The 144,179-nt window shown below is 46.1% G+C and overlaps 1 protein-coding gene across 1 annotated transcript; it reads right to left on the reverse strand.

Annotated features, from left to right (window-relative positions):
- Positions 1 to 12,879: 12,879 nt before the first annotated feature.
- LOC8024576 (leucine-rich repeat-containing protein 4C) lies at positions 12,880 to 53,142 on the reverse strand. Its single transcript, XM_042293914.1, has 2 exons — positions 51,114 to 53,142; positions 12,880 to 15,439 (listed from the first exon to the last, which is right to left on the reverse strand). Exon 1 carries the CDS (start codon positions 53,113 to 53,115, stop codon positions 51,568 to 51,570), a length of 1,548 nt encoding a protein of 515 aa, XP_042149848.1. The 5' UTR covers positions 53,116 to 53,142; the 3' UTR covers positions 12,880 to 15,439; positions 51,114 to 51,567.
- Positions 53,143 to 144,179: the final 91,037 nt, after the last annotated feature.

Here is a 144,179-nt window from a genome sequence, read left to right on the forward strand (position 1 = left end):
GGCTGAAAAACTAAGAACTCTACGTAAGAAATATTGAAGGCTCACCAGTAGTGCGCAATGGCGCAGTGAGGGACATAGAAAAGTTTATTTGAAGAATGAGGAGTGGTTTTTTGGTTCTACAATTTTTTTTCGCTGCAGATTTTGGGATTTGCATTGGCAGTCCCACTAGCAGTTATTTGTGTGAATATTAAAAACCAACGGAAATACTGGGACGAATTTTGAGTTTACATTAATAATAAGCAACGCCCAGTTGACGTCTTTATCCTTACGAAAATCATTACTTTAACTTTTTAATGCAATCAGGTCGCTTTGAGTGTGTATACGGAACAATTCCATACTCGTTATAAAATCGGAGGCGGAGGTATCGTAATCTACGTTGATGAAAATTGGGTGAAGACCAGCCTAAGTGTGTCTTTATTTCATAAGGAATCTCTTGCTCTTAAGATTTCCCTTTTGGGTTTTAATAAGTCTTATTTTCAGAATACAGGCCTTTGTCAGAAAACTTATTATTTTTCTTTGCGAAGTTAGAAGACGCACTTAAACAGTTTCGCTTGAAGCAACGATTTTGTCTGTATGGTGACTTCAATATTAATACCTTCAAACCGAACAAATGTATAGTATGCAATTATTTAAATCTGTTGTCTGAATAGGGAATTTAAAATTATATCACCCTGAAGAACTGTTGCCTGAGAAGTTGGTGTCCTCCTGCATTGACCACATAAACGTCCGGGCTCCCGACAGCACAATATAGACTGCAGTCATCACGCATAAGTTAACCGACCATCACTACTCCGTTGGTTGTCGAAGTGATAAGCAGGTTGGTGGGAGTAGAAATAGTATGCCAGAAAGTTTTTTTGCTTTGATTACTGATGCAGTAATATTTGGTGCGTTTGTGACTGTCCTTGACTGGGATGACGTTTTGAAATATGTTGAGCACGCCAATATGTACACGGTTTCGTCGAAACAAGGTTTTCCAGGCATTTTATTATGACTTGAGGAAGGTTGTTTATATTCGAAAACGGTCGAATAAGCATTGCCTAATGGCCGATATCATGGCTAAAGCTCAGAATGAAGATGCAACGTGGCTACGCGCCCGCCGTGCTCCGAACAATATCGACTTGAGGACGGAGCATCGAAGCATGAGGAGCAGAACCAACGCCACGATACATTCAGCTAACCGTTGTTACTTAAAAATAAAATATTTTTGATTAGAGATCAAAGTCGTGAGTAAAATGGGAATTGAATGAATCATTCAAAAGGCATGCTACCAACAAAACAAAAAATCGCTTCACACGCACTTTTAAAAACATTTCGGCATAATCTTAAAGATGTTTGTGAGCGACCGCAACTAACTTTTTGGTGCCTCAATAGGTATCACTAGAGATTAGGGGTTTACATTCTTCCCACAAGTGTATAAGATGTCGGCGTCTGCGGTTTCACCCATTTCGATGTAGCTGCATTGCAAGCAATGAAGTTTTTACCAAAGCGCTACAAAGCACCAGGTGCTGATGGCATTCGTGTTACCGATCTATGCCGCATTTTCGGGCACATACAGCATGTTTTTTTTTTTTTTTTTTACAATGATAAATAGATTTCCGATAGCCTGGTGTGTCACTTCGGGCTTAAAAACCACACTCGTAAAACAAATCTTTGAACAGGCATCGACTAATAAGCTATAGAGTGCTATCATCATATTTCTATCGTGGCCTGCATCGGAAATACATTAGAAAACAACATATTTACATCCTAATATCCAGTTTTATTGACAGTTTTTGACATGTTGACACGCAACCAATATAGTTTAGTAGCTGGTAGAGACAGTCTGTTTTTGCTTGAGGATTTTTCAGATCTATTACATAGGGGATTTGTACTCAACATATGCTCTTCTTCTATTTTTCTGGATGTATTAAAGGCCTTCGCCAAGCAAGCCACAAAGTAAAACTTTAAAAAACTTTACGATTACGGCTTCCGCGGTCCTTTTTTAATATACTTTGAAGTTTCTTCGTGAACATTCGCAAATGGTGTCCGTTGGGAATTTTAAAAATACTTACCGTAAAGTTCCGAAAGAACGCCCACCCAAAATTAAGAGATAAATGGTGAAAAACATGGGGTGGGCGAAGTTTCGGGCCAAGGGCCAAAAACTACAAAAAAAATGGCTGCATTTGACAGATCAGCGGTGCATACGCATTTATTGCTCACTCGTCATCGCTAAATCCATCGAACGACTCATCGCTGTCGCTGTCAAAGACGAGTTGCACTACTTCGTCCACTATGCTCTCCCGAGCTTCGGGCCCCATCGCTGGTTCGTCGCTTACAGAGGCCAGGCGGTGGTTCAACTCCCCGTCTTCTGAGCCGTCGAGGCGTGTTGAGATGCCGCAGCGCTTGAACGACGTCAGGACGGCCTCCTCCGATAGAGATGCCCAAGCCTCGGACACGAAGCTGACGACATCCTGACGCGACGGCTTCTTGAGGTTCCCTTTGGCGGTGACAGCCCCTTCCCGCAAGAAGGAGGACCAACGATTCCTGAGAGCATCTTTGAAGGGCTTCATCCAGCACACGTCTGCTGGCTGGAGAATAGACGTGCACCCGCCAGGAATGAAGACAACGTCGGTTTCCTTCCCGTCGAGGGCCTCCCGCGCTGCCTCTGTCTTGTGAATGGGCGCCTGGTCCAAGACAAGCAGCCGCCTCACGTCGTCTTTGTTGGCACCCCACACCCTCCGCACCCATTCGAGGAAGACCGGCGTAGTCATCCATCCGTTCCTTGAACAGGTCACTCTCACATTTTCTGAAAGGAGCCGAGATTCGGTTTCATTCCAAACTCCGGCAAAGCCAACCACCAACAACCGGAGCAGCCGCAAACACGAAAGCATCGCCGCATCGCTGCGTAGTATTGACGGTATTGATGAAAAAACAAAACTTGTGACGAACCCATGCAGCGCCCTCTACTAGAAATGCACAAATACATGTGGAAGGCGCTTTTTATATCGTTCACAAAACAACGCTGTCCTAAAACTTTTTTTTTTTTTATGCGAAAGGCGTGAGTGCATGTTTTCAACTTATTTTTATGCTGAAATTTGTTTGGGCAAACCAGAAGTAACATTGGCCGCACGCGGAAATTGAGACAATACCTGGGATTTGAAGTGCGAACAGTGCCCTTGGCGGGATCCGGCCCGTCGGTTCCTTGAGCACGATGAGAGCCGGGAGTTTGATGCCCGCAGCTGTTGCACAGAGTGCAACCGTCAGTCCACGACGCGCACAGCCTGTGTTCACGATGCGGATGCTTGATTCGCCGGCAACGTTGTTTGTCCGCTTGGCTGGGCAGTCCATGCGTACCATGGTTTGGTCCATGTTGGCTATACTAAAGTTGGAGTAACTGTGCTCCAGGCGCAGGCTTCCCACAGCCCTCCGGAAGACGGAGATTGCGTCAGCGTAGTCAGCCGGCAGCTTCTGACTCTCGTTCGTCCCCACTCGCATCGACACATTGAAGCGGGCTTTCCAGCGGGCCAGGTAGTGGTTCGAAGCTTCGAAGTTGCCCAGGTTCATCTGAACCGCCAACTTGCGTGCGTGCTCTTGAAGGACGCGGTTGCTCACCGCTCGCCCCGCCGCCCGCTCGGTATCCAAGAAGTCCATGAGTGCTTCATCGAGCTCTTCGCTGAAGACCGGCCGTCCGTTGTTGATGGCTCTCTTGAATTTGTTTTTGCCGTGGCACTGCTGCAGAAGGGACTGGTAGTTGGTGCTCCATTCGCGAACACGTTTCCTGTCCAGCTCAAAATGTCTTGCAGTTTTGCTTACGTTGTCTCCATTCTTCTTGTGCCACTGGACAACTTCCACCTTTCTCTCGATGGTGTAGCTATTCCTCATGGTCGATGCTGGAAGCGAGGGCAGGTGAACAGCTGCGGGGCACGCAGAGGAATGACTGTCTACTAGTGTGGAGTTTGTTTGCTTGAGCTGTTTCTTCTTTTCCTTTGTACCCGGACGTCTTGAATGATTCACTTCTAGTTCGCCCTTATCTTATCAATCTAACCGGAAAAGATCTTCTCTTTTGTTAGAAATCGGGTCACTGGCGGTGTTTGCGGACGAGTCATCGGTTTTTCCAGAGGTATGTTCGCGGCGGGGGCTTCCCGGGCTTTCGAATGCGTCGAAGCTACTGCGATTTTTAGGGGGTGGGCGATGTTTGGGAACTTTATTAAAATATATATTTCGTCCAAAAAGGTGGGTGGGCGAGGTTTCGGGCGGGGGCGTTCTCTCGGAACTTTACGGTATGTAAGGCTCCAAGCTGGTGTCCCGCAAGGATCGGTCTAGCCACTTTAGTTGATTAATCTCTACGTTAATGATGTCTAATTAAAACTTTGTACTTGCAAAGTGTTTCAGTAAGCAGATGATATTTTACTAGTTTCTAGTCACCTTGATTTTTACCATTCTGTACGGGTCCTGCAGCATGACATAGAACGAGTAGTAAACTGGTGTTTCGATAATTAATTCACAATTAACGCCGCCAAAACAAAAATTTGTTTGTGCCAGAAACCTTATGAAGCGTACGAATCTTTAGACATCAGTTGTTCCGCCTAGATCTTATTGTCATGACTGTGCGGGCCTCGTCAGTAGCGTCCATTACTTGGGCGTATTTTTTTACTCGGAGTTGTCATGGGAACCACATTTGTTGCTCGTACGCGGGAAACTTCAAAGTGACAGTTGTACACTTTTCATGAAACATATTTTATGGAATTTATTGTAGGCGATTTATTGCTCATGCGCTGGCGTATAGTACAGTTATATACGGCATAGCATTATATGAAAATTGTGCCAAGGCGTATTAAAGTAGACCGCGTCTTGAATGGCTTCTTAAAATCTGTGGAATATCAGCATGCTTTTCCAGTGAAGACTGGCATTTTGGAAGTTTTATAAATTCCGAGTTTCCGTTCACAATTCTTAAGAGCAGTCGTTCTTCACCACTTCTGCTGTAATGATTTTAAACACCCCCTTGCAGCACGCAGCGAGCTTCGTAGCTCAAATTATATCGAGGCGCTTAGATGCTACACTGAATAAGGCAGGCTATAACGTGTTTACTGTGTGCCTTTTTTCTTCAATAAACTTCCTGATTGATTCTTTGAAGATAGCACTGAGAGGGAACTGGAGAGGCCGCTAACCAATATCTCAATCTAGCTCTGTTGCCTAAGTTTTTCTACTTTTTGGCAAAAAATATTGCTGCTTATTATACTAATTCATGTTTCGGAAATATATTGTGGTTTCGTTGTAATAATGTGGGATATATCTGTTGCTAGTGTTTTTTTATTTTTTTATTTCGTCGCTTGATTTCAATTTTCCTTCAAGCCTCCTGTTGGCTTCGACAGACCCGTTTCTGAATTGTGTTTCCACTACACCTGTTAAATAAACTATTATTATTATCATTATTATTATTATTATTATTCAAGAAGCCGAAGACGAAGTGGGACGCATAGTAACCCACTTTAGAGTGATTCCAATTTCTTTTACACACCGGTTTTTATCGCTCTGTTCACCGTAATGCATCAGAGGTTCCATCTTTGGAGAAACCCAGCCCACTGTACTGCAACTGCAACTCTGTGCAACACGAAGATCAACCTAGTAACCCGAATGATCCATCGCCCGACTACCGGTCAAGACCTCCATCTTGGACCATCCATCTCTTCACCTTTGAGTGACTACACCGGCAACTAAAGACGCCTTCTGCCCAAGACTTGAAACACCCTCTGGTAGTCCTCGCCGAGGCCCTGCGAAGTTTTTCTGACAACCCTCCTATTTTGCGCTCAGAACTGGCACCCCCATATTGGTATCTTTACCCGATTGTCCGTGCAAGCACAGTCAGCACCATATAATGCAGTGTTTACTGGCACCCGGTCGCGCGCGCAGCGGTAGTCTTTAATCTCTGCTGGTGATCCTGGAGCTATTTCTTTATCTTGACTTTTGGGTTATTATGAACTACTACCGGTACTTACAGCCTTGGCAAAATGGATTGAACGCATTTTAAACTGACCGCATATATCGGTTTCTTAACTTATCGTGCTGTGATTCACTAAAAAGTGTTCGAAGAATGTGTATTCATTAACTGAGATTAACATGAAACGACCGGAGCCAAAAGAAAGAAAATAATAACTGTTTTTTTCTTAGGAAAGAGTATCGCTAAGCGCTTTATCTCAAAATCTACGAAAAATTGTTGTGGGCCATTCTCGCGTTTACTAAGGTTGAAACATTTATCAGATGGAAAGAAAATAGAGTTGGAATACCTATTCTTCGCTTTATTTGGCCCAAATAGTGCCACAGTAACTCACACTTCGTTTAGTATATATGCAGATTATAGAAAAATATAGTTTTTTCAGCTTAGTTGATCTACTCAGTTGAACCAACCTTTCCACAATTTTAGAGAAAGCTTCCATTGACTTCAGGCACCTCTGTAGTAAATCACAGCGCGATGAGTTAAGAAACCAATTTATGCGGTCACTTTAAAGTGCGTTCAAACCATTTTGCTCACAACGTACAGCTACGTCGTAATACACAGCATTCCAGCATGTCATCGGACAAGACTTGTCTTGTATGCTCTGAATCTCTACCAATCAATGGCCAAAATGTTTCGATCGTGCACGATTCAGTCATCTGGAAAAGAAATGTTCTAGCGTTTTTGAAATCACCTTTAAAGCAGGCATAAGCGCCTTCAAACATGAAACATGTTGTTGCCTCGAGTGTCTAGGACGACTCGCGAAGTTAAACTTAGAGAGTCCAATCTCACCAAGCCGTCTCAATCGGACCTGAATTATTTTCTACCAAACCTAGCTACAGTAAACAAAAAGCTGGACCTCCTACCCTCCTGGAAAGACACCGGTGATTCCTTTCATGTTTTACTCCCAAAAGTCGACGGTCTGTTATCAATGAAAGAGGTGGTCGACACTGTGTGAGACTCCTTGTCTGCGTTGGAGAATTCCGTGAATTTCGTCTCCGCTCATTACGATTCGCTCGTGACAACAGCAAAATCTCAAGACCACAACATGAAGGCGCTGCAATTAGGACTGAGCGCTCTGCGATTGTCTACAGTGGAGCAGGACATCGAAATAGGTCAGCTGAATTCAACCAAAATGACACAGAGCAAGTCAGTCATCTTTCCAACGTGTATATACAGCGTATTTTGTTGACGCCTCAGGAAAATATTCTTGACATCATAACAGACATCGCGGAAAAAATTAACGTTTAGGTTTATAAGGATGGACATGTCGTGTCCGCCCATCGCCTGCCTGCTAGGCCTGGTGTTGTACCTCCCATCATGGTTAGGTTCTCGTCTGTTGCTCTGAAAGAACGTTGGATGTCACACCGTGAGAAGCTCGACTCCCTACCTAGTGACGGTGCTCATCCTCGAATATATTTCAGTGATAAGCTCACAGATTTCAACTGTAAACTATTATGGATGGCACGAACTAGAGGGAAGGAGAAGGACTTTAAGCTTTTATGGGTACGACACGGCAAAATGTTCTCAAAACAAAGCGAGGGGTCCACGATACTTCGCAATTCTAATACTGAAACATGGGAGTTAATCGTCTAGACAGAAATGGTTAGCTTGTTCTGGCTGAACAACCTCCAATATTGCATAGAAACCTTCACGTTAGGCGCACGTAATTTCACTTTATTCAATGTTAATATCTGTAGCATCTAGAAGCGCTAGGACGAATTCCAACTTGCTAATAACTCTGTGCTCCCAATAACTGACGCATTTTTTCTAACAGAAATCAATATTTCTATTGAAAGAACGGACATATTCTTTTATCCCGACTCAAAACCATTTTCTTTTTATATACATGTAGCATTTTGGTCATCTGGATCAATTGCACAGAGTATACTTACATCGGTCTCTGATATATACCTGCTTTTATCGACCCCATCTGGAAAAGTTTACGAATTTCTAGCCGAGCTCCGAGTCTGTCTGCTTTGACAGAAAAAGCTGTCCATGGTCTAGTATGAGATTTTAACGTCGATTTACTGAAGTCTTCGAAGCCCCTTGTTTGCGAATATCTTACTCTCTTGAGAGATCATGGCATCGATCCGGCAATTCTTGATCCTACGAGGGAGGAACTGTTCAGAGGCAATTTGCTTATCACCCAGATAGGTTTCATTAATTTAAGGTCGCCATTGTCAAATGCAAAAGTAGCAATCATAACTGAAAAAATGTTGGATCGTTACTTCATGGTTACTACGTTATCTTCAATCATCATTCGTAAGGCTGGCATTATCCCATGTTCGTCGTTATCTTTGTCATATCCACCGGTGTCTTCTCTGTTTGTGTACGGGATTTGAAACGTCTTGTGTTTGTCCCCTCCTTGTAGCCTCCTTTAAGATTTGTGGTAATGTTCAACTTTAACCAGCGCGCGTGTCTCAATACGTTATCATGAATCATCCTTCCTGATGCAGGCATTCTCCCATGTTCGTCGCTATAATTGTCATCCCTCTCGGCGTCTTCTCTGTTTTTTTTACGGGTTTTGAGGCGTTTCAATTGTGTTTGTCCCCTCTTTGTAGCCCCCGTCTTGGGTTTAGAAATGTTTAAGAAAATCTTACGATGGGTAAATAAGGATATACTATTTGCCATAAAACTTAAACAAATTTATTGGAAAAGATTTCGTTGATCACCCCAGAAATCAAAACTTCTTGGTGATTTCAGAACGGTTCAGAACGGGGTAGGAGCCCTGATTTGTTCAGCAAGGCGTCTTTACTCGCATAAAAACAGAAGTTCAAATCTGGAGCCAACTTGGCGAAATCCTGGTCATTGAATAATGAATTAGTGGGCATTTCTCCTAAACGTCCGCAAGGAAATGCTTTCAACGCTTATTTTAGATCTGATTCAATTGTTCCGGATGATGCCTTCAACAATGTTTTCGCAACATTTTCACACAAAGCCCGACAAAATGACTCATCCGCTTCTTCCCTCCTTAACTGAAATATGGTGTCTGCATTTCTTCTACAAATGACCCTTTCCAACCTTGAGACCGTAACTTTTTGTGTGAAACCAAATAGGTCCCAAGGATACGATGGGATGCGCCTCAACGGTCTTTGTAGAAATTTCAGCCACATTAAGTACACACTTCTGTCTATCTTCAACAAAATAATTGAGACTGGCTCAATTCTCATCCAATTCAAGACAGCCATTGTTAAACCTCTTTTCAAAGGAAGACAGCGAGACTGAATAGAACACTAGACCAATATATTTTGACATGTATGGTTAAAATATTAGAAAAATGTATTTATATAACGGTTGCTTCGTTTCTGGATAAATGCAACATCATATCTCCCACCCAGTAGGATTTATCCTGGGCTATGGTACGCATCATATTCTCGAAGCCCTGTTAAAAAGTGTCTACAAGATCGAACACAACTAGTTTCAATTGAAAAAAATATGTAGCTACAGGGTTTCCATAGAAGTAGGTGCGCCGCAGTGTTCTATTATTTCACCTCCTATTTCTTCATTACCGCCGACTGTTAAGCTCCTCCTATTTCTTCATTACCGCCGACTGTTTTTCCTCCATGATGTGCAAATAGTCCGCTATTGTGGCGCATGTTGCGCTAACGTTACATAGCACGTGATGGGTATCATCTCTCCTGACTACTTAGGTCACGGAGCGATTTGTTGCCGTGGTGTTTGGTTCATATTTCGTTTATTTATCTCGCGTATTTCGTGTGTCTGACTATAGACGGTTTAGTTCGATTGACCCTCCCGCTATGCTTGATAAGGACGGGAACTACCACCGCATTAATTTTTGTAGAAGTACTGCGTAATACTTGATGTACGTTTTTCGAGGTGAGCAGTGATACATTGAAGTAATATCTCGCTAGAGCAGAGGGAGAACACGTCAGGTTTTATGACTGACGAATTTACTTCCGAACCTCTGTACGACGTATTTTACCTTTGATTACGGGGTTTTTAGTACAGCCACTGGCGTCTGTTGTCCAGGTCACTGGACACAAAACTGCCGTTTGGTTAAAGGGAAATAGAAGCGGTTTTGTATTTGAGGAAAAACACTTAAATCGTTTTCATTTGGCCTCCAGGATCACAAATATTGAGATTCTTTTTTTTTTATTTGGTGCAGAGAGACTACAGAAAACATAATTTTCAAAGTACCGATGAAGCCGCCTCTTCCCAGAGCGGGAGATCATATACAGATTTTTCAGAATCAAATGTCCACACTCTCACATCTTCAGCGCCTATCAAATCTATACATGTGCAATCTTGCTATTTTTAAAAAGGTAAGAAAGAGGAGTTACGACTGTTGTCAGTGCGTGGAAATTTACCCGGCAAGCCTGCAATAGCACGCGCTGCCCACATGAGCGACATGCACTCGGCGGCCGAAAGATCCTTGTATGACGTAACGTCTGGTCGGCTTTTTTCCGTGTTTTCTCGCGTTTAGAAAAAAAACATAAACACGTCTTAAAAAAAAAAAAACTTGTTCGGGGAAAACGAACGTGATATTTAATTTACGGAACAAATATTTGCTAGAAATAAAATGTAACTCGTTTTTTTTTAAGAACGTCCTTAGTGTTTTGTTTTAATTTTTCGTTGCACAAACGAGTGCTCATGTAAGCGGCATGACAAAAAAAGTTGTGCGCGTTTAGTTTTTAAATTTTGTACACTTCGTCTTGGTGTTATATTAGCATGTTTCAGATCAATATTTTCAGGGGCAAGCTTAAGAGCAAAGTTCTACTGCTCCCTGTGCCATGGGCGGCATGAAATTTTGGAAACCTCCCCAAAGTCTAAAAGTCTTTATCCCTCCTATATATGCGAAACAAAAACACTATTGTGTACATTCACTTACCTGTATGCTTCGATATCTATGAGCAGGGGCCTTTTACACCTTTATTTGATCGGTGTATTCCACTAATCAAAAAAACAAAACCAAAAAAAAAACGTCGGCTTTTTAGCTACTTGATATGACTACATTTTTGGAATCCCCGGGATTTACTCTACGCGGCATGGAATTTTGTTATTTATATATTCAAAATAGCTACAAAAAAAAACTGCCACAAGAGGTAATGCCAAATACAACATCCACAGTTTCCAGCCCTTTGTAGCGAAGTAACCTCCCGCGTTGTGATACTTTCAGGTCGAGCAGGCAGTCTAAACAAAAAGATTATGTCGCAAATATCACACACACACACACACACACACACACACACACACACACACACACACACACACATACACACACACACACACACACACACACATACACACATATACAATATACATATTGTATATTGTACAATATACATAATATACATATTGTATAATATACATATTGTATATATACATATACAATATATAAATATATATTTATATATATATATATATATATATAAATATTAGGGCTGGGCAATTGATCGATTAACCTTCCGATGAATCGATTAAGGCTCTAATCGCGATCAAATGTTTTAACCGGTTAATCGGTTTTTTAGTCGGTACTCAAAAAGAAGTCAAATGGACGCACGCGTGGCTCTATCCTGGTTTTCTGTACCCAGCCAGGTGCTATGAGCAAGGTTCAATTCTCGCGCTCGCGAAGCGTCACGTGTTCGAGGATATACATTACAGTTCTGCCGAGACCAGACGAACAAGCCGGGCCCGCAATCGATCCCCGCGCGACCGCGAAACTTCACGTGTTGAGGATCTATTAAATATCCCGACCAGGCAAGACAAACAAGCAGAAAAACAAGCTGGGAATCTAACAACGCCGTGGTTACTTGTTCCAGTATTCGGTCCGTAAAAATGGACGAGTTCACGAGTATGAAATGCAATCTCGCTGGGAAGTTTGGGTTTAAAGTAAACTTCAGCGGTGAAGTTTTTAACTCGAGAGCAAGTCCACTGCATCATCTGCAAAAAAGCCGTTTTCCTACAGTGGAAGCGTCAGTTCGCTGCAGTATATTAATTACCTACGAGCGAAGCACTCATCTACGCCGCTGCAGCAAGGATTATTCGCCAGAACACAAACAATCAACACCTTCTGATCAAGGCCCCTTTCTCTGAAGAAAGAATAAAGCATAGCCAAGCCCTGATTTCTCTTCTTCCTGTCGGAAAATGTGGACAAACTACTTTGTCTTCGGAGCTGGAGCAAAAATATGTGTGTCTTTGAATCCTTCAACTATATGTATCTTCAATTCTAAATGCCCTTTGCGCCGTGTAACAGAGAGTAAAATACGTCTTCAATGGCAAGACGCGTTGTTGCATTATTTTTAACATATTATTTATAAAAATCAACGAAACCGATTAATCGATTAATTAATCGATTAAAGGGTAGCGATTAATCGGGTTAAAATTTTTAATCGACGCCCAGCCCTAATAAATATATACATATATCGGCAGGACTGAGCTTACACAGCATTTATTTAGCACCATCCAACTCTTTCGTAACTAATTAGGAAAGAGTTGCACTGTCCAATATGCACCATCGTTTATCGCGTCCACAAGAAAAAAGACGCTGAGGAACAAATTTCAAACAGGATAACTTCGCGAGAAAAGTGGTCTTGATCTATTATTTGAGTTACAGTTACAGCCGTGACGACTGATGTTTCGACCCAATTTTGAGGCAAATCAGGGACCCTCAAAATTTCGCTTAAGTTCTCCTTTAACTGCCAAAGTTATATTACGTTCTCCCCCCCCCCCCCCCCCCCCCCTATATTCTGTACACTTACATATACGTCGCGGAGGCAGGTTGAACAATTTCCGTGCTTTCTGTGTGTGCCCCCTAATTTTTGTAATCTCTCTTTTTTCTTCTTCTCTCACTTACCTAACACCAAGAAGCAGAAAACCTCGTACCGGCTCGATTAACCCAAAGAGGAAAAAAAAAAAAAAGACAACACACACACACACAAATAGCGCTTATAAAATTTATTCGTCCTTTTCCTCTCTCAATCTATACACGGGGTGGCATGAATGGTAACACGTCTGATATTCGGTCGCTTTTTATTTCGCCTTCTTTTTTGTATTTTGTATGTTTTATGGGAGGTCATACTTGGGAGGGGCATGAAGGGTTACAAACGTCACAAAAAAACTGTATTTCTTGTCTCTCTCTCGTTAGGTCTACACTTCATAACAAAGCTGTTCTCTTCAGTCCTTTTTCTTTTTTTTGAAGCGCATCCAATCTGTGATGCAGTTCCTGCCGCTTTATATCATCGAAGATGCGAGGTGAATGATTGCACGCACTGTTTTAGATTTCTCACTACATAAGTGGACGTATATCCGCAACATTACGAAAGCAAACAGTTCATCTTTCATTTTTCCAGTTTCACGGCTCCCACACATTCGTTAAACCTCAACCTCTCAACCTGTTTGGTGTGTAGTACTTTTCTTGGTCGTGGGCCTATTTAATCGGCCTATTACATCTTCAGCAGTGTTCCGAAGCTTTGTGTTGTCCGCCCCGTTTTTTCCCCTCTCCCCGGTTACCATGTCAGTATTGAACCATCTCGCCTGCACACCCGTTTAGTTTCAAAGAGTATTTAGTTTTGGGATCTAAACATTCCGTTCTGGCCCTCGTCGGAAGGATAATATGCTCAAAAATTTCTGTGTGGTAAAACAACGAGGAAGCCTGACCCCTTTTACAGTGTTGCCTATAATAAAAAATTCGGTCGCTGTCTCTGCTAAGTCCCTGCGAAGTTTTCTTCTCCTCGTAAAACAAAGAAGCAACCAGGAGCATCCGAAAGTTCAAGGTCGAAGTATAAGTTAAGCCACCGACAGCCTGAAAAACGATGGTGTGGCTAATTATATTCAAGCATCTTGCGTTTGATTGGTTCTTTTGTCGCTCTTATCGACTAATGCCACAATCGGATTGGCTGCAGAGCCTTAATGAGATGCACAGGACTAAACGCACCCTGTGTTTCGTCAGCGTTCAGGAATTAATTAATTATAATGAATTTGGCCCTTCGAGATAAACAGGCTACTGGCGGCATGAAACCATCCCAAAAGCATGCCTCGTAGAAATATCCATTCTTTCGGGAGAACGGAATTGAAGCCGCTCGGCACTAGCACCAGCGCCCGGACAGTAACGATCGGATTGACTTGCGCTGACAATGGTAGTGCCGAAACCAACCAGCAACAGCAGAGCTGCCGTGACGGGCGGGCAATCGTTAATTAAACACAGCGCATGCTTATGTTAGCAAATATTCTTCGGATATGTGTTAACCGATATTACGTATCGTTACACGGCGCGGCGTTTTTTTCACCTCTTACGACAGTTTTATACCAAGATCATCAAAGACCGTGGTGTAGTTTGCTATAAATCAAGCTAGCCGACATTTCATGGCATACTGGTAGCTGCTAGCCTTTGGTATTTCCCGTGTTTTAAAACGCGGTTCAAAGAATTAAATGATGACGTGTCAATACGAACTTTGTCCTTATAATTCTAATCGGGTAAAACGTGTGTTAATAAATTCCAATAATGTTTTATATTTCTAATTAACACACAGCACTCGGAAGTAATCTCTCTCGGGTAATGAAAGGCTCCTACCACAGCACAAGAATGTGACACCGCGCGCACGTTTGCAAACGGCACCACGGTAGTTTCCGCGAAACGCTGGGGTGCGATTCTTCAAGAGTTCTTGGCTGCTCAATTCGAAATTCTTTGCGACGGGCCGGTTGTGCTGCGGCTTTAACGAACGTCACACACGAGCAACAAGTAATGGATTTTAAAATTATCAAAGACAAGTATAATTTACACAACCAAAAACGCTTAACCAGAGCACATCAAGGTCCGTCCTTCGAAGCACTCGTACTTCTTTTCACGCCCTTTTTCGGGCTTCCTTTACGAAGTCATTTCTTCCGCTTGTGAGTGTCCTCCTTTGTAGGAGTAATCTCCTCGACTTGCATCCCGAGACAATACGTTTGGTCAGCGTACGGAACCTTTCCCTTTGCTCCGGTCAACCGTTCTTAGAAAGGCGCAGCTATGCTCAGAGATAACAGCCCCACTTAGACAGTTCATTACTCTCTTTGGCGGATATTCGATTTAATGCCTCGTTTAATCGCTGTGAACACGTAATGGGGAAAATAGATAAATAGAAAGACATTTTCGCCTTTACGTTTTTTTATAAAATAAAAGCCAGGAAACTGTTCACTCATATTGTAATTCTGACGCCGTAAAAAAAAAAAAAAAAAAAAAAAAAGAACGAGACCTAACAACAACAGCCACAGCATTATTGAGGTTCTTGCGACTTTTGCCGTGGAGCAGTTATCCGTGAGCCAAACTGGATGCGTACACGTGCTTTAACGTTATCCGGTGCGTCCGTAGTCGCGTACCGAAACGTTCCCGCCAAAAACAAGAAAATGTAAGTGAGCCGGTCTATTGACAAGAAACAAGTAGTTGTTTTGCATATTCGGTGATGTCTCCGGAAGTCCAGGCTTTGCTGCCGCTTCCGGGTGGAATCTGCATTTCGGGAGGTCTGCTTCCTGGAAAAAAACAAAGGGGAAAAAAAGAATAAAAGTAAGATTATAGATTGGTAAGAAGCCACTACTAAAAGTGCTCCCATCTTACGCAGAATGGTGATAAATATACAATACCTGACAATATGAAAAGACCCATTCTCTAGAAAGACGATGATGCAAAGGTCTTAAACACATTTTCCTTAGAGGCACTTTTTTTTTTAGACAATAGAACCGTCATTTATTCTCTCGCCCCAGTCAGTAGGGTGAGGAAATTTAAGGAAATTTAAAACAGACACCTAGTTTAATGGATCTTTCATCTTCTTGGAGTTTGTACGCTTATACCCTAACCATTTCACGTTTCTATACAGAAACACTCTTGGTCCCAGTATGTTAAGCCAGCATGCCCGTAAAACCCGTGTCATACTACTCGTACAATAGGTCATAGAAAAAAAAAAAAAAAGCAGGGTGTTTGCTTTGGTCATGATGGACATAATTTTCTGGGGACATGATATAAGCTTCTTTAAAACATAATCGTTTCATACATATTCACGCTTCATTTGTGTCTGCAGATGAACAACGTGACAGAACCCTCATGCACGGAAGATACACGCCTCACGCAGTGCCGGCGGACTGTTTCTGGTAATTATAATATTAATACCAATCTCTTTATTTTCCTTTATATAAAAAGTAAGGATATTGGGCAAGAAGGCGCATGGCCTGCAGCTTGATGAGGCCCTACCCCGTGTGACAGAGAAGCAGCAGAAACATTTCAGACAACACAAGCAAGAAACAAGATACTACACCTTATTACATCGATTAGGTACAAAAGAGTCCTTATCACTCTATTTCTAATAACATATCGCGTAGCATACCCTTTGGTTTTTTTAGCAATGTCGATCGTTTCATCTTCGAGCTCAATTGAAAGAGATGGTAGTGCATATTTTAAAGTGGTTAATCCATAATTAGTAAGGGAAGTTATAACACACCAGTTCTCGCTATGCCTCGTTTCATACGCTTGTCACCAAGCCCGACAGCACGAAAAGAAAGTCGTTATTTTGCTTTACTGTCGTATTGTAGACACCCCATGAAAGGAGAGTTGTATAAATGATTAATTGTCACAAATTCAAGCTTTCAAAAAAGCTCCTCAGAAGAATTAAAAAAAGAAACAATTCAAATTATGCAAAATAATTTTTTCTGTCTTAGAAGCAGTGTTGTCAAGTTTCATTTGGTCGTTGTTCCCCAAAACCAAGAGACAGTACATGTAATGTGTGTAGATCAGAGAATAATACAAGAGCAGCTTCACTCCCTTCGGAAACATAAAACGAGTTTTAGATATCATTCCCATCGCTTTGCAAGCTTTTCGGTACATATACTCAATGTGTTCGGTCCAAGCAAGTGATCCAGTAAAAATGACACCAAGAAATTTCAAGCAATTCGCAGTCTCTAAAGGAGATGAATTTATCGTAATATTTAGAAAAAAAAAATGCTACGATTCCCTTGCCTAAATAGTTACGCATTTAGTTTCGTCCGTGTTTATTTTAGTTCATTAACTTGCGTCCACAAATGTAGGTTCTTGAGAACAACTGCCGCCGTACTTTTTTATCTCAGAAGTTGGAGTATTGGCAGTGTGCCAGCGGCTTCAAGCTCATCGACGCAACGATGTTGCCTAATGTAGTAGATAGTTGTAGGGTCCATTTTATGGTTTTCCCCTATTTTCCCAACATAAATATACGCAAAGTGTGGGCGTTTGTTTCTCTGCACCGTTACACCTGCTGGGAGTTCCGTGATATAAAATAGTGTACTCTGGGTACTCGGTAAAACATTGCCTTTTATCGAGCAAAACAGAAAAACAAAAGAGAGTTTTTTTTTTTTTATAGAAGTGAAGCAAAACCAAAATTCTGTTTGGCGCCCAGGCACCACCCACCCGTACCCCGTAAGATACGACTTCTCTATCACGAAAAACACGGGCAAAAATCGAGTTTCGGCTGATTCACGTTGAGCGGCCCAGCACGCTCGGCCTCCCGACGTCTTTCGAGTATTGGACCGCGAGAACAAAAGAGGATCCTCTTCCAAAATCCCGACGTCGATCGGACAGTACGCTAAGGTGGTCGAGGATCTCGGGCCGTCTCCGGACAGCTTATCGAAAGCACCTGCAGCCCTGCAGTAGCTCCCTCGCCAGAGACAACCCCGCAACGCCAGACGGGGTAAAGCGGGAGAGAGATCTGCGACGGCAGCTTAGCGCAAACGCCTTGTTCCTGTACTCCGTTTCGCCTAGGACCAACCGCAGCCGACGCTACAAGTAGCCGTCCCCGCCAATCCGGCGCTGCGAATGCGTCACGTGACCGCACGCCCCGCGCATCGCCGCGTCATTCCCGAAGTTCACGTGACACTACCATGGCCTCGGATTGGCTTCGATGTGTCGTAGCGTCGGCTGCGGTTCGTCGTAAGTAAGACGGACTACACTCAATGCTCGGGGTCGTGGGAGTCTACGTATTCGTGTAGTTTTGTTTTTCTGTCACGGAACCAAATCGCGGCATACCTCACGAGGTTGATACCGAAACGTTTGGGTGTGCACCCCTCGGAAATCGAGGAGTTCTGAGGAATTTACTTAAAATACGTTTTGTTTTCCAGCGAGATGCCTTGACCGGTGGGATCCCGAGATATTGCGTACGTACGTTTCGAATCTAGTTCTGGAAAAAGATACCCATAAATAAAAACTGAGTCTCGAACTAAGTCGTATTTATGTTTACTGACCAGGACAACGTCGCCCTTGACTGCTGACTGCGTGCTATACTGCTCGCTCGGGTGGAGCTCGGGCTGCACCCGAGAGTTAGTCACACGTCGCTACAATGAAGTTTATCCACTCATTCACTGCACGAACAAGTATAAAAAGTCGGTATCTCTAAAACAGTGTTTTCTTGTATTATAAAACAAATCCTCTCAATTAAAAAAAAAGACATCTTGTTGGACATGAGTTATCAAAAGCCAGTGGATCTTTTTATCTTCAATTCGTAATTTTGTAATGGATCCAATTTTTCTGTAGTTCGTACACTTAACAAATGCAATAACGGGCATCCGTAAAACGCTCTCCACCCCAGATGATTTAGCCATATACGGCACGTAATGGTAGCGTTTTCCCGTTCAGTGATGCAACGACAGTTCGTTGAAAAGGACCTCACGGAGAATTAAGCCTCTTCCTTGCACATTCAACTGACTCGAAAACAAGAATCAATGTACGCTTCCTAGATACAATTTCGTTAATCACTGTGACGGCAGAACTCCTACGTTAAAGTTGTACAAACAAGTGAAAAACTACACAAATAAAGAACAAGCAGGACGAGTATTTTTCGGCTCGAAAAAGAAACCGATTCGTTCGATATTCAGGGTCGATTTACTCTTGCTTTCTTCGCTCGCTTCAAAGCTTTCGTAGTTACAGCCCCTCTTGAAAGACGAACGAATCAGTAATCTGTCTGCTCGGGCTCCTTAGCCTCGTTTCCTCCCAACAAAGGTTTGAAGATGAAAAAAGAAAAAGAAGCGCCATTTTTCTCGGGAACAATGACCGAGCGCCGACGTATACGCGTCGTTTTTCACGGAGGTGACGGAAGTATAATGACAGTGGGAATCCTCGAACAAACGCCGACCTGTTTCCTATGGTATACTCGCAGCAGCTTCGTTCAACCCATTTCCCCTTTAAGCCGGGTCACACCGATCGTACGTCAAACAAAAGAGACGGTCTGAAGACCTGCCGACAAAATTAACCGCGGACACGCCACAAGAATGTTCGAAGCATGTTTATTTTATACACATGCACGCTTACAAGATGCTTGCAGAAAGTTTGTTGGCATGACCAATGTGACAGAACTGTCATACAAAGAAAGGAACATGCCTGAGACGGTGTCTGCGTGGCTGTCGTTTTTCTGATGTATATTTTAGAAACGTTACAGCGGCCCCAAAGGTTGAAAAAAGGACATATGCTCAGAACTTATACTTTCGTTCTCCGAAAGGTCTTTGCTGCCAGACGCCGCGGACCTCACTAAAACAGCTATGAATTATACCAATATATAGTATACCGCTATCCGTTTTCTCTTTGTCACTCATCTCTCAGGTGAATCCTTAATGTTTTGTGAGACATTACTTTTGTTCTCTACAGTAAAGTTTATACTACGCGTGTTTCGAAAGAAAAGAAAGTGTTATTCTTATCTCAAAAATAAATCTACGCATTGCAGAACGCTCAGTTTTTGACCAAATGCAGCACTAGCTGTGGGGATCAGATGCCAATTTTCATAACTTAATGGTATGTAACGGTAAAGTTAAAAAAGACGATTTTCCAAAATTTCCAACGGGGAAATAATGGTCATCGGAGAGCGCGAATACAAGGGGTTGAATGATGCCGTTTGCTATCGAAAGCGGGTCTTCAGTTTGAATTTCTCATTAGAAATTCAGTAAAATTGCTGATAACTCTTCAATTAGACAACGGAAAGATATGAAAAAAATTTGCACCTGGTCCTAACCGCAATCGGCTTATTTTCGCGGACGTTCGGCAACGCGTAGTTTTTTTTTTTTTTTTTTTTTTTTTTTACAGGTTTTATACATTTTTTTCGAGCACTAGCGAATAATTCAAGGCCGTACTATAAATATTGCGTCTCATACGAGAAGCCAAATAAAAAAAAGTTGTTCTTGATGTACCTCCACGGGGCCATATTCTTAACCACCAGCTGAGGACTGCCACTAAAACTCCATAAAGTATGCCTTTTTCGAAATTCAGTTTGGCAACTTTGATCAGGAAATCTCTGTGTATGGCATCTGTGCCAAACTAATGCCGGCTTTCTTGATGTGGATGAGTGACGAAATTTCAGGTACTATACACAGCGGATGATAAACCAGACCTGTACTTCAGTAGAACAAGGCGCGGCGCAGGAATAAAATAAAACTACAGCCTAAGCGTTTATGTTTAAGTGTGGTCCCATGAATTTTTTTTTTGTTTGTCACAAGTTTGAGTATAAACCGTTTTGTTGTATATTTCGTTTTGAGCAGCCGCCCGCATGGAAGTATAAAGAAGAAACAGAAATGGTCGAGAGAGCGAGAGCTTGAGCTAACGGGTCAGTTGGTAAACTCATCACCCCTGGCGATATCTTGTAAAATTTGGACTGATTCTGTTATTCGCATGCTGAAAGCAGAGTTAAAGCAATTAATAATCTAACTACCCAAGAACCCATTAAAAGGCCCGCAGCTCATGATTTCACATGAAAATTATATGAACAAGAAAAGGCAGCAAGAACACGTACAGATACCAGCACCAATTTGCTTTCAACAAATACAATATTCTATATTACCTCTAAGGTGTATAAAAGGCCCTGTCTTCGAAGGGACTCTGAACTCTCCAAAATATTTGGAAGTGCCTGGGTGTCACACATATGTCACAAAATAAAGTTTCCGCTATAAACCTTTTTAGTTCAATAATTACACTTATTAATTTATGAAAAAAAATCCGAAATTAACACTTATACCGAGAAATTAAATTCAAAAGAGAGGTTAGTTTCGGTTTGGCTCCAGATTTTAAACGTGCCTCCTGGCGCAAATATTACGTAAACACTGTTTTTGTTTTCAGGATAAAAAAGTGAAAGCCATTTACAACTTCCTGTAACGCCGAATTGGAGCGCAGCTCTTAAAGAGGAGGAGTGGAGGGTATATTCCTCCTCCTCCCTCGTGATCATGCCTGCTAGTCCTCCTCCCCTCCTGCTCCCCCTCCCTCTCCTTTACCACCTCCTCGTCCTTCAAGCTCCTCCCCTCCCCTCGCCTCCGCCTCCTCGTCTCTCCTCCCCCCCTCCTCCACCTTCGTACTGCTTTCCTCCTTGCCGCTCAAGCCGGACAATGAGGGGAGGAGGAGAAGGAGGGGGGAGGAGGAAGAGGGGGGGAGGAGGAGGGGAGGAGAAGAAGGGGGAGGAGGAGGAGGGGAGGAGGAGGGGGAGAAAGAGAGGGAGGAGGAGGAGAGGGAGGGGCGCGGTTACGCCGACGCCGACGCCGACGCCGACGCCGACGCCGACGCCGACGCCGACGCCGACGGCGACGCCGACGCCAACGGCGACGCCGCTCAGGCTGGAAACGGGCCCCTAAGAGCTGCGCTCTAAAAGGCGACCTCCGCTCATAACACCCTGACTTTCGGGAATAATTCACGTCGCTCAGTGGAGCTAGCACACTAGACAAACTCAGAAACTGGTATACCGGCACGCATCTCCGACCGTCACTATAACCGCAACTTTGAAAAACGAGTGGCCCCACCTATAGTGAATTTTAGGCGCGAATATCCGGGGCGGCATCTGTGCACTCGCGAAACACTGGCGCGCGTTTTAAATGTGTTATGACACGAAAATTAAACGGATATATTATCCTTGAAATGGAATGCTCATAGGCTATTTAGTATATACACCACACTACGCAATTTTTAGAGCTCTGGTGATTGCAATGACAAATTTACGAATTTCTATCATTTTCATCTGGCGACCAGGCAACGCTGCCCGAGTTAGTTATACCATGGTGTCCATAAACCACGTGATCATGAACGCTCTCTCATTCTAGGCGCCTCCATAATCGCCCGAGCTCGCCTCGCCGCGGTAAGATCAAAACCGCTCACGTAACTCAGCAACCCGAACGCTATGCTCGCTCTCGCCCCCGGCCCGTTGACCTTCCACCCTGCATGCACCTGCGGTATATTCCCGGACGACGGCGACCATGGCGAGTTCGTACGCAACTCGCCGTCGCTGGAGCTGGTCGCCAGCGGGTCACAGTCAAAATGAACAGCTTCCAGCATCTCTTGAAATCAATCGCTCTCATCGCTGCTACGATCAATGGCGAACACCTTGACAAGGCGAGCGATGCCGTAAACGTAATCGTCACGGACCGCACGCTCGTAACGTGGATGGTAAACGAGGAAGCTGAAGCTCGAGACGCCAAGAGAGCCAAGTCTGTGAACACGTGCAAGGAGATGCCGCGCGGGAGGCTGGCTACGTCACCAGCCTTCCAGCCACAGCGGCCTTTTTGAATGGGGCGGATCCGAGGGACTCGCGAATAAATCGATTTATCCACAGAACTATCACGCCATTTTCAAAACCGATTTCGCAGGATTATAGGAACACACTATGGGTCCTAGTACTGTATAGTAATCTCTTATTTTATTTTTGGCGTGTCATAACCCCTTTAAGAGTGAAACAAAGTATATCCTTCACATTTCAGGATGCACGGATTGACCAAGCGTTCGTTCGTAACGGCAAGAGCACAGCGTACAATCTATAAAATATACCGTAGAATTTTGTTCCCGCAAAGAGAGTGTCAGAATATAGTTTCGAATTGGAAGTTGCCCCTTCTCCGAACTTTCTTTTGCTTGCTCGGGGAAATGTTTTTTGGCAAGATGTCGACCTCCATTGTAAAGGTTTTATGGGGAATTCCTCTTGTCGGGTTCCGCCGAACCTTCGCACATCTTTTTGCGCGGTGATCTGTATATGCAATATTGTCCACTGTAACGACATTGATCAAGACAAAAACGTTCTTTTCCTGTTACAGCTCGCTGACCGTTCCATGCCTTCAGCTGAATATTTTCACCTCAAACACCCGCAAGTTGCCGAGTCGGAAATCGATGTCAGAGCTCAAGCAACCGAGTCGTCTCTTTTATATTTACCGAAGCACTGATCTCAATCACAATTGCTGGATCGCCTTTGACCAGCTCCGCCTATGGGCGGGAATGCGGCCACGGTCGGCCATCTTTTTGGTAGAGTTATATTATCTCTAGCCATCATAGTAATATGGCAGACAGCGCAATGGCGGCAGGCTGCCACAAAATAGCCGTGGATCTATAGTACACTGTACCGTGGGTGACATTTCGTGCTTGATTGAAGTTGTTCGACGAAGCAGATTCTTAAAACCCGGCGTTAACGGTAGCCTCATTTTTGAGGACCCGGCGAAAGTTCTACGAAAGCTCAGCACGGGGGGAATCCACCGCAGCTTGCATCGAAAGCAGACACCGCACCGGCGTTTGCTTTCGATGCTCCTTTCGATGCGACTTTCGATGCATGATGTGCTTCTTTTCCCCGGTTCTGTGATTTCGCGAAACTTTCACCGGGTCCTCAAAGATCGGGCTACCGTTCACGACGGGTTTCAGAAATATGTTTCGTCAAACAATTTCAACCAAGCACGACATATGACCTACGCTATATTGATGGCAGCGTGCCACCACAACTGCCACAACGCTGTCTGCCATGGATGAATGATAGTGGCTGCATCGGCTGTACCATGGCTAGAGGTAATATAACTCTACCAAAAAGATGGCCGCCAGTGACAGCAATCGCAGAGCAATCAAACGCGATCCAGCAATTGTTATAGAGATCAGAGCACCGAAGCGACTTTCGTTACCTCCAGTCGCTGCGGACTGTATGCTTGCAGCACACAGTACTGAAAAGAATTTTGTTTGCACAATTCTGTATCGACCCATGCGTGCTTTGAACGTGCCTGAAAACATCTTTTGTGTGAGTAATGAGACAAACCGCTAAACAAGATATAATCACGCCCCAGACACTGTCTGGAGGCTGACGTACTACTAGTGTGATTAGAGACTTAAGTCATTAGCTCAGGTCAGCAGATTACAAGGCCTCAAGCGCTACAAATGACACGCGGATCGCAAGTTCGTCTGCTTCTTGCGCAGGGGTTGCGATGACGTCAGAATGCCGAGCTCCAACTGACTTTGATTGGAGGGACAGCGCGCAGACCTCGATGCTTGCTGCCCGGAGGTCTACCTACTGTCCATCCCATCGAAGCCAATCAGAGCTCGACGTTCATGACGTCATCGCAACCCCGTCATGAAAAGGAGAGAAACCTGCACTCTGCGCAGACCCTTATCGGGTGCTCCGATTCGAAGAGAGGAAATATCGATAAATACGCTTTGTATGAACGTGTATTCCTGCGGAAGATACGGCTTTTTCACTGTAGTCACCGACATGCTAAGAAACGTAGGGCGTGGCTTAGTATGTTCACGCTGCAATCTTATTGGCTGCGGAACGAGAATAAGATGTCCGGACTCGCCGCGCCCTCAGTCTCCTTAGTTGCCTCTGACTCTATACGGCGAGCGATTGTGTCAGAATGCGCCTTTGGCGCATCAGAGCACAGGGATGGGTCCACCGGTCAAAGGGCAATACAGCGAACGCGCAAGGGATGCGCGATGACGAGGCAGCCAACCTCGTCTCCTCATTGGTTGAGGTAGGGGGTAAACTGAAAGCACGTGGGCGCATTTGGCGGGTTAAAAAACGCCCGAGATGCGCGAGGAAGAGGCGATCTTGCACGCCGTACAGCTTCTTCCGTGTCTTTCACCAAGTTTATTACGGCTCGTAACAAAGTGAGATTTAATAAAAAGGTCCACGAAGAGGAGTCGTTTAAAGTGGAAAGGCAGAGTTAAAAATCTCGTCACGCGAACCCTGCTAGCTCTACTACCATCCGGGCAGTCTGTATATCCCGGGGGTTCAGCGACACGGGCCCTATCGGGGTCCGCTTCCCCCCCGGAAAAGACGGCTGGGCGCTGATGTCCTCAGAGTGCAGTGTCCGTCGCGTCTTCCAATTCGCTCGCCTTTCAGCGGTCTAATCTCTGGAGAACATGGTCGCCTCGAAAAATCCGAATTACTGTCAGATCCGTAATCCTTCGCAGCAAATGTCTTGGTTTCTCTCGTTTTTTTTTTTTTTTTAATTTCCTCGTCTTTATCTTTTTTTTACAGTTATCCGAAAAGAGCCCAACTCGCTGTGAGTGGACTGTCAACCCAGTTCATTCGGACACCCTGACGGCGATAGATTTAACTTGTGATGGGCCTGCTTGGAAGAATTTTTTCTGTTTCTTTTCGAAACTAATGTGCCGAGAAAGCGAGGGAGAGGGGAAGACGTGAGCGCGCGGTGACTTCAGAACGCCAAGCACTGGCTGGAATGATTAGTGGGTATACGCAAAAGGTAGCTGGTCTTTAACTCCACCGCACTCGTCGAACGTGTTCCAATGGGAAAGCCATACGCTGGACGCCGATGTTCGTCGTTCTAAAGCCCCCTACGCGGAGTTGCGTTTGAATGCGTTTGAAAGCGTCTGACTGCCTTGCGTCGAGAAATGAAAGCGAGTCACCGGCAGGTCTCTGCTTCATACGAAGCGTGGAGTCCGATTCAAGGAATAGTACGGTGCGTGACATAAGAAGTAGGGATGTCCTGGTTTCTCGCAGCCGCAAGGCAGTCAAACGCACTCAAACCCTCTCAAACGCAACTGCGCGTTGGGACCTTGACGCGTTCTCTAAGTGCAGTCGAGACAAAGGCAGCTAGATTTTGGTCTGCCCACTAATCCTTTCAACCGGATCTCGGCGTTCTGACGTCCATGTACGCTCTCATTTCCTCTTTTCCCTCAGTTTTTCAGCGCATTCTTTTTCATCGGACTTTGAAGGCTTCATTTTGTTCGAAAATAGTGTTACCGTGAAGAAGACGACTAAGGCGCCTAGCAAATGCATGACCAGTGCGCGAAACTGCGCGAGCTCGGTCGGCGGGCAGTTTTGGAATGAAACGAACCTTCGCAGACGACGTCAGTTTTGGGTGCTCGTTCTCAAAATATCATCGTAACATTTGGTGGAGATACGGTTCTACGGTGCTATTACGTTGCTACTCAGAGAAGGAGCGCCAAAACTGACGCCTGCGAAGATGGGTTTAATTCCAAAACTGCCCGCCGACCGAGCTCGCGCGCCGTTGGGCTCTCCAGTCATATAGACGCTTTACACACGCGCCAAATTACAGCCGCCGTAGCTGACCTTCTCTTGTCTTACCGAGATGCCGAGCAACTGAAACGGTACTTGACGATCCTATACAAAGTCCGATGCTTTAGAAAAGGACACAGTTGAATCTAATGTGGCATTAACCTGACCTGCTATACTAAAGATGAACTGAAATAAACGAAATAGGAGGAAACAAAAAGTGAAGGTCAGTTATGGCGGCGTCCATGCACAGCTGCTTCAAAGCGTCTGTATGCGAGGAGCGCTATTCGTGTCCTTCGCAGTAACAATATTGACGTCCCCTATCTCTTTCAAACTGTGTTCGACTGCGTTCCTTCCGCGAGGATTACTACTTCGGAACCCAGCTGAAATTGAATCGAGCTCTTGTTTATTCTAGACACGTAAAGCGGAAAAAAAAAAAGAACGATAATTTTACGGGCGCTAGACAGACGCTTTCTCTGATTTGAGCTTAAAAAAAGTAAGCGCAAAAACCACAATTTAGACCTATACCAATATACAGTCGACGGTGATTCAATTGTTCATACGCTGCTCTCTTCCTTTTGTGAAAAGTAAAGGGGGAAAGGGGGAGGTTAAGTTATCGGTGTAGGAAACGCCAACAGCTGCACGCTTCACCGAAATCACCGTACTTACTCTCCAGCGTGATTAACAGCTAATAATAATAAAAAAGAACGTTTAAATGAATTTAACATTTGAAGTTTACCGACACAATACTGTTGCGAAGAATAAAATTACGCTCTGTTTTCGCATAAATCCAAGCGTTTAGGGAGTATAATGTAGGACTTGAAAAAGCTCATCTTTTGTGATAGCTTATGCGGGCGAAACAAGCGCCATCTTTAAAACCGCAGTCACACCCCCAATACATCATGCAAACGACAGTCTGTGCGACAATTTTCTCGGGCGTGTTTCTTTCTTGTACGACCGTTCCGTCACGTTGGGCGTAAAAAAACGGCCTGCAGACATGTTCGAAGGATGTGCAGAGCGAAAGTTCGTCTGCCTCTTTTCGCAGGGTCTGGGTGACGTCAGAACGCTGCCAAGCTCTGATTGGCTCCAATTGAAGGATATATTGGGTCGACCTCAAGGCGGCTTGCTTTGAGGTCTATCTTTCAATCGGAGCAAATCAGAGATCGGCGTCTTTATGACGTCACCACGACATCTGGAAAAAGAAGCAGACGATCTGGCGCTCCGCATACATATACGGACGAACCAAGCATGATTCAAACGCGCTTGAGGAGTGTCCGCAGGTAATGATTCTGTCGAGTGCAGCGAACACGGCGATTTTCGTGCACTGCAATACGCAGCGGAAGTGCGGCTTAAGGCTTCCAACTCGGGAGCCTGTAAGGTGGACGCTAAAGGATGATGCACGCACTTATATTTTGAGTGTGATCGAGCACGTTGTGAGGACCGCTCGTGACCGCTTACTTGACGAGAAAACACGCTGGCGCCATCTATCGGCTAGCCGTGAAACACCCCTAATGTTCGTACATTTGACGTAAGCTTCTCTTATTGTGCGCTTTAAATAAATTGGAAGACGTCAGAAGAGGCCTTTTCTGGTAAATGGCTCGTGGATCTGATCTGTCAGCTACCTTAAAACTTCAGTTTAGCTATACGCAGATTGAAAAAGTTCCGGTGCTACTTGATAGAGGGGGCCAATCTGCTTTTTCGTAGTATGTCTTAAGAAATTACGACATACTCGATCGATTAGACTCAAAGGCAAATGAGCGATGTGGCCTTTAGAGCGGCCCTTTCAAGAAAGTATGCTTGAGTTTGCTGAGGTGTGTTTTTACCAACATTCATTGGACATGCGCCGCCCAATGTACACATCCTAATCAGCGAGCCTATCTTACAAGGTTTTCGACTTTCGAGTTTTAACTTGATACGGATCAACCTTGATTCAAATAAACGATAAATCATATGGAGATCTGGAGCTAAAAATATAGCAACCCCGGAAGGCCTAAAGTTTGTAAAGTTATTCAGCAACGAAGGCTAGAAGCCCGAACTCGTAATTTTGGCAGCTGCCCCAGCGCGAGATCTCATGCAGAAGTGCTTTCACTTGCCGGTAGCGTTCGCTACACTGCATCTTAAAGGGAAATATAATTATGATGCCGACAAACCATGAAATCATGAGGACAGGGTTGCAAGAAACAGTGACTTTGTTAAGATTTATACTCGCTGTTCACCAATTTAGAGTGCGTTCTCAGGGATAGTGTAGGATGCACAGAACTGCAGCTTTGTGCTGCTGTTTGAGCGCGTTCACACAACTTCCTCTTGTATTCGCACGCACTTGCGCATTGAGCCTTGACAGCCTTGAAGCACCGCGGAAGCTCCGCAAGCCTTGACAACACACCACGAAACATTTGACGCCGGGTATTGCTAAGTCAAGGTGCCGAAGTAAGACAAGAAAAGGCGCAGAAGGTAGAAATGTCGCAATAAAGAACGCTGGAGTTGCCGGAAGATAGGAAGGACAAGTATTACTCAGGGAAAAAGTGAGGGACAGGAGGAACGTTCTAAACGAGCAATTTTATCAGCGCGCGCTTCGCAACCGGGACCATGGCCTCCTGTATATTGACAACGCCTGACAGATCTCCACGAGAAGCGGCCGCCGAAATGGAAAAGGTGGAGCGGCACAAAGCGGATGAGAGGAGAGCCACGTGGGTGGCGCCCCGCTGCGGCGAGACGCCGAAACACACTTCTCCTGCGCGAACCAGGTGTGTCGGGTCCTCGCCACTGCAAAAGCTGTGCCTGACGTCCAGCGTCCCTTAAAGCCACTTCATCTTTTAAAAGTAGCGCAAAGTGGGTCGATGCACGACCGCAAGTACAACGTGCAGCCCTTGGGAAGATCATGGCGCCACAGCGCAGCACTGAGCTAGATTTAAGACACCATGTCCTTCACAGAAGTAGCGCGCATCACGTGTCTTGAGCATTTCCACAACAATGAATGGCGCCACTTTTCCCAGGATAGAGGGGCTTTAGGTTCCCCGAGAAATGGCTCTTTCATGCTCTGTGCTACCATATCCTCGCGCTACAAATCTGCGACCGGTCACTCTAAGCTCCGTCGTCGAACTGCGAGACTTCGTGAGCATAGAGGAGGGTATCTGAGAACATTAATTCGTTGGAGAGCCGCAAAAGACAGAGGAGAAGGAGACACAACCAGTGTTAGAGGTGTTACGAAAAAACGTGACGGAGTACGTTGCTCTGCACTTGAAAATAAAAGAAACGTGTTACCGACACAAGTTACCTCAAATTAAAATGAACGGGTTACGGTTGCCAATAAAAAGTAACGCACGTTTGTTTTTGCTTCACTTTTTTATGAATTAAAATATTTTACTTTTTTGGCGTTATAGGAATGCATAAGCGCCATATTTCCTTGCGTCTATCCACCCCGCCCCCCACTGACGGCGACAGCGTTTTTCGGCACTGGGACAAAGAGCGTGGGCGATTTGGTCTTTCTAAAGTGAGAATGTCAGGGGGGGGGGGGGGGGGGGAAGAAAAGAGGCCACATTTTGAAGAGAAGTAGGATGCGGGTGGCAATATAACTTGGCGCCTTGAAACACAAAAAAAACCCTTGAGGTGTAACTTTCTAAAGTCTTGACAAGACGATGCAACGAGTGACGTAACTACGGTACCCGTTACTCGAAATATCCAAGGTAAGTATTTTGTATACGTTATATTTCGAAGTGCTACGGGTTAGTTACCACGTTAACAAAAAAAAAAAAAGTAACGCGTTAAATGTGACACCATTACTTGTGACGCACTACCGCAAACACTGGACCAATACACGCAGCGTTAGAAAAAAAAGAGCGGCGGTCAACTGCGAAACTCAACGCCTAGCGACGAGACGGGACCACACGCCGCGATCCCAAGCGCCATCAAGGCTGGGTCTTTTTCAAGACCGCCTCTCTGGTGCTGTGCCCCTATAGCTTCCTCGCTCTTTCTCCCATGCCCATATATTGGCGGAGGTTATGATACGGCGCACTCGTGTGTCCCGTGCGAATAAAAAGGGACAGACGGGGGGAGGCATGAAAACAAAAAGCCCGAGGCATCAAAAAAAAAATAATAATAATAAACTTAAGGCGCAGCGCAGTGGATCGCGCTGCGCGCTTGGACGGCGCTCGGAATGTCCGTTGGAACAGTCTCGGTATCGACGCCTTTTCTCTGATGCACCCCGTCGCCGCTCGGTCGGCGACAGCGGTCCAGTCGTCGCAAAACGATGCACCTCCACCTCGCCACTGCGCCCAGGTCGCCTTCAACACGATGCTGCTTATCAGCGGAGCTAGGTGGGGCGCTAGTGCGCGACAACAGCCCCCCCCCCCCCCCCTCTTTTCCGCCCCTTCTGAGCGTTCCCCAATCCTCGCGTGCCGGTTTTAATTAAAAATTTCTCGGCAGCCATGCTACCCGCCTCTCTTTTTTGTTCGCCCCGTAGTCCCCGCGTCAAAGCGCGGATTCATTTTTCAGGGCGTATTTGGTGTCGTTGCTCTTACCGCCTCTCCCTCCATGACCGTACTCCGCGTCTCTCTCTTTGAATCACGGCGCGTCGGATTGAAGACTTTTGTCGCTGATTCCTTTACATCGCTAAATTCCTTTTTTTTTTTTTTTAAAGAATTTTTTTTTGGCATCGGCTTCGATATATCGCTTGTTGCCTCGAGTTTGGACTGCCGTCGGCAAGCTGCTTGGAAGGCTTTGAATCTGGGTGCTGCACAGCGCCCCCTATATGCTGCGCTATTTGTTTTCGCTCCATTTAAACGCGCGCATCGGTGCTCGCCTGTCGCCGAGTTCCAACGTGTGGTCTGGAAAATGCTTGGTTTTGTGGGAGCGCCGGGGACTCTAATGACCAAACGCGTTTTACTTTTTTTGTTGAGCGTTATAACCGAGAATCTTACGTGTGCTCTTGTAGTTTATTTTCTGTTTCTCGGGCCACTGCGTTTAAATCGAGCGTTTGTCGCTCGTTAACCACGTCGCATGTTTGTCCGGCAGGCGGATACTTAGCCCCGCGAGCGAATGGCGTTTTCCTTTTCTGTGGCGTTAAAAAATCTGGATTGATGGCGTGTGCGCTTGTGTAGATTGACTCGTTTAATTTTCAGTTCCGGACAATCAAACCCGAGTAAGCTAAATATAGGATGGCCTCGTTTAGAATGCTTCGCAGGTCGAACACATTTGCTTTATGCGTTGAAAAAGATGTACCTCTTAGAATACCTCTGAATCGCTATATTTACGTTAATGAGAGCAGGATGTAGTGACACATTTTGATCGCAACAGCCGACATTTTCTAAAAGGAAACAACATTAAACTAATATCGTATTGCGGTTAGTTGTATTGAACTCGGGTCAGGAGGGGTGGGGGGGGGGGGGGGGGGGGGTGATGCCTACCTTTGGGTAGTTACACCGGCTGCCCCAGAAGTGATTTCATTGAACGTCATATACCCATTCTGTATTTCTTTTAATTCGGAAAGAACAAGTTTAGCATGACCTCATGTGACACAGTGGCGTCACGTTATGCGACACACCCGATAGTGTGACGTCAGGTGTCACCGCGTCCGTATCGAGCTAAAACAGCGATTGTTGCAACAGGTATGGTTCCATGACGTGGCAATAAAAATTTATTTCGCCACTTAACTACGACGACCCGAATAACACCTAAATTGCTTCGGCATCAATGCGACATGTCAGAGACCTCTTCATCCTTGAATACGCTTGAGGAGGCTCCGACCGCAAGAAACACGCCAATGCGCGCACACGACAGACCCCTCATTAGGAAGTTTTCGTAGATCGTTTCCGCCGTTCCGCAACGCTCTCTGCAGCCCGCTACGATGCTCGGAACCCTACAGCCAAGGCCATCGGCGCGCAGGCGCAGTAGCGACTTCTTCGTTGCGGGGGCCTAGCGGAGGGGGAAACGTGGTCTACAAGAAATTCGGCACATTGATACTTTAGACCCATGTTGTTGTAAAAAAAACTATCTCCAAACTCAGGTCTAAAAACATGCTTTTCGTGCAAGGCTCGTCAAAGTATGAGTCGCTGGAGAAATGCAGCCTTCTGCGTTAAGTCCTTATTTCGAACTCTTTTTGTTCGCCTTCCGCCCATTGAAAAGCATGCGGGAAGGGCCTTAGAGCGCACCTGGTATCGCTACGCCGCAGCGTTCTTCCGCATCAAAAAGTTCGTCTGCTTTCCTCGCCGTCACCATGGCAACGAACGCCGAATGAATAGAAGCACGCACGGTACCGCCGCGTGAAGCCAGCAACAGCTGACGCCATTTTACGAACGCCGTCTGCTAGCCACATCCGAACGCGGTGTGTCAGATCAACCGCCTCCGCCGGTGCGCCGCTAGCGAAGACAACGAAGCTGAGACACGCCGACGGCGATCGAGCAAGCAACAACACCGCGGGACGACTGCAACGGCGGCGTTTATTGGGATCAAAGGCGCGAAATAAGCAAGAACAATTTTTATTTGAATCATAACACCCGATATCCAAGTTGGGGACCACATACCTTTGCTGGGTCTTTCCTGTGAACTTTTCACAGAGACAGGGAGTGCCGCATTCAATACACAGCTCCGTTTGCAAAATATGGGGGCCCTGAAGAGGACCGTTGAGACCGCTACCAGAACCTATAACTGACGTAACGAGCACTTGACGAGCGGTTGGCGCATAAGTCGTCTTTATGCATTTTTTTTTATTTTTTTATACGTGGTGCAAAGTAATCCCGCCCCATATTTTTATGGCGTCAGGAACGAAGCAGCATAGAAAGAGTACCCTTCAAACGACAATAATAATAATAATTAGAAACTGCCGGATCTCCGCTGGAGACTCCGAGGCACAGTGGAGTAGTCGTCACGATAAAAAATCTAAAGAAACAAAATAAATAGCCTAACGGTCGTCGGCTGCGTCATAAGGCCTCGCCAAGTGCGGAGTATAACGGTCTTGGCATACGGTATGTATTGTGCATTCGTTATTTTCTTTTCTTTTCTACCGCGTCAAATTCTGACGCCAAGACTCTCTACCTCCTCCGTTCCAACGCGTTGTTTGTTATTATTTTAACAAATCAGCTTCAAATAAGGGTCGTGGCACCCAGTAGAGTAAGCAAAAGAATAAAAAAAGGAACATTCCGAGCAGCCAGAGCACCACGGCTGCTCTGGCCGCTCTGGACAGAGCAGCTCCTCTCATCAAAGAAGACGCCGTCCGAAACTCCAACGACTCCCTTCTTATTTTTTTATTTTTATTTTTATTCACTTTGTTACTTCATTTTGTTGTTGGGTTCGACTGCTCCCTTCTCTGTGACGATGCCGTCCGTGGACATACGTTTGGCGTTTCTTTTTTTCTTTTTTTCTTTATGTCACGCGATGGTGTGGTCCGACAGATCAACCAATGAGTTTGTTAGAATTGTGTCACGAGGTATAAAATGGCGGATGAAATAAATATAATAAATGCAAAGAAGCGCGCAGTTCCCCTTCGGCGCTTTATTCTTCAAGAGGCGAGCATCGCAGTGCCATGGCGTTCAACTTGTGCCGTCTTCTTGGCGCCATGAAAGACCCTCTTGAAGCAATTAATTTGCTTCAGCGCGTTGGCCTGCTCCTGGCTCCTGGGTTTTCGTGCGTGTCCAAAGTGCGAAGCTGCGATGACAAGCTGCAGGTCCGCGCTAGATCTGCGGATGGCTACACGGGGGGGGGGGGGGGGGGGGGGGGGGTTGGGGGGGGGGGGGGGGTTGCGGTGTGTGGATGACTCTTGAGGTGCCCAAGAGGAAGCCGGTCAAAGTTCAGTGCCGGGGCGAGGTCTCGGTATGGAGCGGTTCCTTTTTCGAAGGATCGCACGCACCTCACGTTTCTCCAACTCATGAAAATCATCCTCCGGATGCCAGAACCTACCGTGCGCCGTCATTCAGCGGGAGGCTGATATCGCAAGTAAGACAATAACTGATTGGGCGAGCCTTTGTCGGGAGGTTGTGGTAAATGCCGTCTGTAAGCATTCAGACATGATTGGTGGCGAAGGCGTGACTGTAGAACTAGACGAGAGTATGATCGGTCGGCACAAGTACCATCGCAGGTATTTAAGGCCTGGCCAGTGGGTTTTCGGTGGTGTGGCGCGTTGCAGCGGGTGCTGCTTTTTTGTTCCCGTGGAGACCCGTGACGCTAAAACCCTGCAAGGGCTAATAGCCAAGTGGGTCCGCCCTGGAACAAGAATAATCACAGATTGTTGGGCTGGCTATCGCAAGCTTGCAGATGACGCTCGCTTCACGCACCTCACCGTTAACCACAAGCTGCACTTTGTCGACCCGAACACTGGTGCGCACACCAATACGGTGGAGGGCACCTGGGCCCACGTCAAAAACTCTCTTCCACGTGGACGGCGCGAGAGCCACCATTTCACTGGTCACCTTGCAAAGTTCATGTTTTGGAGGAGAAAGAAGGCGCGGAAACACTGATAGATTCCAGTCGTTCGTCGCCGCGGCCGCCAAAATCTAGAGCCCCGACGCAGACAGGGCGAGGATTCTGACGGCCCCGGTGACTTCGAGGGATTTGGTGCGCTGAGCCCGTCACCCGCCTGCATGCGTAAAGACGACTTATGCGCCAACCGCTCGTCAAGTGCTCGTTACGTCAGTTATAGGTTCTGGTAGCGGTCTCAACGGTCCTCTTCAGGGCCCCCATATTTTGCAAACGGAGCTGTGTTTTGAATGCGGCACTCCCTGTCTCTGTAAAAAGTTCACAGGAAAGACCCAGCAAAGGTATGTGGTCCCCAACTTGGATATCGGGTGTTATGATTCAAATAAAAATTGTTCTTGCTTATTTCGCGCCTTTGATCCCAATAAATGCCGCCGTTGCAGTCGTCCCGCGGTGCTGTTGCTCGCCCATTCGCCGTCGGCGTGCCTCAGCTTCGTTGTCTTTGCTAGCGGCGCACCGGCGAAGGCGGCCTTTGATCCGAATAAATGCCGCCGCTGCAGCCGTCCCGCGGTGTTGTTGCTTAGAGTGCCTTCATACACACGCGCTCTTTTGCGTGAGTGGTGACATCTCAGCCATTTTTCCGCCCGATCGTTTTTTTATGCATTTTGAAGTGCGCGCGATCCGGTGTCACTCAGCTCGAGCGCGTAGCTTTGGCTAATGCATAGACGCCATTTTACCGCCCAAATCACGCACCGAGTGCGCGAGAGCGTCACGCGCTGGGACATTCAGGGCAACAATGGATGTCTTCACCCTGAGACAGACAGACATGTAGGCACCCTATTGTTGCTTGCTCGATCGCCGTCGGCGTGTCTCAGCTTCGTCGTCTTTGCTTGCGGCGCACCGGCGGAGGCGGTTGATCTGACACACCGCGTTCGGCTTTGGCTAGCAGACGGCATTCGTAAAAATGGCGTCAGCTGTTGCTAGCTTCACGCGGCGGTACCATGCGTGCTTCTATTCATTCGGCGTTCGTTGCCATGGTGACGGCGAGGAAAGCAGACGAACTTTTTGATGCGGAAGAACGCTGCGGCGCAGCGATACCAGGCGCGTTCTAAGGCCCTTGCCGCATGCTTTTCAATGGGCGGAAGGCGAACAAAAAGAGTTCGAAATAAGGACTTAACGCAGAAGGCTGCATTTCTCCAGCGCCTCATAATTTGACGAGCCTTGCACGAAAAGCAGGTTTTTTTGGCCATCCCGCATCCTGTTTTTTTTTATCCGGAACATGGGTCTAAAGTATCAAACTGCCTGGGCAGGAGAGCAGCGTCGGCATGGCGGAAGATAGACGGATGACTGGTCGAGCGAGCACGTGGCTTCAACCGCACTCTCAGCTTAGGGGTAAACTTAGTCGAAACCATGCGGAAACCATGCAATCAAAGCCTACGAAACCGCCGAAAAACAAAATTTTTGGCAGAGCCGGGATGGGAACTCTGGGTCTCGCAGCATCCGGTCAGGTATGCTAACCACTACACCAGTCAGCGTTCACCTTTATAAGCTGGCGGTGTGGTGGAGGCTACCCTTTTGCCGTACCAATCAAACCTCTCCTCTTTATCACCTGATCCCACCCCCTGCACATACGTACACGGCCGGACTGAATTCGCGCGCTTCTTCGTACGGTCTTTTCCGTCACAACAGAAAGCATGCACATCTTTCTATACTATTCTCGCTGTTCCGCCCCGTAAACCCTGCTGCTCAAATCAAAGGCGTTTTTTTTTTTTTTCGTGGCCCAAAGGTGTATTTCTGTCTTCCGAATGGCACGCCAACATCAGGAAAGACTTCTCTCACGCCTTTCCACGAGCTGTAGGGCGATGATTTCCTAAAGCACCGCGCGACAAAAAGACGATACGAAAAAAGAAGCTTGCTGTTAACAAGTGCACATCTACGGTGTGCGCCTAAGGTCCTCTATTCCCTTAATGAAGCAGTTAGCAGATTATTGCTTTAACGGCAATCGAATGAATAAAACGATAACGCTCATACCCTACAATGTTTGTGCCGTGGTATTACCTCGGGGAGAGTCAGCATTCAAGTCTTAAACCAGAACCGTAATTATACCTATTCTAATGATCCTTAGAGTTCATATTCAGAATTAACGTTCACCGCCAGTCACCGAGAATCTAGCAGCACCTTACGCCCATGTGGCATTTCCGGCACAACGTAAGGAATAGGGCATAGCAGGCTCCGCGACGATTTACGCGTTCGCTTCTTTTTTGTCGACTTCCCCAGTCTGCTTTGACCAGAGTCTATTGGCGACATGACCGATCGAAAGCGTCGCTGTGGTCGGCCCACCACAATTGGCCGAATGCTGACTATGACGTCAGCAAAGGATATCAAATCGACGCAAATAAGAGGACTGTAAGAACTTCAATTTTGACGGTGTGGGCAGTGTTACTTTGAAAGCGCTATGATTTCAAGCTTTCACCATGCTCACCATTGAACTTGTTCTTCACAAAGTAATGACGTCACGAAAGGTAACCAAACGAGGGCGCCACCAAAACATCTCGCCGCTAATACTCGGGGACATTTTTCTGTGGCATTTCCAAAGCGGGGAAGAAAGCATGCGTGAACAGCCTTGATCAGCGCACAAGCGCGCGCTCCGTAACCTAGATTGCAGCCGCGCGCTGTGGAGCAGCTTCGAGCCTACTACTGCGTGCCAGTGCCGCTTGGGAACCATAGGAGTTACCATGCCTCACCGAACAGGCCTTGCGACAGCGAGCGCGTATCGAGTCCCGCCGTGATACGTGTAGGGTAAAGCGAGATCACGCGGCTAAAGATTGACTTACGACTTGTCCGACGCGAGCAGGCAACTTCCGCGGCGCTGTCAGCTTGGGGGTGAACCGAGTCGAGCTGCGCGGTGAGAAAACGGCTCGCCGACGTGACAGAAGGAAGCACCGGGCGGTGCTGTGTCTCTCATTTGCATATTCTGAAGAGGCGAGCGAGGCTGCGCCGGGGAGTGTCCTATATCTGGGAATTTCGGAGGAACCTCAAGGTTCGTGAGAAAACGGGCGGCTTCCCTTCCCCGCATTAAGGGTTGATTGGCGAGGCACGAACGTGATTCCCCGAAATTGTGCCACGACAACGATCGTGCCTAACGTCTCCTTTTTTGCTTCTTTTTCTTACATATATCCGTCTATATTTTTTGCCGCGGTGCGTCTTGATTTTGAAATTCAAACCGGTTTCTGTCAGCACCTCTAGGTCGGTTGATTATCATAGGGAGTTGCCGGCTTCCTCAAAATTTTTTTTTTATTTCATTGGTTGCTTTGCGTTATATTTCGTTTTATCCGATTTCTCCTAGTAAAATTGATAAAAAGATTTACAAAAAAATTAATAAAAAAACACGGGAACACATTTTTCTCAAGGGTTACAGTGTGCGTCTGTCTGTATTAAATGACGAATACATAGCTCGAAGCCCCTTTAATGGGACAAGGCGCCGTGCGGCGATAGATGGATTACTTCGAACCTTGCACTTTGTACAAAAAAAAAATAATGCAGTTTGTTTTGTTCCGTTTTGTTTTTTAAGATAACATTTTTCGGGGAACGTGTGTGGCTTAAAGAGATGAGTAGAAAGAGAACGAAAGGTTCATTAAGTATTCATTTTCTACGCGAAAAAATAAAATCGGTAGGCATCCGCTTCATCAAAGTTTACGATGGTGTCAGATACTTGAAAGACAATATATAAAAATAGATGACCTATACAAGGAAGTTGTGCGTTATAATTCTGGCTAGAATGATGGATTGAGGTGTCTGTGACTTGGCCTACCTTTACTTACGCGCCGTCCTTTAAAAGAAAGAAGCGAAGAGAAAAAAAATAACATCATATAGAAAGCGAAGTATCACATAATGAAACGGCACTGAGGATCTTGTATTACATATTTAGAAAAAAAAAAAAAAAAAACTTTGAGTAGAACATGTGGAGTACGCATCGAAAGTTAAAGTGTTACTAGAAGAGAATGAAAAAAAAGAGAAAAAGGATGAGGTGCCAAAGCGGAAGCATTGAAGAAAATAAGACGTAAAGAAATTTGAGCAAGGGAAAGGGAGAAAGGAGGAGAGAAAGAGGATATGGTGTGAGGGTCTAATGGTGTGCGAACAACTTTTATTTTTACCCGACGTGCATTACTGCGAGCCGGCGTGGCGACCGTTGCCGGGCAACCTGCAACGATCCTTATCCCTCTGCAACACGATAATAAAAAAAAAATAAAAAAAAACATAGCGAAAAAAAATAAATAAAAAAAACACCAAAATTCTGCTACGAAGTCGTGTCAGATGAGCTGAAAACCCGAGTAATAAGAACGCTGAAAGACGCGCAGTATTGGAAAAACCAGAAATAAAATTTAAAAAAAAACACGGAAGTGAAGTATAGTAGCTACACGTAATACGAATTTTAATGTAGATACATCGATCGTTTTTCTTCTTTCTTCTTCTTATTATTTTTTTTTTTTTTTTTTTGCGGGAAGGAGTAATGGTTTTGAGGATTGAGTTGTTTTGACGGTAGCACGGCTCGCGTTATTAGTTGCAGAGTTGTTTCGAGGGGGAGAAGGTGCTTGAGGAGAAAGGAAGTGGAAGAAGGGATCTCACGTGTCTGCGAAATTGGTTTTAACACGCTTCTATCTGTTTACACGCGCTCGAAAGATGAAATGTATCGAGGCGGGGTTGTTGTTGTTGTTGTTTTTTCGCCGCTAGTTGGGTTCTCATGTATTAGATGGATGATTGAAACGCCGGGTAATCTCTAACAAGTCTTGCGCGCGCGCGCCCTTTCTTGTTGGCCACGCGATCTCGGCGGACGTCGACTTAGCTGCGAAGATTGAAAGTTCCTCCGGACCTGCCTCCATCTTATCGTTGGCGGGGGAGCAGACTCTTTGTATTCCAGTTGGCAACCTCATTCATTTCATTAGGTCGCTTTGTTTTCGAGTTAGTACCACTGAATATTTAATTGCAACCTTTTCGTTTCGACGGTGACGGTATGGAGTTGGCCGATATTATCAAGAATGTTATGGGAAGAAAACACAAAATATTTTACGAGGGAATACAGCGGTACTCCGATAATACTTAATGAAACATTGGCACCGACAACGCTTGCCTAGTTGCAACCGCTGGACGCGCTCGGGCTCGGGAATTTCCCCCTTGGAATTGAGAGGGGTGGCTACCGCCACCTACAGTCGTGAACAGTCTTTGAGGTGGAGGAGACAGCCGTCTCTGCTGTCTCGCTGGGCCCGGTATCTAGGTTGCGTCGGCGGCGCAAAAGCGCGACAGTGTGGACAGCAGCACGTGCGTGCACGTGTCGCCACTGCTAGGGGAGGATTCGCTGCTGTAGGCGTGCTGTCTAATTAAAATTTCAATTCAAATGAGTGGAGTAGAAGGCACTCTCTCGGATGTCACTAACCGCATAAGAAGCGCGTGGCCTGGCACGGCGTAGCGGGGCGAATCCAGAGCACCTCATTATCCTCCTGCAGTCAATTAGATTGAAGCATTATCCACTAAGAATGCTAAATAGCGAATCACGAAGGAAGGAGAGATTTAGCAAGTCGTGCCCCGCGTTTTTCAAGCGGTCATTGACCAGTGGCGTAGCCAGGGGTGGGGCTTATAAGGCGTCACCACTCCCCCTCACACACACACACAGACACACACTTAGTCCAGTAGACCCTATGATATACATGCGTCTTGCCCGTCCCCCCACGAAAAAAATATTCTCGTCCTGCTCGGACTCGGCCGACCCGACGATATACACAAGCATTTTGCTCCCCCCCTGTGACGTCACAACACTTAAGTCGTGACGTCACGTGTAATATGAGAGGAAGTAGAGCCGAAGTACAGCCAAAGTACAGCTTGTTCCCGACAGGTGACAAGAAATTTGATGCTCTGAAATCAAAACAAAATTAGCTGATACCAGCGATAAAAAAACAATAAATATAAAAAATACCGCTTTTTTTAAGTTCTTCCGCTTTACTTTTAAGTTAAACAATATATGATGTCACCCAACCGGGGAACGCGAGAAAATTGGAACGCGTTGCTTTGGAATAATCTTTATTTGCTGTTGTATGAATAGAAACAACACGCTGGGAACAAACAGCCATAAAGAAACATAATGCTGGGAAGAATAAAGCCTGGGGATTCCGAAAGTGCGTTTAGATTGCGTAGCTCCAACTTCGGTGCAGCTGCCCTTCGGGGTTTGTGAATTCTCTTACTGCGTCGCGATCCTCGGTGACTGAAACGAGAGCTGGCCGCATACCGGGATTCTATTCCCAGACAGAAAGAGTCTGCTTCCTGGGTGCGTCAGCCACTGAGCATCTCTGACTCATCCTTTCGCCGCGGGTGTTTGGACAGGACGCCGGATTAGGTCTGCTAATCCCACAAGGCAGAGGCAGCCGACAGCTCTCCCGGCGGAACAAGAAGCCATGTCTCCTTTCAATTTGCCATTCCCGCGGAAGGCCGTCAGACTGCGCGTGAAACTGCATTGCTGGCGAGATTGAGGGACTGTTTTGTTGCTCCGCTGCACCGTCCCGCCTCAGCGCGGGCGTAATCCGTCCGGCAGAATCTCGAGATAAGCCCACTCCTCGGTGCGCCGCAATGTCCCTTCGTCGCCTATTGTGACAGAGAAACGCATCGGATTGGTCCTCGTCGCAATGTTGAAGATTTGAAAAGAGTGGCATTAAAGATTATGTTCTTGAAAGTCAATTCTTTGCTGTTTAAGATTTACTCTTAACGTCTCGGTGACGGAAAAGGCGAGAGAGAAGCAAATTACTCGATAGGAAGTAATAGTTCAAAATAGAGGATTTTGTAAAGTAGCTCGCTTGATTTCTCGTCCCTGCCACATGTTGATTGTAAATCGGCTTACCAATGCCTCTATTGCATTATTAAAATATATTTATTGTATTAGATAAGAAGTAGAAAAAGAGAAATATAAGCTTTCGCCTGCAGGTCGGGCTGCGTTTGGAGAATGAGAAGATTTATTTTACAACACGGTCCAATCGCCGACTTGTCTTCTCACGACAAATCGTCGTTAGCCTGATTTCGTTGGCCTTACTTCTTAATGCAAGAATACACACTAAAAAAGTGTTTAAACACCATAGTTTTGGAAGGAGAAACAGCACAGCGAAATATATTTTACACCGTTGAAGTAAAATACAAACTTACTTCGACAACTGTAGCAACGGCGGCTTGAATAGGGATTCGCCCTAATGTTAATAACAAAAACGCCAAACGGGAAGGTTGCACTGTATGCATTTATAATAATTCCTCCGAAAAACCAGACTACTTAAAAATATGTCCTGAAAAATGTTAGTTACCAAGCAATAATTTTGTAATCATATATGTTTATGTTTTGCCCTAAATTTGACAAGACGAATAGCTATTATAGCGCCGCGTAAATGAGATTTTCGCTGCGCGTCAAAAAATCACAGTTGGTCTAAATTCGTCTCGAGTTTCAACCTGAGGTGTGCAAAATATTGTTTTATTATTTCATTAGAACACAAGCGACAATCACCAACGTCAAATAATTCAAAATGGCCTTATTTGAGCTACAATTTTAAATAAAAAAACAATAACAAAATTTCTACTGCTGGAAGGGTGCTTTTGAGTAAACGTTAGGTTTTCTGGTGTTAGCATTTTTTTTCTATTCTTTTTTTTTATTAGCCAGTTTGTAATCGACTGAATTAATTTAGTCAATCTGAGAAACTGTTCCGGTTTAATTGTTTCATGTTTGGCGTTGGTAACATAAACAAATTATAACTAATACAAACTGCGATTATTGAGGTATATCTGAGCAGCCAGTGTACGACATTACCGGCTCTGCTTCGGTCGGTCTCTTTTCGCGGAATATGATAGATATGAGTCGTTGCTCATACCCCGGGGAACTATCGCCCGAAAACACCAGCAACGGAATCCCTTTTCAAAGTTACGCCGCGCACTCCTTGGTTTCGATTTTGGTCGAAAAGGCGGGATAATATAGAACATAAAACAAAACAAGCCAGCTCATGAAATCAAGAACTGCGCACTAGTATTCCATCATTAATCGAGTTTCGCCGTAATTTTTTTTTGTTCAAGACTGCAGGAAAATATGTGGCCACAATTACAAAAGCGGTTTTAATATTTTATTAGAATGGGCGGTAAGGTTTAAACGGAACCTCTTTTTTTAAGAGAAACACCAAAATATCAATATTAGAAAACGTGGGCTTTTTTTTTTTTTTTTTTGCTTTGTCGTTCTATTTCTATTTCAGTTTTTGAAGCTAAGAGCAGGCATGAGCACGAGCGTTATTTAACCTAAAATACTAAAAGTTCGCGAAGCTTTCTGGTTCGCTAATATTACGCTTTGATTATCAGCAACGGTTAAACAGAGCAAGTTTCTGTAATCGCACCGTAAAAAATATATATGTATAAATATAAAAAATAAATAAATTTGTTAGATATCTAGGTTTGATTCGCACAAGTAGTATCAATTACATTGTTCTACTGAAAACTCGACTAAAAGGCTCTTTTCGCGCACAAAAATGCCTAAACCATAATCGCGCGTACTCTGCTTGTATCTCAAGATCACAAAACACGGAGTTTTGATAATATCTTCGGTAATCTATAGGACTAACGTTATTGCGTATACGCTGAAACACTGTACCACGGCCGCTGGATCAAAACAAGGTACGGCCCATCCTCACGTCGGCCGCCGCACATTGGCGAAAGCGAGATTGATTAGTTTTCACTACCGGCAGCGTAGTAGCCGTGTACTCTCCGGGCGATTCCGGGGACGCGCGCTTCTGAGCCGCAGCGGAGAGATAATGTTCAGCGGAGAGATACCGCGGCACAATTGAACTACGGAACCTGACATTTTTTAGCTGTCATCGATTGGTAGCGCTTGATGGTCGTCCCGGGTACAAGGCGTGCCTCGCCGTTTGCGGCGTAATTGGCAGGCCGCGCATCTGCTTTTCAGATGGAGCGGACGTGATAGTACGTACCAAACTCTGCATCTGAAAGAGAGTACCCCCGAGGTGGAAACGATCTGAGCAAGAATAATTTGACTTCCACCTGAGATCGCGGCCTCTAGGCAACTGGCGTGTCGCTCTCCGCTAAACCATTATTGTGTATATATTAAACGTCGGGTATTCACCCTTGCGGTGTGTACGATCACGTCTGGGAGCAACTGTTGACATCTGTTTCTTCTACTGACTGCTAACCCCTGGTTAGCTCAGCTGTTACATTGCGTTCACCCCTAGGCTGACAATACAGTAAGAACGGCGCCATTGCGTTACCAACCGGCTCACTTTCATCACATATCTTCGATCTCTGCGCGTTGCAATGACTGGGAGCGTGATCAGGTGGCGAAAGTTGAACGGCTGACTGGTCCATCGAGCACGCCGCTTCAAAGGCACTGTCAGCTTAGGCGTGAACGTGGTTTAGACTACCGTGTCTAGTCTTGGTGAGGCCCCGAAATTGATGCCCGCACCACGCTGGCCTTTTTAATTGGTAAACCAGTCCCCTATAGGAGGAGAATAGCGCCCCACCGTACTAGTCGATTTACTCTCACAATCTCTGCTTCGGACAAGTCTGTTCACACATTGGCAACGTTTAAGTTCCCAACAACCAAAATGACAAAAATGACCAGAACACCGGAACAACCGTGACTCAATATTGCTTCGTGAAGCTACCTCTTGCACCGCATGCCACGTTCTGTACGTTGAACACTTGTCCCGGTGACTTTGTAGTCTTTTAGGTTGCTCCGAGCGCAACCGACACAAATGTGTGAAACAGCCTCGCAAGTGACAACAAAGGAGACAATACAGCCGCTTTGCGAGGACAAGGAAGGAAAAGTTTCATGTGCATGACCGCAGCAAGGCGTCGGGTAAATCCATCGAAAAGAAGAGCGTGGCCAATACGTAGCAGACAAACTCTCGGAAATCGAAAGAGACAGCAGGAGCGAACAAGTGCGGTCTTCTAAATGGGTATTAGAGAAGTCTCCCTCTTTCATCCCTTATTCATCTGAAGTATATAGGGAAGACTAGCCTTCTTTTTGAGGGTGAGGAGGGGTCACTACTTCCCCCATCCCCATTTAGGGAGCCGTGCTTCATACAAGGGATCCCGGTGGCTTTCCTTGTTTTTCCCTGTTGGCTCAGGATGCCCGCAAGAGAGCCACTGCGTCTGCTTATTGGACAAGTGGGAAGCCTCGTCGGGGATTCTATCCCCTGTCGATGGGGAACGAGGAATTGAGGGGAAAAAGGCGGCTCGGGTGGATGGGGGCTAGAGCATTGACTCGCTGTGCTGGTTGTGATAGTGAATACGGGGACAAAGAAATTTGCGGAACAGAGGCAATACGGAGTTTTCGTAGGCCGTGTTTCCCCCTCCGATAGGCTCTCCACATCGAAGACGTCACTACAGGACATGGACGCCGCTGACCTTGTGTGCCAATCTCCGGATGACGTAGCGGATTGCGGAGAGCAGTGGTCTCCAAACGTCATGGCTAAGGGGCTGGATTGGGGACCTATCGAAAACTCGGAGGCCGGAAAGTGGTTACCAATATAAATGAAAAAGTACTAAAAAAATAGGTTGCATTAAGCATTAAATAGAGAAATTTATAGTAGAGCAAAATAATCGTAAGGCGAATGAATACATATTCTTCATTTATTCGAGTAATTTTTGGCTAAATATGACGTTAAAAAATAATTGTGACCAAGACATTTTACCAGACTTAAATAAAAGCGCACATGAACTTCGGCATATTCATACAGGGCAGAGAACTAAAGAGAATGGTAAGTCTGCTGATGATAATATGCGAGGGTTATGACACAGGACACCAGGCCCCATATTTATGAGAACGCCAGAAACTTCCATCCTAATTACACAGACATGAAGCAGGAAACTACGAATATTAATACTGAGGATGACAATGGAAGTATTATGGCGAGGGATCCCGCGGTTTTTTGCAGTTTTTTCTCATTCTTTCTGGTATCTACGTTTATGCTTTTAACGTGTGAGTCGCGGTCGCAATTTTTTTTATGCGCTCTTATTTTTAGCATTTGTAGCAGCGGGATACGGGCCGGGCGCGTGGAAAGACAGCTTTTATCTGTGGGCTGGACGGAACGTCTCCGGCTGGCCGGATATGGACCGCGGGCCGGGATTTGGAGACCCCTGACGTAGAGCATTGCGAAACCGAGAAAACGATCAACGAAAGTGTCCTAATCACTTTGTTGTACACTCATTGCCCTTGACGTTGTTATAGAGACAAACCTGAGTTCTTTTTACGTGAGCTTCAAGAAGAGTCTCACTTCTGACGTGGATATATATATTTTAAAAAAATTCATAGCTAATTGCTCGGCAATTGTGCTGCAGGTGAAACCTGTGGTTTCATTCCGATCCCTCTGTGGTTGACGTCTCCACTCTCGGCGCGCTCCGTCGGTGAGTTTTGCGACTGGTTTAACGTGTGTCATGTACATTCGATAGCAATTTCTGAAATTGAGATACCGGCGCTAACCCGTGATTTAAACCCCTGGCGCTCTCCCAGAACCTGTATCAGCAAATCAGCGTCGAGCCAGGGGGTGAGAAGTCATCACCTGACTCAGCCAAGAGGCATCAAGTTAATCGGCGGCTTCACTTTTCGGCTTCACAAATTTTTTTACCCCCTTCCCCCCTTTGACAATCAAATTACGTTTCACGTGAAAAAAACAAAGATCATGTAAAACGCCGTTAAACGTTTACTGATAGTTACGGGCAGGCACAGAATTTTTAACGCGTTTCAAAACCAAGGTGTCGTCGTTCCCTGCCATCTTCCTGAAATCGCACACATTGATCGCTTACAGAAAAATGGTCAGTGTTAGTTTTCACATTTCTGAGTGAGGCAATGTACATTAGGTTACCTCTAAAGTATTCATAGTAAAAAAACAATAAACGAACGTTATTGAAAAACATATCAGAGGTATCTGTTTAACGTCTTGGGCATCCTTGTGTGTTTGTTGGAGCTTTTGAAACACACCTAGACAACCGAGATACTCCAAGGCGTATTCACCGTCTTTGCGGTTTATATGGTTAGTGTTCATTTATAGTGGTTCTAGAGTGTACATAATCTTCGTATTAGCTTAAAGATGTGAGCATAACTTCTCAAGTGTGCGATTGTACGGACCTAGCTGGTGAGATGTAACTATAGTCTGTGACAGGTTAAGTTGCAGTAGATGCTCCGCCTCCAGCTTGAGCTTTTCGCCTTTCATAACAGTTCGTCGCACGCGCAATCAAAACACAGAGGAAGACAATGAGTGCATCCTATAGGCGGAGCTTTAGCGACTCCGACAAAACCTTTGTTTTAAGCCTCTTAAGCCTCTATGACAGGCAGCGCAGCAGCAGGACTGGCGGTCGTAAGCAACTTAAAAGCTGGTACTGTCAGTCGCAACGCACTCGAACGCAAATTTATGAACTTGCAGCCTTTTAGTGTGTCACCGATATAGTTATATTGTAGCAATGCGACGGCGCGCTGCGTCCGTCTACAATATGGAGTACTCTACGCACATGTATATTATATATCAAGGGTTGCCAAACTGCGGCCCTTCGCGGGTTGAAGTGCGACTCGCGGCTACCTGGTAAGGGTGCCCCCCTTCCCCTCTTGTACAACAAAACAGAACAAAAAGTTCCAAAATTTAAAGAAAATATAAATATAAAGCTCACAGTCTGCGGCATTGTACTACACTAAGTACATACGGCTGGACTGCTTTCTGACACATTGATGTGTCCAGCGGCACCGTTTCCTCCACTGTCAGTGATGTGATTGCTGCGCCAATTGCGCCAAACTGCGCCTAGGGGCTAACCCTGCTACATCCTGCTACATTTTACCAAAATATGGGTAATCTGCGCCAAGCCTGCGCCCAAGGGCCGATTTCGGTCGCCTTTCAAGACCGCAACTAAACTGAGAACCACAATTGGGCATGCGTGAGCTAGGTGGCGCAAGCGGCCTCCTCACACTAGAGTTCCTGTATGTAGCTACCTACGGTAGCAGAGTTGCGCATTCAGCCTCGGCGGGTAACCGTAGCGCCGGCTTTCCTGCACGCCCTGGATGCTTTGCTCCCCACGTGACTAAATTTGGCGAATAGCGGCGCTGCGCGCGCCGCCGCGCATGGAAAACAGAAAAAGAGAAGGAGGCGAAAGCAGGGAAACATACGCCGGGGCGCGAGCAACGTCGGCGGAGCGACCGTAAAGGTGGCTTTCTTGCACGGCACCGGATGCTTTGCTCCTCACGTGATAAATCTCGGCGAATAGCGGAGTGGCGGCGCGGGGAAAACAAATGCACAACTTTGCTCCCCCTTCGGGGGAGCGTATCGAGGAACTCTACCTAACACAAAGTACCCCGCGTCAATCGTCCATAACCACCCCCCCCCCCCCCAACCCCCCCACCCCCTCTCTTGTATGGTTTTTCCCGCCGTCTCGCGTTTAGCGCCCTCGTCGTCTCAGGAATATCTTTTTTCTAATTTTTTCAACGATAGATGCGGACAGTGCGGACGCTCCGACGCTAGTGTGCCGGGTGCCAGGAATGCCGTTATGCTGTGAAACAAAACCACGTTTTTGCACGGCGAGAGTTAGTTTATGAGCTGAAACGCTCGCGCTACCACAATCACTGGTCGCGCGACGTCGGGTGTTGTCGTCCCCACGTCGCTACAGATATGGCGCTTTCTAAACGTATTCATCGACATTCCTGTCTTTGTTTATATCATACTCTAATACAAAAATCCCTCTTTGACTCAATGACTGCTTATCGAAATATTAATTACGTAGGTTTCTCTCGGTGGGCTTTCTTTCGAGAGAACCCCGGTACGTGAAAAATCTGCCGCGAAAGAAAGTTGGTGAAGAGAAGAGAGCTAAAGCAAAGAAAGCTGTGTCTGTACGCTGAACCCGCACAGCGCGCTTGTTCGTCTCGAGTTCAGTCGTTGCACAAAGTGCTCCAAGAACTTTTTGACCCTGGCTCGCGCTGTCATGCATCCATGCGCTCAGGTTCTTTTTTTTTTTGTGTGTGTGTGTGTGTGTGTGTGTGTGTTTAGCTTGTTCTCGCCTTCCGGCCTGGCAAGCACGCGCCGCTGGACTGTTTTTTTTTTTTTTTGTCGTATGCTGGACAGTTACATTTTGCATACTATGACTACGACAGAGGCACCAGCCGGGACGCTTTCAATTCATTGTTTTACGTTTGCTTACTTTTGATGAAAATCTGGCACGTCGGGAACCAGTAAAACAGTAGCATGCGTTCTTTTCAGAATTGCTCGGCAACGCCTACAATACACTTGTGGGATGTCTCAGCAGTAAAAACACAAACAGCGAGTTCCGTCAGAACACAGCACAAGGTGCCTTTCGTTTGTCTACCACTTAAAACAAATATTTTTAGTTTTCTAAGAATATCTGCTCTAAAAGCCACTTTTGCTGCTCCGAAACACTCTTCTGGCTGCTCCAAAACACTGTTCTGGCTGCTCCAAAACACTGTTCTGGCTGCTCCAAAGGCCACTTTCGCTGCTCCAAAACACTGTTTTGGCTGCTCCAAAAGGTGCTCCGAAATGGCTTAGGCCAATCACATCACTGCACTGTTCTAAAAATAATTCCGAACTGTATACGCATAACAGACGTCAGGGGCAGTGACTGGACGAAGAGCCATGCATTAATTTTTTTCTTTGTGGTTTAAGAAAAGTTCCGCTGCCTGCTATTATTTGGTGCAGTCGACAGTTCCACTTTTCCCCGCTGGAAAGGACTGCCCCCTCCATATCGTTTCTTTTAAAAAAAGAAAGACCCCCCCCCCTTTTTTTTTTAGGTTTTCTGAATTTTTGTAGTTTTGTCTGCGGCTCTATTCCCATGTAACTCTGGCCACCCCTGCGATATATTATCCTATTAAACTCTCTTTTACTTTATGTGCTTGTGTCGAAACCCCGGCAGTTCAGAACCCTAGCTGCCTAGCAACCTTTGAGCGACCCAACCAAACGCATTTTCAGTCAAATTAATCACCCAATGTAGAAAAACAAAATTCAATCTGCGTCGGTAAACAAACGTTAGGTTTAATTCTATATTATCTCGAGAACGTTACCTCATCCTTTGAATATAATTCGGCAGTATAAATTATTCTGGTCTTCAGTTGAACGCGGTCATTATATGGACTCATGGCGACAAAAATGAACTAAGGAACGGAGGGATTTTTTAGAGCGCAGCTTTTAGACGCCTGTTTCGGGCTTGAGCGGCGTCGCCGTCGGCGTAACCGCGCGTTGCATTGTAGGAACGTTTTCATATTGACGTTACATGTTACGTCACGTGCGACGTCAGGAAGGCGAAATTTTCCCGCTAAATTTGGCGGCAAATATTACGCTAAATTTAGCGGAAAAATGTTACCCTCGTGACGTCACACCTGACGTCACATGTGACGTAATTTGACGTAACACGTGACGCCACTCAACCCGGGAAAGTGTCCCCGTTAAATTTAGCGGGAAAGTTTTACTCTCGTTACATCACACGTGACCCTCACTTCCGTACCCTCCCCTCCTCCTCTTCAAGAGCTGGCTTTAATTCGGCATAACAGAGAATTGTAAATGACTTTAATATTTGTTTTATATTTTATTCGAGATATGTGATCAACATTAAAATTTACTGGTCAAGTTAGTAAAACAGAACTTCAGCCAGCATAAGAGTTAGCTGTAGCACGTTTACGCGGCTCTTCTACTGTGAGAATTCATTTGACGGTTCCCTACATCCACCGCGCATGAATAATGTTTTGTAGGAACGTCACATAGATAAAATTATCGCGATGACGGACTCCGCTTTGCTTATCCTCGCCACAACTGCCTTTTAAATTTTGATTTAAGAAATCTATTTCTTATTTTTTTCAACTTCAGATTTTGTAGGAAATGTCGGAATATTTCAAATAAACGTATTTTCTCTCCATCTCCCCACAACTGCCTCGGAAGTCTATGACATCAATTTACCCAAGACTGCCCGCGATTCATATGGAAGCATTGTTCATGCTAACCTCTGCTTCAAAATGTTCATAAAATTCGGACACGAAGCAGCAAATGTCAACAATAAAATTCGGCTAGTTTTTTTTATTTGCTTTAGTAACTGTAATAATTTATGTCATACCCATCAGTACGTTCACACACTGTTTCTGGTGTAGTAATTTAATACACTTATAAACATAAAATATGTTTATATGTATTTATTTTCGTAGTTATGACTGTGCCCATACTACTCTGTACGCAAAAACTTCAAACTTCTAGAAAAAAGATTAAATAAAACACGAGTATGAAATAAAAAGATTAAAGACAAACTAAAAGCAATAAAGCCTAACCTTGGCACTCGTTTGGCGATTTAGGACGAAGAAACCCGGACTCTGGTCAAGTAAGGTCCCGTTTAGGTCTACCTTGGCATCTTCTGGCTTTTTAAGGTCCTAAAGCCCTAGACAAAAACAGATTTAACCCCAAAAACCGTGCTACATATCTTCCCCTTCCTTAAAAAAATTTTTTAAATAAAATACTATTTCACTGACAGACCACCTTAAATTAACTTACCCAAAAGGAAGCGAATTGGCCGTCATGTCATTGTGTCTCCTACGTCGTGACTTGCATCCGCTTGTGAAATCTGTCGCACGTCAAGTATACAAACACAAACTGGAAATTGTTCGATATGTCGGGGGCAGGTTCCGTTGTCCGCTTCGAAGGAGCTCACATAGGGACGCCGGACGCTTCGGAAAAAAATGCAGGACACGCGCGTGCACAAACTTTTCTACATTGACATTTGCATAAAATAAGAACTCTCGGAAACCATTGGCACCACTCTTTTTCTTCTAGAAGCGAAGGCGGAGTTCCATCAGGGATATGTTTTGTGATACTTTCTTACAACTGCGCGCCTGCTCGACACTGTGTCAGTGTATCAAGGTTTGTTGTGGCAGTCACGAAACACGGACGTCTCTGGCACCGGGCGATGAGTCGGCGAGACGAGTGCGGTCGACGGGGCGGACGGCTTTTATATGTACGCCAAGGGCGTCGGCCTAAACTTGCCGTTGTATGTGACGTGGGCTGCCGGTGGCAGGGCCATGACGCTCTCGGACTTGTGGAACTGCCCCATGTGAGGGTCGTGTAGGCTCGTGGTGTCCATCTGCTTCTTCAGCACGCTGGACACCTTGCGGCGGTACCACAACACAAGCGCCAGCACAATGATCGCGAAGATGGCCGTCGTGGAGAGGCCCACGATGAGGATGTTCCGGCGTGCGTGACCGTCGCAGTCAAGGTCGTAGTGGGATAGCGACCGAAGTAGTTCCTGGCTCAGGTGGGGTGGACTGTGGCAGCGGACGTTGGTCCAGTTCCCGTTGTGGTCGAGCGCGCGTAGAAGGTCCCAAAGCCAGATGACGCTGCAGTTGCACACCAGTGGGTTGTCTCGGATGTCAAAGGAAGCCAGCTGGTTCCAGGGCAAAAGGTCCGGATGAAAGGACTCGATGCCGTTGCCTCGCAGGCTCACCCTGGTCAGCTGACGCAGATTGCTGAAGGTTCCGGGTGCCAGAAAGGTCAGCCGTTTGTTGTCTTCGAGCACTATTTGCTCGAGCTGAGTAGACTGGCTAAAGGCAAGTTCGTCAACTATCTCGAGAGATTCAGCGCGAATAATGTGGAGACGCTTGAGGTTCTCCAGAGCTCTCAGGTGTTCCTCTGTGAGACTCCTGAACCCGTTTCGGCCGATATGTAACTCTTCGAGCCGATGCAAGTCTGACAGGGCCTCGGCTGGAAAGATGGCCAACGCGTTGTCTTGCAGGCGAAGTGAAGAGAGGGACACGAGGCTAGAGAAGCACCCTGGTTCCAGGATGGCCGTGTTGCAACGTTCCATGACGAGCTCTCGGAGGCGGACCAGGTGGCTGAACGCATTTTCTACTACCGTTGGGATAGGGTTCTGCGCCACGTCCAGAGCGAGCAAATGAGGGATGTGGTGGAACGCCGGCGTGGGGATATGACTGAGCCTGTTCTCGCGCAGCACCAAGGATTTCAGACGGTGCAAGCCCACAAATGCATCCGGGTCCACGCGGGAGATCTGATTTTGGGAGAGATCCAGCCGCTCCAGACTCCGCATGTCGTGAAAGGCCCTGGACGGCACGTCGGCAAGTCCATTGCGACGCATCTGAAGCTCCAGGAGCCCTCGAAGCCCCTTGAAGGTGTCCGCCTCTACTTCCACCACGGCATTGTTGTCTAGCAGGAGCACCTTGAGCTCTGCCAGAGGAAAATTACCACGCCCCAGCGTCCTTAGCTGGTTGTAAGAGACATCTAGGGACTCGAGCTGTTGGTAGACGCTGAAGGCGGACAGGATGTTCTTAATGTTGTTCCTCGTCAGATGCAGTTCTCGGATCTCAGGATTGAGTGTGATGGGGATGACGTCGAGGGCGGCGCCCGCGCACTGTACTGTGAGCTTGTCATCATTGCAGACGCAGCGGACTGGGCAGAAGGCGTGGGCCCGCGCTGCCACAAAGCCCAAGAGCGCGAGCAGAGCCAGCAGCTGGGGAACACTCGGAGGTCCTCTCTCCCGCGCCATGGGCTACAGCAGCGGCTGCAGTTGGTGCTGCAAAGATAAAAGTAGACGGAAGCATCACAATTCTGCTCAGGCTGCATACAGCAAAACGTGAAAGTTGAGACATCCCCGACATGAAGGTACTCTATATTTTCTAGTTGGTATTTTCCTCTTTTTCCGTGTTTTCCGTGGTCTGATTTACCATGCCACTCTCTTTTCTCTTATCTTGTATTTATTAATTTTGTTTCATGTATTAAGATTTACAAAGTGAGCAAAATATAACATGTGCTCTATCGGCTTCTTTACTAATTTATTTTTTCTCCCAATTTTGAAAATAACTTTGATTGACGGAAATGAAACAACATATTTATAACGAAGCTTTTTAATAATTTAAAATGCTAAAACATTGCCTCACGATTTCATGCATTTTTATTTCCCGAGTCTGCCACTTCTAATTCACGTAATAAAGTTTACTGAAATATTTGCTTGCTTATAAATTCTTCGTTTATCCTTATATTTCTTAAGGTGGAGGGGGGATGAAAACGTTCATATTTCAAACGTTTAGTACAACCTTAGGAAGGTGGGCGAGCGAAACTCTGTAGCTTTTGAGCAGTGCTTTTTTTGCTTGAGTCATTTTTGCCACCTATTTCTACAGAACCTATGATTTTATTACCGTGCATTTGTTCAGCCTTGGTCTTGCGAAACAATCTACCAAAATCCGCTTATGTGCGACATCACGGCAAACAAGCGTTTGTTTGCGTAAGGATACTCTCTGAATGGTACAAGTTGAAACAACACTAATCCCCCTTTGCGTCTTGTAAATCACGCGACATTCAATATTCACCGAACGTGCGTGAAGACACACAGTACGGGAGAGTTTATGAGAAAAGCCGCATTGTGTGCTGACGGCACATGCTCGATGAAGTTGGGTTCACCAAATTCATCGAAACTAGTGTGACCCGCAACGCGTCTTCGACTGGTGTATTTAGTGTCCTGTTACGCCCGTGCCTAAAAGGTAGTCCCGAAGTGGCAAAAAATGATGTCAAAGAAGGCAGCGTGTTTTGCTGTCAGATGTCACGATCCTGGCGGTCGGTAGCAGAAGTCCCTGTAGAAAAAAGTGCGAGCGAACGCGAATGTTGTTGTCGTCGGGAAGCGCGAAATCCTGGCTGCCGAGGCTTCCGTAGTCTGACAAGCTGGAAAGCGCCCGGCAGCAGAACAGGCGTGACCCCGAAAAAATGAAGCGCCCACGTTCTAGGACACGGTGAAGCCGTACACCGTGGACGCGTTCCAGGCACCTTGATCGAAACACGCGTGGCGCAATATAGTAAGGAGAAACGCGTCAGAGGGAGTTCAGCATACGTTCCTTAGCATTTCCTTCTGACTATAGCGCCTGCAACGCGCACCTCCAGCTGGTGTGTTTACCGAGACTTAAGAAGTGGTCCCTTGATTTTCGCCTACTGACGCTACAGAAGTGTCAAGCCGTCACCAGCCGCGACTCCTGGCGATGTCACAACAGCAGTGGTAGATGCGACAGATGTCCATTCTGCTGCAAGATGCTCTCCAGCGTGACAGTGTGTTGAAGATTCAGCAGGCAGAAATTGGGATTCCGAGAAAAAAAAAGGACGCTCGCGTTCGCTCGAACGTTTTCTGAGGGTACATCTAGAGTCGACCGCCAGGATCTCGATGTCCGACAGCATGACGTCGTCTGTGACGTCAATAGTCTCCACTTCGGTTTCGCCTTCCTATGTGTGCGCTATATAGACCGCTATACACACCAGTCAAAGACGAGTTTCATGCGTCTTATTTCTGACCTAGAGCCCGGAAGCATGAACCAGACGGGTGAAGGCCTTTGGCGGCTTACACACGCGTTGGCTCCAGAGCATCCAATCTTTACTCCCCGACATTCCCCTCTGCAAAAAGAATCGGGGAGTTTGACCTAGATATTCCCCATCAAACAAGAAGTCGAGAAAAAAAATATCCGAACGATTTGCCAGGAGCATTCCAATCTCGGCCGCCACCCCCTCCTCCGCCCCCCTCCCCAAAATAGGCGTATCTTTCTCGCAGCCTCGCCCGTCTGGGTTATAAACGCAGCGGAAAAGAGGGTTTCCATCTCTTCGACGCGATAAAGAGAGCTACAGGCATTCGAAGGGAGCGAAGGGAAATTTTTCTGACGGCTCCTTCAGAACGCGGCTAGGAGCACGGCTCGGAGATAGTGCACGTGGCAAGGAAAGCTTTAGAAGATAGTCGTGCCTTAACGTTGGTTTTACAAATTTCGGTTTTCAATAAAAGATGAGGATGAATGATCGCGGCATATTTCTTTTTGTAACAGATCGGCGCTAAACACGTACACAGAAAATTTTTTATCGAAACTTCGGTTGATTGTGATAATGTTTTGCTGGTATCTAGGAAGTCAACGTAAATTGTAATTTATTTGGGTAATGACACAAAGCACGAGAACACTGTCCTTTAAGGGATGTGTAAATCTCAGAAAGGGTCGTTGAACGAAACCGACATTTATCTCATTTGTGCTGTCAGGCTCTTGCTCAGAACAGCTGTTTGTTCAGAGAAAATAGAGTAAGGGTGCAATCTAGCTGCTGAATATAAACCATGTTGAATTAGCCTGAGACTGGGGTAGAAGAGCAACATCAAAACGCAGAAGGGACAAAGAAATATACCGGACGACATCTCGAACTCAATGCACTTCAACTGTATATGCTTTGCCCTTCTGTGTTGATGGCGATGACCTTGCGTTGTATAATATATAAGCAAGTGGACTAAATAAACGAGTTAGCTGAACTTCAGACGTCGTCCTTTCTATTGTCTGTCCCTTCTACGTTCTGACGTTTCTCTTCTAACCCAGTCTCAGGTTACTTCAACAGAGTTAACTGTTCGTCGTTTTTGTTTCATCTCGATTATTAATTTAATGCTCTCACGTCGCGTCGATTCAGTATAGACGCAGTTAAGCGCCAGCTATGATGCAGTAATGAAACTTGCAATAATTATTTCAAGCCATTTCAGATTACACGCCATAAGCGTGATATGCGGAATACGCTCTGCCGTTCCCTTAAATTCTGTTCTCATCAGACGTGTCTACGCGAAATACTTTTGATGTCAACGACACGCCTGCTGTCCCTGCGCATACTTTTAGAAAATGCACAAAATGCTCATGCTGAATAAGTACGCCTTCTCTTTTGAGGAGTATATTTCTCAGTCAAAATACACACAGCCCATCTCATATTATAGCATAACGAATGTATCTACCAAAAACTGCCGGTGAGTATGACGAGTATTTGGTGATGTTACAGTGACAGAGAGACTAACTCTTAGGGATGAATCTTGGCAGCGATTTTTTTAATTATAATAAGTAGTTTTTTTTTATTAAGACATCTTAAAAAAGTTTTAATTAAATTTTTTCTTTGTACTTGAGAAGAGGTCAAATAAAAGCATACGGTGTGTGCCCTTTATAAAAGCTCCTTGAGGAAATTCGCTTGGAAAGAAATGATGCGACTGTAGAACCTTCTGGAATATTATACTCCGCTAATAAGGTTACATGTCTTACTAAGCGGAGACGCGACGAACACTGTTCGCCAAGATAATAAAAGCATAACTTAGGAAACCAGTGAAATCTTCGACATCGCCGTTTGTTCACAAATGCGTCATATTCTGCTGAGTTGGTGACATTGAGACGCAAAAATAAAATCCTGCTAACGAGGTTTAATTGACATGCGGCAGAGCAAGTTTATTTTATATTATTTTTTTACTGTTTAGGGTAAGACGCAAAGATGAACGGAAAAGAAAAAGAGAGAACGTCGACAACCTAAAAGACAGTTCGGATTCTTCTTTAAAATAAAATAGTAAGACAAACAAAAAATCTATTTTGAGAAACCGGATTTCAGAAAGCGAAATGTTTGACGGGAAGAAAGAAGAGCAACTTAAAGTTACTGTCTTCACAGCGGGTAAAAGTCGACATTTTGAAGTGGCGCACGCGAAAAGAAGCTCAACAGGGAATTGAGCACTAGAATTGTGACCTCGTTACCAAGAGGACCGCAATCCAAAAGATCTTCCATAAAAAAAAAAAAAAGGAAAGATGATAAAATGACGGAGCTTTGGGGAAGCCTACAAACTTTCCACATCAGGGACAACCGAAAAAGGGGATAAAATCTTCACGTTTTATATTTGTCTGTTCGTAAACTTGTTATCGCCTCCAGTAAACTCGAGCGTGCTAGCGTCAATCAGGAGAGTTTTCGATTGTCCGCTACGCTAGATATGTAATATTGGGTTAGAGGACAAAATGAAAAAAAAGCAAAGTGTCCGGAACCGAATCTTAGGTTGAACCGATAAACGTCAATTAGAAATTACTGCTTCCCCGACCAGGCGCACAGTCACTTAAGTAAAGAAAATATATATATACCGCACTAATGAACCGCAATTAGGGGAAACAGCACACTCTATAGGTGGGTACTGCCGCCAATAATTTGTTTATTTTCTTTTGTATAATGTGTAGAAAAAATGCTCTTGAAGGTTTTTTTTCCAATTATCGATATCTCTTTTAAAATAAATTTAACACACACGAATCTCATATCATCGTGTGGTGTCTGATAGACTAGTGCCCGTAAGCAAACCGCAAATGTTTCATTTGGGTCGCAATCCGCGCGTTGAGCATCGATCTACCCCAGTCCACTAATTAAGGGATATTCATCAGCCACAATTTGTGAGAAGCTGTTGCGCCATTGCCACGTCTTCTTTCAAGTTTTTTTGTCAGATGTTCTAATGACACGTCCATACAAAATTACGGCAATAAGAGTATTGCGCAATACAAACGGGTAATGCTACATAAGTAGCATTACTGCTACTTATGTGCTAGTATTACATTTACACTGGAATTTTGTTGTTGTTGACTGAATGTACTTCTACGTTATGATGAAGAATTAAAAAAATGATTAATCTGTTTTTATTTTCGTGGCGCTACCTTTTTGATAATTCAATCAACTAAACTGAATCTACGTCAAAACGAGGATCACAAAGGCACGGTGTCAACGTAGCCGCTTGTAGCCGAATTCTGTATCACTATCCTGTTTTCAGCGCTCAAAACGTGTACACAATTTTCTTTCTTATGAATACAATGACGCTTAGCTTTGCAGTTGGCTACAATATCGACGTTCTAGAGCGCCACCCCCTCCCCCGAAAAATGGTAATAAATTGTTTTTACCACAAAAAAGAACTATCGCGGTACACTCAGTCTATGCCCAAATGTAGAGCTAGTGAAAAGGACCAGAGGCCAAAGTTTCAGAAGGAACTGTTCTGTTGTTTAAAAGTTATGATCACTTTTCAGCAACTTTCAATAGGCAAATGGGGTCTTTTCCGCCGTAATATTTGCGCTATTCAGCCCAATGCACACGAAAGCTTATTCGGCTATCATTTTCCCATCAAACATTTTCAAATATCGCTTATAACTTTTGAATAAACTAACGGCTCGTTTTAAAGTTTTGGCTCCTGGTCCGAGCCGCTAGCGCTACATCTGGGAAGAGACTGGATGTACGGCGATGCGTAGTTTAACCTTTCAAATAAAAAATAAAAAATACTGTAAACGATCTTGTGGTGAACACCGTGTACAGCCAAACCTGAACTATCTGCGACTCCAGCGACCTCTATCAGGAAACTATGGCGGCCTAAAACAAGTCGTACCGCTATGTACCCGATCAACGCACAACGCTGGGACATCAGCAAGTGAGCAATGGACTCCAAACGTTTGGCCCCGCTTTTCATCCTCCACGTTTCGAACCTGGGTGATGTGTTGGAGTACGCGGGCTTCCCGACGCTTGACTTTCTTCGAGGAAGCTACGAAAGGACTGGCTGCTCTCCTTCCGCGGTGCTGATGAGCGTTGATAAACGCGGAATATCTAGTTCACGCGGTTCCGTAGGTTGCGTGCTGAGCAACCTGGTTAACGAGCTTATACTACACAGTTGCGACAGACACACCGAGACAGCTGCTCTTTCGCGCAAACCACCGACAACATCTAATAACGGAAGGTACAAGAAACGAGCAAAAATTGTGAAAGTACCTGTACCGGCAAGTTTAGGTTTTTCTCGCGAGACGCTATTTGTTTCCCTGGAGTCGCGAATAGTTGGTTGCGATAAATGACGCGCGTCATGTGCGCAGCGCTTCACCGTCCTTCCTTTCTCCATCGCTGTCAAAAGGCGCTGCTCGACGCAGACACAATAAAAGCGCCGTGAAAACGCCCCGCGAAATGCAAGCTCGACAGTATCGACTGCGCCGTCACCGATCAATACGTTCAGGCGTAACTCACATCTTTTAGCAATAGGCACGCGACAACTTTCAAAAGCGGTACAAGGAGTGTAAATGGTACTAACAAACAAATTTACAAATAGAAAAAAAGGGGCTTGAGTAGCTATAGCATTAACAATTCGTTCCGCTCCAAGAAAAAAGAAAACAGCTCATTATATGATTAGCACGTAAAAATGTAATGCAACGCGCTATATAAACAAGAAAACACGTAAAATACCCTTAGAGAAATGTCACGACGACAGAACAAAGACATTCGAACCCGCACACGTTCTCGTCTCAAAAGATGGAACAATCGAATTTTCGCACGTGAACATCCATTACCGATTCTTTCTCTCTTTGACTCTCTGTCTATCTATTTCTTTCTCTCTCCTTCGAAAATTACTGTTCCCCGTCTATTGCTTCTTTGTCTTTGTCAGTCCGCGTCAAATCCTTCAGAAATAATCAACGAAAAATATTAAAAAAATAAAGAGGACGACAGCCAAAAATGAACTCCAGCTGACAAGCTCCGCGATGCCCGAGAATCGCGCAGATGGGAACAACGTCGATGTTTCGGCGCAAGCTCGTAATGGAAACCGCTCGACGACAGAGAGCCTACGTTTTAGAGAGGAAGCAACTAAAACCACGGAGAGCGTTTACAGTTTATTGGCAGACTCGCCCTGCGTAGACCCGTAGACCACGTGACACCCTAACCACTCTATAATCTAGGCACTCTACTCGACCAGGCCAGAGCGGGGTGCGAACAGCTATACCTGGCCCCTCACATCAGATAAACCCGGCACGTCGACACCAGGTTAGATGAAAATGTTAAAAGAAAAAAAGGGCGGTCCCAAACCGTGGGGAGGATTAACAAACGGGAGGATTAAGGAGTGCCGGAAATCGATACGATGTCCGCAATATCCACTGCGTGAGACGCGGCATAACCGCGGATATAAAGCGGCCTAAGCGGGACCCCGTTAACACGGGTGGCAGACCATCCAGTCCAAGCGCGGGGAGATTGCATCGATTGGATATCGACTGGCGTCTCCTCCTTTTGTATCTTGATTTTCTTCTTGACTCGTTCTTCTCCTTTCTTTTTTCATCATTGCAAGTTTTCTTGTCGTTTTTTTTAGCAAGGGGCGTAACATGATTGCATGTTGTCTGTGCTCAACTTTCGCACTGCAAACGGGAAGGCTCTCTCCTCGTGTTCATCAATGTTCCGAGATGGAGGGCCGTAAGATTTGTGAAAAAAAGTAGAAGAAAAAAAAAAGGGGGGGGGGGAGGTGTATTTCAATCAGATTATTTTTGTTTTAATTTGTTCTGAAATGACGTTAATGAGACCAAGGTCATTGGATGATTCGTGTCCCTCTCTTCTCTCGTTTGTCTACAACGAGCCGCTTCAAATCGAACCGATATTTCCTAGTGCGACGAATGAAATCCTAATGACTATCTGCGTACTACCCGATAGGGAAAAGGTTCTCTTTTTTTCTTTTTTGCTTTATATTAGTCTCCGGAAAGAAGATGCCGAAGTGCGAGACTCGAGAGATAGGGAGCGCTTGACGTGGAAGTCTAATCTGTTTCCAGCGGATGAAGTAAAGAACCTAAATTGGGGCATTACATGTCTGATTTAGACAAAAAATCGGTATCACGTTTTTTTTTTTTTTTTTTTTTTAATTTTGAGCAGAAAACGGATATCGCACTCCATCAGCCTTTCTTAGACTCGAATCGAGGACGGACAATTACAAATTTAAAAAAAAAAAAAAAACGAATGCAGGTAAATCTTTTTCTCCCGATTGAATTCGTGCCTTCGCTAGGAGCCGAGCGAATTCCAGAGAAGATTAGATTCCTCGTACTTAAAGTGAATAGATTTTGTCAAACAAAGAATCGGCGCTTGCTTAGGGCACCATTAAATAAGCTAGGAAGGTATGCGATTTTTCATATAGCAAAGCGAACAATGTTGTTTAGCATTCTTTCTATGCTCATAAACTTCAATTTAGAAAAACGTTTTTTTTTTTTCGCACGTCGTCCGCCTTTTGCTTGACAATTTAGAACATATGCAGAAGTCATCTATTTTATTGTTTTTTTTTATTTCCTTGAAAATAATAAAATGTGTGTAACCCCCAAAAAAACTAAGGTGTATATCAACAACATAGATAAATATACGAACTGGTATGCACTTAGAAGCTACCAAATTTGCACTCATTCGCTACTTCACAATTTCATTCGTTTTCTAACCTCTGGTGCTTTTTCTACGGATCACATAAAACGAATTCAAAAACAAAGCACCAAACATCCGGGAAAGCCGAGGCCAACCGCTAGTTTGAAGAACCCAGCCACTATTTCAACAAAGTAGCTGCCGGCACTTTACGCCGAAAACAGACCCTGATGAGTTGTTCAAAATTGAAATGAGGAAGCGCGCTCTGCGTATGTTATGTCAGAGGCCCCCAGAGATAGGCAATAAAGCGCGCGAGACAAGGATGCTCCTTAACCTCTTCAAAAAGCCGACCGCCGGAAAAAGAAAGACAGACACGCAAAAGCTTCAAACTCCATCTTCTGTATCGCGCACACGCGTAATGTTTATGATAAAACCGCGGCTACCGAAGCCGCTCGAGAGGTTATAGCAAAGACGGCGAATACCCGCCAATTTGCGAGCCTCCTGCTCTTTGCTGCTGCTGCTCCAGCATTGGGAGAGACGACCACTCGGAGCGCAAAGCCAGGGCGAATCACAGGCCGCAAAGAGTGCCCCAAAATATTCAGCGAACGGTCGTTGGGGCAGCGAGGCCGTATTCGCAATTTAAGTTGATTTATGCCCTCCAAATTCCGACCGTTATTGTTTCAGGACGAACGCAATTTTGGGAAGCCTTCGCCATTTTTTTTCAAGTACTATTTTTTATGATCTCTCTCTCTCCCTCTTTCTCTTTCTTTTTTTAAACGAGCTTATTCCGTGGCCCACACTTTCTCGCCAGCTCACTTTCACTGGAACGCACTCAAAAGATTCCTGGATGCAATCTTTTTCCATAGTGCTTTTTTGCTTTTGAGAAGGCATCGGGCAGCTACTTCGCGAGGACGATAATTGTTTTACTGTTTGTCCTGGTTTCTTCTTTTTTTCCGGAAGCAAAGGAGAAGTATGCGTGGAGAAAGCGAGGGGACCGGAGCCTTCAATGTGTAATGAGCAGTCTTAATTTTAATTTCGGCCGCTCGCGCCGCCGGCTGCATACCTGAAAGTAATATCTTTATTTATATTTTCTATATTATTTTCACGGTCCTCGGACGATCGTTATCTCCGAGATGAAATATGAAAGTCCTCTTCCGGGGAATTACGAGAATCTCTCCAGACAGCTGAAAAATAACTTCGCATCTTTACGGGCTTGTTTCTGAACTGGTAGCTTGTTCCGTTTAAAGAGAAACAAAACATTCGAGGACCTGGAAACCATCGCTTTCGTTTTTGTCTGACCGCGCGCGATGCTCTTTTCAACCCCATAGTTAACAGTAGATGCTTAAAAACAAAGGGAGAGCGAACAACTGAAATGTGCAAAAGCAAATCGGAAAAAAATTTGCAGGACGCAAACCGCAAGGGTGCTTCCCCTCATGCGAGCTATTCGCGCAGAGAAGCCCAACTCCGGAAAAAATTACTTGCGCTAGTTTTATCGGCAATGGGATGATAAACAGCTATTGAAGTTAAGTTTAAACTCTTTCCCCGCCTACTGTAAAGCACTACCTTTACTTGCAGTATTTTCAGCTACCGTATAATCACAATGGTATGTTGGTAGACTTGATCGTTTTCTCAAGAGCACGTTAGCAGGTCGAGCTTCCCTTGCTGGTTGTGCCCCCTCACGCATGTATTATTCTACGTAGTTCAAGGTGTCGTTTAATACATAAACTAAAAGAACATTTGCATCAAAACAACAGAAAACAAGTCAAGCCGAGAATCACTAAAGGACTAGTACTTTTCGGCAAAAACACTTCTAGCAATTTTCTCACCGCCAAAACCAAGCGAAACATTTCAAGGCGAATTGTAATACATATCTAGAATACGCGTAATTTCATTGGCGTGTTCTCTTAAATGTCATGGTAGCACCACTCAAGGCGAAAGTATCCTCTTAAACCTAGATGCGATACTCTCTCTAAAACCGAAAAAAAACAAACCCGCCCATCCCAATAAACGAATCATTTCGGTAAGCCCTCGCGACGGAATTCCTTTTAGCCACTGTACACCAGAGATTTCGGAAAGCAACAATGAAACGTCCGAAAACACGTTTGCCTACTGGTGCGTTCATAGAGCGGCTTAAGCAAATCTCGCTCTGAATTGACACACGACTAGAACTGCTCCCTCCGGGAGAAAGAAAGAGACAGAGAGTGAGAGTACTTGCCAGACACAAACTCTGGAATTCCCAAGCGTCGGCGTATATGCAGATTAGGTTTAGCGGTCATCTTCCGCACGACCTTCCGGTGCGGTTACGAATGACAATGAGGGGCACACACGCAGCCGTGGCGGCGGCGGAAAGCTGGGCTAATTGGAAGAACTGACCGTAATTGGAGACAGGGCTTTCGATTCCCTCTCTCCACCCCCCTCCCTCTCTCTCTCTCTGACTCGCTCTCTTCCTTTGTCTCTCCACTTGTAGACCGCAATTGCGCAAGTTTGGTTTCCGATTGCGCTCCAACGCGCGTTGTTGGCCCGCCGCCCGCGTTCCTGTTTACCATAAACCGCTGGGAACTTTTTCGGGAGGGGAACAATTATCCGTGTCCGGTTGCGAGTTGTTTCCGAGGATTGTCGTGTTTGTTTCCGAGTTGGGTTTGCCCACGGGTTGTTCGTCCTGTAAACGGCGCCGCTTGTTGATTGAATTGCGAGCCTCGCGCGTGGCCGCGTGGCCGTTCGGGCGGGGAACCGTTGCGCGCCGAGAATTTGTTCCACGCTTGTTGTATGTGGGTCATCGGGAGTGTCGGCGTGCGGGTTTCGCTTGACCTCTATTATTGATAAGTCCGCGAAGATTACTGCTATTGTGCGACAAGAGTCGACCTTTTTTTTTACTAGCACGGGCGGTCAATCCGCGTTCGCTTTCGCTTTATCTGCCGGCATTTGAGCAATTGACGCAGATACGCAAGCAAATGAACACCTGTGCGGTCGTGTGTCACTACTGCGTGGTGCATGTTAAATACCCCAGGCTAGAGATTGTACCGCACTGGCTAAATTGGTCGTCTCCAGCGACTGACTCGTCGCAAGTTTGAAATGGCTGACCAAGCTACACCCCTGTCTATTCACACAACCCCAATTATTACTTTGAGCACCTGTGTACGGGTGCCGCAAAAACAGCCGGCCAAACCAGTAATGCGGGTTGTACGGGAGATGCGCTTTATAGAGACCATCCCACTAGTCGCCTTCCGTGTGCCGCCAATCTTTTTCTACTGGGCTTCAAAATGCGTTTTATGCCTGCCTAGTATAACTCTCCTGCCGAATAGCAGACGCCACGCATGGGTCTACAGTCCGGTGGCGCGGCATTTTTCACCTCAGAGATCATCATTGCTGAGGTGCATGCACAGTATATTTCCTACCTATATGTCGCACCTTTGTATAGGTTGCACACCTTTTATACAGGCAGAAATTTGGGGAGAGGAGGACATGAGCTTGCGAGCGTACTTTAAATGACCGAGCTAGGTTTGGAATGATTAGTGGGTGGATGCACAGCACGCGACATAAATACGCAATGTCAGACACAACGTAAGAAAGACAGGGCGAGGGGGAAAAGAGCGGAAAACTCGGAAAGCTGAAGTGGAGAGAAGCGACCTCCTTTCCACCAGGGCTTTTTTCTTGCGTGCCGCCCTCCTTGTCCCCCTAGTACTGTCTTCCTTACGTTGTGTCTGACGATAGCGGCCTGCGTCTCTACTCGCTTTTCGAACGCGTTCACACGCGAACGCCAGTCGCCGGCGTCGGGCGTTTTAAAGCGTTCAAAGATTGAGTAGAGATAAAGGCAACTAGCTTTGCGTTTACCCGCTACTCCTTCTAACCAACAAAGCTCAGTGATCTGTCTACCCGGAGCGCTCTCATATCCTCTACTCCCTTAATATCTACCCGTATAAAACAGGCTACCTTTTTTTTAAAGGTCGCCACATACGTTTTGTTTTTGCATAAGTCCAACCTAGATATTTGTGCGTTCGGCGCGGCGAAAATGCATTGAAAAGCTAGCGTATGTGTACTATAATCTCAATATTTGACAAATTTTCGAAGTTAGGTTCAATGAACCGAGCGAAAGTTGCATATAATTCGCATCGTTGTGTATGATGAAAGTTTTGGAAGAATAAACCATGCCTTACAAGGCAAAAAAACAAGCTTTTTGTGCGCAAAATAGATTCGTTTTTTATTAAGTGGAAAAGTAGCTGAAGTGCCGATTGAAGGGCACGTAGACAAGATAGCTTGCAGCAAATAATAATAGATAACTGCTAAACTTTTGAGTACTCATTACAAATCGCTAGGCATTAGGCATCAACATATATATCGTTACTTTAGAGACAAGAGCACGGTATTCATTGCGAATATCAGTAGGTCACACTCTACGTAGAAACATGTGAGTGAATACCCAAACCATCTTCGACGTTCGTGTTTAGGCTGCGTAATGTAGGTCTGCTTTTAAAAGTATCGCGACACCGGTTTCCGCAGTAGGCGAGAAATTTAGCCAGTGCAGTACGACAGCTAGCCTTACGTGTTTGACGCGCATCACGGAGTAGTGATACGCGACTGCATGCCGCTGTGATGCTAATCCAAACATGAGCCAGCTTACGCATAACAATATGTGCAGATATCATTGCGGCGGTATACACAGAGCAGAGCCAAGTACGGTGAACGAGGCGAAAAGCACCCAGACAGTGAAGCTGCAATGTTTTCTGTATTGTAGTTGACCTCAACTTAACGTGGACAACGGCGAAGACTACAAGCGGACGTTTTAGTTTTAGAAGGCCCCTTCGCTGCACCAGCGCATCTGCAGGTAAAGCAGCGCGTGTGACTTGCCTATGTTCATCGTAAATTAGAAGGAGGAATACATGGATGGAGAATAGGTTGTGCGAAGTGTGTGCTACAAAAGTTACGCGCTCAGCAGCAAATTCACTACATAGGCAGTCGATGGGACGTCAGGTCGAGAAGTATGCAGGGTTTCTTGCGAAACAAGGGCAAACATTTTTTTTTTTTTTTTGCAGAAGTTACTTGTGGCATGAACAATCACAGATTAATGTCGGGATGGTCTCCGTCAAACGACCCGTATAAAAATATAAGCGTTCCGTATAATTATGTTTTTAATTACTTCTTAGTACGTCTATATTTTATAAATAACTTGAAAGGTATGGTTTACTATTAAAAACATCCTGGGCATTACCGAAATCCAATAAATCAGTGCAGGCCATAAATGTGTAGGGCATGTACAAAATGTTACGGCGTTTCGAAGAAACACTCAGTATGGACGCGTCTTCAAGGTTTGGTTTCCTCTCAAAACGCATCTCCGCGCAAACAATTCCTCACAAAATTGGTGTTGTTGTTTTCAGAAAGGCAATCAGCTTTGCCTTTCTATACAGTACGTTCTATGATTGCATTCTGTTATATCGCTGCCATGTTCCTCTCCTTTCTTTTTCTTTAATACATCATATAGTTGTCAGTCAGCAGCGCGTCTTTTCCCTGTGCTCATTTCTTGAATCCTGTACCTTTGAGCACTGTTTTTGATCGTGCATAAAGAAAACGCAGTTAAACACCGACCTCATTTCAAGGTTTAAGGTTGCAACTGGATCTCTTTTTTTATCTAACAATAATTTCAAGGGCACCGTCAAATGCTCTGGAATAATACTAAAAGTGAAAGCAAGCGACGCATTAAGTAAATATCGGAGATTGTACCCACCAAGCGAGGGCCCCCAAGTTTATTCGATTAACTTCCGAATCGAACAGCTTACCAATAACTTAACCAAACATTCCCAAATTTAGTTTTATCCTATCGACTCGAACAAAGATTTCTTTGCTCCAAAATCTTGCCAATGATTTTCCTCTTTTCAGTGCAAAAATTAATAAAAGTTTACTATGAACATTTGGGCATAAGCCATTTTATGGCGCTTTTTTCAGGGCTAACTGAATGCTCCCCCTTATTTTCATATAAAAGTTTGTAAATATACTCTGGAATCTATTTTAATATTAGAAAATGAAACACGTTTACAATCCTCTCTAATGCCCAATTACAGCGCACTTCTTAAGGAGGAGGAGGGGAAGGCTCCCCTCTCATTTAGCGGGGAAGTTTCACCAAATTTAGCGGGGAAATGTTTGCGCTAAGTTTAGCGGGAAAATGTTCCCACTATTTTTGCTAAATTTAGCGGTGATATATTTCTTCTAAATATAGCGGGTAATTTTTCCGCTAAATTTAGGGTAACAAGGGTCACGAGTGACATCATTTGTGACGTCCCAGGTGACGTCACGTGTGATGTCATTATGGGAAGCGTTTCATGTTGCAACGCTCAGTTTCGCCGACAGCGACGGCGACGCCGCTAAAGCCGGAAACGGTTTTCTAAGAGCTGGGCTCTTAAAAATTACAACCAATGAGACGGACACTCTCAACCAGTCTATCCTCCCAAAAGTTCAATCAAACGAGTCAAATGCTGCTTCTTCGCTTCGCATCAAATGCCATCCACGCCCTTCCATTTCTAGTTCCCCCTCAGGCGCGAATCCAAAACTAACTTTTCAGCTCACGGGGTAGAGGTAGGTAAACTTCCAAAGTTTGTTAAAAACGGAACTCGCCCAGCACACGCGCAAGAACTAAGACAAAGGAAAGTTCTCAAGAGCGGTAGCGCGGTGCAATAAAGTGACCTCCCGCCCCTCCGCCTTCCGCAGACCTTCCGTGGCAACAGCTTCGGTGACGGCTATGGAGGTGAGCTTCCAGCGCCTTCTCCCAGCCCAGCCGGTGTCTATAACCCGATTCACTCTACGATGGACCGCAACGGACGCTACAAGCCATCTCAGAAGAGGACGCGCTGTGAATGAATCGGGTGAGAAGGCGCCCTTTCGTAGGTCAGGTGGCAAGGTGCCAAGCAATCTAGCGTTTGCGAATGTGTCACGTGACAAGGCGCACTTCACCAGGCCACATGACGCTCGCACGTCATTGGAGTGGTTACGTTGGCTCGTAGAGTCCTGAGCGGTTCATCGTACGATGAAACGGAGTGTGTCGTAGCGATCCGTTCGCACACACCAGCTCGCTTCCGGAGCAGAGGGCTCTGGCTCCGCCCCCGGCAGACTAATAACCCCCGCTCCCGGAAAAGCTTTCCTACAAACACGGCACTGCGACCGAACTTCTGCCTGCGTTGACCCTTCTCGAAGAAAAGAGAACAGGGGTCAAATAGAAAACGTGGAAATGAAGGAAGAACGCAGATGGAGGTCGAAAAGAAGGGCGAATTTGGAGCCGGACGCTGGGTTTTCGGAGAGAAAAATATTTTCTTTAAATCCTCTTTTTTATCAGCTGGTTTGCTCTCATATATATGTGTGTTGAGATTTGGGCAAACTTCCGTTTTGCTCTTTGGGCGGCGAAGTGGGAAAGGTAAAGGGGGGGGGGGGGGGGGGGAGGCGCAAAGCGAAGCTGAAGAAGAGAGAGGCGTTTAGCTTGGAAACAACGTCATGGCCGCTACGACGGAGGCGGGCGGAGGGATAACTGAGACGGCCGTGACCCGGAAGCAGCAGGAAAAAGGAAACGGAAGACACAAACGGGAGCAGCAAAATAAACAACGACCCCGAGGGGGAAAGGCGTTGGTGGGGAAAAAAATAAAGTTCTACGTGACGGGACTTCGGAGCAACCAACCTTAGCGGGCAGTCAGGGGGTCGCCTCCGTACCTCCACAGGCGCGGAAGTGGATGGTGGCAAGCGTCGGAGTCAAGCGACCGTGACCGTTGTGTAGACCCACATTTCTATAAAGAACCCGAGAGGATCGTGTTTGGTTGGCTTGATTTTTGAGTTTCCTTCCATTAAGTTCTCAAACAAAATAACATTTTTTTCTTATTTTTTTAAAGTTTGGGAGAAAAAGGGGGGGGGGGGGCGGATATAATTAAGCCTTTATAGCGAAATATATAAAAGTAGAGGTGTGCGAATCACCTTGCAGACTTGCTAAGTTGTAAAAAGTTGGCACTAGACCTTCTGATGATACAGTAATAAAACAAAAGAATATGGTTATTTGATGAAACAAAAAGAGCAATTTTTAAACCGACTGCTACATGCTGTGAGAAGCCCACGTAGGATCCTGGACTAGTGCGAGCAAGAGTCGTAACAGACGCCGTGTGTCATTCGAGGCATTAATTGACCACGAGGACCAGCTGAACGCTGGCGCAGCGCTCGTGCCTAGTCTCAGTCTGCTCCTCAATCTTTTTGAGATGACGTCGTACGTCTAGCGCACAAGTTTGATTCTTCTGAATGGCGTTAGAAAAGCACCCTTTTGAGCGGAACTGGGCGTCACGGTCACAACGAAGACGTACAACTCCTTTTTTTTAATGTGACGTGCACCCTGACCTCTGTCATAACCGACTAAATAATGAAAATGTTGGTTTCAACAGGGTGCGTCATTTTACGCAGATATGTTTTGTGCGTCTCGGGGTGGCCTGTGGCCGCAAATTATTGGGCCCGATTTCCAGCTCGAATATCACCTTTTGAACTATGACAACGCAGCGCTCGATATCTTTCGGTGGCACTGTCTGCCCAAAGTTGCGGTTTCTAATCACCAGCTGCGCTAACTAGCAGCCCATCGAGGCGCCACCCGTTTACTGCTCGAGATCTATGAGAAGCCTAACATAAACCGAGCGAAATCATAATTCCTGTGCTCTTCTCTCGTCGTCTTCGTCTTTTTGCGCGCTGTTTTCCAATTTCAGAAATCATAATTCCGTTCGGTGTCAAACTTGTGCAAAATATATAAAGTACGATTAATTTAACCCATCCTGGCAAGAATATTATTGGAAACCGGTCTACTCCTTGGAGAAATGAGCAGTATCACGTGCGATAAAAGGAAAACAAAAAAATAAACAAGATTTGTCTCTTTGGCGTGTTAAGCTAGATCTTGCCAATCGCATCACAATCGGATATTTCACTTGAATATTCGTAATTAATGGTTAGCTTAAAAATTGAAGGTCCCTAAGATTTGTCTCATCATTAGGGAATTTTCAGACCGTGTTCTCAACACATTCACACGTTTGCGATTAGACCTCCTCCCTCCCCCCTAAAATGCATTTAATATACTTGATACGATCCTCTAAACTGGTGAAAGAACTTGCTGTTACATGCAGCATTAACTGAGTAAAACGTCGAACAACGAGTCCCGAAGCAAGAGACGTGAACATAAAAAAACCACGCCAGGGGAATGATTTTTTTTTTTTTTTTTTAATGTTCGCGCCTCTTGCATAGGGACTCGTTGTTCGAAGTTTTTCTGAGCTAATGTTGCATTCCCATTAGCCGTGGAACAACCAGGAAGTGCTAGGGAGTCGTCATGCTCCGCGTTTTCTTAAGTTGTTCTTTATCGTCAATTTTGCAGAAGCTGCCAGATAGTTTGTTACGCAATTCAAATACCTCGTCCCATGGATAGCTTACACACGTGACGCCATCCCACCATACTGGTGGTAATTCCGACTTGTTTGCTTCGGCAACAAAACAAAACAAAAAGTCACCACAATGGTAGCGTATGTCGAGTGGCGACTCTTGTGTGTTTGTGTGTGAGGGGAGAGGGGGGTAGCCGGTCGCCTATGCAAGCATGTGATTGACATTCGCAATGCCCCTGAGACGAACCGTACTCTTCGCCTACCGACGGAAAAACAAAATAAAAAACGATAAACCCACTGAGAAGCTTGTTTTGAACCATCTTTATTAATTAATTCGTAGTTTAGGGTGTTGCGTATAAGTCCATAGACGTACCGTACGGGATGAAAACGAAATATCATCATATATATGTCATATATATGTCAACCTCCACTCATTCCCATTATATATATATATATATATATCAAAGATGGTGATTTGATGAAAGCAAGTTTAAGATTTCGTGGTCGTTTTTGAAGCTCCTAGTGCCTATGAGCGGGTAACATTATTAAATACTATTTTTTTTTTCATTCATACATGGTACCAGGAAGCGAAGGTATGCAATAACATTGGTCAGTCCCATATCATACAAAATACACGGCGTTTCTGAGCAAACACGACGGCAAAATAATCTGTGCCATGCCTCAAGGTTGTTACAATTTGGAAGCGTTTGCTTCCTAGATGTGTATGTTTCGAGTTCGTCTGTGGATAACGTTTGTACAACAAATCTGAAAAAAAAAATCGTCATACGAAGAAGAAACACGTTTCCGACACTGTCTGCCGACTGTCTCTTTTATGATAGATTAGCAGTGTGACCGCAGTCTAAGGGAAAGCCAGAAACGAAGTAACGAACATCCTCAACGGCTGCGGCCCGCTTAATGGATCGCCTGACCACAAGCCACACCCGGCTCCCCGCGGAACGCGCGCGCCCTCGCGCGGCGCCTTTATTAATACACCCCCGCAAACGACGTGTAGCTTCCCCCGCCCGAATTTACGGGGGGCAGCCGCCGTCTTTGTTTCTTATTTTGTTCGCCGCGCCGCAGCAGGAACAAGAGAAGCGGCCCGGTGAACAGGAGCGACGACGTTCTGGCCAAGCGGCAATATCAGCGCCTCCGAGGTCCCCGTCGTGGCCTTCATAATCTGGCCGTCCCGCTTCGCGTGTGCTCCGCGGTTCCTCGAAGCCTTTTTTTTTTTTTTTTGATGTTTCTTTTGTTATTTATTTTCACGCCTCATTTACTCTGTTTCCCAAACGCGAGACCATATACAAAGTCAAAACCACTTCCTCCGATTTATTTGATGCGGGAGCCTCGGTGCACACACCCTTCTTTGCTCGTAAAAAAAAAAAAAAAAGAAAAAAAAAAAAGGAAAAGGTTACAAAAAAAGGAAATTGATAGTAATATTATTTTGAATAAAACTAAAGAGAAAAAAGAGACACATAAAATACCGTAGGAATCAATATGTGCCAACGACTTCCGTATTGGAGAAGAAAACGTTTCGGCCGAGGTGTGAGTGGAGGGGCCGGGTGGGGGCGGGTGTCGTGAAGATGGAAGAGCCGTATCGCGCGCGTTCGTTGCGTCGGGCTGTTCTCTCTCTCCGCGCGCGTCGCCCCCTCCCTCCTTGGCGTGCCTCTTCCCGTTCGGAGATTGTGTACGGGGGAACACGGGGACGAAGAAAGGGGACAGGGGGAGAGGATAGACGAAGGAGGAAGAAGAGGAGCATGCTCTCCTTACGGCGGCGGTTAACGGCCGACAGTGCCGGGAGCGACTGCGATTTCGGCCGTCGCATTAATGCGCGAGGCGTGCATATGGGGATGAGTGTCGTGTCGCTGTCGCGCGCATTGTGCGAACACGTGACTGCGTCGCCGCCTCCGGCACGTGCCGAGTGCCGCCGGCGGCGACGTGGTACAAGAACCTGTCACGTTCATAGTGCATCACGTTTTTTGTTTTTGTTGTTTTTTTATTGACATTTTGAAAAACGCAAAGCGCGCCAAGTCCTCGGAATCCTATTATAGCTCCGCAGCGTATAATAACGCAGCATCAGTCGATAAAAATGCCGAAGAATGAATCACGGAGCAAAAGAGCGTAGTAAATAGACCACACCCCTTGTTTCTTAAGCTATCGGGGACCGTAGACGTGATCGTAACAGCAACGAGCCGAAGGCGGCAATTGAGCACTCCCGGAAGTAAAATGTCACAGTGTTCGTTGTCGTTTTTCTGGGCGTATCTGTTTGTGTGTCTTCTACCCTCGAACGTGTTTTGACATGCGGTGAAACGGAGTATAAATGAAATACCTCGCGCCCAAGTTACATCTCAAGATTGTCAAAAGTTATTATTTCTTTTTTTTTTTTTTTTAATCTCTAGACGGGGAAATAGGGTACGCCGCTTGAAGATGATGAATTTCTACTGATCGCGGGTAACTGTTCACGTTGCGAGTTTCAGCACTAGAAAATATAGCGATTCGAATGGCTCGGTCTGGTTATTGTTTTCATTCTCATTGATTTAACAACACCGTAATCTGTAGATGGAAGTTTAGCGGAGTGATTTAAGGGGTAGTGTAAAATAATAAGCTGGGAATCTAACACGCTAAAAAAAATTCTGTATATAAAAAAAGTTACTTTAGCTTAAAATAATGACGATGATGGCTGCAAAATCAGAATATTGATAAGGTTATTCCAATTATATATATATATATATATACATATATATATATATATATACAATTTTCCCGAATACTTCTAAAACCTTTTATGGTAGCAAAAAATCGTTTATTTTGTGTCTTTGTTTATGGTCAGCGACAAACGACAGCTGAAAAAGCGCGCGGCGTAACTTATTACATGAGCATGCTTCTTAATTCTTGACTGGTTCTCCGGCGTTCTTATCAGCAAATACCGCATTCTCATTGGCTGTCGAGCGATAATGACAAGCATGGAACCCGCCCCGTCCTGCGCGTTTCTCAAGTTTACTGTGACTACAGTAGCCCTCTCGGACAAAAATGTGAATTATTCAGCACGGTCTGCTTATAAATCCTACGAATTAGTTGCTACAAGAAGGGTAGAGGAAAATAACGACTTCTTTAAAATAATAGTGTCGCCTTTTATTTCTAGTGAGAATTCAGTTACAGGTTTACGTATAATTACCATAAATAAAGCTACCCTCTATTTCTGTATATTATTTTCTTACGCTATCAAGTTAAGTCATAGTAAAAAAAATGTCTCCAACAATAGCAGGGTAACCCAACGGTGGCTGTTTTTCGAATGGCAATGAATGTCACGGAATTGATGTGATTTGTCCAGGTAGGATTACGAAAGATTCCCAGTCAAAGGAACTTACTCGTGTACTGTGTTACTTTTGAGGGAAAGATCCAGAAGAGTGGAGCGATCAAGCTTCTAAGGTTTCTGTGTAAGCAATTCTTACACTGTTAAACATAAGCAAGTACAAATTTTGTAACTGCAGCAGTTGTTACGGTTTCTGACTGTCACGAACTTCTTTTACTAGCTATTTGCTACCTCAAACACGCGAAGGCTAGTAGAAGGTTAGTAACTGCGGTAATTGCTATATTTTCTGATCGTTACTACTTTTTACAAGCTAGTTAGTTCCTCAAGTCCACGACAGGGCGTAATTGGAGCTGCTATGCGGGGAAGCGAGAACATGCTTGCTGGAGCCTATGGGAATGCTGTTTTATAGGCTGTCGCAAATGATTGCTGTGTGTAGCGTTACTTCTTAGTAAGAAATACATTTCTTAGAAGGTTTTGCAACACCCTCAGCAACAACACTATATTTGTATCATCGTTCATGGAGGAGGTGGTAACTGACCAACCGACTTCTTTCCAATGATCAGTATAAAATACGCATGGGTAGCCACTGGGGGGACAGCAGTTGGATTAGCGCGCAGCTGCGTGTGTGTTGTGCGTCTGCATGTGAAACGTACAATACGTGCGTAAATGTGCATGTAAGAAGCGTGGGAATAAAATCTATCCCTGTGATAACACTTTTTGTAGTTGACGTTGTTTACAGTCACATATTGCTTCGAAAGTTTTAGAGCGATTTTTTGGCACCTCGCATCGTTAATAACCTTTTCGTTTTTATTATGCGTATCGACGAAGTAACAAACGCCTTATATTTTTGCCAGGAGGAAGAGTTCTCTCTTTCTGAAAGTGAATATAAGTACTACTTTGGGGTAGTAGAGGTCTCGTTAGAGTTAACGCCAGTTACAAGTTAAAAAGAGTGAAAATACTAGGTTCTATTGACAAGGTTAGTAGCCTTTACGAGCTTCTTGTGGTAATAGCGTTAATAACTCACCCTTACTCACTGCAGTTACTAAGAGCACTGTAAATGTTGCGAAAAGCAGATAGTAACTTTTATAATAAATAATACGAACATTTCCTCTGAGTGAACAAAGCATCATTTTTACTCAAATGACAATTGAAATTATTAATTTCTTAGCAAATTACACAATGAATAGCATATATTTTGATTTTCTTTCAAACATACCGTACTGTATAACTAATAAAAAAAAAGAGGTAGTAATAAGAACAGCTGAAAATATCTGCTCGACTATTTGAGCGACACAGATATTTTCACGTATGAAGGCGAAGAGGCGATGAATAATGAACTGAAAATAAGGGTTCGATCGGCGAACTTGTGCCAAAAACAAAAAGTAGAGCAAACGTTGAGTAAGCAGCAGCGAGCGTCGACGGCGGTAGCAGAGAGCGATGTTGCGTCGGCGTAACAGCTAGCGCGAGAGTCAATGAGTCGGCAATACCACTCGGTCTCTCAAACATTCGACCCAGAAAGTTCGGGAGTGAGTAGAGCTAGGCCGAAACAGGACTAGGCAAGGTCATTCTGGCATCCTTATCTGTTACACTCGGGGTAAGAATAAACACGAATCTTCTAGATCTACGGAGAAGCGTGCACGCGGCAATATAATCCGCAGTTCTCCAGACAGTCTCTATCATCTTTAAAACTCTCTAATGTAAAAAAATAAAACGTATACGCAGCAACTAACCGTACAGAGTTCCGACAGACGTATCATGTAAGTAGATTCCAGATGACGCAGTGCCGGAGTACCTTTTCTAATTAAAGCGAAGCACTCGACAGACCATGTCAGACGCGCCGTCTTTCACGGAGGGTTGATGTCTGTGGCATAAATAGCTCTCGAAATGTCAAGCACGATGGCAGAGAAATAAAAATTAAAAAAGAAAAAACTCCGGTACCGTCGACAAGCTTCAACTCACACCGCGAGATGAATGAACGCTCTCGGGACAAAACTAAATAGAGGCTAGTGAGGCTGTTTCAGGGAAAGATGGCGGGGGAGAGAATATAGCAACAAATCTAGCGGAAAACTAAACTACAATAACAAAAAATAAAAATAAAAACTTCTGGACGAAAGCGAAGCAAAAGCATTGGGTGAAGACCGTAGCGAATGCAATGAAGAGCTGTCTTTACGCGCGTCACCGCTTCGCGGAAACCCAGCCCCGGTTATGTTTCATCTTCGCGCAATCAAGCTTCCAAATTCTGGAAGCGACCGAAGGGAGACCAGACTGAAGGGTGGGGGAGTCGAGGGAGCGAGATTGGCCAACGCCCAGCTTGCCATTCGTTCCGCAAGATCAGGCGCCAGATGGCGCTCGGAACGGGAGAGAGACAGAGAGAGAGAGAAAGAAGGGGGCCAGCGTCAGAGCGTCACGACTCTGGACGTGCGTGTGAGCATAGTGTACTCCGCTTCACCTCAGGATGGACCGCTGTGGACTCTGCGAGCCACTCCAGCCATTCCAATGGCCTGTGAATGCCACGTGACTTTTAGAGATGGCCAAGCGACGCGCCACTAAACGTAGACTGATTTAGCACTTTTATAAACACTTAAAAAGTATGCATTACTTTTTTTAGTTTACCAATTATATGTTAATTATAGTATGCTTTTTTATGCACTTTTTGGTTGTCAGGTTAGATTTACGCGTAGGTCACAAAGCACCGTTAAAATATGAGCTACTGTAGACATAAATAAAGAGTATAAATTCTAGTATATTTAAAGTTCGATAAATGTATCTTTTAAGTGCACTCTTTTACCTTCATGAAAGGAACAAAATTAGTATCCCATTTTTTATAGCTTTCCACCAAAGGACGTGGCACATTCACAGCGCCGGATCGGCCATGGGATGCTTCGTAGGCTTCGCTTCGGTTCATCGTAAAGGAAAAGGGGAGCGTAGTCGCGGCGGAGAAGTTCCCTTCCCCCTGTCAGTTCGCCTCGCTCGTGTCCGTCGGCGTGCTCCGTCTCGCCTGCCTGATGCCGGCACGATCCGAGCGACGTGGTCCGCAGATGGCCAATCTGCGGGGATCCCGACTGCCTCGTCAACGTTCACCCTGCCACTGGTCTGCCCGGGTGTGGCGTCGACGCCCCGCGTTGTCCCTCTGCGTGCCTCGGGACGGGCAGGCAATCCCGGTATACACGAACGAGCTGTCGTCGAGTTATGCGACGCGTCTTTGTGGACGTGACACGGGCTGTGTGACGTTTCGGAGGCGGTGTTTTCTGTCTCACTGCAGGAGGAAGTCAGGCGAACGCGTGGCTGACTTTGTGAATCATGGCATGTTGATAGGCCTCTAGAGGTTACATCTGAGACTCTTAGCAACGCTACATAACAACTATACGGCGAGAAACGCAAGTGACAAGAGGAAATGAGAATGCGGGGCAGCATCAGAGCGCCGGGCTCTGATTGAAAAGATTAGAGGGCAGATTCAAAGGCTTAGCTGCCTTTGTCTCTTTGTTCCATCGAAACGAGAGAAAAAAAGCGTCGTCTGCTCCTGGCACAGTGTCTCGCGTTCCAATGCCGGACGTGGGCGCTGGGACTTTGAAAGCGTCTGATCAGTAAGCAAAAAAACAAAGAATTCTATACTCTTTGCGACTCTCCACTGATCCCTCCAATCAATGATGTGCGATTTGGGGTGACTGCACTCTCTCGACTCCTCCTCTCTCACAGTTTTTCACCGTATAGACATGCCGGAAAATCGCAAGAGATGTGGACCTCAACTGGGGCCTGCGCTCCGGAGTCAGGGACTTCTTGTTGTCGCCTATCGTCGTTGTTGGACATGGCAGTTGAGACACGCGGCTAATAGTGTTTTGAGCGGGTTGCAGAGACCATTCCAATAACCACGGTCCATGCGTTGCCACCTTTGTCTTGGGGGGAAGGGGGAATGTTTAGGAGACATCCTGAGTGTCCGCAGAAGGTCTCCTCTGCGTAACATGTGAGGCCGCGCATGCGTCCACAGGTCAGTGAATCTGCACTTTTTGCCTAGGTGATAAGCGCTGAAAAAGTGTACGAATAAGAGCATTTGTAGCTCTGTGTGTAAAAACCAGGATTCAAGGAACACACCGATATGATGCCACTCAATCTGACGGAGCGTCCAGATTATGTTCGCCGCGCCCGGGCGCTTGTCTGGAACGTGGATAGATGGCACCAGAATCAGGGGGCCCATCTGTGCCCTTGTTTCCATTATATCGGCAATTCTTCCCCATTATGTTGTAACGACGAGAATATTTTAGTTGGTGACGATGCTGCTATTAACAAACACAGCTGTTTATTTATGGAATATAGACAAAGACTCTTTTACATCACTTTACACATTATATAATTTGAGATTAAACTTTTGGGGGTACTACTACTAACCTCTGCGGACTTCCCCTGCCGCCCTCCTCGACCACGCCTTCAGCGGGTGCCCCGACCACAGCCTAACTCGACGAACAAGGATCCACGCAAAGGCGGGCGAGCCGAACTCCTCCACAGCCGTAAGGGGTCCCAAGTTTGCGAGTTAGCGGGCGGAAGACTCCACAGCCGAAGGGGGTCGGACGTATAGGCTGGTCCCCAGAGGCAGGATATTGTCAACAGCTTGGTATCCGGGAGCCCAGTTTCTCACGGCCCTTCGGTGGCCACTTATGTTGAGTCCAGCAGCATTCTGGGGTCCTCGAGTCCACCAATCAGTAAGTTTTGAAAGCACCAATAAAAATGTGTTTTTTGAGCACCAATCAAGAGGCTCGAAGCCAAAAGCAAACATCAACATGACAAAACCAAGCACATACACAAGACGACCACATTTCAGACGAAGTTCGAACGATCCGTTGAAACAAGACAAAGCACGTACGAAGGGAGAGAAGTCATACACGGTGCAAAGCCACCTTCTAATTAGAGATCCCAAAAGCAGACATACATAAATCAAAACATCTCCGATGCGGGGTTCTAGGAACTAAGTGTAGAGTTACTCATTCACGTTCGCCCCCCAATTGGGGCCCCCGACTACGGAAGAATACATGAGCCGTTCCGTGGAGACAAACAAACTCTCAGAGAAGGTAAAAACGTAAAATGAAGCTAGGCAAAACACTTGCACGAGCACAGCTTCGCGGCAATATCAGCATGGAGAGTTTCATCTTCGGAGGTCTGCTCACCTTCGTGGCATCACCTCGCCGTTTGCCGTTCGCTCGTGTGCTCCTGCTTCTTCTCCTAGTTCACTGTGAGCCTCCTGATCGGAGCGCGCTCTACGTTGGCGTGAGACAAAGCCGTCCTGGTTTGAGGCTAGATCCGAACATATTCTGTTCGCGCCTCCTCCCCGGCGAGAGCGGCAAGTGGCGTCACCTAAACGCGTTTCGTGCATCGTGGCAACAGCGCGCCATTGCTCAGTCGCGCGTAGAACGAATGCTGGACTCAACAGGCTTTCTACGATTTATATCGGTATGCCTGAGCTATTGTGCTGGTAATTGCCCTTCAACCTAAAATTTCCAGAGAGCGACAGTCTAAAAAGTCCCGGTAGTGAACGGGCGGGCCCACCATACGAGCGCCAACGTAAGGACGTAGATTGAAAGCTTGCCAAGACCGCTCCCTAGCTTGTAGAACGCGTGCATAAATTTATGCTGAAGGCTCTGCAACCCTATAGACGCTTTGCAGCAGCTCTGCATCGGCGCCGCCATAACCGACCTTCAGTTTGTGTTTCGCCTCATTCTGTTTACTTTACTTCATCATTCCCATAGCAGGACAGGTTATTGCCTTTCTAGATTCAACGGTGTCCTTCTCTCCAGCATTGGCCTTTGTGGAGAATTGTCAACACCCTTTCCAGTGGGTCGGTATCTCGGTAAGACAAAAGAAGGTCAATGGCGAATGCAATCTGGCGAGTGTGCAGAGGCTTTATAAATTCAAAATGGTCGTTTTAAGTTAAGATAAAACGCGTTAACGACTTGTTCTTTATTTTTCAGCATCTATGTTTTCTTATGCGTTTTATGTTTTTGCGTGTTTTTTTTTTTTTTACGTCCAGCATCCTATGTCTTTTACGCGTCTCCAATTTAGCAATAAAATACTTTCCAAAACCAGTCCCGTGATGGCATATGGCTGTCGCAATCTTGTCAGATTTTTGTTTAACGGCCGGGCCAGAAGTTAAGGGATTCAGCATCGCTGCAGTCACGGCTGTGGTATATTTCACAGTGGAAGAAGGTAGAAGCGCCTGAATGGGCGCCGCCTCGTCACGGAGCAAGTGTGACCAAGCTTCGCTCCCATTTCTGACAAACGCCGTGAGATGGCGCAGCATGACAGAAGCTCGAGGAACCGTTCTTATTCATTTACGACAACGAAAGAGGGACATGGGAGACAAACAGACAGCACAAACACGCCCAGCCATCTGCACGTCCTTATTCTCACGTCCATTTTCGAGGTCCAAAGGCGCGCCGGGCACCCACCCGACGGTACACCGTCGGGAGACGGACGGGCGAAGCCCGAGTGGAGCTTCGACCCCCTTCCCGGCCTCCGTTTCGACACCTCTCCCTTCTTCCGGCGTCGTGTAGTCTAAGCTCTCTACCATGGTACTACTGTTGTCTCTCGGATTCCGCCTGATGACGTCATAAAAGTGACACGCTCTCGCCGGCCGCGACCTGTGGCGGTGTCAGAGCGGCGCTGGTCGCTCTCCAGTTTGACAGGCAATGAAAGCTTCGACAGCCAGGAGTTGGTACGCCGCGACGATAGCGGCGCTCTCGTTCGCTCGTGTTTTTCGCTAGCGTTTCTACGACCAACCGCAAGGGTCGTGAAATCCGGCAGCGTGACACTCCGGATTTTTTAGAGCGCAGCTCTTAGGGGCCCGTTCCCGGCTTGAGCGGCGTCGGCGTCGGCGTAACCAAGGTCATCCCAAGGTCACGAGGCCCCCAAGGTCATCCCAAGGTCACCCCAGAGGTCACGTGACCTTGGGGTGACCTTGGTGGTCCCAAGGTCACCCCCTCCCCGAAGTCACGTGACACCCCGAGGTCACGTGACCACCCCAGGGTCACGTGACCCCCCGCCGAGGTCACGTGACCTCCCCGTTGACGTCATCGTCAATGATGACGTCACCGGCATCCGCATCGTCACCGTCATCATCACTGATGACGTCATCAGTGACGTCACTGATGACCTCACCGGCATCCGCATCGTCATCATCACTGATGACCTCACCGGCATCCGCAACGTCATCGTCATCATCACGGATGACGTCATCAGTGACGTCACTGATGACGTCACCGACATCCGCATCGTCATCGTCATCATCGCTGATGACGTCATCGGAGTCCGCATCGTCATCGTCACTAATGATGTCATCAGTGACGTCACTGATGACATTATCGGCATCGTCACGTGACCCCCCAAGGTCGCGTGACCCCCTCCCCCAGGTCACTTCACCCCCCCCCCCCAGTACCCTTCCCTCCTCCTCCTCAAGAGCTGCGCTCTAATTCGGTGTTACAGGGAGTTGTAAACGGCTTTCACTTTTTTACGTCACTTGTTACCACCTCGGGACCGCTTTCGATGCACGAACGGAATAGGACGCGGCTGAACACACCAGTCAGAGACGCGTTCCAGGCATAATACTGCAGAGACTGGTAACGACCTAGAAGACAAGGCCTGCGCATGACTTTTGGTTAGTAGATCCCCGACCCACCCCAAGCGGCAAACAGTCCGAAGCTTGACGAGAGCATGGGTCACGTCACAACTACGTCGCATTGACTGGCGGCCGCAGCTGTGTGCGCGACTGCTGAGCAAGAGCTGATAGCGCGTTTCAAGTTCATTTGCAACTTGCACGCGAGACAATCGAGATTGCCAGTCCTAGCAGCCTATTAATGTGAGCTCGTTTTGAGCATGCGCTGTATACTCCGTTCAGCCTTAAGACCGTAGCCGATGCAACAGGCGCGAGCTAGGACGCGCTCCTGGCTTTGAAACGTGCAACTTCTAGCGCGAGTGGTCGTTCTGCGGAAGAACGCTTCAAAGCAGCGACATCTAGCTCTCGTGCTTGTGGCATTGGCTGAACTCTAGCTGAACGTAGAGTTCCTCGATATGCTCCCCCGATGGGGAAGCAGAGTTGAGCATTTGTTTTCCCCGCGCCACCACGCCGCTATTCGCCGAGATTCATCACGTGACGAGCAAAGCATCAAGCGCCGTGCAGAAAAGCCACCGCTACGGTCGATCCGCCATCGTTGTACGCGCCCCGGCGTATATTCCCCTGCTTTCGCCTCCTTATCCCACTTTTCTATTTTGCATGCGCGGCGGCGCGCGCGGCGCCACTATTCGCTGAATTCAGTCAGGCGACGAGCAAAACATCCAGGGTCGTGCAGAAAAGCCGGCAGTGCGGCCACCCACCGAGGCTGAATGCGCAAGTCTGCTTCTGTAGGTAGCTATTAGAGGCGAGAATTTTTCGTAGCGCCCTCCTATGGTTCCTCTTTCTGACGTCATCACCTTGCAAACAACAAGTTCGATGGTGTTTGTAAATACCATGGTGGAAGCTTGAAATCATTGCGCTCTCAAAGGAACACTGCCAACACCGTCAAAATTAAAGTTCTTTCATTACTCTTATTTCCGTCGATGATAAATTCTTTTTTGACGTCATAGTCAGCGTTCGGCCAGTCGTGGAAGGCTGGTGGAAGGCCGACTACAGCGACCCTTGCGGTCGCGCACGTCGCCAATATACGGGAAGTCTAAGTGAACCAAGTGAACAGCGCCCTCAAAATGGCGTCTTGTGCCAGCGTCTAGCGAAGGGCCCTGCAGCCCTTCGGACAGCAGTAAGGCATTTTCACTCATGGATTTGACGCTCCACGTGAACGTTTAACTTCATCGTATGCTATTGGCGACGTGAGCGATCGAAAGCGTCGCTGTGGTCGGCCCACCACGATTGGCCGAATGCTGTCTATGACGGCAGCAAAGGATGCTCCATCGATGGAAATAAGAGGAATGAAAGAACATCAATTTGGACGGTGTCGGCAGTGTTGCTTTGAGAGCGCTATGATTTCAGGATTCCACCATGCCCATTACAAACACCACCGAAGTTGTTGTTCATCAGGTAATGACGTCACGAAAGGTAACCAAACGAGGGCGCCACCGAAACATCTCGCCGCTAATACTGTTTCATTATCTGCAGCACAAACCAGTGCAACAGGCGATGAAGCAGACGATGCTGCAGACAATGTAGCAGACGATGGTGCTCATCCGGGCTACCTAGGGGGCGCTGATGGGATCTACTAGTCATGAAGTTTAGAGCAGGAAACGCGCAACACCTTGTGTTCTATAGGTGATATTGTACATGGGCATGCATGCGTCGTCACGTTTCGAGGAGGATGGCGGCGGGGTTGGGCAAAGCCGGGAGTCGTTTGCAGGCAATCGACGCTTTCGTCGCTTCATCGCACCTTGTAGTGCAAACGCGCCTCATCAACCACGTGATCAAAATCGAGCAGTTGGAAATAGAGTTATTACAGATTGTTCCACGAGTACCGAAACTCCCCGACTCGAGGCGCCGAGATGGCGGCCTAATCTTTTTTAGTTTTGTTTACGCTGGTCAGCATGAGCGTTTAGAAAGCATATTTTTGCCGAAAAATAAGCGGCAAAAGCTCTTTTTGTAGGAATTTTCATTGGTGATTACTAGACATATTCGCGGCGCGCCCGCTTGGGAAACATGGGGGTTGCAATGACAGCCCTGAAACCTCTTTTACCCTATATGTTTTGATGTTAAAATGGCCGATGAAAGCTAAAATGTAACAGTAACAGCGGACGCTATCGAATGCGATCCTCTGGCAATATACAGTGACTCTAGTTGCAAACAGTCTCGAATCTATGCACATTACGCTCCAATCCATGGCTGCATGGGTTTCTGTGGACTGATGGGCTCTTGAGCGAGTCAGAGAGGAACAAGCGTCTGCCGAATCAATCCCCCTCTGCTGCTCTTCCACTGTCGGAATCATGACCTACTTTTCGAATTACACAGTTGTGACGTCATATTGAGGGGATCAAATAAGAACGCGGTGTACAGGTCCGCCGGAGACGCATCGCTAGGCGAAACCCGATTCTCCGCTTCATACATAGTGAACGACGCTTGCAAAGTTTCTTGCCCGAGCGCTTCACTAAGCGTCTCATTTACGTCAGATCAGGTACAAGTGAACGGGAACATTGAGTCACACGCTCGCGACGGCGGTTTTGAGAGCGATGTATACTATGCTATGAGATGAGTGCTCGGGTGCTACTATGACTCCACTCGGTTCCCTCTGCCATTCCACACCGAGAGATTTGGGAGATTTTCCATCGTTAAGTTTTGTGGCAACCAACAAACAAGCTATTTTTGAGCCCATTTTCAAGTTGATAAAAAATGTTTAATAAAACACAACAAATCGCCTAATTTTAAGCAGGAGGGAGGGAGCTACAGGGGAGGTCGAGGGTCTGAAAGAATAATGGATTCCCGGATCCCGTGAATGAAAAACGTGATGCTGTATGGCGGTTAACGCAGTCTACTGCAGGTGTCGTCCTTGTAAAGTGAAAAACCATAAATCCGGCTCGCAACAACATTGAAAGATGCTGTTTCTGTTTTCTACCCTTTGTCATCAGCATCCGACCGCAAAAACACATGTTACCGAACAAGCATTAGTACAGAAAATTGCTGGGGTCAACAGAAAGTCCATTTTAATTGGGCGCCGAACTACGATCGGTGTTTACCTGACTAGTGCGATCCGGCTCACTTCAAAGAGGGCATGTGACATTATATCCAGCCTGAATTTAAAGCAATCGAGTTTAATTCACATTTATTCTTCTCGTTTTTTTTTCTTCCCTTTTTGAATGATGTGCTTTCGACGTTACATTAGAAAATCAAAATTTAATTACATAATACAAAACTAATTTCAGGTATAATACAAAATGAACGATGAAGCAGGAAACAGATCACGCTGCATTGAGAGTAATGAGTCTAACATTTAATGCAACTTTAACGCACACATTATAAACGAGGATGCGGTGTCAAAGGTAACAAGTGTGGCTCCTCCGCTCGAACCTACTTCAGTTACAACAGAGGACCTCTCGCGATCCAAGAGCACTCACAACTGAAGGCGCTACACGCACTCTCGGTAGAAGCTCACCTAATTGAAAACTTCCATTAAAGCGTCCTCACATCCTTCCCTCCTGAATAAACTCAATCTTGTTTTGATCATTTCCCCGAGCCGGGTGACTACGTTGGAGAGAATGTGCAACGCACCAAAAACCACCAAAAAGCTCCCCGCAACGATGCATAGCAATGTATAACGCCCGCATACTGCACGCACAGTTAATTTTTTTTCTTAAATTCTTCAAAGAATAAGAGTAGTGCTTAGAACTTGTAGGATCGGTCACAATTAGTGCCATCGTTCAATATTATACCAAACCCTAGCACACGACCCCAAACTACTTTTCAAAATTCAAGTCCAGTGAGTTCCAAAATGTCAGTCTCCCGTTATTCATTCGACGCAGTAACGTATAGCATCGTGTTTTAATTAGGGCTTGGAGAACTTCCTGCGAGGTAGAAAAAGTAAAGTAAACACACGTGTTCCTTTTTTTTTTCATATAGCCTGGCATAATGAGGTTATCGATTGCGTGAGGATCGCAGTTAATAACGCTACTCAAATACGCCCTCGGGTAGCAAACACCACGTCAACGATCCGGCATTTCTATTTTGAGGCACCTGTTTCTTCAAAGACGCCTAAGTTCCTACGTTGCAAAAAAAAAAAAAAAAAAAAACAAGAAAAAAACGTAGTAGTGTTTTTAAATAACTTGCTTTACTTATTAATGTGCCATGTTTCCGCAAAGTTATAAAACTGTAATAGGATAATCCCCAGTACCAAACGAGGAAAAAAAATAATTCTAACTTCTGCTTTCCGTGTACGGTCTTATCAGTGAATACTCAAATCAAATCATAAGAGAAAAAAAAAAATCAAGGTAACAAAAACCAAACATGATTTTTGCTGACTTTTGCGCTCCCAATTTTATATATATATATATATACATATATATATATATATATATAAATAAATGTATATATATATATATATATATATATATATATATATATATATATATATATATATATATATTCAAAATATATATATATATATTCAAAGAAATATTTGCCCTTAAAGGAGTCGGCGAGGAGGTTGCCAAAAAAGTTAGCTTGAAACGTTTCGGGCCTGGTAGGCTCTTCGTCAGTCACAGTAAGAACACTTCGTTCTCCTTTTCTTTCAATCAAAGAAAAAACGGCCGGAAAAAAGAAGTTAATTCGAAAAATGCTTACCGTTTAGCGGGTATCTACTCAACTAAATTCTCGCTTAAAAGTTTAATATATCCCGATACCAAAGCAACAAATACTATGGAAATGATTAAATATAATATTATTACTGCCATTCTTATCATAAAACCAGTTTTTGGGACATGTGGTTGGACATAAGCCAACTATACCTGGTGTCATGTGAAGCCTATGAGAGGCCCAATGTTAAGCGTTTGCTCGTGTCGCATTAAACGATGAAGCGAAAAAAAAAAAAAAAAAAAAAAAAAACAGTGCGGCACCGATTAGAAGATCTCAATTAAATGTCCATAAAAAAAGACGTCAATGATCCTTTCGAACTGTTAAGGCCCTTCGGTTCTAAAGTATCAAATTTATAAATAAATTCAGAGTCTTTATTTTTTCGATCTCTGGTGGTCCGAAAGCCCCCCTGGAATATAATAAAATTAAAATCAGAAAGTCCGTTATGTCCTGCGGAGTTTAAGTGACGAGAAACTGGTCCGGCAACGTGTTTACGTATATGACTTTTATGTAGATTCATGCGTTTAAAACGCATGAATCTGTTTCTATATATATATATATATATATATATATATATATATATATATATATATATATATATATATATATATATATATATATATATATATATGTATATATATGTGTGTGTGTGTGTGTGTGTGTGTGTGTGTGTTTGTGTGTGTGTGTGTGTATTGCTTCAAGTGGTTAGCTATGCATGAATGCCACTCGGCAAAATTCTCGCGCAATCTACATTAAAAAAAGGAAACACCATATGTCGCCATATGCGACGAATAGCTAGTTGTGTTTCTCACCAAGATTATAATTTATTCAACGGAACAAGCTAACATGCCTGAAATTGATAACGTGAAGGAATCACTCTCAGAGGTATTTAGCAAAAATAAAAGCATCGCATTATGGTCTCTTGAAGCGCCCATGTCAGTCATGCTCAAACTATTTTGTTCTCTCCATCACGGCGCCTCTCATAGGATGCCGCATATAGACCACTCCAATAATTGCCCTCTGAGCGCTACCATGTGTGGTCTACTTCGGTGTGAAACATAGTTTAGCCCCCATGCTCAGTCGTTTTCTTCTGCAAAATATCAGATGCAGTGGAGAGGTCGACAGCTCAGTGGCTCGTCAGTTTACTTCGTTTTGATAAACGCTGTGTAGAAACCTAAGGTTTCTAGATAACAGCTTACTACAAGTAACGACATCCTTTGAAGCGCCGACTGCGTGACGGTGCAGGTTTTAGGAAGCAAATGGCGGCGCACGGCAGACGACTGAACTGAATGACGCCATTTTGTTCCAGCGGAATGTGTTTTGCCATTTGTGTTGGTTGTCGTTACTTGTAAAAAGAAATATCGAGGGACTTTATATAGACCATTCCAGTCATTGTTTTCCGTACAGTGACATGTTTGTGTACTAAGCTCAGACTTGGATGTAGTTCAACCTCTCTACTCAAACTACTGTAGTTTAAATAGTTTTCCGAGTAACTTCGTAACTTTCAATCCCAACTTTATTTGGGTAATTAGTAGTTTACTTTAATTACTTTCTTAGGTAAATTCTACTCAAATTACTAACTGCTTTTGAAATCTAGTGCTAATCTTGCTCATCGCAAAAGTCTGAGCGCAGAAATAAATAAGGCGCCGGCAGATGAAGTGGCATTTATGAACAAGGGGCCCCCTCACAATCCGTTCCCACGGACTTATAGACCTTTTCCACAAGGGCGTCGCCATCTTGAATTGTCGTCACCTCCAGTATGGGCGAAAACATTACTTTGCCGTAGCCACGCCAATAGAAGACATTTGAGATATAAGCCTAACCGTCACACATTCTCGTTTTGGCTCCCCTCTATATTTTTTTACTGGTTACAGGTTGAAACGTTTTACAATTTTGTCGTCGCCCATACTGGAAGTGACGACAATTCAAGATGGCGGCGCCCCTATGGAAAATAATTACACTCGGCAGCCGAAGAAACTGCATCACAGGTGTCCTTGGGCCAAAGTGGCGAGTCTGGTAACGAGCAGCCAAAACTTAACACCGGCACGCACGAACGCAGGAAGAGATGCTTAACAGGTATTTGTCAGGTATTGACCAAATCCGATAATGGACGCAGGCGCCGCGCGTCCAGTTGCAACCGAGAAAGGAAGGGGCACTCCGAGGGTTGTCGTTGTTTTCATGTTGTCTACCTTTAGTGAGTTCGGACTCAAGCGGTTTAAGGGTTCCACTGGAAACGCGACTGGAATGACCTCGCAGCTGGGCGCCTGTTCCGATGGTCGCCTCGTCGTCAGCCCATACTCCCTTGCAAAGCCGGACTCCCCTGAGCACAAACGCAGACACAAATAATCCGTTCATGGGAGCACGTTCCCGCTTTCAGCTGCAACTGTACGAGCGACGATGCTTGTTCACGTAATCCGTGGCGTCCTTGAAAGCCAGGGAGGCCTCTTTTTTGTTGAAAACGATTTACTTGTCAGGCGTGTCAGGCGCGTCACAATGCCGCAGTTGCCGGCGAGGATTGCGAGAAACCATTGGGAGATGCGTTTGTTGAACCCCGCGTCAACGACGAAGCGTATTTCGTTTCAACTTTTGTTAAAATAGAATATTTTTTCCCAGTAGCTTAGCTCTAGCACTGCAACGAGACGCGCAGTCGCCGATTGATCTAATCGTCGTAGCGCGAGACTCGATCCCTTGACGGTCATTTTCACTCGCTCATAGTAGTCTCCAAACGTCGTGGGAATAAAGAGGGGCCAGTAATAACAATGTCAACTTGCTGACAAAACAGATAAAAAAGATAAAGGAGGTGAGTTTGGTACAAAAGATGCTTCTAGCCGAGGAAAACCAAACATGTTCCGCCATGGACACCGAAGATGCCGACAATCGCTTTCCGGACACTGCACAGCTTGTTTCTGAAATTCAACGCTGCGGTTCCATCTAGCGCGTCGGTGGAACGTCTTTTTTAGCTTGGCTGGGAACGTATTTAGGAGGAAAAGGGGAAAACTCTCCGATAAGAACTTTGAAAGTCAATTGCTTCTGCGAGCGAATAAACTATTTTGGTAAAACGCAAGCCTAAAAATGACTGCATTTATTGTAGGCTCGCAGAGCTTTTCACGAATCAAAACTGCTCCTCATTTTGTTATAACAAAAATATAAGAAGGAACTTTGAAAGTAACTTCAAACGTAACTCGCTACTTTTTTACAGTAGTTAGTAGCTTACACAATTACTATTATAAATTGTAATTTCTACTACACTCCAGTTACTTTGCTTTCAATACTAAGTAACTTAACTACTTTTTCTGAATACTGTGTACATGTTTGACAAAGCTGTACAACGTAGTTTGCTCATGCTGCACTAGATTCCTTCTGCGGAATATCTGGAACACTGCGTTCTTGTGTTTTTCTTTTTTTTTTTCCATGGGTGATAAGTGCTGAAAACATTTATACGTCATAACGTGCTCCGAATAAATCCTTTTATCCAAAGCGCCCCAAAAATTAAAGGACATTTAAGTGACAAGTTTTGCTTGCGCAAAGTGCAACGAAAACCTCTATCTCGCTTCGACGACCAGAACCAAACGAGCGAGAGGCGTAAAGACCCGAAAACCCCGGCAAAGACAAAGTGACGCAGCAGGAGCCTCAAAAAACAAAACAAAAAAACTTGGCCATCGGACCCACGTTAGTCACTAAAGGGTAGGGAAAGATAAAGAGGGCGACGGGAGGGTCGCATAAAATTCGAGTAATGGCCGTGAAATATGTTTGGCTCTTGCGTTTTATGACGCGTCGCGTAACGGGGGGAAAGGGAGAGGGGGAGAAGATAAAAACTCTCTGGAGTCAGTATTTCTATTTGCTGTATTGCGTTTTATCTTTTCTTTCTTTTTACATCTTGTTTTTGTGGGTGTGTGTGCGATGTCTGGCTTAGCCGAGTAGTAGTCTGAGAGTTACTGTTTTTGGACACCCTGCCGCCTCGTTACTGGGTGTCGGCACGAGCGCCATCTCTGTATGGCGCGTAGTTAGTAAACCGCGGCGGCTGAACGCGCTTTGACGGCGTGGTTGGAGGTAGTGACTTTCTTGTTTTTTTGTTTTTTTTTTGTAAGTACTTTTATGTGCGGAGGATGGGGAAGGATAGAAAAAATAATGCAATGAGGAGTCATGCGGTCCCCTTTTTGCTTTTGCTCAGTAGAGTGCATAAGAAAACAATGAAGCGATGGAGAAAAACTAGTGTCGGTCTTTGCCTCGCCGCGCTTCAAGTTTCTAAAGCTTGGGAAATCTCATTTTCTTCGCTCTCCCCCTCGTTCAGTTTGTTATTTGTTTTAATGGCCGCCCATGGGCGTGTATCCACGGGCGTTCCTGAAGAAAAAAAAAAAATGCTGGGGACGCCGAGGGTTCGAAAGGGCGTGTTTAAAATTTATGAGCTGAAATCGAATTTTCAAATGGTTTCGGGAATCTTTATTTATTTATTTATTTTTCATTTAAGACTCTCGGTGTTCAGTTCCACCCATCGCGGTCCTCTTAATGGCAGCATATTCTGGATCGTGTTTTTTTTTTTTTCTTTTATGTACGCAAGGTTTTTAGTTCTTGTTGTTTTTGTATTTGTTACGCAAGACTTCCTCCGCTTTAGTACATAATAAAAGCGGAGCGAACGACTTGAATCGTGCTTTGAAGATTTAACTCTCCATATTCGTGGGGAGTCAGTGTGTGTAAAAAATATCAATACAAAACAAAATAAACGAAGGTTTTGTTTTAAAAGTTGCAGGTGGTTTCGTAGTCCTGGAAACTGTTTCCTCAAACCGCCGCACGCAAGAGCTTGGGAATCGGCGGCGACGGAAGAGAGCGATTTCAAGCCGAGGCCATTTCTTCAGGTGGAAGAGCCGAGATGGTCTTACTACGCGTTAGCTTTGAGATTACCCGTGCGACCGGCATATCTTGCAGACATGGGCCGGTTTGCTGGTGAATGCAGCTATCCCTATGCGCCGGGTAAAATTGTCGCAAGAGATTTTTTGAGGTCGCGTGACCAGTTTCGTTGAGAGCACAAAACTAAAGGCACCTAGCATTCCAGTTCGTTCTCGCTTCAAATATTCAAGTCCAATTTTGCGCGCAGAAACAGGCTTGAAATGTAAGTGAAAAGAATCGCGTTCCTCTGCTTTGGAAGCGGCATATAAATATTGTGTGTGTGTGTCTGCGTGTGCGTGTGCGTGTGCATGTGCGTGTGTGTGTGTGTGTGTGTTTCTGTGTGAAAGGTCGTGCTAAGCGAGATTTAAAGGAAACGACCGGCGATTCTTGTGATTGGAATTGGCTTCTAAGTGAAAGGGAATGTGAACACTGCTATTAGAACCTTCTCTGTTAGCGGCACTACCGGTATAATAAAATATTTGAGCACTGGAAACGAATACCAGAAGACCCGTGAAAATTGTAGGTGAAATAAGGGCGAGTTTTTACTGGTTCAATACTGATTCCTGTCTGAGCTTGGCCGTTATTGTTTTTGACGTGAAACACGTGTAAAAAGAAAAAAAAAACCTCGTCGCATAGCGCCGCAGAGACGCGCAGCTATAGCAACCGCCGCTGACGCTATGAATGACATAGCGGCGCGGCACTCGGCCACATCATAGCGTCAGGGGCGGTTGCTATGGTTACGCCGTTGGGCGGCACGATGCGACGTCGGCCTTGCTCACGTGTGTCTCACGCTTAGCAGATCACGCCAAAAAGACGCGGAAGAGGCATAAACGGTCGACGCTGCATTTTTAGAGTGGTATTAAATGGGCATAGTTTTACGTGTGTAAGAAGCGTGACGCGGCAGTCTCCATTTGAATTTTGGCGACAAAAACGAATTTCGTTTCTATTTAGGATAGAGGGTATGAAACAATCAATGTGGCGATGCAGGCGAGTTTGGTCACGATTACAAACTAGTTGCAGCGCGCGAATAATACACAGACAAGGGAAGGATCGACCGGACGAGCGCCGGTATTAAACTGAACGTTTAATACAAAGAAAACGCAGAGGGACACAACCACACCTTGATACCGTCCACACGCCCTCAAAGAAGTGACCTCTCTCTTGTGTAAGTACGCCGACGTTTGACTGACGCAATTCTGACCATCCTTTTCTATCTCTTAAGCTTCCACAATTCCCTCGCAATTTCGTCAGGCCCTTTGCCCAAAATTATGAGGCTGTCAGATTACTGCTGACACATGCACGTGATGCAGTGTAAAGAAACGTTGCCCCCAGTGGTAGACCGCAGCGAGACTGCATGTTCGCGTGCTCGATCATTCACACATTGGCGAGTTTGGCCGATTCGTGATTGATCACACACCAGCCACAGCTCAGTGGAATACGACAGACCACCCCGGCTACGCTCTCGACGTACTGATTTCTGTGATTTACCGCACATTCGATTCCTCTCACACCTCTGTCAGATACTCTGGGGCATGGTTTCGACATCTTGCCGGGCGGCACCGAAAAAACAACACGTACATCGTAGCGCCCCGCTATCTTTTGCACATTATGAGAGATCTCGTGTACATGAAGGATTACTTATGGTCTCTTATTTGGTCGTCCCCTATTCGGCTGGGGTCCCGTCTTTATCTTTCTTACTAGGATTTCAGCCACCGCCAACAAAACTGAAGATGGGAAGACCGCGGCGCAAAGCCGTTCAACCTCCCTGCCAAAGCTCTCCTGTTTGAGTATTGTGAAAAGACCTCTCTAGGGCCGCCTGCAGACACGATGACGCGATGCCCTTCTTAACTAGCTTCGAGTGAGATGAATATAAAGGAATATATAATACATAAGACGATCGCGAAGACATCCGTCTTTGCAACCTTCTGTACACTTTAGTGGCTCAGAGTGTGGCGTGAAAACATCATACACTGAATTGAGAACGGTATCATTCGAAGCCCTCTCGGGCTTTTTGATTGCCGCGAGGTACTCGCCGACAAATCGAAATACCTTACTGCATGGCACCGCCCGCATCGATATTCTCGCTAATGTTTTGGTCATTCTTCGCCAAAAGGCTTTTGGCGAAGATTGCCAAACCATTAGCGAGAATTTGAATGCGAGCTGTATTGACGGCTACCTTGTGGTAACCAAAAGGCCTGAGGGGACTTCAAATGGTGGCGTTGTCAACGCAGTGTGTGATATTTTCACGCAACACTCTGGGTGACTAATGTTAACACGATCGCCAAAACGGCATTACGAAGTAATCCCTGGAGAAGGGGAACCCGGGATATCTCCATCTCCACTGGAAACGGAGAGGAACCGGGTTCGATTCCCGAACCAGGCGGATTTTTTCGGTCGCGCACCAGTCACCTAGCTGTGTTTGGAGATTCGTGTTTGTCCTTTGTCCCCCTTGTTCCTCTTCTTCAAGGATTATTTCATCATTCTGGTCCAGCTCAGTTGCACCTTTGCTATGGATTGCATCAGAATAAGAGACAGCATGTTCTTGCAGTTTCTTGACCTAAAGTAGAAGTTCACTGTGTTCAATGTGTGCTGGCTCCATCACCCTCGCACTAAGGAGGGACTCTTGCCTTTTGATTCTCCTCCCTCGAAGCAAGTTAAGAGGGGCATCGCGCTATCGTGTCTGCAGGCGGCCCTAGAGAAATATTGCCGCCATACTTTTACATGGGAGCTTTGGGAGGCAGATTGAACAGCTCGGCGCTTCGGGATACCCAGCTTCAGTTTTATTGGCGGTGGCAAAAAAGCTGCTGAGGAAGATAAAGACGGGACCCCAACAACATAACAAAGTCCAAATAAGAAACCAGAAGTAATCCCTTATGTACACAAGATTTCTCAATAATATGAAAATTATAGCGGCGCGCTACGGTGTGCCTGCTGTCTTTTTGGCGCCCAGTAAGATATCGCAACTATGCCCCTGGAAGTCTACGAGATAGGAAAGAAGGATGATGTCTATGTCAGTCAAACATCGGTGTATTTCCACAAGAAATAGATAACTTTATTGAGCACGTGTTGATGACGGTGTGGTTGTTTCCCTCTGTGTTTTCTTTTTGTTAAACGTTCAGTTGATGTTCGGCGCTCGTACTGTAAATTTCCCCCTTTGTCTGTGTATTTATTGCGCGCTGCTACCAGTTTCTAAATACGAAACAATAAAACTTGTATATTTCATTTTCAGAGCGTATGAGCACCTCGGCGTGAGCGCAATAATAAAAACAAGCTTATCATACTGCCCGACCGGTGGTCCGTTGGCCGTGGCCTCTGTAGACCATTACAATAGCCGCCTCCTATGCACCGTCATCTCTGTCTGCTGGACTTTACCGGGTGATTCAAAGAGACGGCAGGCTCTTTAAATCGACCGGGAAATTCGTTTTCCTAACCTATCGCGCTACGACTTTGTGCAGCGTTGCCCACAGATGGTGCATTTCTTTTTTGTAAAATTTGCAAAAAGCGAACTTACCTGAGGAAAAAGTAAAGAAAGAAAAAGGCTTAGCTCCTATGGAAACGCAGTGACGCCACCGGTCTTCAAACAACACGGCGCCGTTTCGCACGGGACACAAGAGATGACGCAACGAACACCGCCAACGAACGAGCATACGGCGCCGAGCGCCAGCGTCTTTAGCAGACAATCTTTTCGACTCAAAAGCAGAGCGCTTTCCGCGGTCGGCTACAGTCTCAGAAACAAAAGCAGGCGTGGTAACAACAAGGAACTGCAGTTCCTTGCCTGCTAAATACGCCGGCTCTCGGCGTCGTCTGCTCGTTCGTTGGCGGCAGTTGGCGTCGCGGCCGCTTGCGCCATCTCTCGTCTCCCGTGCGAAACGGCGCCGTGATGTTTGAAGACCGGTGGCGTCGCTGCATTTCCATAGGAGCTAAGCCTTTTTCTTTCTTCAATTTTTTCCTCAGCCAAACTCGCTCTTTGCAAATTTTACAAAAAAAAAAAAAAAGAAATGCACCATCTGTGGGCAACGCTGCACAAAGTCGTAGCGCGATAGGTTAAGAAACCGAATTTTCCGGTCGATTTAAAGAGCCTGCCGTCTCCTTGAATCACCCGGTAGAACGCGTCCCCAGCTTGCGCAATGGAGCGCTTCTTGGGAATATCAGAGACTGCGCACGCGTCCGCAGCCCATTGACTCAGAATTTTTAGCCCTGGGTGATTTACAGTACAAACGCGTATACACCATCCGGGCACTACCCAGGAGGAATATGCATTGTCACTGGGTTATGTACGCAGGCATGGGGTAAGATACTTCGCAGAAGAGAGCCACTGTGCACGCTGTAGATTGCGGCCGATAGCCCGTGCAGAAAAACAACGACGGCGACGCGTCGAAGTCGATTACTGAAAGTCTCTGTCAGCAACACAAACTGGATATCAAATACTTGACTAGAAAACACATCCTAGTCTGCGAAAACTCAATGGCCTTAGAGACGATCAGTTATTTTGCATAGTTAGAACGGCGGTTCCCCGCGCAGCCTCCGGGTTTTCTTCATTAAATTGGGTGTAAGAGCTGTATTTAGGTCGGCTGGTTGCCGTCAGCTCTCGTCGTGGACAGCCTTCGACACGGCGGAGACGGCCGTGTCTGCTGTCTGGGCGAATCCGGTGTCTCGGTGCACCGGCGGTAACCCTCTCCCTCGACGTAGCATGAAAACGCATGCGTTATCTCGGACGCAGTCCTTCCACGCCGATGGGTAAAGTAAGGCGCTGTAGACAGGTTTCTTTTGCAAATGCGCGGAGTAGAATATATTCTCCTAATTCTCCGTTGCAAGCGTAGCAAGCCCCGAGAATCTTACTTCGCAGTCAAAAAGATTGCACCTTTAGCCCATAAAGATGCCAAAGAACAAGTCCTGAAGCAAGTCCCTGCAATTTTTAAATCTGTCATTGACCATATCAAAGTATTTGGTTTTACGTTTAGTGCTTCGGAGGGCAGACAATGCAAAGGTCTTAAACCCATACTTCGTTTTATCATATGTCCGGACTCGGTCGAAGGCACGAACATATGCAACCACGGACACAAATACTAAGAGCGCGAATCACCGATCCTTCCCTGTACACGATTGATTTAGCGATAATAGAACACCATGACGTTGCGCTTTTAACCCTGTTTCATCAGCCTCGTCGGCTGGTTGCTTCGGCTGCGTTCGGACCATACTGTAAGATATGAAAGTGTGGACACCGCGTGCGATGCAGCCTGGCAGGTAAAGTCCTCTCCTCGCCTTGGTTTCAAGTGACGGAACCAGATGGCTGCACGATTATGCGGCTAACTGCAGTTTGTCGCGCACACGGCTTTCCATGCTTTCTACAGGAGATATGCTCGTTTTTAAGGTCGTTTTCTGGGTGTAACACGTCATGTAGAACTTCGCACTTGCGCTACGTGGGTTGCTTAGGCGCTGCTTGGTCATTGACCCTGGTTTCGTGCCTCAACGGTGGCAAAAAAAAAATATTTTGTGGACGCATTGAAGCGGACAGATCTCTGGCACTGTGTTCAGGCCTGTGTCCGTCAAGGTAAGAGCAGACGACCAAGCGGAAAGAGCGCGCATCTAATTTTTATAAGACAAACAATTGTTAAGAAAATGTTTTGCTTTTAGCAGGTTCCTTTTTACGACGCCGTTTGGTCGATTGAGACGCTAACGGGTGAGGCTGCTCGAGCGCACGAAGATAGGACATTATCTGGTCGATCGCGTCGCAGCGTACACCATGCTCTCTGCCTTCACTCAGAGCCTGTCCTCACCCATATATATCTTACACCGTGGTGGTGTAGCTATACGGAGGCATTTACAGGCGACCATATACCTGTCCATTCCTCTTGAGGAGGCTCCGACTGCGTGATTCAAGAGCCCTTCCGCAGCGTGCTTTCCGCAAGAGCGTTGTTTTGGGCAGATGATAATGGAGAGTTTGTTCTGAGCATGCGACACGAAAACACGCTCGAGCATGACGAACTGCACGAATATATTTACGAAATTCGAAGCCGCGTGCTGTATATTATTTCCGCGGGGATCTAAAAAAAGAAAACGACGCACGCGCTTTGAAGACAGTCGTGCAAGGACCCCGAAGCGCAATCGAGGACGAGGCTGGAGGACGTCGCAGCTGTTCTCGAACGTGAGAGCGTCATGAACGCAGATCGGTTGCAATGGTGGCTGTTATCGTTTCCCCCCAATGGGAAATGACACCCGCCTCCTCTTCCCCCTGCAGTTCCCCTCCTGAATCTCCCGGTGCATTCTTACGGGAGGAAATCGTCTCGTTTTCATTGCGTCCCTTTTTTTGTATCATTATTTTCTTGTTTTCGTCTCGGGTCTCTGCGCTTACGTCTTTGTGTGTGTGGCTGTGTGTGCACAAGTGTTAGTTTGCATCGCTTGATTTGTGTGTGTACGTGCGTGTTTGTTGTTGTTGTTGTTGTTTTTGTTGTATTGAGGGGATAGGTTGTTTACGGGGGCGTTTGTATCTCCGTGCTCTCTCGGCCGCCTTGCGCCTTTTCTGCCGTCCCTTTCTGCCACCCTTATTCCCTCCGGGGTTACCGGGTTTTGGGGCATGGGGTACAATGCGAAATAGAAACGGATTTTCGGATTCTATTTATTTTTATTTTGGTTTTCGTATTTTCCTTTATGAAGCGTGAGTGTTAGAATGATAGGCTTTGTGTAAAATGCCTGTCTCTTTTTTTTTCTCTTTTTTTTATTCCGAATGGAATAGCTAGTGTTGCGGAGATTCAAGAACAAAAAATATCATCTATGGAGAAAAACACTGGAATTGAGCTATCCGCGTCATAAAATTATGGGTTTTACGGAAGCGAGAAAACAAGAACTGGAAAACACTATACGTTCTACTGTCATTCTATTGCGTGCGAGAAAAAAAAATCTCTCCGCCATAACTATGCTATCATAATGGCAACTTCGATACGAGTGTTTTTTTTTTATTATTATTTGCCATATTTAACATTAATTTACGAAGAGTATATTGTGGAGCAATTTTTAGGTTTAGTATTATTTTCTTTTTTTTATGAGGAAACATACTGCCAATGTAGTATATACGAAGGAAAGTGGTCAGCAACACTGCAAGCATATTTAAGTAATCTTGTTCGGAAACTATGAGGTTTTGGTCATGATACATTCTCCCCGCGTCGACAGCGTTATCTCAATGGCATTTGTATCCGATCTACCGTAATGTTACAGCCCTCAAGTGCCCCCAGAATTAACTAATGAATATACCCATTTCAATAGTCTTTCTCGAAAAATGCTAGCCATCCATTAGCTGCTGCACCAATTATCGCGTTCGCCGTTTTGGGGCACGCACTCTGCGCATGCGTTGAACAGAAGGTCCACGTCAGCATTCGGCGTAAAATCGATTCAGCTCGTATCAAAAAAGAAAGCTTCGCTAGCGTTAGTTGAGGACCCGGATCCTATCACACACTTCATGTCCGGGATGGATAGATGGATGGATGTTAATGTAGGATGTCGAGCTACCGCCCCTTTGTAACGGACGGTAGCTTGAAATGCCAAAAAACTTTATATGGTTCCTCCTGCCCTTCTAAGACCAATTTTTTCCCCCTAACTATCACCAGGCAGTGTGCGATATCACCAGAATGACCCTCGTGGGATCGGGCAAAAAAAGTGAAAAACATTACCCTCCTGCTTCGAATAAATGGCAACCGCCAATGTTGCTCGACGGACTTTTGAAAAGAGTCTATTGTCAGACTATAGGCATCCGACTCATGTTTGAACCCACCACATTGATAGAGGATTGGTGGAAGTGCAGCCCTTAGGAAGATCATGGCGGCACAACGCAGCACTGAGCTAGATTTCAGATGCACTGTTCTTCCCAGAAGTGGCGCGCGGCACGTGTCTCGAGCATTTCCACAACAATAAATGGCGTCACTTTTCCCGGGATAGAGGGGCTTTAACAATCTTGCATAGTAGTAATTAGTAGTAATATCTGAGGACTGCGCCCTGTGAGATAGCGGCTATATCTTTCTGCGGGGCTGCTGATGAGCGCGTGATGACGACGACGCAGTTATTTTGCAACGTGCCTTCCGCACCAAACATATTTCCGGTCTTAGCAGGCTATTATTGCGAGCTCTTTCCGAGCATGGGCTCAAAGCATCGCCTTCGAATATGGCGTCTGGGGAATGGCCCCTACATATAGCTTGCCTGTAACCTCACTCGCGGCCATGCCGGTATTTTATGTGCCACAAGCGTTCGGTTCACTATGTTAGTTTCACACTGCAGAAGTAGTAGTTCGAGAGAACCAGCAAGTTAGAAATATATGTCGCTACCCGGCAATGGTAACACCTGCAAGCTACGTACATTGTGTACTCCCCCCCCCCCCCCCCCCAGGAATATACCTCTTTTTTTTAATTTTCACCGCAAAATGAAATTACACGTTGCCAAATGGTCATTTCTCCAACCAAAGGTCGCGCTAGAGGTCCAAACCAGATGCCAAAATTTCAGCGCGATCCGTTGCTTTAATAAAAAATTATGTGAATTTAAAAAAAAAACCATCTACAATTGGAAAATGGCGGCCGACGAAGCTGTGCAATACATGGAGCTCTATGCCGCCCAAAACCGGAAACGTGGCGAAAATGAACGCGAATTTCCCATTGAAATTTTCAGAAAGTTACTCTTTTGATCCGTTCGTGCTGGAACTTTGGCATCTGGTTCCAGAACCGTATATGAGGAGAGTTTGGTCAGTGGGTGGGTGGCGACGAAGGCGCCGGAGAGGGGAAAAATGAAGGAAATTGAGGAGAGCCCCGAAGGAGTGAGAGAGAAAGAAGGGAACGAAGAGGAGAAGACCGCCATTTTGACGCAACGCTGTCGACGCGCCGAGCATTGTTGAGGCTGCGCGCTGTCTGCTACGGGCTTATCTCTTTCTCGCCTGAATAACCGTCGGCGTTCAAACGTGAAGAAACTTCAGTCGTCAGCTTTTTAAGTCACCGAGTAATAACACTATATTATTTTCTTGCGAGAGCCTGCGCAATGAAAGGAAAGAACCGAAATGTGGATGTCTATTACATGCATTTCCGCGGGCGAACGAATGAAAATGGCGGCTGCCCCGCCGAGCTTGGAGCAGCCGGGAGTTCACGCGCATGCGTTCACGCCTCTCGCTCTGCGCCGCGGACTGATTGGTTCACTCGGGAGGGGGACGTTAGGGCGGCGAGATCCATAGACTGGATAAACTCTCCCCATATACGGCTCTTTCTGGTTCGAACCTCTACCTTTGTTCGGCGATATCAGCGTTCGGCGATGCGCAGTTTATTTTGGCGGTGAAGAAAAACCATGAAATTGTTTTTTTTTTTTTTTTTTTTTGGGGGGGGGGGGGGGGATACCCTGTATATAAGGTATTCAGTGGGTGTCATATTTGAGCGCTCTATTCACATTACATCCAGGAGTAAGGGGGACGCGGGAAGGGGGGGGGGGAGGTACAGCTTGTCTGGCAGAGGTCCCGCATACTCAGATCAAGCTCCTACCTAACGTCTGCAAAGAACGGCGATATTGATGGTATGGAAACTACGTTGCAGAAGCACTGTGGAAGCTTTAAGATATACAACGTACTAAGCGCGTTAGCATTCTCCGCCAAGTCACATTCACGACTAAGTAACTCCACGAGCGAGCCATACTGCCGCCGCGTACTGGCGTTGCTTCTAAGGAACTCACGACGTGGCAGCATTCCAACGGAGCTTCACAGACACAAGACGCAATTTCGAAAACTGCTATTCGTTCTAAAATTAACCTTCTTAACTCCTCTGCCGGCAGCCCAGAAACACTAGTGTAAACTACTGTTTCTGGGCTGCCGGCACAGCATAGAACACAACTAAACAATGAAAATAAGTGCAAACAATTCGTTTCCTTACCCTCTTAATTTACGGAGTTGAGGGCACTGAAGTCGAGGAAACACCTGTTCATATTGTTGCGGGTGTGGTAGAGCTCCATGGACTATCAATAGAGTCGCTTCTTTTCGCGATGGAAGTCGCATTATGCGGAATACGCTAATCTGTGCAGGTCTGTCATGAACGAAGCGGTGCGAGAAAAAACAAAAGCGTTCACACACGTTTTTGTTTTTGTAACAATCGATGTTTTCTAATCAAATTCAAGTTGCTCCTGAGCTTTGGTGACTCCTGATAAAACTGGGTCTTCTCCTTTTAGCCAGAGATGTCGTGAAGCTAATACACCTGTCAGCACAGAATGTGTTACCCGACTAGCATGTAACGATTTGCAGTTTCGCACTCGAGTGACGGAACCAGAAAACGCGATTGCCTGTCGAACGCCGACGGAGTGCTCGTCTCTTCACTGAATGGACACGAGGGCCAGCCATGCGCCTTGCTCAAGTAGGGGCACGTTATTCCCTCGGGTTGCATCACGTGAGGAAACATGAAACGCCAGCGACGAATTCAACTCCTTTACATTCTAAAATATCTGGCCGTAAAGGAACTCTCTGGGGTTCCTTTACGATCGTCAGAGATCGATCGTCAGAGAACCAGCCGAACCAGTGCCACAGACCATGTCTTCGATCGACAGGGGGTTCTCACGCTGCCCAGTTACAAGCTGGACCGCAAGCTGGGAGACTCCAAGGCCCGCTTTCGTAAAGACCGCCGCCTGGCCAACACCGGCGTCAACCCCTGCGGGGGTGCTGGACTCCCTGCGCCGCCGGTACTTCGGCCGGCTCGTATGCAAGTATGGCACGCGAAGAACCCTCTCCAGGCGCTTGAGACCGGCCTGCCAGAAGTAAGCAGCCCATGGCAGTACCGCGAAGACCATCACCGCGAAGATTGCTGCTAGGCCTAACACACCATATCATAATCACCATCACTTTCATCTGTACATTACATCATCACATAATCACCATCGCTAGACACGGCACCGCGGGCCTCCTTGGTACGGGCTTTTGCCTTTCTGCGGTGCCGCGCTCTCCTGAGCAAATAAAACATTAAACATTAAACATTGGGGTTATTCGACTGTGTCCATATTTTGCACCCTAGAAAGTTCTTTTAAGCACACCATAAAAGGCTCTTCGCGAAAAACCTCTGCGGAGCGCAAGTTGGTCTGCTTCTTGTACAAGGGTTGCGATGGTGTCAGAACGCCAAACTCTTATTGGCGGAATAAAAAAAAAAAAATAAGAAATAGCGGGTAGACCGCAAGGCATCTAGCATTGGAGTGTAAACACTATCCTTTCAATCAAAGCCAATCAGAGCTGGGCGTCGTTCTGACGTCACTGCAAGGCCTGCGCAAGAAGCAGACGATTTGCACTCGGAATGATGAAATTATTTTAAGCCTTTTCTTTGATCGAAATTTTTTCATCGCCCGGTTGCATTTCTAGTGCGCCAGGGGGCAATAGTGCTTGAGGCGAAACCGTTCTTCACAAGCTGTAAGAGTTCTTGGTGCGTCAAAAAACCTTACAATAACGTTTTTTTTAGATTGTAGTACACGTTATAGGGCCTCTGACACGCTAAAAAAATAATATTTTTTTCATGCTAGGCGTTGAAATGACATGTCAGGACATTACAAAAAAATGTTTGACTATAGAGGTGCGTAGTTTTTGTTTTTTTTTATAAAAAATAGAAATACGAGGCCAAATTCAAAGTTCCCGCCAGTGCACTGTGACGTATCAGTGTACCGCAAGGTGTCGGGGCGGTCAGAAGGGAGGCATCGCCGGAAGTGACGTGAGTTGTAACCCTCCTCGTGCGTACCGCGAGCGCGTGTAATATGTTTTTAAATATTTTTGTTATTCTCCGCACCTCCACGAGCGATCCAAGCAGACAAGGTTACTTTTATTTGCTTTTCATCGCTTAATGTTGCTGTAAAGGTAGAAGAAGAGGAGTCAGTGAATTGACGTGATCCGCAACAATGCCTAGAAGGTGCTGTGTGGGGGACGGTGCCGGTATTTCAGCAACTGAAGAAGAGATCACACTGCATGCATTTTCGAGAGACGGCAGGCATCTTCAGCCTGAAGAGTATACGATAATTCGACGCCCGCGGTGTCCGAACCTTCAGCAATGCAATTGGGCGTGTCGTACGCAAGCAATCCTAATTTCTGCGAGCGTTCTAAGATTTTTTTTTTCAAGACTTGATAGCTTCTTTTGCGCCCAGTATAGCTCTGTATCATCAGACTGATCGCATGCACTCGTACACTGGCTTGTACTCGCAACGCTTTCATCATTGACCTTACTGACTCTTCGTCCTCAACCTTTACAGCACTCAAACTAATCAACGGTGCAGCGATAAAGAGCTGGTGGAACTGAAACTTCGTTTTCTACAATCGCTCGTACAAAGAGCAGAAAAAAAAAGTCTTAGGCACGGTCGCGGAGAGCACGAGAAGTGAAACTCACGTGACTTCCTGCGAACCCACTTTTAGTGACGTAGGTCGATGCCTCCCTTCTGACCGCCCCGACACCTTGCGGTACACTGTTACGTCACAGTGCACTGGGGGGAACTTTGAATTCGGCCTCATATTTCTATTTTTATAAAAAAATCTACGCAAGTCTTTAGTGAAACAATTTTTTTGTAATGTCCTGACATGCCATTTCAACGCCTAGCCTGAAAAAAAATTTTTTTTGGCGTGTCAGAGGCTTTTTAAGGAGCAAAAAGCCGGCGTCGGCGGGACGGGAAATTCCTGATTGGTCGATAGGGTCATGACGTCACAGCCACATGACTTCGGCGGGAATTTCAAACAACACACAACTCCCACGTGAAACGTGACGTCACGCGTTGAATGAAAGTGATTAGAAGATAACATATCGCGAATTACAGGTCGTGGCATGTTTCGAATGATTTCAATTCATCAAGTAATTTGCTTGCTTTAAAAAAAAATTGAAGAATTTGAAGCGGAGGAAGGATTTAAGGCCACGACCCTGCGGTTGCGGCTCCAACACGCTACCGACCGACTAGGCCACGCACTCACGCGTGCGCGACTTGGGAACGATCGGAGGGTCTATATGTCTAGCTATCGGGTTACACTCTTAAAGGCGAAGCTTAAGCGTCCTTCTGTAATTTGTTTCGTAAGTTAGGGTGCCGGTGCTGCCGCGGTGCCGGCAACGGTGGTACAGCGATCGCAGCGGTAGCTCGACAATGCGTCTCATTCGCTGTTATCGCTGAATTTGCCTAGATAGTGTGGGAAACGATACAACTGTTCACATAAAGATGGCACCTTACGGAGAATGCGGGACGCACACTTGGAGAAGAGAATAACGTGTATGGAACGCCCTATCAGAGACCCACAGTAGAATTCTTCGGATTGTGCAAGGCCGCGAAGGATCATGATATAACACTTCACGTCCATGAAAGTGACGAACGGTCTAAAAATGCAGGTTTCTGCCGCCGCTTGATAACGTGGGGTAATCCTTCGCTATATGAAAGGCAGGACGCGCGTGTGAAGAAAAAAAAAAACTCCTCTTGGCAAAAGCTTCATTGCTGCTCCAGGTACCGCGCGACGTCCCATCAGCATTACGTTATTGATTGCTCAATTCAGCGGATGATTCTCTGACAGCGCAATCTAGCAGCCGCGTCAACAACGCGAGACAACATTGTAATAGCGCGGAAGCTAACTTCTTTTTTCTTTTTTCGCATGAAGTACACAGGACGCCCGTGCGTTGTTTTTCTTTCGTCCAAGATTCGTAGCGGATGCGCTTTTATTTTTTTTACGCTGGGAGTGTGCCGCTCATCATGTTCACGCTAGTGGTGCTTCTAAGCGCTCCCCTTTTTTTGTGCATAACAGGGAAGGAAAGGCGCGCCTTTAACGCTGTAATGGCCGCCCGCGCTCCGAGCTTCGTCCACCATCGAAGCTCGCGTTACTGGAGAACACCGCGTCCTAAATTACGCTGTAAACGACGCGTGGTATCAGTGTAAACACGGCGGCCCGGGGTGGGACAACAAAAAAAGAAAAAGAGAACTCTTGCTGGCTGGACAAAAAATGATGATGGCGCTGCAGCATTAATTTGTTGACGCTCGCTCGGCACTCTGCGACGTGGCGAAAAATAAAGCGGGTCAGAAATGCGCGGGGGGAGGGCAGCACGGCGGGCCTAATAATACGTTGTGTCGAGGCGGGACGGATCGGAACCTCTTAGTGCGTCCGGCTGACATCGAACGAGGCTTTGTTCTTGTTTGATCGGAAGCGGGAAGTGGCGTCGGGATTGGGTGGTGCTTCGTTATGAGGACGTATACGAAGTGAATCTCAGTGCGGATGAATGTATTATTTTTTTTGTGCAATTGTTATTGTCATCAAAGCGCACGGTGTTCGTGTTTGTTCTACGAAGCTGTCGTTTTGCGGGGAAAAAAAATCTGAAATAAAATAAGATAAAAAGCTTATCTCGGAGGGAACACTTGGACTGGAATATGTCAACAATTATAAAGAAAATCAAACAATGAGCCGGGGAAACTGTGGGAGATGAAGAGACGAGAGGGTGTGGAGACGTCTGGACGACAATAATCACCTGAGCGAGCACAATTAAAAAAGAAAACAGAAAAAGCACAAACAAAACCGATTGATGACGTCACGAAAGTGCCACGCTGTTGCCTGCCGCAATCTTGGCGGTAGCACGGCAGTGGAGGTGGTTATAGCAAGCGCCTTTTGTCCTCAGGCCCGCTCTCATTCGACAGCTCACGGAAACTTCTGCAGAAACGAGTTGGTACGTCGGGACGCCGAGTTTGATATTCGCCCCTTGTTTTTCGCTGGAACTACTACGACAAACCGCCAAGGTCATTGAAATACTACAGCATGACAGGTCGGCTCCTGTAGCGTCATCTCTTGTCCCTTCGGCACCACTTTTGATACAGGGGGAGGGGGGGGGGGGGGGGGGGACTGGACGCTAAACGGGCCAAGTCGAAGACGCTTGCCTGATACCGTAATGAAAAGGAAAAAAAGAAAATGTAGCAACTGACCTAGGAAGATAGAAGCATGACTGCGAGGACCCTGGACGAGGCTTCCTCTTCGCCAAGCTTTAGCCCAGAGGTCTCGATGTTTTTTGGCTTAGTCGAGTAGACGGAATCTCTGTAAGACACAAACGTGCAAAGATATGATTAGTCATCTCACGGGGTCTATGCATCTAAGAAAGAAAAAAAAGCGCCATCTCCATCAGTATAATTTTCACACCTGCATTCTATTGAATGTCTCATCGTGCGACAGTGAAACCACCCCAACCTAAGATATACGGCCCTTGCCACGCCTCCAGAAAAGCCACCTCCCCTCACGCCTTCTCCCCCGACACAGACAAACGCAGCAAATATTATCCAGTGCTGATGGCGCAAAACATATGGTTGGGTAGAAACATAGTCTAATGCGACTTTTAACTTTAAAACGGGGGTCACATTGCATATACATTATACTCCCTAGATCCTATAAAAGAGAGTCTGTTAACTGATTCGAAAGCAAGACACCACAAAATATGCACTTCGAATGCCGCAAGGCAGCGAGTTAAAGGAAAAACTTGACACGCGGGATTCGAGCCACGGACGTCTGCAGGATGTCTTTTGGATGATGTATAAGCAGTGTGACCTTGCCTTAAAACGGCACACCCGCGGTTTAGTTTCTTATGCAGGCTTACTATGTTATCCAGCAGCAACTGATGTGCAGATAGGTGATGCATTGCCAATCAATAATTAAGGTCATCATATCTAGCATAAATTTTTCTCTGAGTTTGTATAATTTTTCGTTAGAATTTCTTGCGCACTCAGTTACGTACCGTGATATCCAGTACTAGTGCTCGAAATTTCAATGAATAACGAAAGCTAGAACTATTCCGTGTTCTTTATGTCTTGGTAAAGAGATCACGAGTTTTCTGTTGTTGTTTTTTTCGTGGAAGGAATTCACTTTTTTCGAATCTTTTCCATAGTGACTGGGTGGGCGACTTGGCAATATTGGCTAGTGTTTCATATCATCTTAATGACCCGAACGAGAGGCTACAAAGGAAAAAGAAACTCACGGTGGGGGTGCTCTTAAATGTGAAAGTTTTCCAGCTAAAGCTCGAGTTTTTCGAACGCCAGAAATTTCTAAGAAAAAGAAATCTCTATAATTTTACCTTTTAACGGAAACAAGCGCTCATTTCACCAGAGAGAATCTATATGAAACGGCACTCAACGTGAACTGGGGGTTCAAATTTGAGTTCGCTGATTTTCAGAGGTATTCGAACAGCATCCATATTTTCTAGAACCTTTTTAAGGTAGACCTCGGCCGAATTTGAGAAGTTCACCAGATAGAGCTTGCTCATCACCAACTATTAAATAAATTGAAGGATGAATTTGCAGCGAACGGCTGTGTTAAGTTTCCCGCAAAGCTTTGAGTCAATATTAATCGGTGTTTTCGACGCGATCAGCACTTTCGCTTTCATCATATATTTCCAACATAAAGATCATAAAACCAAACACGCATTGGCCAACGACAGATCAGTACCTTCATAAAGATTTATCTCTCCCAGTTAGTAGTTTTAATGTGAATGTTGGCACTCTGGCAAGCAATATTGAGCATCAAAAATCATATTGAACGGGGGCTCAAATATGTTACGCTGTGTGTGCCTATATATTGTCACGAATGACGAGGTGACAAACAAGGAATAACTGAGGAAATTGAAACGTTTAATAGGGCGAACTTGTGCCCAAAACAAAGAGGAAACAGGCGATAATAACAGAGCGTCGCGGGCGTCGAAGTCGGCGTAGCAGCAGAGTCAAGCGCTGGGGCGAGACTGACTCCGGCTGGCCACGCGGGGCCCCTTTTGTACACGCGTGGACTTCTGGAACAATCGGCCTAGAATATTCGGCGCGTAGAACATTCTAACCTAGAACAGGCCAAAACGGTTCTCTAAATTACCAGAAATCTAAATTGAGAGAAAATAAAAGACGCCAACACAGTCGCATGGCGCCAGCTCAGCTATTCGAGCCGAGCCCGATGCCGAGCATCCCTCGATGCGTGTTGATTGGACACGAGTCCAAGCCGACCGCGGACGCAGCACTCGTATCCAATCTGTGTCTGCCGCTTGATCTCACTGCGATGACGTCAGAGTTCTAGTCCACAGGCTTTCATTATCCCAGGTGTTGTTGCAGCAGCTTGGAGACGTAGGGTGCAAAATAAGTTGGAGGGCCGACATACCAGGTGTGTCGACCGTAGGAAATGTTTTATATAAATGCACGGTGAGGCTTTAAATTAAAACATACAAACGCGTGCATAGTGCCTGCACTGCCCAGAGTGAGGAAAGCAGAAGTGCCCCTAGGCAGAGCATCACCGCGAATAAGCGGTGTGACCACGACCTTACAGAGCAGGCTTAGGGTAAACCTGCCTGGGAGCGGTGACTTTTATTTTTTTTGCGCCCAAAGCATAGGGTTGCACAGGGCTTAAGGAGAGCAAGAATGAAATAGAGATAGAAAATAATTAAAGTATTTAATTTAACACCACATAAAAAATATACTATGAAAGTGTGGGAAGGGTTGTTGAGGTTTGCACAAGAAAACTCTCTTGTATGTTTGTTTTATCTTCAAGCAGTTGACAGACACACCTAAGTGACTGGTCGTCGCGAATTTTTAAGCGGCGGTCCAGAGGCTTTGTTGAGCTGACCATTGTATTGGTGTTTATAAAGTACTGGCTGACAGTAACTTGCGGGAGGGGCAAGAAATTATTTGCGCCTCAAAACTCACGATTTACACCATTGGGCCACCATATTCATTTGATCGTTGTAGCTACATCTATCCTAAACTCGCATAGGGAGCGTCTGCACGCTTCCTCCGCTGTACTAGGAGACAGCCTTTCTTGGTACTGAAACCAAAACTATGGGTAGCGGTGCGCCCACGCAGATTGAGCGCAGATCACAGCTGTGGTCGCGCGGTCTTCACTTCTTTGGGAACAGAGGAAAACGTTACCCCGGAGTGTAATCGATGGTTGTTTCAAATAAAATTACTTCTTCAAAAATAAACGAGGTCTTGATAAACGGGTTTTTGACTTTTTGTGATTAAAGAAACACTGGATTTAATACTCTCGATACAATTTTAGTTTACAAGATGGGCACTATCGTAATCGTAATCGTAATCTTTATTGGCTCAGGAGAGCCGTGGCACCGCGGAAAGGCGACAGCCCGTACCATGAAGGCCCGCGGTGCCACGTCTAGTGATGATGATTATGAGATTATATATACAAGGGGGGACGACGCGGTCTTCTCAACATCGCAAGCGCCGTTGCTTGAAGGTTCGGGGTTTGCCAAGACACTTCTACCAGCTGTAAGAAGTGCCTGAGCAAAGGCTGCTGTCCGGAGCCTTCACAATGCGGCTGGGAAAGCCTTGGCGGTTTGATGGTGTTCGGGACGACGTGCTCTTCTGATCCGCCGCGCGAGTCTTGGAGGTTCGACGGCGGTTCAGGCCACGAGGCAAGCGAGCCAAGGTGACCTTTGGTAGGCTGTTCAATGGACGTTCTGGATGGTAATGCCCTAGCGGTTGATGGTGCGCTCGCTCGCTTCGTTGAAGGCAGCGGCTCCAGGTGGTGGCCCAGTCAAAGTAGACGGCTGCCACCCCCGATGCATTGACGTCCAGGGCTAGAACGTAGCGCCCCGGTCACCCGGTGTAGCTTCCTGGCATCGTCGTCGTCGTCCCTATTGGTGGTCGCGTACCACCATCGCTCAGACACTGTCGCTCTGAGTCCCGCTGTTAGACTCCTGCATCGTTCACTTGCGCAGCTTGGTCTCGCCCAAGGCGGTAACCCGATCCGCATCCTGCCCGACGCCAGCCAGTCGCGCTTTCATGGCACGGGCATCCACGTGCGAGACCCTTGATGCCGAGGAGTTAGTATAAACACAACCTCCCGAGAACACCACCTTGCGCCTAGCGAAATAAAAGAAAAGGGCAAAACACAATGGTGCTCGCTTACATTGCGCTCGGCGAAATAAAATAAAACAAACGGGCCAAAACAGAATGGCGCTCGCTTAGACGAGTATTGACGCCTTGAAAAATTATGCCCTCCTATGGTCACACTAAAAATACTGCAAAGTGACTCACACAAAAGACACCCTAAAATTGACAAGTATCTCAATTGCATACAGTCTCTCGGAAGTAAGTATTATATCAGTTCTAGACTTGCCAGCTTGTTTGAGTCTTTGTGGACACCACTTTGAAGTATATTGAGATCGACCGTAAGAGGGCGTAACATTTTAATTGGTCTATAGGCAGACAAGGCCCACATCATGCCTTTCCCACCTAGCGATGGCTAGCATGCATCGCACACACCTCACGACGGGATGCAATACTTCTTCGCGTGCAGCGTATTGGAAAGGCAGAAACACAATACACGGCGAAAAACGGACAATACCAGACGAATTCTGGAGAAGGAGGGGTCCTCCATCGACGGTCAGTTTCTCTGCTGCTCAACCTACGTGCTCCGAGCGTGGGTCACATGCGAGGGATACGTCCATTAAACGCCGGGTACTCCCCTCTCCCCGTTCCCACCATTTCCGTCCCCGACGCCCAGTCTGACCGATTTTGTTTCCTTTGGCTACGGCACTGGATACCACCGCTCGTGCTCGCGCGATGCCTCAGTATAGCAGTAACACAACATCGAAAACATAATAACGAAAATTTGAAGCCACTGCGACCATTTCATGTTTATATTTTACCTGCCGCGTGTCTCTCTGTGTGTGTTTGGTTGTGTACGTGTTCAGAAGAGCCAGAGAGCGACTCTAAAGGGCACACGAATCTGTATTGCAGCGCACTGCGCTGCATTGCGTCTGCGGATAGCCCAAAAACTAGCTCAGAAAAAAAAAAGTAGGAGCAGTTTTGTTTAACGTTGTTTTATTTATATATCTAATACACATCTGTATGGGAGCACTGAATACAATAAACTGACCCTCGGAGCAAAATACACTCTCAATGTCTTTTTTTGTTTCACTTCATTTTTTAAACTTTCTTTTGCCTTCTTTCCCGTTTCCCTTTCTGCTCTATGCAGGGCCAGAAATCCGGGGCACGCTCCTTCAAAATGGGCTTCGGACGTTAGAATTTCCGCCGTTTTTACGACGTCCCAACTCCGTGAGCGCCGTTGTTGTTCTGGGCCACGCCAGACGCCGAATCTAGGCTACCTTTGTGTGAATGTTTTTTTTTCTTCTTTTTTTTTGAAAGTGTAGGGGTTTGATATAACATTACGCTATCTGAAATCCTGCAACGTGAAGGTTATCACCCAAGGTTGCCCAACGGAAGTCGGGCCGCTTCAATGTGTGCGAACGGGGCCTCTCCGCCTGTGATATCGGGTTGTCAATTAGAGCTTTATGAATCTACTGTATTGCAGTGGTATTTCCTGGCTAGGAACACCTCCATTCTTCCGAAAGAGGCGTTGGTAATGTGAATCGTCCGTAATAAAAAGACGAAAAAAATGCATATGTCTGCCCAGTTGCTCCCCGAAAATGTTGCCTATATTTCGGTGTATCCATGACAACAGGGTCTGTATTAAAGAGGCATGACTTTTTATTTCTTTGGTATGAATCTAATCTGCGAGCGGTTGTAAACGGACCTACGCGTTGCACTGAGCTCCTTCGCGTCGTGATTGTGTCAATTTAACACCCACTGCACCCGTTTTCACCCCAAGAGCCGGAGTAAAAAACTCGGCTCCTGAAGAGGCATTACAAACTTCCCCCTTTATGTCGGTAACTAAGACATATGTAGGTGAAACTTAGGTTAGATATGTGTTATCTCATCAAGACGTGCACGGTCCAAACGCCAAAACTGGTGGTTAAATGTTTGATTGGCGTTTCAAGTGGCGGTGTTAGGGGGGGGGGGGGGGTTGTTCATTCTTTCGGGGAACCGGAAGTTCTCTGGGACGTCAAAGACTGGACCACCGCCTAAGAAAAGTCTCTACATAGTTCAAAAGACAGTCTGCATGCAGATTCGAACGCGAGTAACCGCGAGATCCCTGCTTCGAATGCCGCATGGCAATTAGTTCAATAAGAAAACTTGGGACGCGGAATTCGAACCGTGGTCATTGCGGTGACTCTTGTTTACAGGTTTTCTTCTGTATGATGTATGAGCAGTGTGACCATGGCTGAACACACGCAAAAATACTACAGAATCCGGGAGGCGCCATAACCAAAAATAACTTCACCGACTTGACAAAGAAAACGAAAGAAATTCATTAGACGTTTTACCTTCCATGCGAAAGGCTTAATCCCTATGTGCACAAAAAATGCGAGTGTCTATCTCAACGAAGGAATTACGGAAGTAATGCGAGTCCTCCCTCTGAGTTTGCTTTCGAAAAAAATCATTTAGGCTGCTAGACTCTCGCGTTGTGTTCGCTAATGCTTTTTTTTCTTCTTCTTTTCAAGTCGTGTAGTCAGCCGTCGAAAACAACCTATAATGTTTGTCACGCCACTACTATACGAAGTCACACGAACAAAGTTCACATCGGAATCCCTTAGTTTAGACTAGACCAAAAACTAGTTCCGACACTTCGAAACAATACATCTCTGCCAGTTTCCCCAAAAATCTAATCTAGTTCCATTCCCCAGACTCCCGGAATAAATCAGGAGAGAGAACAAAACAGGTCACAAATGCAACTCTCCCTTTTTGCACAAACCACCTCGGGTTCCCAAAAGAAGAAACGAAGAAATAGAAAATGGTGTAAGAGACAAACGGGCCGGGACTCGCTGCTCCGTGCCCGGCGTTATGAATGTCTCGCTGGCGTTACGGAGGTCGACAGGCCACGCGCGAGAAGAAGAACGGTGAGGACCAAAATAAGAAGTAATGCTCCCAGTTGGGCCCAAGGAGTCTCCGCTCCCATCTCATATTTCCTCCCACCGTCCACGCTCGCGCGCGGCTCCTCGGCAACACCGACTACGAGACAAGGCCTGTAACCTTTCCCAACAGGCGTCATCACAAGCGGATCTAAACAACGTCACCTAGCTCGCGTCAGCGGCGCCGCCAGCGCGCCCGTCGCTCTGCGTCACACTCTCGTCGAGGTTCAGCATCTTTGCCGCTTTGAAACGATTTGGGGGTCCACTCGCGATGATGTCATGCTCAGGCCTTGTCTTCCATGCGGTATTGCTCCCGGTTTCCCCTGTGTGAGCGCGTCTTTCGAGGCTCTGACATGGTTCTTGTTTCTGTCTCGACCTATTGTTGTCGCTTCCTTTTTCCCCTCGTCGTTGCTTTGCGACTTTTTGTCGCCTTTGTTTTCGGACATGACGTGAGGGGGGTTTTGTGCGAGACGGAAGCGGTGACCGACCGGGCCGCGAAGTTAAGAATGCGGCCCGCTCGCGCTTTGGCGACGTTTTCGAGAGTCACGTTGATTCAGCGCGACGATGCGGTAATGTTAAAGTAGGAAAAGAAAAGAAAAACGGGACCCGCTTTTCCGCTGTCTTGACGCAATTCTTCTCAAAAACAAAAAACTCGTATGCGTCTTTTTTTTTTTTTTTTTTTTTTGTACGTAGTTTTTTTGTCTATTTCGTTGTCCTTTTCGGAGAAGTGTTTGCTTACACGTTGGTGTGTGGTGCAGGTCATCGTGGACCGGATTTCGGCTACTTTCCCTGTGATATTGTCAGAAGAAACAACCAGGGTTTGTAGCCAATCTCGGGATGATAAAGTGTTTTGTTTCTGAAGCTATCTGGAGTATTTGGTTATTGAGGTAAAACAGCGATGCAACGGCCTACTTATCTCACTCTCCTTTGGTATATCATTCGGCGAAGGAACACTAAAATTAATTTAGAGCTCGCGCTTTTTTTTCTTTTTTGTGGAAAAAGAGGGCTGGCACTTTTAGGGCACTAGTGAGTTGTTTCGGGCCACAGCGCCTCGGCTTAAAGGTGCAGTGCGCCGATATTCAGATTGGAAGAGTTCTGACGTCACACAAGTTCACTGGCACTTGCGGGACCCAGGTATACTCGAACGCTACGAATCCCGGAGAAAACTCACCGAAGAAAAGCTCACCGGAGATAAGCTCACCAGAGAAAAGCTCAAAAAAGAAAAGCTCACCGCAAAACCGGGGGATGCGCAGAAAAGCTCACCGGCCCTTGAGCGTATGCGGAGAAAAGCTCACCGATTTTTTTTTTAATTCTTTTTATATGGAGGCTGTTGGATCATGCGTAACATATTTCAATTTATTATCATTAAAATTCCTCAGCTTGGTAAAAAAGGAAATGTCCTTTTTTGTATTATTTGTCAAGCTTATTGGGTATATTGGTCCCAAATTAAAAAAAAAAAAGATGAGGGCGAGTGTTTTCTGTGACTTACTCTCTAGGCAACGAAAGCTTAACTGAAAACTTGATGAACTTGAAGAATATGAAAAAGTTCAAAAACTTAATAATGTCTGCCTAAAACCTAAAAATCAAAACTGTAAATGCCGAAAATCCGAAAGTGCATCTGCAACAACGCGGTGCCTGAAATTCTCTTTGAAGCTTTTGTTAACCTTTGAAAACAGGCTAAACCGTCAGTAGGATATCGAGACATCTTTCTTCCACGAACATGGACATTTTCTAGCCGTTCGTGCTGGTGTTTCCACACCTTGCCTTTGTGTGATAGCGTCCTTCCACGGTGAGCCACCCGTGACCTTCAGTACTGCACACTGGGACCGTTGTTACTCGTAACTTATACAAGAACAAGTATTCTGTAAGGCAGCGAATAGTAAACGTTGGTAAACGTTATACATGATGAAAATCGCTCACATGACGACGACGGAGTGAAGACAACGAACACGACAGGACAAAGCTGTTCTCGCAACTGAAGTTTTGTTAGTGAAATTAACAGAAAGAAGACAACGTAGCCGACACTGATTACATCAGTACCTACTTATCTATTAGGCACTACGCAATATTTGGAGCTAGAACGATTTACACACCGCTATTCATATTAGCTCGCAAAGAACAAACCTCTCTGACAGAGTTACCGACGGCGCACTGTCAGTTGTCAATAAATTGTTCTTTTTTACCGGTGAGCGATCGATGTTCTGATTTTATACCGTTTCGGCTTCATTAATATGCAAAATAGATGATTACTAATTTCTGAGAATTTAGTAAATATGCCCAACGAACTTCAAGTATATCGCAAAAAGAGGACATATTTTTATTGAAGTGACGAATACGAATTGTGTTAAATTACCACGTTTGACGCAGAATCCGCTAAGTTAAAGAAAAAATCGGTGAGGTTTTCTCCGCATCCGCTCAAAGGCCGGTGAGCTTTTCTCCGCGTCTGCCGGTTTTGCGGTGAGCTTTTCTCCGGTGAGCTTATCTCCGGTGAGCTTTTCTCCGGTGAGCTTTCCTCAGGTGAGCTTTTCTCCGCCGCCCGAACGCAACACCATTGACCAGGAAACCTCCTTGTTGGGGTGTAATTTCAAGGATAAACGCTAGAGTTTTCTTTCAGCCTCTCATGGTCCCCCAGTAACGGTATTTGAATGTGACTCATGGATTGGATCCAAGCATTGCGGGAGCATTCGACTTGGGATCATGATAATCAATTCGCCTCGAGATTCGACTGACGCGGCTCAAGTGGTGAAAAGCAGAACTTTATTTTAGACTTCTACCCAATTCACACGGCAGCGTAAAGGTACCTTTAGCTTGGGTCCCTTAGCTAACGGTGCCTGTAGTAAACAACGTTCTTGATCACGCGATAAATAAACGAAGCATTTTAAGTTGATGTCGACTGCATTCCTGCTAAACTGCGAGAGGAGCACGCGATAAACAATTATTCCTCGAAATCGGTTTGACTCGCATTTTTTGATTAGTGTGTGTGAAATATCACATTTAAAACCTAAATATTCTTTTTGTTTGCTTTTGCCCGGTGCTTTATTTATTTACTTTTCTCTAAATCTAAGGGCGCACCTAAATGAGTCTTACTTTAAAACGTCAGACCCGTCTGGCCACACTGGCCCTAAATAATCAGCGTTTACGAGTTTCCATTTCGAGGTGGGCCACCTTTTTCTGTTCGCAGCTCCATTTTTCCGCGAAGTACTCACTGAAGTATCTAAATAGTGCTCGACAAAAACGAACCACGTCGGAGTCTCATGGTTACGCCAGTCATGCCAGTCGCGCCATCGAAAGGGATGGACGACGACGGGGATAAGAGGTCCTGGGCGGGAGAGTCGGACGACTCGTCTACAACCTCGAAAAAGAGCAAGCAGTGGTCCATCGCGTTCGGGTTCGTAACAGACATTGTTTTCCACGTGCCGCCGCTGCTACCTGCTAGCTGGAGTATGCGGTCCTGGATATTGTATTATCCCATGTCACTTGTGTTCACTATAATTTCATAAATTGCTACTTATATATATTCAGTTTGTCATAATGCATTAAACAAGATATATATATATATATCTGTGATTTTTATTTTGAGTTCGTGGGTACGAGGCTACTCCCTGTAGCTTTAAAGGGAGCTTGACGAGCTCCGTTTAACACAGGACCTCCCTTAGCGAAAGGGACCTTTATGCGCCGTGTTATCGTGATCTCTAGCTCCGTTTACTACAGGTACCTGTGCCAAAGGTACCTTTACGCTGCCGTGTGAATTGTGTATTACCTGGAGCAAAATGTATATGCTACACACGCCAGTCCGAAGCCATGGGAGGCGCCAATGCAGCGCTCGCGCACTGGAATCAACTAGCTCGTGCTCTGTACCCTTGCCCGTGCTCTGTGCCGTTAGTGTGGATGCTTTGTCTCCACACCCGTTGTGGACAGATGGAATCACCACGTGCCTCATAGAGAACCATGGATAAACCAACGCACGTTTCCACACAATTCGATCTGGGTCTCGAGGCCAATAGCCCGACAAGCATTAGGATAGTGCTTGCCGTCCAATCACGGCAATGACGGCAATATATAGCCGAACCATAAAAATGGCTGGAAAACAACGCATGTCCTGTGATTCGCCAACCCCAGCGCGTGAATATATGATCAATATTGGCGGCATATAATCGGCTCCAGATAAAATGACCGATTGATCTGGCTGCGAGTTGAGCTGAACGCTGCTCGTTTTTCTTTAATGTTTCCTGTGGCTTTTAATGCGTGTGAAAAAACTGAACGCGTGTTTCACTGGTCATGAACGCCAGGGAGTCATTTTAGTGGTGTTCGCGCAAAGTACAAACCATTGCCCTGTCTGCCGTTCAAGACGGCAGACAGGGCAATAGGAGGCGACAGCTTTTAATATCTGGGCAGCGAATGAAGAAAAATATGTGTGCTTGAGACGCTAACACAGGGCAGTCACAAAAATAAAAGGGTAATCTGAGTCAAAATCAACTTGGGTAGGTGCTTTGGCTGAGCTAATCAGAAGTCGGACGACTTAAACCACCTCGCGTGCCGGGCTGCTGTATTACTTTTAAGATTATCATGCCAAAACCAATGTTATCATCAATATACGTATATATTTTACATTAAACTTCAATTGTTGCAAGTTGTGGATGTTGTTTTTTTTCGTTTTTTTTATAGTTCGGTAAAAGGGGGGGGGGGGGGGGTTAAATATTTTTTTTTTTCCAAATTTGCTAAGCGCAGAACTGGGTCGTTCGCGTTTCGCCTTTGTTTAATTAAATATTTGGAAAGCTAAAATTTAGGGGTAAAGATAAAAGTTCATCCCGACGTTCATTTAAGCAATTTTAATGGTTTTTAGCAAGCAAACACTGGGATTTAGAAAACTGTACATTTCTTTAGGAGGGATCGGTGGCCAAGTGGTCTAGTGCATAACAGCTCGGAGCACGTGGAGCGAAAGCTCGCGCTGCAGAACCCAGGAATCTTGGGTTCAATCCCCACCCCTGCCCATTTCGATCTGGATGAGCATCGTACCGGCGTGCGGTCGTGTATCACTACTGCGTGGTGCACGTTAAAGACCCCAGGCTAGCGGTTGTACTGCACTGGCTAAATTGCTCATCTACAGCTGGGAGACTCGTCGCCCTTTGAGGCAGACCAAGTTCTAGGCTGTATAAACATACACACAACCCAATTTTTTTTTAACATTTCTTTTTGTCAACAATAAACAAATTACAATCTGACCTTTACCTTGCAGCAAACCTTGCGGAAGACGGACGGTGTGAGTGTGTGTGGGTGTACGCGTGTGTGGGTGTGCACATTTCTATGCCTGTGTGTGTTTGTGTTTGTATGTGTGTGTGGGCGCATATATATATACATATATGTGTGTGTGTGTGTCTGTGTGTGCATGTGTGTCTGCGTGTGTTTAGGTTTGTGTATGTAGGTGCGTGTATGTATGTGCTTGCGTGCGCGCACTTGTGCGTAGGTGTCTGTACGTGCGTGTGTGCGTGCGTGTGTAGGCGTGTATGTACTCGGGCGCCTCTGTGTATGCTTGCGTATAGGTATGAGTAAGCGTCTGTTTGTGTGTGTCGGCGTGCGTGTGTGCGCATGCGTGTGAATGTATGTGTGTCCGTGTGCGTGTTTGTGTGTCCGTTTTACCTGTCCTATTTCTTCTTCTTTGTCTCAAGTTTAGTCATGTTTAAGGTTCACCAAATGTCCTGCACATTCACTCTTATTTCAACTGGAAGGAGTCGAGTCTCGCGAGCCGAGTTACGTGCCACTCGTTTTTTTGTTTTTGCTTTTTAACTACCCAGAGGAAATTATTTTTCGGAGCTTCGACTGTAACGCATTAATATATACCTTCTGGAAACTTCTGCCTTAGAAACACGAAGTACCGATTGAGTCTTCTCCGTAAAAACAACGCAGCCCTTTGAATATCGAAGCTATTAAAAAACGCAGACAAAACAAATGTTCATCTTTAAAAACATTTTCCATGTCCCGGCAAGTTTAAAGTAGGCTTAGCACGGGCGAGCTATAAGGAAAAATCCTGTTCCATTTACCGAACCAGAGGAGAAAACGCGCCTCTCCCGAAAATCCTCCCGTTTTGTCACCTCTTAAGTCGACGGGGTTTGATTACCTTTCAATGGGCGATGCCTTCCGTGCGAAGCACCGTCTTTGGAGAAAATGCCGGCTGCCTGAAGGCTCCGCGGCTCGCTAAAGGACGCCGGCAGAGCCTCTCCCGTAATTCAGCGACGTCGTTTTCCTCGAGCCCGTGATCGCTTGCCGGCGGTTAGGCTCGACCCATAAACGACAGGAAATGGCGCCGGCGAGGTTGGCCGTGCGCTGCCTAAAGTCTCGCTCGAAAAGAACAAAAGATATAAAGGGGGAAAAAAACGGGAAGGCCAATATACGATGGACGGGCGTTGGAAAGAGAGGCCTTCCCTTTAGTTTGCTCTAACGCCCTCCTTACCTTATCGGCGAAGGCGTGGGGTACACACTGACTACGTCCGTTCGTGCTTGGGTTAAACGTATAATGTCTTCTTTATGGATTCCGGGCATGATTCAATCGTCTGATTCGCCGTTTTGGGTTTCCTCTAGCGCCCGAGTTGCTCACAAACTTGGGAGGGCTGCAGCTCGTTCGTTTGCTGGTTTTTTGTCGTCATATCGTAAAGCCGTGTGGGAAATGCGGGCTTCACTAAATCGGGACGGCGCTCGAGCGTGGGCTTGATATGGTGAGTGATATATTGGAAGGGATGGTTCGGTCATTCAGGGGTTCCGGTCGTGTCAGGTTGCTCCGAAGGTTCGCGGCGATAACTGTGAAAGCGAAACGTGACTTGGGGAGATGTTGGTTTTAGTGAAACGCGTTATATGCTCGATTCGTACGATTCCCATGGTGTTATTTTGATTGCGATTTCGCAGTTGCGATGTTTTACGTGGGGCAAATAAGGCACAGTAAGAGCTGCGGTACTAGACGTCGAAACTGCGAAGTCGCAACCAAAATCAAATCACGTGCACCAGACTTTAGCGTTGTTGCGCTATGGGTCAAGGTTCAGGGATTCACGAACCTTACATTTTCAAACACGGAAGACTACTCATTAGAGCTGCCGAATCGACCGACTAACCTTCCGATGATTCAATTAATCTTTCACTAACGATTATAATGTTTCTTCAGCTAATTTGTCGTTTTCTGTGCTTGAAATCTCGGGAGAATGTAAAGAGGCTGGCTTTACTAGAGAGAGTTTTAATAGAGCTCTCCGATACATCAGATAACGGTACCCAATAACGATACAACGTACGTGCAAAAAAACGTCGGTGGGGTAACGGGCATCGCTATCGAAGTTATCTGAAGGATTTACTAAAACTCGCTAATTCCTCGTGCGCATTTTGTCGTTTTAGAACCGTTCTGTTACCGTTTTGTTCCTCGGGAAAACTCATCATCATCATCATCCGTCATTGTAATTCAAATTGATTATCGATTACAAAAAATAATACAAAACAATTTTATTAACTGCTTGCCCGTGTTCTCTTGTAGGCCACAATCTTTAAAGGAGACTGTCCATTCCGTCAATAATGACATAGCAAAATGTAGGAACAAAAAAAGTTTGAAGTGCTCCAAAATGTTTTTAACGCATTATGTTTAAAGGTAATCGCACCCGATTCACCAATTAATTAATAGCGTAAAGGATATAAATATATCGGGTTAAAGTTTTTAATGAGTGCGAGCCCTACTAATCACAGTGCTAGATTCTATAAGAGAACCCCCCCCCCCCCCCCACACACACACACATCTACAAAATAATAAGAAAAAAAAAACGAAAAAAAAAACGGGCGTGCTTTGTTTTAAGGATGTGCGGCAATTCTTTCAAAAAAAAAAGCAAATAGATATTGACTGCTTAATAATCGTGGCCTCTTGCTTCATGATTCGTCCTTCGGCGCAGTTATCGGCCATTCACGCAGTTGTAATCTCTGCAGAGAAAACATAAGAATCCAGGAATTGGTCACGCCCTGCGTTTATTAAGGAGCCAGTTCTCAAACGTCCCGAGAACTCTTCTTGTTGTTGTACGCCTTACATTCCGATAGAGGGCTTAGGTTAAACTTTAAGAGAGGAAGCAACACAAGCCATGTATAGAGCTCTTAGAATTAAAAGACGGACGCCTCCCTTGCAGGTTGGGCGCACGTGCGTATGAGTGCGTTGTGGCGCGATTAGGAGGATTACGGTCAGGGAGGCGGAGCAAGGCAGATATGCCCGCAGACGATCGACGATTTTGGCCTCCTCGCCGCGCCTTGAATCGAAAACGCGGCCCAAAAAAAACCACGTGACTTCGAACGAGCAGCCGGAAGCACTCTCAAATAATAGTCAGCGAAAGGATATGGTCATTTAGTTTCCAAGCTCCAGGCGCGAGCTTTTCTATTTTTGATAACGTTCCGGCGTCTACTTAGCTCCGAGTTCGCACGCTCAGCCAAAGCACAACCGAAGGCTACGAGAGTGTGCTGGAGGCAATGGCATCCGAATGGCACGCCCTAACGTTCTAGTCCTGTAAGTGAGCATAGGCAGAGTCATAGCCTCTTCTATACTCACAAAGCCTGGCAGTTCCACGACGGAGCCATAGAGTGCCCGGTCGCAGACTTGGAGCGCGAGGATATGGTAACACAGAGCATCAAAAGCCATTTCTCGGATGGACACATTTTCGGGTCCTCGCGTCTCGCCACAGTGGTGAGGCGCTGCGTTTCGGCGACTTGCCGCTGCGTTTCGGCGTCTCGCCGCAGCGGGGCGCCAGTCACGTGGCTCTCGTCTCACCGTTGTCTGCCGCTGCACCTTTTCCATTTCGGCGGTCGCTTCTCATGGCGATCTGCCAGGCTTTGTCAGTATATAGGAGGCTATGGCAGAGTATACTTGCCGACAGTCTGCTCTCTTCACTTTGCCCAGTCTCCAGCATTAAACTCACTGGATCCCGGGAAAGTAGGACCAACCACCTCGTACGGTCGACATTTTGGTTCGTAGAATGAGCCCTTGACCTTTCCGTTCTTGTTGAACCGATACAAATTGCCAACGACAAGTTGCTTTAAAAATATTTTTTTATACATCTAGGTTTCCTTATCCTTGCACCGCCGAACGAAACAAGCGCCCATGTGCGGAACCGTCACCGCTTGCGGCGTCGGCGCCTGGCGGCAGCAAAGATTGATTGGCTACAAATTCGCAGTGAGAAGCTCTATTAGCGGCGAGATGTTTCGGTGGAGGGGAGTGGTCTAGCGCACACCAGCTCGGAGCACGTGGAGCGAAAGCTCGCGCTGCAGAACCCAGCTATCCTGGGTTCGAGCCCCACCCCTGCCCGTTTCGATCTGGATGAGCATCGTACCGGCGTGCGGTCGTGTATCACCACTGCGTGATGTACGTTAAAGACCCCAGGCTAGCGGCTGTACCGCACTGGCTAAATTTCTCATCTACAGCTGGGAGACTCGTCGCCCCTGTGTGGCAGACCAAGTTCTAGGCTGTATAAACACACACACAACCCAATTTTTTTTTGTTTCGGTGGCGCCCTCCCATGGTTCCCCCTTGTGACGTCATTACCTTGCGAACAACAAGTTTGATGGTGTTTGTAATGAGCATGGTGGAAGCCTGAAATCATTGCGCTCTCAAAGCAACACTGCCGACACCGTCGAAATTAAAGTTCTTTCATTCCTCTTATTTCCGTCGATGGTATACCCTTTCCGACGTCATAGTCAGCTTTTGGGCCAATCGTGGAAGGCCGACCACAGCGACGCTTTCGGTCGCGCACGTCGCCAATTAGCGGCGAGATGTTTGGGTGGCGCCCCCCTATGGTTACCTCTCGTGACGTCGTTACCCTGTGGACAACAAGTTCGATGGTGTTTTAATTATCAGGGTGGAAGCTGAAAATCATTGCACTTTTAGATCAATACTGCCAACGCCGTCAAAATCGAAGTTCTTACATTACTCTTATTTCCGTCGATGAGGAACCCTTTGCTGACGTCAAAGTCAGCATCGGCCAATCGCGGAGGGCCGACCACCGCGACGCTTTCGATCGGTCATGTCGCTAATAGGGAGTATTCACTGGCGGCGATATCTGTGTGTGCGAATTCTGAGCGCGTGCTGATGGCGAGCTTCCACAGTTCTTTTGGAACGTGCATTCCGCACCATCGAGAGTGCCGGTCTTAGCAGCCTATTGATGTGAGCTCGTTTTGAGCATGCGCTCTTAACAGCACCCACAAATATGGCGTCCAGTGAATGCTTCCTTTTTCCTTACTTTGTACAGTGCATGCGCTACGCACGCAGTTATGCTTTAATTTTCATAGCGCATAGAAGTTTGGCATTGCACGTGCTTGCACGAGCAGAAGTTGAAGTATCATCACTCTGGGTCGTGACATAATTCCACCAGGCGGCGATACCGAAACGTCTCGCCTAAAGCCCCTTGATAAAAGCGTTTTTACAAGTACCGCCAACCATTGTTGTGGAAGCGCGCGAGACACGTGCCATGAGCGGGTGCTCCGCCGCCATTCGCTTCCAAAGCCCGCTCATTTCAGTGCTGCGCCGCCATTTGCTTCCAAGGGCCGCTCGAGACATGGGCCTCGTGCACTCGCGCATTTGACGCTACTTGCAAGACAAGCGCCAACACATCGAGGGGCTTTAGTCTCGCCTAAAGACCCTCTATCATGGCAAAAGTGGCGCCATTCATTGTTGCGGAAATGCTCGAAGCACGTGCAGCGCACCACTTCTGGAAAGAACATGGCGTCTGAAATCTAGTTCAGTGCTGCGGGTAGCTGCCGTGTGCCGCCATGATCTGCCAAAGGGCTGCACGTTGCACGTGCCACCTGCATCGACGCACCTTGCCCTACTTTGAAAACATTAAGGAGCTTTAGTCTCACCTCGATATTCGAGAGTCACGCGACGACTCTTAGAAAACTGGAACCACTGCACAATGGCGGAAAAACCGACACCGCGCGAAGCGCAAGTCTAAATCCACATAAGATAAGAATGCAGAATAATTAGACATTCTAGGCTTCCAACTTTGCTGGTGTCTTTCGTGTCCGCACTTTGCAGGGGTTCCAAAGCTTCCTATGGGGGGCAGACATTCGAAAGGGATTTGCACCAATGTAGAAACTCTTTACTCCTTAGGAGTATTGATAAGTTGATTGCATACACAAAGCCAAAGGCAATAATATTGGTGACGAACGCTTCCGGTACGATGACGTTCGATAGCACCCTTGGGGGATTGGTTCAGAATGATCCTTTCGAAGATTCGAAGGTACCGAACTTGCGATTGAGGTGGCAACAGAGACCGATCAGCCAATCCCCTTGCGAGGTTTCGGTGGTCGGCATATTAGTATTTATTTGTATCCGGCTAGAAGGCAGAAAAGACAATGGCGCTACCTTCACAGGGTGTACCTTTTGGTGCACTATCGAACGTACCGGGACCTCTCAAAACAAAAAAATAAACAAAACCAGTAAAACCTTCCCGCTAAGTGCAGCGTATACGACGAGAAAACACACCAGGAAAACAACGCAACGTCTCCACCGCTCGCGCTGGAAGCTGCAGTGTCGGGACGCACATTCAAGCCTCCTCATCGCGTCTTTCGGTGGGCCACAAATTTACAATGTTTCCATCGCATATCCGCAAACAAGGCAAGCACGCTTGTGAGCGTTGTTTTTAACGAGGAACACCAACACGTCCCAGGAGAACTCCCCAAAAAAGCGGCCAGCTGGCGTTCAAACGCCTGTTTCTCCCTCTCGTTCTTTTTATTCTTCGTTTCTTATCGGTAGCTTATTAATTTAAGTGTTCGGGTTTTCTTTTCCTGCTCATTGGCGTGTTTTTGGGGCCGAGGCAATTATTCACTGCTGTCATTTTTCAAAAAAGAAGCACGGAAGGAGCCCCCTCCTGGAGTGGTGGAGCCTTTGGAGGACTCCCATGGCGGACATGAAAACTTCATTAGCTCTCTTACCTGGTCCCCGTCTCGCGCGAGGAGTTTGATTGGACCTCTGCTGGGGTTTCTCTCTTCTCGCCACGCTCGTTTGCTTTACTCATTAACGCGAACTTACTTCATCTACATTATATGTCCTGTCCCGTCCGCGCTGTCGTAATGTTCCGACTCGTTCCGAAGACTGTATTACCTTCATTTTTTATTTTATTCTATTTTATTTTATTATTATTATTTTTTTTTTGGGGGGGGGGGGGGGGGGGGCGGGGGACGGAAGATGGGCCGTTGTTTGATAAAGTTTTTTTTTTCCTCTAACCGACAGTTTTGCTTGTGGTAGTTCTTTGCCCTGTTCCCCTTTTTTTTCGCGTTTGAATACCATGTGAGGTTCCTAATGTGGGTTGCTACAATGATAATAGAAGTGATACAACGGTTATGTCTTGTTAATGAGTGGCGTATGTTTGTAAAGAGTGTTACTCGCCCGTCGTGTTTTTGGTATTTGTCTAGCCGGGCTCAGTCATAAAACCGCTAGGTAAAAACGCATGTTAACGTTGAGAATTACTGCCGCGCGGTTTCTGGGATTATTTTTGTGTTCACTAAAATACTTTAGACCTGGCTCAATTTTTTGATACCGTCCTATTGCCAGTGCACTGCTACTAAACGTCTGGCTGTAGCCGGCTTTTAAAGACTTATATAAACTTTGAATATGTCTCTTTCTTTTCTTTTTAAAATCACATATTAACATTAAAATACTTTGAATCCCTATAAGGGTTGTATTAAAAAGGGCATCCAAACTAAGTTTAAAACAAACTACCTTCTTTAACCCTCCAATTATTACGCCAGGACAAAAGATGTAACATATAGTAGTCATGGCCTTGCCGTAATTTGTGCTCGTCCCATGTTCGCTTACTGTTAGATACAGTCGTAATGCTAAAAACAAAATACCTTATGCGCACATCCGACACATATCTGAGGGTACCATTCGAAAACCCATACGAAAGAAAATTTAAGAATTTACCTTTATTAGCGGACTCTACAGTTTTATATGATTCGAGACAACCTTCTTTTTCGGATGCAGGAATTTCACATATTAACCACGCAAAATACTCTCGGTCTTGTGCGCTAATAAATTGAAATATTACTGATTGCAAAATATTAAACACCGGCGGAAGAAGTGAATGTCATTAATGTGCCCTATGACTGAGAAAGTGTGTCGAAAGCCATGGCCAAATATCAAATCTACCTGTTGCATTCTTCACTTAGGAAAAATGCAGATAATACATTGTATAGTTATGACATGTAATATCTGATATTGGTTGTACGGGTGCGTATCTTTATTTTATTGTTTTAGAGGGAAACAAATCATCGCTGGAACGAGCACATTTTAATCTTGGCGAAGGTTATTACAATTCTTCCTCATTTACATTTTTAACTTTTTGTTGTTGATTGGTGTGTCTTTGGTAGTCTACTCTTTGTGTGTTCTTTTTTCACCGATTAATTACTCCCGCCATTCCCGTTTGGATGATATCCAAATAGTCATCAGCATCCAATAAGAAGAAATAGATGACGAACTGAACAGTTTGAGGAAAATAAGCTTTGATTATAGTGCAATTAAATGCAAATGTGCAAGCCAGCTTGACAGGTTTATAAACTTTATTGTACGCAATACTGCCGCGCGCGCAGCTGGCGAAGGAGGTAGCGCGTGGTCTAACGGTTAGCGTGAATGCCTCCCACGCGAAAAACCACGGTTCGATTCCTGGGAGCGGCGCACCTTTTGTTATTCCCGCAATTTGTTTTTCTGGTGAATTCGAGAATCCTGTTGGGCGTGTTCGAGGTCCGAATGTTCTACGCGTCGAACATTGTACGCCGATTATTCCAGAAGCTTACGCATGTACGTACATAAGGCGCTCCGCGTGGCGAACCGGAGTCCGTCTCGCCCCAGCGTTCGACTCTGCTGTTGTGCCGACTTCGACGGCCGCGACGCTATGTTATTTTCTTTTGTACCCTTTCATTCTTGGCACAAGTCCGCCACATTAAACGTTTATTTCCTTCTGCTTATTTTTTGTGCTTTTGCTCACCACCCGTGACAATATTAGCTTGACCTCTGTATGTGGTGGGCAGTATATATGCTGTTACATGTCTTAGCAAACGTTTGTTTTAGCGGTTTTTTGCAAATCTGTACAGTAAGCCTTTATTCTCAAAAGTAGCAAATTGCTCCATCTCAAGAGCGTTGGTCAGTCAAGTACGGTACAATAGTGAGTTTTAGTATCGCGTATACGAGCAAACGCAAGCGCTGTGCGTTTGCGTTAGCGTTGCGCGCTCCAAGGCTGCGCATGAGCGAAATCGCCGTGCGACAATCCAAGGCCGCGGTTTGGGCTCCGCGCACGCGCAGTGTGGAACACGGAACGCTAACGCAAACGCACAGGGTTTGCGTTCACTCATATAGGAACTACAAAAACTCCATATTACTATGTGTCTACGAAGTTCGCTTGTGAGCATGCACTTGTGTTGTGCATTTGGGGTGTTTATCCTCACCGACAAGGTGACAACGGCAGAGAGGAGCTTCAGTTGTACCACGCCTGCAGCACGAGCGTCCTGCCTTTGACAATACTTCAACGTCTCGTGCACCTCGAGCGCGCGCGCTCAGTCAAAGCACGACGCAAGGCACGTATAGCGCGTGATGGAGGCCGGGCGTTAAAAGATAAGTCGTCTTTTTTTTTTATCCGCCAGTGACTATACGTGATGTAAGAATAAAATACAGTTTGCTCAATTGAAAATTACTTTTATTATTATACACCCATTCTGAAAAGAGGTCGGACGTTTACGTAGTCTCAAAAGTCCGTGCTTATGAAAGCGCAAGCCAAAACACTGATTGCCACGTTGATTGCCGCTCGACCGTCTGCGACTTTCGTAGAAGCCTTAGTGAAGCGCCCTCCTCGGCACAAATTAAGTATAATCTTTTTTAATACCCGCTCAATTCCCGCAGTAACCCGCCGCAATTCTTCGAGAAGCCCTTAGGAGTTGACGAAGTTTACGCTTTATGCAAACATGCCATAAAACCTTTGAATTAGCGAATCCCTGAATTCCGCGTTGTCCTGTACAGCATTAGCCGGCAACCATTTTTAGACGCCGCTACCAACTGCTACATTTTTTGAACTGGGACGACAGCTTCCATTTAGATAATCAAATGGTCTACCATAGAAACACTACAGAGTCTACGTCCAGGGACCGAGTTGTGGGTCGGGCTTGGGGAAAAGAGGTGGGTGGAGGTCTTCAGAAAGATCTCATGTCACGCTGGGATGTGGCGTCACAAGCGAGGAGTTGCCAGATCAGTTTTGTTCACTTACTAATTGCCATTTCCTCAAAAACTTAACGTGGCACCCCCTCCCCACTCCCCCCTCCCCCCCCCCCAAAAAAAAATAAATAAATTGTGTCTGTTTTTTTTTTGTGCGAAAAGATTTAAGCCCCCCCCCCCCCCCCCCCTTAAATCTGCCACTGCGCCGAGAGTATCGGCACATTCGGCACCGGATTTCCCGATTATCTTGGGGGGGGGGGGGGGGGGGCGCCGCCATTTTGGTGCTTTGGTGCAGAGCGGACGCAAATCGGCGATAGTTATAATTGGAAAGTGCGTTTTCCTGTGGTTTAGATACGACGCGGGAAGGCTGAAGAGTTTTATCCTTTCCCCCTTGAGGGTGGTTGTAACATTTCCGGAGGAGCACGGAGAAGCGTTTTCCTCTATTTTCGACAAAACTTCAGATAACCAGCAACAGTGATTTAAAGCACCAAGATGATGAGCTGTTGTTACTTAAAACAGTAGCCCATTTAGTGACACTCTGCCAGACATATCGAATTTTAAAATACCTTTGTCTGAAGGACAGTTTCTTTGGGAAGCCCTGATTTAACTGTGCAAAACGGAAGCTTAAACGTGTTGGTAAGGCAGGATGATTAAAACTTACAACGCAAACAGACGGGACGGAAGAGAGACGGGACGCACGATCAGCGACTGTGTGTCCTTTCTCTTCTGTCCCGTCTGTTTAGGTTGTACGTCTTAATCACCTTGGTTTAAGGGATTTGGGGATTTGTTTCGGGGAACTGGCAATCGATTCGACTATTTCACGAGCACTTCAACGATTGGAACACATCTCGAACAGTTCGTACTTCCGAAAAGCATTGCTTGGCAATGCGCACATCGTTAAGCCATATAAAGTTAGGGTGTTGGGGGTAACGCGTTGCCTGTAACGGCGTTACAGGCATCGCGTTATTGTTTTGGTAACGTAGTAACGTACTCGCTACGTTTCAAAACCGCAACGAATAACGTCATTACGTTGCTTGTTTCGATTAACGGGTAACGGATTTACGTTAATCGCTGCTTCGAAGATAATATGGTTAAATTTTGTTCGTGTTTGTAGGCGCAAAGTTACATATTTTTGCGCTTGTCGCGTTTTTCTTTGCGTGCTCTCTCGTGAGAATTCTGGTGGAACCATAAAAATACGAAGCAATCATGTGAATTACGTTTCTGCACGGATATGAACTTTCTCTAAATAAGCCGCTTCGCTTATGCGTACATGAATCGTGAAAACAGTAAAACGTTTTATTTCCTAAATAAGAACTAATGTAAAATAACCCTGCGTTACTTTTTATAGGTGACGGTGACGGCAAGGCGTGCCTTTTGTTTTGGAATAGCGTTGGTCGGTCACGCGTTCCTTTCATTTGCAAGTAACATGCAAAGTACTTCGTTAGTTTAATCTGTAATCTGTATATGTATGTCGTGCTAGAGCTTGCGACATACAATCAACCGTCCTCTGTGTTGCATCCTATGCCTATAGTTAACGTCCCTTTCTAAATTATAGTGTAGTCATAGTCATCGGCTGTGGCTTCTGTCTCGGTCAATGACTCGATTTCGAGGAGACTGTTTTAGCAGATTGTTTGTAGTGTGATGGGGGGGGGGGGGGCGCCTGTTGGTGATGACCTCACTGGGTAAAGAAAAACAATTTGTAGACATTTTGAATACCCCGTATAATGCCTTTTTTTAGAGCGCAGCTCTTAGGCGCCCGCTTTCGACTTGAGCGGCGTCGGCGTCGCCGTCGGCGTAACCGCGCGGTGCATTATGGGACGCGGGACGTCCCTACTGACGTCATCGGCATCCGCATCATCAACGTCACTGATGACGTTATCCGCATCCGTATGGTCATCATCATTGTCACTGATGACGTCATTATCATCGTCACGTGACCTCATGGGAGTCACGTGACCCCCGTGAGGTCACGTGGCCCCGGTGACGTCACGTGACCCCCTTGAGGTCACGTGACTTTCGTGAGGCGACGGCGACGCGGCTCGGAGGGAGGAGTAGCAGACAGGATGAGGACGTGCGGAGGAGGGAGGAAGGATATAACTTCCCCTCGGTACCCTTCCCCTCCTCCTCCTCAAGAACTGCGCTCTAATCCGGCGTTACAGGGAGTTGTAAACGGCTTTAATTTTTTTGTTTGTTAAATCTTTAACATCACAGTCAGGTCATAAAAAATCCGCTTCCAGCGCCGACATTTTATTAGGTCACCATACGCGAATAAGAGCATGACGTTTTTTCACCAAGTGCCAATGGGACGCAAGCACATAGTATCCAGGAAGCGCATCCTCGGGCCCGATTGCGCATGACATCAAACACAAGTCTGTTAAGGTGTTCGTGAAGAGTTTGGGAACGTGTGGAGGAAACAAGAAAATACAGGTCCCAGGTCCCAGGAAACATCTAATGCGTGGTGGAGGTGTGTGAATAAGCGAATGTTACCAGATAAACATAATTTTCGTTCCCCAATGCCAACATATATGAGGTTCGCTAGAAACGTTTTGAGGCTATCGGACCAGATTGGTATTTTTTTTTTCTTTCAGCTATCATCCTTTTATTGTTTTGTGTCCGCCAGTGCAAATAATGAGTCGTCCTTCTAAACCAATCCTAAAATCATTGGCGCCACTTTGTATCGTGTATTTTATTGAAGTACCTTTGGTAGGCTATGTCACAATCTAGGAGGATAAAAATATCCGTCCTCGCAGTTTTTCCTTCACCATTGGAAACAGAAAGAAGTCACATGATACAAGGCCTGAGTTGTAGGCAGAGTTGTACCTAACGAGTTACAAGTAACTGATTACTTTAATCAATTACATTTTATTGCAACTTTTTAACGCTTTAATTACTTTTTATCGGATAACGTTCGCAGTAATTTAATTACAATTCTTCCGGAGGTAATGGATGATATGTTCCGAAAAAGCAAAAATTATTGAGTTGAACTGTTTTGTTTGCTTTTTTTTACGTAAAATGTTGCTTTGCCTGCATGTACGTCACTAGTCTATGTTGCACCAACGTTGAACACTTTTTTCGACCCCCGAAACAACCACAAAAATATGCCAACAAACCAGAAGGATTAGAATCTCAACGCGAGCGACGTTTTGACTGTCGAGCAGTCGAGAGTGCCTAATTTCTTGTGTACGGGATCTTACAATTCTTGATGGCCGCGGCGTAGGCGACTGTGTTCTGCACTGAACAAATCTGGCCATGACAAAGACCCCCCTTTCCCTTTTTTTTTTAAACTTAAAAAAGACACAAAAAAAACACAAATTGTAACTACTTTGAAGATATCCACCTATTTTTGACTTAGTAATATAAAGTTAAAAAAGTAACGTGAAAATTTATCAATTACTTTTGTGATGGACTAATTGATTACTGTAATCAGTTACGTTTTTCAATGAATTAGTTGCAATTGTAATCGGTTACGTTTTTTCAGTAACGCATACACGACTGGTTGTAGGGCTGATAGGTCCTCTCAGTTCATTCACGTCACTGCTCTTGATTCATCCACTTATCACTTTTCTGAGCGTGCGCACGCGTTCCGTCCTACAGATGAAGATTTTGCGGGAGAAGCAACTTACAAAATGTTTAAAGGGTAACTTAAGTGGGTTGTAAGATGATCTGTTAATGGTGATATTTAAACTTCCGGGCTCTAAGCGTCCTAAAAAAATACCAGGATTATACTCACGGGAGGCCTTATTCCACTATTCAAAATGTAATCGGGGCTCGTGACACGAACCTCTTTCTGTACTTTGGATCACACAACAGAGGGCGCCGTCAGTCGGTGTTTCCAAACAATAATTGCTCTACTACGTCTCTTACATCGAAAAATTTGACTATTTATTTTTGTCAAAATAAAATGCACAGCGCTTATAAAATATCAATAATAGTAACATTCGGAATCTCCACGGAGTTCACTGTTTTCATTGCTAAAATTTTAGAGAAGTCGTGGCAACCCGAGGCTGCCATGACGCCCCCCCCCCCCCTTCCCCCTCAAGAAAATTGACTCCGTGTATTTCTATTGTTATGAATCTACTAGGGCTTCTGGCCATAAAGAACTGGTAATCTTTATTGACTAAAGTCCATCAAGCAATAGGCCATCAAAATCAAGCTTTTACAAGAACCACTTAATGCCCCTTTAAAAGGGTAGTCCAGCGTTCTCGCCTAGTCCCCGATTTGCGTGAAAATTCGCTAAACAAACCAACAAACATCGCCGAAATTATAACCAAAATATTTGGCTAAAATATTTTTCTGTGAAGTTGTTAAATTTACACTTTTGTGCCTCACCGTGTTTTTTAACGTGAAAGTCCCTACTGGCAACAACGAAAAAGTTACGCCGACGCCAGGGGAAAGCAGGAGACCTGGACTATAGACTTTGGTCCCCGATTGATTGCAATCAGTTTCATGGCGCCAAATGAGTGCATTGGAAGCTCGCTCCAGCATTAGTGCAGCAGCACGAAACCAATGCTCGGCATGATCCGTTTTTCGACAGCCCGCTCGACCTGCAAGCCGGTCTTCCCCTGATGTCTCGACTTCGCAAGCGCGTGCATATTTAAATGTTGGTTCTGGCATCATTCTCATCTTCCAATTTTGCAAAAACTATTCTGAATTTTGCGATACTAAGAGCATACCGGAAAGGGAAAATGTTGGTGATTTAGTCGGGCAGCTGAAAAAAGCGCCGGAAACATAGAGTAAACAAGTATTCGCACCATTTCAATTCTTCTTTAGTACACAGTTTTTCATCGATTGGAATTACTCATTAGCCGGTATAGCATCTTTACTCATGTGTGACGCATTTGTTTAAACCGTATCATAGTTATTTCTGGCCAAGGTGTTCCGCTGATGTGTCCGAAATTATAAAAAAAAAATAGTGTGTTTCCTTCTTCGCCCATGTTTTAGTGTCCCCTCCCCTTTTTGTTTCCCCCACCAACTGCAAATACACACAAAAAAAAAAAAAAAAAGCGCGCGCATAAATCTTTTTGCGACAGGTCACAAAACAGACCACTCCAGACAGGTTGGTGCTCATTTATTGCTGGCGTGATTCGGTCCCGCTTTTGTTGCGCCATTCTTTTCTTTCTCCACGAAGATGAAAGATAATGAACCGGAAGTTTTTCTTCAGCACGAGCGCGAGCGAGATTCACACATAATCAGGCTAACGATCTCCTAATGACCTCCTCCTCCTCCTCGCGTCTTTTTATGCCGACGCAGCAAAGACAGAGAGCGAGAGAGAGAATGCGGCATTAGTATAGGGCGACAGATCTCCCCTGCCGTGGCCAGTGAGACGCAATTAGGCTGGTTTTATCCAATTAATGCACGGTAGTCGTTTTGTAACACGCGCGTTATGCAACGTTCGTTCGGATCGCGATGCATGTTGTTCGTCGGCTATCCCCTCCGGTTGCGAAGCGGACGAGGCGGACAGAGACAGTCGGAAAACCTCCGAGCGCTTCTAAAAAAAAAAAAAAAAAATAACATGAAAGCAATTCTGTAATGAAGGCATCGACATAAAACAGTCGCGTGTTGGTCTTTGCTCAGTCGCATCGTCTGCATTGATTGGTTTAAGCATTGTATTCTATGGAATGCCACGAAGCAGGATAATGTTTACGAAACAGCGTTTAGGCAAGATTAATGCGGCTAGCTTTCACAATTCCTTTTTTTTTTTTTTCCTAAGCATGCGCGTGTATGCAACTTTTGCCCGTTTTATGCTTGGTCCGTCAAGACCTAAACATTTCAAGTGGCGGCCTGGAGAGCTTCCCATTGCTAAACGCGGTTTCTTCCCCTGGAGTCATGACCACCCTTGCACGAGGGCAGGAGGCGTCGGTGTTGGAAATACCGACCCAAGAGCTTACCGGAGCACCGAATAAAATGCAACTTCTAAGATGTAATATCTCAGATTTCAATCGTCTTTAAAAACAACGGGCGACGATTCCGACAACATATTGATTTGTGGAAGCCAGCTCGCATATCTAGTACGTTTTTGAGTCACCCGAATCAGGTTAGTTTTTTTTTTTATGTTAAAACAATGTATGACTAGATTAAAACCGGTCCTTTTTTAATTTTAAACTACGTAATGGACCTTTTCCACATACCGAAGGCACCAGGCGGTGGCTGCACGAACTAAAAACTGAGGAAGTGACCTACCTGCGCTACCAATCGATAATGGCGGTTGCGCTACCAGTTTCTTCGCTCTCTGAGCTGCAGCGAGTGCCCAACGCGACTTTAAAGAGGGGAAAGAAAAACACGACCCCAACGTCGGGTTTTTCTTTCCGTCCACTTTCTTTTTTTGTGAAACACAATTATATATATGCTGCAATTACGTGTTCTACTCGCTGATCAACAGCCTCCTTCCGAATTTCCTCGATGTTTTGTACCGACCTCCGCCGCTTGGCATCGGGCGTTCGCGCGTGCGCAGAACGCTTCTCGGAAAAGGTCCATTAAACGATAGGCGCATTGCTTGCCGCGTAGAGTAAATATAGAATACCGAAAAACGACAGCAACATGTTAATCCTGACTCTTTTAAAAAAAAGTGTTAGTGGGTTGCCTTTAAACACACTAACGATTTTCTGAAAGCCCCCATTCACACTGCTAACAAAAAAAAAAAAAAAAAAAAACAGCCAACAGACGTTGTCCGACAGGTGTTTCCTCCTTGTCTGAACGTCATGTCATATTGGTCATAGAAGAAAACTTATTTGGACACAGGTTCACAGCATGCATGTGTAGGAAGCAAAGATGCTTAGAACATGCTCAAGGAGTGACCCCAGGTAACTCTGTACCCACGTCTACAACGAACACGGTCTTTTTTGTATGATGTAGGAGCATGCGTTGACTGCGGCCTGAGACAGTCCGTAGCTCGAGCTCCCCAAACAACGCGTCAATAAATTCAAAACATTAAAAAAATATATTAACCGGTATTCGATTTTTCTTTTAATTTAAAGAAAAGTCTTTTTTTTTTCCTTTTTTTTAGGAAAGGCGACAGTAGCGCGAGCTCGTAGATGTGAGTCGTGCTCCCGTGAAACGCGTGTAGTCTATAGTCGCATTTAAAAGCAAAGAAGATTGTACCTGTGGCCCTCGACCTGTGGATAAAGTGCTGCACGCTTCCAAAGTCACCACGCACCGTGTAACAATTTCAGTCACGAGACGCGAGGTGTGCGCTTGTGGCGGCTGAATACAACAACCGCCAAGCGCAATAGTAGAAGCCACGGTGGCTACCAGAATCCTTTGTTTGTACGGGCTTACATGTGACCTCTAATGTATGCCCATATTCATATTCGTTCGCAACCATCTTTTTCTGTTGGGAGCAAAAAAAGAAAAAAAGGCGATACTGATGACGATGATTTATTGGACTCCTAAGCGTCGAAATATCAACCTTGTGCTTACTTTTTCAAGTAGTTTTCGTCTATCAGAAAACGTCAGGCAGATTTGGAAGTTTGCCTCCGTGGGGCGAGAAAAAAAAAGAAAAAAAAGCTATCATCTATTTTGGTATTCTACTTTTTTCTACTCCAGCGACCGGGTCGCCAGGATCCACGGATCGATGATCTCAAAACGGACGTTTTAGCTGCTACTAGTCATCTCGGGGCGTCAGCTACCATGTTGCAGCGCGAGTCGTTTTATATCCCATTTCGCCAGCTCGTTTATCGGCCAGCCACCGCGAGGCGACGATGCTAGCAGACGAATACAATCTTCGCACCCCATTGGCTCAAGGACACGGGCCTATGATAGATGAGGCTCCCGAAAATAAAAACCAAACATAAAGAGCTATAACGTCAACAACAACAACAACAACACGTCAACATTAAGCATATAGGGCCTTCGAGAGCCAAGGAAATAAACAAAAATAAAAATAGATGTCATTCAACGGACGGCCCTCTCTCTTCGGCCGCATGCGTCAGATTATTCCCTGATCGCCTTTTTTTCTTCTCTGCTCGTTTCTCCTTCTCCTTCGCGCGATAGCTTCTCGAGAGTTGCCTCTCTAGAAATAAGTGTTTGGTTTACTGCATTTTTTTTTAAATTTTTCTTTTTTGCGTCGTTTGAGACGGCCTATTTCTCGTTGCGACCGAGATTGAAAACGCGCGGCATATTATTTAAAGCTGCCGACGGCGTTCACTATGCGCGAGAACGTGGCCCATCTAGGCCGATAAAATCCAAAAAATAAAAACCAGATAAAAAAAAAAAAACGGTGGTGAAAACGAACCTGGCTCCCGCAGTGAGGAGGCGGTGGCGCAGGAATTTCCCGTCGCGATCGAGACGGCCCGGCATCCATCATTTCTGGCTCGCGGGACGCTTCGCTTCACCTCCGGCGGATGGCAACATGGAGGCACGGATGGGTCGGCGACACAAACACTGCCGTGCGGGTGTTGGTTCGAAGGGAGGACAGAAAAGACCGCGTTCCCACGAACGGTCGTCCAGCGTGGAGCATCGCATTCGCATCGGCAATCAAGAAAATGGCGTCCCAGCAACAACATCTTAGGCCGCAGCTCCACCGCTCGTAGGCCGTACAAAATGTATTGTGTTTAATGCAGACAAGGTGACCAAATTATGTGCGGACGCGTCAAATGAAAGGCACGCTTACACTTGCGAATTCGCTGGCGGATTGGCGCCGGCGGCGAGCGGATTTTGGAGCCCTGGTGGCGAAATCGACTCGTCGCTGGCGGGACAAATGGACACGAGTCCTTGACCACGGCCGCGGCCTGACTGATCCGGACTCTTCGCCTGCGATGAGCGCATTTTGCCACCCGGCTCCAAAATCCGCTCTCCGCCAGCGCGTATCCGCCCGCGTATTCGCAAGTATACGCGCACCATTTGAGGTGCCTCGAAGAGGTTTCTGAGATCGCCTGAACATGGCGATAACTCACTCTGCTGGCTCTAAGCACCCTAGAAATGCCTAAATCATGACGATGCGTGGCCGATTTTTTTATTAAAAAAGCAATCGAATATCTCAACATACCGATTTTATCTCCGGCGACGGGAGGAGCATGTTTCGAAACCCGAACCACTGTCAGTCAACTGCCAGCGGAGAATCCTCGCGCCACCGACTGATGGAACCGGGGAGCGATATGAAGAATACGCGCGGCTCGTTGCCCATACAGCCCGGACTACAATTCAACTAACGGTATTAGGTTAGCTCAGTTATGAAACTGCTCATGGACACTGCATGCACGAACAGTACCCCCGCTCTCTCACCACGACTCGCCTTATATCGTTCGACGCGCCGGACGGCTGCTATGGTAAATGCAGTGTATTCTATGGAATACGTACGTTTCGAAGCACAACGTCTAGATGGCGCTCCACTGTACTCTGTGGAACCCACAGTTATAAGAGAAAAAACTAGATGGCGCTTCAAATGACGGGAGGCGTACTGAAGTGAGTGAGGGGGGGGGGGGGGGTACCCCTTGCCATCTGAGTTCCACAACTGAGGTAATCTAGTAACGTTGGACTCAACCCAGCGAGCGTACGCTCGAGCACTCGAGAACTGACAACCGAACACATCACTCCCGCAAAAAAAAAAAAAAAAAAAAAAAAAAAAACAACAACAACAACAACAACATCAACAACGGCTGTTGTTTTTGAGACGATTGTAGACACTTTTCAAAAGTCCACGCCAACGCCTGTCCGCCATTGCTTGCTCAGTTACTCTGAGCGTGTATTAGACACGAGGCCTGCTTCATCGTTCGGCGAAGACTCGGATCCAGTCACGAGCTTATTAAGCAAGCCATGGTGACCACCATTGTTGCTCGATGGGCGTTTGAAAAGGGTCTATTCTACTATTATCTTTCCTCTCCGCGAAATATTAAGATTTTTCGAACTACTCTTTTCTCGCTTCTATCATCTACAAGAGAAACGGCTTTGCAATCTCAACGGAATGTCGCGTTTTCATTGGACACAAGTCGTCCTGGCTGCCGGCACAATGCCCCTCCCATTGCCCGAAACAATTTCTCTCTTTGATTGTCTTTTTTTTTTAATACAGAAATCGGCCGCGCATTGTAATTATTTATGGATTTCTAGGATCCTTAGAGCCCGCAGAGTGAGTCATCGCCATTTTTAGCCGACCTCAGAGACCTCCTCAGGGCACCTTTAAGCACAATTTCTTTACACTATGCTTAGAACACGTCTGCAAATAGTCTTTATTTGACCCCTGAGACAGGCACATTCCGCCTCTTTTTTTATTTTTTTATTTAGAAATAAGGAAGAATGCGCCCGCGCAGCTTTGATCAGCTCTCGAGCACGCTCTGCTGTACCTTTGACTGCATTGCCAAGTGTTGCCATAAAAAGTGGACATCTAGTGTTCGCTTCGAGACTGTCAGAACGGCTCATTGGGTGAAACGCAGAGCTAGGCTTTGTTTTACACTTACCTAAAGCAAACTGATGTTACACTGTTAAAATAAAAAAAAGATAGTAGCATTTACATGGTTAAAGCTATTAACTGGATGTCACATATGTTACTAGGTGCGTAGTAACAGTAGGTAGTAACGGTTACTTGGTGAAGAAGCTAATAACCGGAAGACAAGGAGACCAACAAATTACGTAATTTCCGGTCAGAAAAAAAGAAGTGTGGTTACACGACTTATCACTAGATGACAGGCGTAACAAAAATTGAAACTGGAAATGAGAAATCCAGGTGGCCCAAGTCACCGCCCAATTAAAATCACACACATAAAAGAAATTGATTACATATAGTTTATTTCGAGGCTTCCACATTAGCAACTAGATACACATTTTGCGCGAACAATTTTCAGCCCACAATTGATACAATGAATTCAACACAGATCACATACAAGTACGACGAACACACGTGACACGCTTACTCTAATCGCTCTAATCGCTAGCTCCTTGGACTGTCCATGAGTCTTTTATACTGGCCATTTGAGTGCTCAAACATGCCGTCGTGTGTGATCACCACGTCAGGGAATAATGTTGCAAATATAGTGCTGTTTTTGGTTCAATATCCTTCCTCAAGAACGTTTTCAAACGATTGAAATCTTCTACATCCTAGTACAAAACAAAGAGAAGCACGGAAATTATTTGCGACAGTCGATGAAACAACCTTCCATTCCACCACCGGTTCTCAGCATCCATGTATTCGCTTCCCCGTACAGCAGCCGGGAAGCCGCTTTCTTGTCGCTTACCTTCATCGAGAATTAAAACGAATGCGGTGGCCGTCGACGAGAGATTGCTTTCTTGTCGTCACCCGCGGCTAAGAAAGGCTGTTATTGACGGCGAGTATGAGAGCAGCTCCACTTATTTCGCTCATTGCGCTACAAAAATGCATGCAAACTTATTACTGCACGCCGCTGGCATTTTAATTTGTGTATAGTCCATCGACGAATGCTTGCCTTTCTGGCGAAGATATAAGCGAATTCAGAGATGCTCGTAGAATGCCAAAACATTTTTTGTAATTAGTCCTAAAACTAGACACACTGTTTACGGGGCATATCAACAGTCGTGTCAATCCACTCTCACGACCGAAGACAGCTCAATCAGAATCATTCAACCGCCGAGCACGCACGGACCGCGAAGAAGGCGTTCCCAGTGTCAAATAGGAGTGAAGCTTCTTGAACTGTGATACCCATGACACTGAACCGGCCGAACGCAGCGGATCCGGTGACGAGCGGCACACAATCGTCCAGTCGAGCGCACCAACGTTAACTATGCACACCAAAACAGGAACACGAGAACCGCACACGACGCACGGCAAAAACGGTAGGTTCAGATCGCAGAATGAGCGTCGCGTAAACTCCGACCGGCCCTAACCTGCTTTTTGTACAGTGTTGCAAAGCGTTTCTTGCGAAAGAGAAGCATATACTCTAAGAAATACAAGAATACAAAAAAAAAGAATTATTTTGTTTTTAGAAAACGTTTTAAGCACGTGGTACGTGGCTATTTTCATCCCAGTTAAAGAATATGTATATATATATATATATATATATATATATATATATATATATATATATATATGTATAAACGCTTCTAAAAAGAATGCAAACGCGAAGGAAGGTCATAAACCTTATGGCCATTGAATCAATCATATCTGCGGTCGCAGCAGCGCGGGCTTGAACGACGTGCTCGAACAGAGGCTGCGATGGTTATAAAGTGAGCTCCAAAAATTAAACATGCCCCTACTGAAACATTTGATGCTACGATTGTGTGTGGATACGTCCCCCTGCATTGCGAAACAGTAAGTGCGTCGCTACCGCTGGCCATCGGCGATGCAGCAGAGGCCGCTATTTTGACCGCGCCTTTGGCGTAGTAAAAAGGCAGTAACGGTCAGGAGAAGGTAGTAGACAGTTTTAGTGGACCGTACAATATAGCTTTGCGTACGCAAGGAGATTGCGGGTCGTGAGTGCGCATGCGCAGAACGCAATAGAAGGGCTAGCGTATTGCGCGCGCACGCAACGTTGGGGATTTCGCGTTGCTGGCTAGCGGGCCTTGCGGGGCGCTCTCGAGAGATCTCGGACCCAACGAGAGCGCCAGTTTCAAGATGGCGGTTGCCTCGACTGGCGCAGCAAGGGCGACGTGGTGTTTTCGAAGTTCTGTGTTACGTGAAATTGCGTGGTGCTCAGCTCGGCGATTCTTTCTGGGACCTACCGCGGTCGAATCAGATCGCCCTGCAGCTGAGGTAGTGCACAGTGGAAATGTTCGCCGCTCGCAGTGCGCGTCGACGCTGCGATCTGCTCAACGCTAAGCCTATTCCCACAGTTCGTCGCCGACGGACGAACGACCCTAAAAGAAATCGCAGAAGTTCTCGCAATGCACTGGACATCAGGGTCACGAATTTCATTCCGCGATAGCATGGATAAAAGGTCCCGTTTCCACGGGACGACTGACGGAGGCTCCGTGATCGAATTTGGCTACGTACTCGTACTCGTAGCCTCTGTACCCCGCAGAAAAGCGCGCTTGACGAGGCGGCTGTGGCTTGGTTTATTCTGAAATAAAATGATTGGGCACTTTCTCTTTTTCAATATTTCTTTCCAGGAGCATGGTTGCGCTATGAGCACGCGGAAGTCTACGGCTCTAGCAAATTTAACCAAGATCATTCACGGTGTTCACTCGAAAACTTAACGCACAACTAAATTCGGTCCGAGCAGGTCATTTTTGAGCGTACGCTATACTATTGCGTATGTAAGATCCAGCAACGCTATACTAAAACTGTCTAGTAACTGCTGCAGTTGCTATCTTTTCGCCAGCTTTTTTATAAGAGTACGAACGCGAGACCGATGCCACGGGAGGCGGCAGTGCAGCGCTCGCGCTGGAATCAACTCCTAAGAGTTCGTGCTCTGTACCCTTGCCCGTGCTTTGTGCCGTTAGTGTGGATACTTCGTCAGCACCCGCATTGTGTACAGGGGAGATCACCACGGGCCTCATAGAAAACCATGGGTAAAGAAGAGCATGCTTCCCCTAAATTAAATCTGAGTCTCGAGGCGAATAGCGACTCGAGTGCCCAGGACGTGTGTTATCCCTATCGTGGCCTGTTTTCAACTTATTCCTTCGTCGGCAACCAAAAGGGCGCCATTAGCATGAAAAGATGTAATTGTAAGATGATAGTTGTCGAAGTAGCCATAATACATTCAGGAAAACGGTTATTGTAGTGAATTACACGCTGCGGACTGCGGGCCCCATGGACCTGTGCCCGACCATGCTTTGATAGTGACACCGCAAGCTACCGCTTGAAACGCGTTCCGTAGCGTGCGATCAGCAAAAACTCACTACTTCAACTGCCACCATACTAAGGCACAACCATCTGTTGCATTTTCGAATGGAGTGCGCGTGTCTAGCTTTAGTTGGCGCTAAAGCAAGCTCCCCAGTTACTTCAACTGCATGGTCACAGAAGATTATTCTTGAATGCATTACTTGGATCAGCGCGTAAGCGAGGAAAATCACCCTCTCAGAATTATAAAAGAAAAAAAAAGGGTCTAGCACGTGAGAAGTATGTGCTGCCCAAAGAGCGAAGACCGCACAAACTCCATTGGCCTGCGTGTCTCACCGCGAATGAATTCACTTTCCAACCCGGACCGCGCCGCTGATCGACCAAAGAGATGTTCGCTCGTGACTGACAGTCAATCTCACGATGAAACCTCCGAATCCATATACCCCCGAGCTCTCGCGATAAATAAAAGCGTCAGGCGACTGGCTTATCACCCGGGCTGCCGACATTTTTGATGTCCGGGCCTTACCTCGAAGCAGGATGCCCAGCCTTGGACCCCCCTATAGTGCGGCACCGATGCTCGATATCAGCAGTGCGACAGTCCCCGCCCGTCCCCATTGCCAGAGCAAAGAATGCAGCGAACCGAGAGCGATCGCCGGACAAGGAGACAGACGTCCATTCCCCGCATGCCAGAACTCGCATCGGCCAGCTCGGCCATTGTCATTCCAATTATTTCCGGAGGCCAAAGCTCCGTGGCCGGTCATCGGAGAAGCCCGCCCGCCGTGCCCCACACCCGTCCCCCTTGCCAACCCACGGCCGGCGGGATCGCCGCCGTGACAGTCGCCTGGATGCGATAGCATTGTCGGGGTCCCGGCGCGAGTTCCACGGAAACCTCATTTTGGCACGTCTTCAGCGAGAACCCTGCCGTATGCGTTTAAGCTCCCGAGCTCGCTGAAAATGTGCAGGCGTCGACTTCAGGCGAGGTATCGCGGCGCTATCTCCACGAGGAAGAAGATACGGCACGAAGAAGGGAGAAAAACAAGGCGGAGAAGCCGAGCTCTCCAGTGCTGTTCAATATCCTATATACCGTCACCGGTGTCACTTTGGCAGCGCGCTATTGCTTTGTGGGTGGAGAGAGTGATCCGTTAGCGACACCTCGGTTCTTTCTGTTCCTTCGCAGAAGCAGGCTGGAGGCTACGGGTGATGGACGACCACCTTCCGAGTCACCGAGACGACCGATATAGAGCAGGAGACCCGATCCCACGTCCCGAACCGGTAAAGAACGGAATTCAGCTTTTTATATACGCCGGTGCTCTCTAATGAACAAAGACCGGGTAAAACGGCCATGATTAAACACTCGCGTCCGCATTTATGATGCAAGCGAGTCAGCTTCTACTTCAGAACCACCGGAGATATATAGACGAGATCGCATTAGGGGGGGGGGGGGGGGGGGGGGTGGAGCAGGTGTTCTCGCGAAACGGGAGGTGTAGTAACTCCACTGAAATCTATTTTTGATAGAGCAACAATAGCGCGTTTCGTCGTTTCGGCTAAATCAATTTTCTACCCGGCGTAAGTCAGGGGAGGGGAATCGCCAATAGGGTGTTTCGAGATGAATAGGCATATGTGAAGTTCGGTTCTGAAGCTACCGCTTGCAGCATAAGCAATAAGCTCGCTTTGAAGATGGAATTGAATACTGTACTTTTTCTTCGCGCAATACCGAATCCGCATCGGAAAAATTTAATGAAGAGTAGATAAAACCAAATGAACTCCGTATTTATTCTGAAACAGATCGTCGTTTTTATGAATCGAATCGTGTGTTTACTTCCCCGCAAGCCTACGTAGATCAACCATTAGGACTTTCAAACCCCCCCCCCCCCCCCCCCCCACACACACACACAAAAAGAAAAAAAAGGCAAGTGGCAAAAAAAAAAAAAAAAAAAAGCATTTCGATTAAAATAAAAATAAAAAAGTGCGAAACATGTATAGATATTATCTCTCCGTTCCGTCGCTATCGGTGCCTCGTAATCCGTCGGGCCTCTTCCGTTAATCACAATGTTTGGTTCTTCTTGATCGTTCCAGAGAAATACACCCGAAGGTATTTTTAATAAACTGGTTCGAGCGGTTTTCAAATAAATACAGATCTAAAAGGGACTAAGCTGCAGAACAATAATAGAAACCTAGGAATGAAAAG

The sequence above is a fragment of the Ixodes scapularis genome, unplaced genomic scaffold, assembly GCF_016920785.2.
Source record: "Ixodes scapularis isolate PalLabHiFi unplaced genomic scaffold, ASM1692078v2 PGA_scaffold5__190_contigs__length_132052651, whole genome shotgun sequence".
Classification (NCBI taxonomy): domain Eukaryota; kingdom Metazoa; phylum Arthropoda; class Arachnida; order Ixodida; family Ixodidae; genus Ixodes; species Ixodes scapularis.

Coding starts and splice junctions, on each gene's coding strand:
- LOC8024576 (XM_042293914.1), bottom strand. CDS start 53,115: ATGGCGCGGGAGAGAGGACCTCCGAGTGTTCCCCAGCTGCTGGCTCTG.